We start from the raw sequence: 144,179 nt of genomic DNA on the forward strand, positions 1-144,179 counted from the left end.
TATTACTGTCTTTCCTGCATTTCTAATCAAATAAATGCAGCCTTGATGAGCACAAGAAACTTTATAGTAGCACTATAAAGCACAATATTTGACTTTTTTTATGCAAAACATATTAGAATATTAAGGCATACAGAGAAGAAAAGCATGTTTATTCTTGAAAAAAACAAAAACATGAGGATGAGTAATTAATGACAGACTTTTTTATTTTTGAGTGAACTCTTCCTTTAATGCACATCTCGTCCCACCTCCTTTATCATGTCACTGCAAGTGTTTCCAAATAAAAACATCTTATTAAAAAAAAAACCAGGCCAACAAAACAGCAGTGCCAGATTTATTGGTTCTGCCTGACCGTCTGAGGGGCCATAGAAAGGCCTGGTGGGGGAGGCATTGAGAGTATGTGCGAGACTGAGGCGGATCTGCCAGGCAATGAGTGCCAGGAGCACAGTTGTACCAGCACCTGTCTGTTCTATTGTTCCATCCACCAAACCAGCCACACTCATCCGCACCAACTGAACAAGACAGCTGCCTCTCTCTCATGTGTATCAAAGCAACAGCGTGACTCACCACTCCTAATGAGCGAACAGTTTAAAACCAAACTCACATAAAACAAGATGCTAGCTGAGAATAAAAAGAAATAAAGAGGTCTCTTGATGTGATTTGCAATAAGGTGGCAAATCGATTGTATCACGTAGAGTTTCATTATGAGGCTAGTTCTCTGTGATTAAATAAGTGGAGCATGGGAAGGTGAACATGGTCATTGAATTTGCGATTTCATTTGCTGTGTTTTAATGAGAGGAGCACCTTCTCCACCTGAGACCACATCTCAGTTTGCTTCATGCTTCAGTGGATTCGCTTACAGCACAAATATTTTTTATCTTGTAGAGCACACATACAGTACAGGAACAATCAATTTTTTGGCACTTCCTCTTGCACTTATTATCAGACAGCCTGTCTCTCTGAGGGTACGTTTAAACAACAGCAAAAAAAAAAATGAATAAAACAAATTGACAATTGTACAAAAAATAGGCAAGTTTTTCCTTTGCGCTTTTAAAAAATTTAGAGCACAGACGACAACACTGTCAGAACATTCCCTGTTCACATGGATCCACAGGAATGGCTAAAAACTCTATATGAATTAATAAAAATAAAAACTGTATTTGCTGACCAGTAGTTGGCGATGCCACTTTGTAAAGAAACACTACATGCATGCGCAAATAATATGTATCCGCATTACGTCAGCATTTTCACAATTCTGCATTTTTGTAGTTTACACGGAAACAATAATAGTGCTGTTTTCAAAATCCTGCCCTTTAAAAACCATTTTCAAAAGTGTGTATTTTCAGGCCACCAAAAAGCCATTGTCCGGTAAACGAATGGCCAAAACGCATAAAAAGTTTCCAGTTTTTAGTTGAAAACTGTGTTGTGTAAACCCTGTGAATTCACAGAATTTTTTTTAGCCTATTAAAATACTCTTATACGCCCCTAAAATTTAATTTATGGGTTGGTTTTTGTCTTATATTTCTATCATATCATATAGTTTAGCAATGTTGAAAAGGCAAGGGATCATATGAGACGATTTCACATTTTTCTTTGTCTTTGGAGAGTTACAAGCTGTTTGTGCATAGATAAGATCCGTAAAGTCACAAAGATTAAAGTCTCAAACCCAAAGAGATATTGTTTCTAAAAGTTAAGACTCGTCCACGCCCTCATTCAAACACGCCCCCACAACTACATTACTGTGTGGGAAGATTCGCATAACATCACCCAAATGTATACGCAAAGAAAAAAGGTGTAACTTTTATTCTCACTGTAGTATTTTCACCGTCGCTGCCATGGAAGCTGATATTGCAAATACGGTAAGGGATGTAACATTTCTGTCACACGCTTGAGGTATACGGCCAATTAACGCACTGGACTGGATAGCTGGCCAATCAGAGCACACCGCCTTTTCAGAACGATGAGCTTTGTAAAAATCGACACGTTTCAGAAAGGCGGGGAAGAGAGGAGCAACAGTAATCTACCATTTGTGGAAAATAATATGTTTTTTGAACCTTAAACCGTGTAAACACATTGCATTACACCAAATACACAAAATAATGTTCTTTTTAGCAACGTCATATGACCTAGTTCAAAAAAAAAAATCGTGTGAGCCATTCAGTTTTTTTTTTTTTAATTGCTTGACAGCGCTAACATAATAAACATGATTTTAGATTTATGGTGTAAAATGTGCTAATGTGTGACAACGTGTTAACTATAGTATCATACAGATCCTTATTATACAGTGTTACAAAAAAACTACATAAAAGAAGCACACAAAAGCATAAAGCACACTGATTGGCTCTAACACCAAGGAATAAAAAATTTTGAGACACTGAACTTGACTTTGACATGATTAAACCAGAAAAGGTGTTACATTCCAAATAAAACCCTCACCATACTTAGACATTTGTTCAGCATCACTCTCTCCAGTCTAACAAAGAAAATTATACAGCTGTTTAAACATCAACACTGCCTTCCTCAATCCATTATCACTTGTTTTATAATAATAATCATATTGTTTACTTACCACCCTTTACTGAAGTGACAGTTTTTGCCGACAGCATCTTCTCTTGGAAGAAATCTCTCCTCTGTTTAGACTCAATGAAGTGTTTAGACTGTTGTCATTGTGTCAAAAACAGCACAACCACCCCACACCGATCCCAGATTAGTGTGAGCACACAGAGGAGGGGAAAGCCATATGGAAGATAAGTAGTCAATGGATATGAAAATGGGAATTCACTCGGGACTGCTGTCACATGGTCCAAGCACTCCGGGCAAGTGCAGAGGGGACAGATTAATCATATTGTTCCTGCAGATGCAGAACAGAAATGATGGACAAATTTGAGCATTTTCACAATTTTGCAACATACAATGTTTTGGGAGTGAGACTGTAATGTTGAAAAATTTCAGATTCATGCAGAATACTAACAGAAGCAGGTCATGATCTTATTACCCCGTCACAAATTGAACAATATCAGCATGTGCACTGAAAGCAGACGGGTACTGAAGAGCCCTCTGGTGCATAGTAATGGATATATTATGCAAAGATGAAAACCTCAAGATCTGAACATAACTACATTATACAGAGAAACTTATCATTAATTTTGCAATTCCATTTGGTGCATCTATTGGTAAAAAAAGTGAAATATTTTGTCTCATATATGCAACAATTTTATGTCAAATATACTTAAATATTGTGATTTTTTAAAATATATTATATTAATGTAATATGTTAATATTTAAAAATTAAAAAAATAAAATTGTGACTATATATTTCAATGTGACTTTTTATCTTTCAGTGTGACCATTTCTTATTTTAAACTTCATCTGACCGTTACCTTTTTCTTTAGCTAAATGAAAACTGATTGGAAGTTTTTGATTTGGTGTCATTTTAGTATCGAGTTTTGTTTTTTTATTTTTTTTTTACAGTTGTATGTGGGTGAATTTTTATTTTTGTCTTTTCCATCAGCAATTTTATTTTAGCTAATGTTTTAGTAATCTTGTTCTGTGTTTTTGTCTTTTTAAATAGGTCTATACATTTCTATTAATATTTTTCATTTTTAGTTATTTTAGTAAATCAAGTTCAATTAAATGCAAATCAGAAATGTTGCTTTGGCAACTAACTGATGTTTTTTTTTTCAAATACTGTTTAATTGCAAATAACTTTAAAAGTTGCAATACTTAGTTTTTAGTTTAGTTTAATTCTAATAACCCTCTTTTGGATGGCAAAGTTTTAGCATGAATAGGCTGAATAGGACATTTTTTATTACATGTTTAGAATGTTTTACTACGCAAATTAAATAAAAAATATTTTTTTCCCCTCAAAATTTGAATAAATAAAACTCCAGAACCACAATGCAGTGCCTTTTCTCATAGATACTGTATATTTCATCCTCTCGATTGGCAGGGAAAGACTCTGAGAAGCCGTGCTGAAAATGAACATCAAATTCATGATCTATTCAGTGGACAATCATTCCAGAGAATGCTTTGAGCAAACAGGGCGACGTTTCAACATGTAGCTCATACATACCGTAGTGGATGGGCTGGAGGGACTGAACAGTGACAGCTCATCCTCAACACATCTGAAGAGATTTCCTCCCGGCTTGACTCAGGGACCTAATGTACTCAAAATGCAATTTGTCATCAGACAGACACCTATTCATCTATAGGAACTACCAGCACCCTTCAAACAGGAAAAAATCCCCAAAAGAAAGTAAGGGTTAAGCATTTTGCTCAAGGACACAGTGGCGAAAGGTGATCGCCGTAACTCTTGGTTCATGCATCACACCTTCTGGGCTTTGAACCTACAACCTTTGGGTTAGCAGGTCAGATCTTTAACTGTTAAGCTTTCACTAACCTTTTGTACTTTTGCCTGAACTGAAACATTAAATAACATTGACAGAAAACTACATCATCATCTACTCACATCGCTCCAAACCCATTGTACTTACATTTTTCAACGGAATTGCATTTTCCTCACAAAAAGACTTTGGACGTATTGAAATTGAGTCTGTCAAAATAATAAAACAAAGATTATTGGCGTACGTTTTATAAGAAAATACTATACTAAATACTTCTACTCAAACTTCATATTTTAATTCAATGTATTGCTGTTTCTTTGTAATTATTTGTCAAATTTAGCAATTTATGAGTCAAAATTATAAATAATTTTTACATCAATTTTTTTTCAGTGTACTAATTACTTTTAGCGTGCATTTACACTGTTTTTGTCTGTTTCAGAGCTTGACAGCCCTTGGTCACCATTCACTTTCATTGCATGGAAAATAGGAGCTAAGACATTCTCCTAAACATCTCCTTTGTTGTGCCACATAAGAAAGCATGTCATACAGGTTTGGAACGACATGAGCAGGAGTAAAACCTAAAAGTTTTATTATTAAAAACAATCTTACAACAGTTCACATATTCCATTTGCAACTTGAATTAACTGAGTGATATTGCACATTTACAGTAAGGGAATGAAACTCATCACAGCTGCACTCATGTGTCGTTGTTGATTGCTTGTGCATTTGAAGGATCCTTTATGTAAGGTGGCACACACCATTCCGCCAGCCTGCTTGAACAGATGCACAACACAGCCTGGCTGTGTGATATAATGGCAGAAGTATCTGAAGAATGGTATTTGGATTTAAATCAACAGCCTTAGGCGAGGTACGGGAACATCTCGGGCCTCTTCTGTAAACACAAGGCCCCCACTCCATAAGGAAAGCAGAGTTAATGCCACATGAAGAGCTGTAAAAAGAGGATGCACATTCATTTCATTTGTGGTTAGACTGAGAATGTCAATATTTTAGGTATGATGAGAGCAGTGCATTATGGGTCACGCTATTCAAGCATAACATTTCAAAGGAAATTACAGAATACAAGAATGAGAGACACAAGCCTTCTAGAGAGTGGGTGGATGATTGACATATGATGGAGAAACCCGCTGATGGAGAAGAGATATAGGAGATGTCTGTACAAATATGGGCTTCACAATTATTTTAATAATTGACATTAAATCAATTAAAGTACAGTTACAGGTGCTGCAATTAACTATTCATGAAAAGTGGCAATTACATTAGGCCTACACTTAAGTATTTTTAAATCATAAACTTGAATATGGACATTTATATACGTATATCAAAAAGCTGAATGAAAATAAATAAAATATTAGATGAAAAACTTTAACTAGCTGAAACAAAATAAATAAAACATTTAAAAAAAATAAACAGAAATATTTCAACAATTTAAGAAGAGTCCGAAAAAAGTAATTACATTTTGTAAAAAAAAAAAATTGACAAAATGACAAAAATTAGACTAGACTAAAATGAAAATGAAAACTGATCATATAAAAGTAAAAGCCAACTCATAATATTAATAAACACTAGTAAATTGTATTAATAAACTGAGCTAAAAGTACATTTTTGAACATGCTCTCAAGAGAAAACTTTGATTAAATGGATCAAAAATAAAAAATGTTGAGACAGAGGTAGTAAACTGAGGTTGATTTACAATTCTTTAAACTTGCCTCTAACACAAGGCATGTGCCTAACTGATCCAGTCAATGGCTAACAGACAGTGTTTTTGGATGAACCCAATTTTTAGAGGAATTTGGTTTAATATGCGCATCTATGGAAAGTGATGTGATGTCTTCTGCCTTTCTTCAGAAGCTGCTGCTATTCTCTGAAACACACAGTTGTTTATGAGCAGTCCTTGGGAAAGTTGTAGGCTGTGGGGTAGGTAACGTTGGCCTGATGACTGTAGGCTACAGTGAGACTATTTAGTGTTTGCTTCGTAAACCAACGTGTTTTTGAATCCAAAGTCAATTCACTGATTCACTTCCATGTACTGACTCATATTTGCTCATTGGAATCCATGTAAATAGTAAATAGTGGAATCCATATAAATAGATTCGAATCAAATAAAAAATGAATCCATTTGCTTTGAAAACACCAAGGTGAAGATCACTGAATTAAAATAATTATCATAGTTTAAGGGGGGGGGGTTACACGAAAATCAATAGTTTTCACCAAAATAGCCTAATAGTTAATATAGTGTATTGTTTAGCTAATCATATTGTTGCTACTTGAAATATTTATATATTTATTTGTATTTATCAGTGGTGGATAAGACGAGGAATCTTCCAGATTACCATAGTAATTTTCTGTAAGTGGTTAGCAGGCTACATTGTGAAAAATACGTTCTGCTTTATAAGATGTGCCAACCCTGCTTTCACATCATTTATTACAGGCGGTCTATTTTCTCCCTGGCAAAATGTTCCCATGTCTTTCACGCATTTATTTTCGTGATAGTACATTCCGCTGTTCCCTGCCGACAAATTACTTCTTTCTGAGAAAAGAAGCCCATTTTATCTGCCAACATGACAGTGTAAACTACCTACAGCTCAGTCTGCAAGGCACTAAATGATTTGCTTTGAATTAAGTAAAAATGATGGTCCTGTCAACCAAAGTTATAAAACCGTTTAAAGTCTATTCCAAGTTCATTCATTCATTTGGTAAGACGTAATATGCAGTTTAATGTACAGTCACTCTGTTTTTATTTATTTAATAAGTAAATAAATACAAGAGGTGCATGTTTAAGGTTATTTATTTGCATGCTTGTTTTCAATGTTCAATTTCTCATCTTAAAGTGGATAATATCCCGTTAAATAACTGTAAAATAAAGCCAAATAAAACCAAATGTTTCCACTATGGCAAAGTGACTCCATGCATGCACCTTTTGACATATTTGCTCCGTTCTTACTCAACAGATGGTGGCAGTAGCACACTTCCATTACAACAAGAAAAAAACAACATGTAATGTGTCGACTTATTTCATAGTTGCTGATTGTGTAACTGCACGCTTTTTGTAAACTTACATATAGCTTGTAAGGAAGCGATGTTTCATTTGTTATGCCAAAAATCTATATATTGAGCAGCTATTAAATACAAACATGTGGCCCGAAAGGAAACACTTCTGAAACAAAACCCAATGCATGGGACATGGAGGAGGTGTTTCAACGCTGAATACGTAATGTGTAATCAATATTATCACATTAAACCCCCTAGAGTGTAAAACTAGTCCAGGCATGAGAGCAGTGGACTGCTGTCACTCATTTGCATCTATTTTTTTCTTCTTCACAGACTTGCCTAGAATCAAGAGCACTTCCTATAGTTCATCATGTCAAGTACATATGTGACCTCCCTGAAAGCCACAGGTTTCCCATGGGAAAGTTCCCCAAAGTCCTGGAGAGTCTGCTTAGAGATCAGGTCATAACAGATAAACAGGTTGGACATGATTAGCGAATCTGTAACTTATGTTAACACACACACACACACATATTTAACAAAGCCGAGTTTAATATACTTTTAAATGTCACTGTGTTATAAGTGTGGGCCCCTAAGATTGCCTCCACGGAGATTCTGGGATGTGTGCATACTGAGGAGTACCTGTCCAACTTTATCAGCGGTAAAAATCAGCGAGAAAGATCAGAGGCGAACCGGATTCCCGTGGAGTTCTGGTTTAGTACAACGCTGCAGATATGAAACAGGTATGTCATTTAGTATGTGCTTAAAGTCAAAGATGTACAGTGAATTATCTGGGTCATATTTTACCCTTTATGTAGGGTTGTTTTAGTATTATTTATATGCCATTATTAAGCCTAATATTTTAAATGTGCCTCAATATCTAATAAAATTATTAATTTTTCATTTTATTATTATTTTAATTTTTAGTTTTTTATTATTTATTTATTGCTATGTTCCTTTGTCATTTTCTGGATTTTGTTTAATTAATATATATAGAAGCATACTGAAATAAGCATAAATTAAATTAATTAATTATGATAAATATTACCATGAGGTACATTTACAATTTGATTTAGATTTTTTGCATTATAGTACAGACCCTATTTGTTATTTAAAATAATGTCACAATGGAAAAAAGCTTTATTTTCTTATGCAAAACATAATTTCTTTTTTGTTTGTATATTGCACTAATGCATAGCTATGGAGGTTTGTAAAACTACAGTATATTGTTCTGTTGCCCCCCGTTCGGAAGTGTCATGTAATGTATTTCTCTCATGTGAGATGTGGTCCAGGCGGAGAGATCGCCCTGCAGAGGGGACTGGCGTGCAGTACAGCTGGAGGGACCCATCATGCCTTCCCCAGCTATGCCTCAGGTTTCTGTCTGCTCAATGACCTGGCTGTCGCTGCCAAACACCTGATGGGTGAATCCACATCCAGGAGGAAGATTCTCTATGTGGATTTGGATGCATGTTTTATTTTTGAGAAAGAAATATTTAATAATAGTGGATGAATCATTTACATCTGAAGCTTTCCTGAATTATGTATAATAAGAATGATATATATATAATAATGTTTTCCTTTCCTCTGTTCACTAGGGTGATGGCACAGCATTCATATTTAATGATAACCGGATGTTTTCACCTTCTCAGTGCATTTCCTGTGCGAAAGCAGCAGAGTGACCTAGACGTCAGTTTGGAAGATGGCACTGAAGACGAAGAGTTCCTTTCCAAAGGTATTTTCATTTCACTTTCACTCATTTTCCACCGACACAAAAACATAACTTTTTGACTTTTAAATAAATGTAAATAATTTAAATAAATCTCTATTAAAGGAATAGTTCATATAAAATGAAAATTTGTTGAAATTTTACCCTCAGGCCATCCAAGATGCAAATGAGTTTTTTTTCTTCATTGGAACAGATTTGGAGAAATTTAGCATTAGATCACTTCATCTGCAGCGAATGGGTGCCGTCAAAATGAGAATCCAAACAGCTGATAAAACAGTAATCACAATAATCCACATGACTCCAGTCCATCAATTAATGTCTTGTGAAATGAAAAGCTGTGTTTGTAAAACACAAATTCATCATTATGGCATTTTAACCTTAAACTGGGGCTTTCCTGTAGCTCAAATGGTAGAGCATGGCGCTAGCAACGCCAAGATCATGGGTTCGATTCTCAGGGAAAGCAAGAGCTGATAAAATGTAAAACTGTAACTTGAATGCAATGTAAGTCGTCTGCTAAATGTAAATGTAAACACTCTGGCCAAACGATGAGTCCATAATCCATAATAACATGAAAAGGTTCATTCCCTGCTGTCCTCTCACATCAAAATCCACTGACATATTTGTTTAAAACTGTTTTTGCTTGTAAACAGTGCTTGATCTGTGAATATTTCTCTCCTGATTCAGATAATGTTTCACTGAAAAAGCATTATTATGGATAGAGATCATTTATCGAATTTCACTGTATTTCATTCCAAGTTAAAAACGCTATAATGATGGATTTGTTTCTTACAAACACGCAGCTTTTCATTTAAAAAGACGTTAATTGATGGACTGGAGTCATGTGGATCATTTTGATGTTTTTATCAGCTGTTTGTACTCTCATTTTGACGGCACCCATTCACTGCAGAGGATCTGCTGAATTTGAAAAAAAAAACAGTAACACTACAATAAGGTGTCATTTGTTAACATTGCTTAAGTTGAGTTGTTCGTTGTTTGTTCATGTTAGCTCACAGCGCATTAATGTTAACAAGCACAACTCGTGATTTTAATAATGCATTAGTAAATGCTGAAATTAACTAAGATTAATAAATGCTGTAGAAGTATTGTTCATTCTTAGTTCATGTTAACTAATGTGAACTAATGAACCTTATTGTATAGTGTTACTGAAAAGATAATCTCTTCTACATCTTGGATGGCCTGAGAGTGAATACATTTTCAGCAAATTTTAGTTTTTGGATGAGCTATTTCCTTAAATAAACCAGTGTGTTTACTATGGTAAAATGCATGAAGTCATTTCCTGTACAGTCCAGGAACTCCTCCCTTGGTTACTGGAGGCACTCCGGCCGGATCTGGTGCTCTGTGATTCTGGAGTGGATCCACACTGGGAGGATGAACTTGGAAGATTTGTCTCACAGATGAAGGTGAATCCTTTCACTCTATTGCGTACATATATCATATATTGTAAAATTCAAAGCAGTGTTTTATGTAACTGACCCTTCAATGACTGCATTTACCCAACATAGGACTTTACCAGAGGGATCTTTATGTACTTCAGACAGTCATTAAAAAGGGCATTCCTGTGGCTGCTGTCATAGGAGGAGGCTATTCCAGAGATATTGATCGACTGGCGCGCAGGAACTTAATAATTCACAGAGCTGCATCAAAGGTGAGGTCACAGAATTCATAATGAAAGTAACATGGTATTTCATGGACCTGCGTGAATTGAACATGGATATTATTGGGTGCCGTGTACCAAATTAAGCTATATATTTATTAATTTTAAGTATTTTTATATATATATATATATATATATATATATATATATATATATATATATATATATATATATATATACACACACACACACACACACATTGCTTTCTATCCTCTTTATCACAAATGTAAACAGTAGTGTTGCACTTTCAAAGGTTTATATGCTTTTAATGGTTCCCATTTCTGCATTTAGGTTTGGAGAGAATATGGACTTTAACTTCAAGATGAAAATAGACAGCCGTTGCTAAACAATCTAAGATTGTTGGGTGCTGAGAGGGACCATATGTACGTTCTGTAGTGCCATAGCCATTGTATGTAATAGATTTTATGAATAAAAATTCCACATTAATAGGGGCAGTCGTGGCCTAATGGATAGAGAGTTGGACTTGTAACCCGAAGGTCGTGGGTTTGAACCTCAGGTCCGGCAGGGATTGTAGGTGGGGGGAGTGAATAACCAACACATTGGTGAGACCCTTGAGCAAGGCACCAAACCCCCAACTGCTCCAAGGGTGCCACAGCATTGTCTGCCAACTGCTCCGGGTGTATGTTCGCTACTGTGTGTACACTTGGATGGGTTAAATGCACAAATTCCGAGTATGGGTCACCATACTTGGCCACACACCAATTCCCCCTTAATTATTTATTATTTATAAATGGTTGGGTTTTACAAAGAAAAAAAACTTACTTGCCAGTGTCGGTCACTGTTATTATTATTAGTAGTATTCTTTAATTAATATCTTCATTAAAAAATACATGAATTTGAGCCCAGTAGATCTTTTATTATACCATTTATTAATGCTAAAATAATTCTTAATGCCGTTTTATTATAAACTGTTTTACAAAGCACAGAATTAATTACTGGTCTGTAATTCTACACCTTTAATTAATTACAGATTAAAAATTTATTTGAGCCAGCATTCAAATAAAAACACAAATGCTTTTATAATATAATAAGTTGTGTTTCATGAAGTAGAGAATTAATAAATAGTGTGTTGATATGACTTTTTTTGGCTTATTTTTTAAGAACATATTTAAAGTAACTTGAAATTTGACCTTTTTCACTGTAAAGACACGTATTTGCACCAATGGGTCAGATAAAACTAAATATAGTGCTTTTATTATATTGAAGTCAAAAATACACATAAAAATGGTTCGAGTTTAAAGGAAAATTAAAGACCTTTGTTGTGACATTTTGACATGGTCAAGTTACACCAATACAAACATACACAATTTACAACACCAGCACATACAAGTTGTTCAAGTTTTAAAGATGGAAATTCATCATGTGCAATCAATGAACAAGCTGTCGACTAGTTAAAATCTTGTTTAAAAGCTTCAGAGCACAACACAACAGCTAATACTAACCACATAACAACACCTACACTGACAAACTCCTGAAGAGTGTTCAATAAGAAAACGCCAGTTATGTGCTCACATCGTTTGGTTCAGATGTGCTTTTTCAGGCAGGCATTGCTTAAGACAGTTACAGTGATACACCATTAAAATCAGTGCAAGTGAAGTCTATTTTCAACTCAACACTTAAGACATCACGAAGAATGGAGACTAAAGCTAAATTTAGAATAGCAAATTTCAGAGTGCGACTAGCTTTAGGGTTACGACTTGGACCAACACTGGTCTAGTCAAAGCATCAATACCTTGCTTGTTATTGCCATTGATACTGAACTGCTAATGTTAGCTAAATATTAGCTCTCTGGTTCCAATACTTAATCTCAAACTAAAACTTTTAAAGACCTCAAAACGGATTAATTAAAATATTTAAGATGAGATTTAAACCTTCCAGACTTGGACTTTCTCAGCCACTACGCACCAATTGGCATGGTCCAAGTAAGTGTGCAGAACATGGAGCTCATCAACATGGTTTTGGATCAACTGTGTCAGTTCTCCTTCCCTGAATACGTGGTAGTATCTCAGACAAGAGTCCTTCAGCTGTTCACTGCTTTGTCCACTCATGCAATCGCTTTCTAGAAGAGACGCTGTGCTTTCCTGCCTCTGCAAGGGCTCTTGTTGGCTTGATTTACCTTCTACCTCCACGTGTCCTTCAAGAGTTGACTGATCCCTCTGGTAGGACACCAGATCAGGCAGTGGTACTGAGGTACAATCATGGACGAGCTCCACAGGAACAGTCTCATTTCCATTCCCAGAACTTCTGTCGTCATTTTTATGGACCTGTTCGTTGGGATCTGAGATGAAGACGTCTTCTAGACTGGTTCTGGAAGAGGATGAAAAGAGGCTGGACATCTGCCTGATGAGACCTCTACTGCTAGTTCGTCGGCTTCTGCTTTCCGACACGTCATCGACAGGGGTTTGTAAAGTGCTGGAAGAGGAACGGGACACGGTCAGACTGGTAAAGTCCAGCACTGAATCCAAAGATCTGGAGAAGAACCAAAGCCTCTGTTGTTTCTGCTGGCCGGGGCTGATCAAGTCGCCTTCGTCCACCATGGAGGATGTGCTTCTCATTTTCCTGTGCTTGTCGCTGGAAGCGCAGTCGTCGCTAACGCTTTGGGTTCCGTTGCCTCGCTGTCTGAGCGCGGGAGATAAAGGGGGATTGGGGTTCCAGGGTATGAAGATGTCCTGCTTCTCAAACTTGCGCCTCTTCTGCTCCATGGCCCAAACGTAAATCATGATCCGCCCTCCCACACGCAGGGTGCGCGCCATCTCTTTTATTGCTCGGATACGCCGTTCTTTGGTGGACATGTGGTGGATGACTAAGCAATTGAAAGAAATTGTATTCATAGGTCATTGATATATATTCTAGTGATTTCAAGGAATAGTTAAACCCAGAATTAAATTTGTTACCCTATGCAGTACTATAAATAAAACCTATACTTTTGCCATGTATGCAATCAATTTAATTATACATATACATAGTCAACTTTAAAGCTATATATTTATGACCTCCTTTTTAATAATGTCTTTTTATTGTATCATATAGTTGTGTTTTACAAAGTAGAGAATCATTAGTTATTATAAGGTTGTTAGTTTTACCCTTTTAATTCAGCATTTATTATTTTAATGCATATAATTTTCATATGCAAATAATTTATTTAAATTTAATTAAATTCAATAATGTCCCACAATTAATACTCTTCATTGTTATTATTCATAATAATAATAATAATAATATCAACAATCATTTTAAATTAAAAACATGCAAACAAAAAACATTAAAAACATTTAAATCAAACTAAATATAGTATTCTTATAGTATATATGGTGAAATTGTTATTTTAATGTTTTTCATATTCATTTAAATAATATTTATAATTAAAAATAATATACTGATTCAGTGAGTCAGTATTGCCCCATATCAATAATGTCCCACATGAACACCGTTGATTGATATTATTATTCACAACAACAACAACAATAAAATAGTAAAATAATTTTAAATTTAGAAACTAAAATAAAAATATGCACACTAAAATTTGAATCAAACAAAATATAGTATCCTTATATATAGAGAGAGAGTAATTGTTTTCCAATGAAGAAATAAAATACAGGTTTAGAAGCTGGAAAAATGCAACAGTGAGTAAATTATAACCAATTTTAAAGACAGTGTCCCTATGTCAAAGGACAAATCTCTGAATAATAGAAAACCAAAATCAATGCAGAAAGCCCAGCTCATAGCGGTGGGCTGTTTCCTGCATTTAGTGGGGGCTTTCAGAGTGTTTAAACCATTATGAGACTCTGATATCATCAATGGGCACATTAATCTTCTATCTGAGGATTCACGAGGGGTTGCCAGGTGACCCAGCTGTACAGCCTGACAACAAATACTCCCAGGCATCTTCCAAGAAGCACTAATCTCCTGTAGCCTAGTAACACCTCGTTCCCTCCACCTCATAAAGCTTCAATAAACCTATATATCCACCCCATTTCAAGTTAATGGCAGCACTACCAGCTGATTGAAGTTGAAGTGTTTGATCGTGGAAATACTAGTATGTTAATGTGGGTGTCTGACATTATGAATTGTGCTCCTATGAATGTACACCCTCATAGATCATTATGCTAATGATCTCATGTCAGAGCCTGAAACCCAGATGTCCGCACTGCATGTTCCTTTTAAAGCAACATGACCTTTTACTGTTCCAGTACATTCAGCACTAAAATAAGACATGGATGTACATAAAAGGAAAGACAAATCATTGTAATTCAATTAAATGTGAAATAATTTTGACTAGTTTAAATGACTAATATGGATGGGAATTTTAAAAGAAAAAAATATGAAATTGAAAGCTTTTCAAGCGGGAATAGTTCTTGCTGGCTGCACGCAGCAACAAAAAGCACAACCAGTGTGGACCATTCAGAAACAAATGACTAAGGAGTCGATTCTTGTATATGATTCTGGAAAAATATTCATAAACTTGTGCTTTGTCAGGATTAATCATTCTAATGACTCACTGAATCAATCCGAACAGTTCTTCACTTATTCACTGAACGAAAAGTCAGTTGTAAAATTAATAAAGTGCTTCCTCAAAAGTACTAAAAGAATCAATGGAAGTGGAATCTGCCTCAGAACCTGAATGAAATTTAATGTCAGGGTTATTATAGTTAATAAATAAAATAAACATTAAATGAAATAAAATATTACCAAAATATATATATATATAAGCTAGTTCAATGTAGTTAAAGTAACATTTCTCATGTTCATCAGTTTAACTGAATGTGCTAAAATAAACTGAAAATTAATAAAACTATATAGACATTCAAAAAACAAAACAATTACTAATAAAAATGACAAAAATACACATCGAAATGGTGAATGTTAAGATGTTTGTCTCTGCATTACCTGCGAAAATTATATGAATAAAATGTATTGTCAAGATATATATACTATAGCCTGTGTGTGTGTTCTCGGTTTTATTCAAGTATTTTTTTAATCTAAATATTTTTTTTTAATGAAAAATATAACTATTGGATTGTAAGAAGTAGAGAATTAATTTGTCTCAGTATTTTTACTATGTTGATTATCAATCAGTTGATTAACTGAAGTTTTATATATATATATATATATATATATAATAGCCATTTGAGGTTTATTATTATTACTGAAAGAATCATTATTATTAAAAGAATCATTAATGTAATATTTAAATAACTGAATCATTAAATGAATGTAAATGAGAATCGGAATGAATCCATCCGAATGTTTTAGGGCATTTATTTTGCTGCATTACCTGCAATGGAGAGCACTGCATCAAAACAGTCATCTCTGTAGGGTAAACGCAGGCCATCGCAAAGCTGCACCTCGTGACCTCGACTCCACGCAGAGTCCACCAACGGCTGACAAACATCACAGCCCAACTTAAAGATATCCTTGTTGATGTGCAGATATTTGCCATTGCCACATCCTGCAATAATTAAAAACAATAATCAGTGCATGTCATAAAAATGAATCGAAAGCAGAAAATTGTTTTTTCCTCCTGGATGATTCACTGGGTTGTTTTTTCCAGTCTCGTACTGTAATAACTTTGGTGCCCATTCATCCTTATTAAACTTTAATATGAATAATTGCATTTCCTTTCAAACAGCGGTGAAGTAAATGCTGTCAGCTAAGTCTGTATGTGATAACGGGCCATTAAGCTTTTCAAGGCAAAAGAATAAAGACAAGATTACATGGGTTTCTTTTCAGCTGTAGGAGACAGTGATTGTTTACCAAGAAAGCATGACTTTGACACTAGTAAAAGCATATTGGCCTTTCTGAGAGTTTTAGTCCTCGCTTGAGAGACATTAAAGACAGAACGTGAAGCCTTACCGACATCAGCCACGATGCTGCCGGGCTCCTGCTCTAGCAGGAACTGTTTGACCTTGGGCCAAGCTTTGTAGCGGCTGTCGTTGAAGTAGGGTGCGATCCTCTCGTACACGCTGTGAACATGGTCTCTCTCCAGCTGGCTGGCAGCCTCGTCCATGCTGCTCTCCATTAAACCCCACAGAGCATCTTTACCACTTAGCCAGACAGAGAGAGGAGGAGAGAGGGAGGAGGAGAGACATGAAATGAGACCTAAAGATTGAGTCGCCCTCTGCTTAATGCTTTGGTTCCACAGCCATTTCAGAAAAAAAATGAATTCAGTGCGACATTTTGATTGGTTGCTTCTATACAGCAGTACGAGCCTGGAGAATATACCTGGGTATATGTAAAGAATTGTCATATTTCACCACAAAAAAGGAAGATATATTTACAGTTAGGTCCATATATATTTGGACATTGACACAATTTTATTATTTTAGCTGTTGACCAAAACATAAGTTAGTTATATAATGAATGTGGACTTAAAGTGCACACTCTGAGCTTTAATTTGAGGGTATTCTCATCACAATTGAAGGAAAGGTTATGGAATTACAGCTTTTTAATATGTACCTCCTATAGGGATGCATTGAAACGAAAATTCTTGGCCGAAGCCGAAACTGAACAAAATGAAACACTGGGCCGAAGACCGAACACAGTTTTCTGCATTTTACCCCAAGTATTTTGCCAATTTTTTTCACAATTGCATAAATTAAATAACTAAAATGTGCATTTTACTGTTTTGTCTTGCTTTCAAAAAAAAATTTAATACAAAACAACATTTTAAAAATATTTACTTGACACATAATTTTTTAACATACTGTAGCAGACATTATACCAACATTTTTTGGTCATTTTTGAAACCCCCTTCTTGAATCAGACATGTATTTTTACTGTACAAATAAATGCAGCCATGCTGAGCAGAAGAGACTTTTTAAAACGTTAGACAATATTACAGATCCCAATTTGAACACTATGCGTGAATGTTATAATGAATGTATTAATAGAGCTGTTGCAATTATTATCATCATTATTACTGTCTTACTTTTTAATTTTATTTTACAGAACAACAGTAAAATTACAATACTAACATGAATGAATGTTGACGGAGTTCTTGCTATTTTTCACATTTATTTTGGCGGAAACCCACAGGAAGACCTCAGTGCTTTTTGTTGACAACAGCAGATTTATAAATGATTGTCATTATGAATTTGGGAAGATGTTTGTCGCACATATCACATTGAACAACTGACGAGTAACACTGTTTCAGTGCAGATTTTCCTTGTGCTTTGCACTTTGAGCCCTGGCTAACAAGCAGATAGCGTCACGAGCTCCTGCAGTGCTGTCAGATTACATGCGATTTGTGCGCGTATTAAACATAGCCTAATATTCTGCAGTTTAATTGTTTAAGGGCATTTCACGATTTCATTCATCATACAGTAACCAGCAACAACCACCCCTTCCTCTTCTCATCGGAGACATGCGATGGTTCCACACTGCCGACATGTTTTCTGCATTATAAAGAGTGCGCACCTCTGTTTGATCGGGTCACGTCATTGTTCAATACAATTTATTCGATTTTTTCGCTTATTCACCGAAAGAGCTTTTTTTTTTCTTGCTATTTTCGGCCGAATAATTTCGGTTGCCAAACATTCCTAGTACCTCCCCACTTTTTCAAGGGACCACAAGTAATTGGACAGTTGACTCAAAGCCATTTCATGGACAGATGTGGGCTATTCCTTTGTTATTTTTACATCAATTAAGCAGGTAAAAGGTCTGGAGTTGATTCCAAGTGTGCCATTTGCATTTGGAAGCTGTTGCTGTGAACCCATATCATGCGGTCAAAGGAGCTCTCCATGCAAGTGAAATATGATTGTTAGGCTTCAAAAACAAAACAAATCCATTAGAGAGATAGCAGGAACATTAGGAGTGACCAAATAAGTATAATACTATTATTATGGTCAACTGCTCAGGTACCTTCAATCAATATGTGGTTGAGTCAGACGACCACTCTTTTGCCACTGGAAAAGTTAACTTATGATTTACATCAAAGATCTGAGGGGTTCTGGCGCATTTGGGCCTCTATGAAACTTTCTAGAGTTAAGAATTAGCTGTACATGCTATTATGAGATACCAGTACCACTGTTTTGTTTTATTGAAAAATCTAATGAAAATAAAAACTAATATATTAGAGATGGGACAAAAATCGATTCACTTAACTATCGCGGTATTTTTAAAATCGATTTTTTTTTAAATACCAGAATCGATATTAATTCATATTAAATGCATTGCTTTATTTTAGTCCTTGCTTATATACTAGGCGGAGAAAAAGCAGCAGAGGTGGAAAGAGTATGAAAATATTCACTCAAGTAAAATTATCATTACATTAATGACATTTTACTTAAGTAGAATGTTCCTGGAGGGCCACAGCCCTGCACAGTATAGATATCAGCTGGATCAGCTGTGTTTAATTAGGGTTATATCTATACTAATCTAATCATTTAGGCTTATTTGAAAACTACATGGTATGCGTGTTGGAACAGGGTTGGAACTAAACTCTACAGGGCTGCGGTTTGACACCCCTGGGATAGGCCTATAAATCTCAAAGTTGTTTTTAATTAAAGGAATCAGTTATTTAGAATAATAAGACATTTGTGCTGTTACCAGGCAAATTAAATCAATATCAACAAAATTCATCTTTGCAATGCAGAGGAAACACAGAAGCTCATCTGAAGTGGAATTTAGATGCATTTACACACGGTTTAATGCAGGACATGAATGCATTTAGCCTGCAGTTAAAATTGCAGAAATAATGTTTTGATGAGTCATTGCGATTGAACCGAATCATTTAAACCGTTGATTCATTCAGGAAAGAAACACCGGCATTGCTCAGAGACACAAAACTGTGCTGTGGTGGCTGTTTAGAATTATTTTTGTTGCCGAAATAGAGCAAAAACAGGCAATATGAGGTCTAAACTTCTTGTATTTTGAACTGTTGTAAAAAATCTATATGTAATCATGCTGAAAAAAGGGCACTCTTCGTGTGATATTGATTTACTATATGAAATTATATAAATATATACATTTTCTGCACCTATATCTTCAATTTTGTGATCATTCTAAATGCTTTTTAACAGACTGACTCTAAATGCACGCGCGCTCTAGTCACTCTGTAGGAGAGTTTTGTTTGGTTTTTGGCAAAATACTGATAATGTTAAATTGCACATCGTTAAAACAACAATTACGATATTATCGCAGACGATATCGTACACCCTGCACCACTGTCTTTTTGGCTAATTTGTTTAAAACCTTTTGCTAAACTGTCAAAGCTTCATTTTAACCACCAAAGCAACGATGCAAGTATGTACCTTATCTCTACATGCTTGCGGTGATGTCCAGATTTTATAAGCGGCTAGTTTGGTCTCCCTAGGTAAACACAGCTTACACTGCATAATAGAGCATAAACATGGCCAGGGGTTCACTTCATTTCCTTTGAGTTCAACTTCAGCAGAATACAACGGGGTTTGGTTTTCAGCTGGGTCTGCACCATAACGCCTTTCTTGATTCCAGGGAGCCTTTTTTTTTTTTTTTTTTTTTTTAACTCAGTAATTAATGTGTTTTAAAATGTAGCGAAGTACAATACTTCAAACAAAATATACTTAAGTAAAATTACAGATTTGAAAAATTACTTTAAAAAGTGGAAGTACTCAAAAAAGCTAACGTTACTCAATTACAGTAAGGCGAGTAAATTAGTTCCTTTCCACCTCCGAAGAACAGTACAGACAAATCAGATAACTGTACTGCGTGTGTTAGCTGGGAAGGATTTGCATGAAGGGATGATATTCATTCTATTCAGGAGCAGTTTCCACATTTCATTAACAGTTCATGTTGATATTGTATATTCACCATGGTTGTTTCCATAACCCAAAATGACCATGTTATTTTCACTTTGTGTCATTTTGTATATGTTTAAATGACTTTGGTGGCTCAAACCAACCCCGTTGTATTCGGCTGTATTAACAAAAACTAATTTGGGACTGCTATTTAATAGCCTTACCTTATAGGCTGTTTATTCAGTATTAATTATATTCTTAACAGTCATAATTTTTGTGAAATAAATTTGCTTAGTTTTTTATCAAATTAGACACACACACACACACTTCATTTTATTAATGGAACTAGTTTGATGGGCACTATTTCAAAAAGTATTTTTCTATTAGACTTTTTGTGTATATATATTATATAAAAAAAAATACACTGAAATTATGTTTTAATTATAATAGTTTAAAAAGTGTGTGTATAATTTAAAAAAATTTATAAATAATAATTCTAAATAAAAAAAAAAATGTACATGCTTAATGGTCATAATATCACCATGCAAAAAAAACAACAACAAAATAATAACAACAATAATAATAATAAATGCAATCTCAAGGAAACTAATTGCATATATTCACAATGAGAACTAAATGACTGGCTGAAGCTGAAGTGTTTGATTAATTCTTTGCTCGCCTCTTTTCCATGATAAAGTCATTTAGTAAACTGTTGCTCTTCTGCCACTTGACTGCGACAGCACAGACAGATGAGGTTGTACGCCTCCTCATAGCTGAACATCACTTACCAGATGTCCAGTACAACAGCATCATGCTTCACAATCAACACATGACTGTTCATCATTTCCCACCTTCAAACACACACTACATCTTCCTCAAACAAAGATTTGAAGCAGAAACAGTCAGATATTTCTGTGCTTGTCTTACTGCAGACTGCAGCATAACTGAAATGCAGAGTGGACAGCGCTTTTCAAACTGTGCTGCCACTTCTGATTTGTTTTCAAAGCCTCGGCTGTCATATAACTGCTACTCTTGAAATTAAATGCATCAGCTTTACAGGTTTTGCTTTATCTATCTGTTTATTGTCGAGTATGTGACCTATAACACCAGATGCATTTGAAAAAAGGTGTTGCATTCAGCTGTAAAACCAGATTAATTGCCCATTAGCTGGTTGAGTTGTTGCAAGTTGAGAACTGAAGTCACGGATCAATAAGAGGATCTGAAGCAAATCCACATTCGATGGTGATCTACTCTCCTGTGTTTCAAACGACAACGCTTGGTCAATAATCTCATGGTCCGGCCAGCAAATCGATGAGACTTTCATGTTGGCTGCCAGAAGGGTTTAGACGAGTCTGCAAAGTATGAATGCAATGCGATGACCGTTTTAGGCCTATTCCATTTTCAGTATTACTAAACAAATAACCTGAATCTATAAACAGTGGTTTTGGGTTGTATCAAAGCCATTGTCAATAAGCAATTGAGTTTTTGGGATATTTCAATGAAAACAAGAATGCCTCGGTGGCTTAGAAATGTAGTCCGCTGACTGTTATGTAAAAACAGAAAGCCCTTCAGCTGAATCACGTTGCCCTAAAGGGGAAACTCCACAGCTGAAATCGCAGATGAGCCGTAAGAGACAACACAGCAGCATGTGGGCTGATCGTATGTGTGCGACTTGACAGAAGGTGTGTGATGTGCAGGCCAAAAAAAGAAATGAATACAGAAATGTAAATTTCCATGCAAGAAGACGGTTGTGTTTGGAAGCATCTTGCACAATAGATCTTTTAAAGTTAAAATAAAATGAAAACTGCTTTTGTAATGTACTTATAGTGAATGGTTCATTGGTGCAAGTTATTGCCATTAAAAAAAGAAAGATATTTAGACTTATAACACTTGTTCACTAATGGATCCTCTTCAGTGAATGGGTGCCATGAGAATGATTCCAAACAGCTGAAAAAAACATGTTTGTAATAAACAAATCCATCATTATGATGTTTTTAACTTCAAACCATAGCTTTCACTTTACAAGTCTGAGGATTATTGTGATGTATTTAATCAGCTGTTTGGACTCTCATTCTGACGGCACCCATTCACTGCAGAGGATCCATTGTAAGTAAATGATGTAAGGCCAAATTTCTACCAATGAAGAAACAAACTATTGAACTATTCCTTCAAAAATAAGACAACACAGAGCTTTGTGTGATTATTTTAGTGTATGTCATTTTTAATTTCTCACTATCCAATCAATTCCAGATTGATAAAGTCAAGTCACGTAAAGTTTTTCTAAGGGTATGTTTACACAACAATGATTGTGCTAAAAGAAGGGTTTTTCCTTTAACAATCCCTGTTCATACGGATCCGCGAAAATGACTAAAAATGCTGAGGGTGAGTAATTAAATGACAGAGTTTTCATTTATTGGGTGAATAATCCCTTTAAGGAAGTAAATTGGAGTACAAGAACTCCACAAGACAACAAAAGAAGGGACACAATAAATATCTTTTGACTTTGGCCAGTAAACAACTACTAGAAACCGTGAAGAACACCACACTGCAACATTCAAATCATTGTGGTGATGAGTTTGGCATAGGTAAGCTTCTCTCATATGTTCTACAGAGAAAAGATAGCCTTTAGTTATTATGGTCATTTGTGGTCAGAAAATATTCAAACAGGCCCTTTTGGAAATGAAATACAAGAAATAACTGCAAGGGCTGCGTTCGCATAGATTCTCTCTCCATGGCAAAATATCCTCACCACAATTGTTTTCTGAGAAGTCATTTTAGACTTGCGCTGGCTTTCTGGCCTTGAGAGTCTTGTCAACAAGCAAGCAATATTAAAGGTCATCAAGGCCGCACTGCATCAAATAAAGAGATAGTGGACGACGACCTTAGAAATGTCACCTCACTGAAAGATGTCAACTGCTTGGTGTTGCTCCAACGCACCTTTAGAAAATATCAAACCTCTGTCAAAGCAAAACTGTGACTTTCTGGAGGTCTTCTGTTTGGAGCGTTATGATTTCATCTCCCTTCGGACCCTGCAGTCGGCTCCGTTCTGCTGAGAACTCTGAGGGTCCCTCATTACGAGACTATTTTAAGATCACACCCGCTGACAGAAGGATGGGAGAGAAGCGCTACGGTGTCATCACCTCACACAGCCCTGACGAGACTCAGATCGCATCCGACTGTCCCTTCAATTCATTAAAATGCTCAACTCGACAGGCGTTATGTAAGCAGCTGCAAGCTGGATGTTGGGAGAATACTGAACAGCAACATCTAAATTTAGAAACAAGCAATACCCGCCAGACCACTATTCTCTTACAGAGAAACAGTGGCTCTGACTCAGTTCCACTGGAAACATGGAATGAACAATAAAGACTTTCATTGTTTAGTCATTTATCCATTGATAGGCTTACTACTCCATGCAAGTTTCCCATAACTGATGCAGCAGATTTAACTTAAATAACTTTTTTAAATCTAAACACTGCTTATTCTTATTAAATAATAACTTGATAGTAGTATAGTATGCAGCAGAGTGTGTGTGTGCATGTGTATATATATATATATATATATATATATATATATATATATATGTGTGTGTGTTTATACACACACACGCAAATACATGTCACAATCATTATTTCTGCATTGATATTTAATATTCTCTATGAATAGCAGATGGTATCTAATTATAGTAATTACGCTAATTAATTGTTGTTTTTACGACAAATTGTTTATAACAATAATCAATTATTTTTCATATATTACAAAAAATATTTGTGGTTTTATTAATAGACATAATATAAATTATATTATTGCAAATAAAAGAAAACAGTAAACAGATTTTATATAGACTATGAACAATATAAAATAGGCTATATATATATATATATATATATATATATATATATATATATATATATATAGCATGCATACATCATAAAACTGGTTTACATATATAATTAATTGTTATAAAAATATATAAAAGTGACTGATGCACATATACAAACACACGTGTGCGCATATATATGTATATGATCTCAGCTACATAAACAACAGGAAATACTTGTTCCTTCATTCATGTTTCTCAGGAATCATTACACTAAGATCCTGCTGACCCTTGATGTTGATGTAGAAAGTTTAAAACGCCAACAGAAAGCTTCTTCAGAGATGTAATCTTCGTTAAATAAACATGCATTTCACACACTGGTGTTACTGTTTATCTTCACGCGCAAACTACACACAGAACTGTCCTTCAACGCGAAGCAATACAAATCTATGTATTTCCATTTGAAAGTTTTATCCCATGTTTGTATGCAACACGCGAATTAGCGTCGTATACATCCTCTGAATCAAACCTACCTCTCTCTCAAGCTTGCAGTCGCAGAAGCATCAAATCCGACGGGAGGCTGGTTCTTTAATTCGCGACATTACATTAATGTAAAAAGTAAAAATAGTGATAAAACATCGACAACCCCACATTGACTGTGTGCAACAGACCGTGCACACTGGGGATGTGTCATTAAATACATGCTCACTACGCTCGACCTCTAGTCTGGAGTGATGTCCGATTCGCGAACAAATCATTCTTTTGAACCGGTTCTTTTTAATGATTCAGTCGAACCGATTCGCAAATGATTAAACGCAGCGTTTGGCATTATACAATTCAAGCAGATTGGAAAAACACATTACAAACTGCATCAGACTGGATGGATAATAAACTACAAGCTAATGAAATAATAATAAACTAATAAACTTAGCCAAAAACGTATTAAATACATTTTAAATGCCACTTGTAAGGAAACACTGTGATGAATCAAAGTTCAACAAACCGTTCAAATGAATCAACTGGCTTAAATGAATACAATACAATACAATAAACTAGTAGCCCCTCGCTGCAGAACAAAGATCCAGGGGGCGGGGTTGGATCCACATCCAGAGGGTGGAGATGGTAGGTTTAGGGGTGGGGATGGGTGGGTTTAGGGATCAGGGGGTGGAGACGGGTAGGTTTAGGTCTATGTAAGGTGGGAGGAGTCGGATCTAGGTCTAACCCCGCCCCCTGGATCTTGTGTTCTGCAGTGAGGACCATCCAATAAACACACTGTGACACATGGCAAACTATTGCGGCTAAGCAGGATTTCCATTTACTTAAGGATGGATAGATGGATATTATACATAACTTAATACCTCCTTACAAATCATTTCAAGACTGCTGACGTGTAAATGGTCGTTAAGGGTTTTTGCTTATACCAACACTGAATTGTTTGTCTTATTTCCTATTTCTCAATTGCAGTTGGCACTAAGTAGAGTTCTTCCATAGTGTGGGTGTGTATGAATTCATGCAAATTACTGTTCTCCACAAAGCTGTTATAATAGTACAAAAACTGCCTCGTGTTGCTGTTGAATGCAGTCTAATTTCCAGTTTTGAAGGAAATGCCACAGCAGCTGGTCAGCAGATGTGGACCCAAGGAGAGTGCATGAAAAACTATTTTCGCTACATCTTACAAAAATCTGTTGTTAAGTCATCATTTAAAACCAAATGTCCTCAAACTTGAAAATGATGCAGATTTATAAAGCAACGGCAAGGACACTGAAAGCACAAGATCCATATCCAGTCAGCTGTCTTCTGATTTAAAGGGATAGTTCACCCAAAAATGAAAATTCTGTCATCATTTACTCACCCTCAAGTAGTTCCAAACCTGTATGAATGTCTTTGTTCTGCTGAACACAAAGGAAGATATTCTGAAGAATGTGGGAAACAGAGCAGTTCTGGGGCACCATTGACTTCCATAGTATTTTTTTTTTCCTACTATGGAAGTCAATGGTGCCCCAAAACAGCCTGGTTACAAACTTTCTTCAGAATATCTTCCTTTGTGTTCGGCAGAACAAAGACATTCATACAGGTTTGGAACTACTTGAGGATGAGTAAATGATGACAGAATTTTCATTTTTGGGTGAACTATTCCTTTAAGTGCATTTGAATGGATTGAAACTGTTTTTGCATTTGAAGAATGTATTGCATGAGAAACTGAGAAAATGAAATGAATTTTATGTTTTTATTAATTTATTTGTTTAATCACCTCAATCATCCGTAAAGTTTTTTAAGACATTAAGTGCAACTGGATCTTCTGGACACATTGGGGCAGTCGTGGCCTAATGGATAGAGAGTTGGACTTGTAACCCGAAGGTTGTGGGTTCGAGTCTCAGGTCCGGCAGGGATTGTAGGTGGGGGAGTGAATAACCAACACGCTCTCCACCCTCAATACCACGACTGAAGTGAGACCCTTGAGCAAGGCACCGAACCCCCAACTGCTCCCCGGGCACCACAGCGTTGGCTGCCCACTGCTCCGGGTGTATGTTCACTACTGAGTGTACACTTGGATGGGTTAAATGCAGAGCACACATTTCACTGCTGGTTATACTCTGTATAATTGTGTATGTGACAAAAAAAATTAGAAAGCCCTGAAATTAATATTTTGAGAACTGATCCTGTAGTTTATTTGAGATGTTACACTATGGATTTTATTAAAACTAACAGTGTTACACTATTCCTAACTATGAATGGCTTAATTGATTGCAAAGTCTTTTCAAATTTTTTGAAGACAAAGCTAGAAAATAATTCACCTTTAAGTGCTTAAATGCACTTAAAAACACACTTTTTTAATGTTACATTCTATTCTCATTTTGACATTACAGTTTTGTCTCTAATTTATGTTATATCTAAAAGTGCTGTAATGGTGGGTAGAAAAAAAATGTAATTAAATATAATAAAGATAGTATTTGACTAAATATAAACCTTAATGTATATCAGATAAATGCATATACATGAAAATATACTGCTGCTTTTATATTTTTGAAAGTTTAATCATAATATTTTGAAGTGTTTTGCATCAAAACATTTGAAACCCCCTTGCTAAATGAACATTACCAATAACAAATATGCAAGTTATTTATACAGAATATTTTATTGGTTCAGCAGACTGAAAAACTGATTTGGATGGTGGGGGAGAATCTTCAATTGTTTCCCAACACAGCCAATATTAAAAACCAATGCTCTGTACCATCTCCTCCCCGTTTCAAACACTGATAAAATCAATACTGGGCTGTAAAATGTAACAAACATGAAATTATCATCAGACCAGTGTTTCTTTTATCTGCAGAGGCACATTTGCACATGCACAACCATATGCACACAAGAATTACACAAATGAGAAGGGTTAAAAAAGGAAAGGATAAAATAACAAAAAAAAAAGGGAACTACAAAATGGTTATTCGTGTAGCACAGTACAGAATGACATACAGAAGACACACGGGACACATACAGCACTGCTAAAAGTTGTTCCGATTTTTTTCCCCTTTACTTGGACAGATCAGCTGGTGCAATACATTTAAAGCTGGAGGTAAAAGCTATACAAGTTGTCTCCCTAACCTTGGGTGGGTGGGGGGGGGGGGGGGGGGGGGGGGGGGGGTAGTAAGAGCCCAAAAACTATTTACACTTTCTTTTTCATAAGATTAAGATCACATGGTCGGCATACATAACAATGGAAAACGAACCACGAGTCATGGTGGATAGGTGAGGCAGAAGCATATGGCAGTAAAAGACGGCAAAATACAGCTGAAGCAGATGCATGGCTCCAAAAAGTCCAAACTTTCCACAAGTTCACTCTGTTCATCGGACTTTTTCCTTAAGTATAGCAATCTCCAATCAATCGTGCATTTTGTCTTTGAAAGCACTCATCTTCGGTCTCTTCTCCCCACCTTCCGTCGCACCTACAAAAACATATTAGCACATTCTCAGAACTTTCACAATTTCTTACTAATGAATTTATATTATTTTTCTGAACATTCAAAAATACAAGATAAATAAACATCAAAAAACATTCAAACTTTTTAAACATTTCTGCATGAAATTATATTTAAATGTAACATTTTCAAGATCTCAGCTGAATGAATTATGACTTTACATCACTCGTGGTTATAAGAAACAGTTTTTAATCCTTCATTCAGAACAGATTTCTACATGGAATTAAGGTCATTTCAACAATTATTATACTTGAATGTATCATTTTCTGCACAATTAATTTTCATGACCTTGCAAATACTAGATAATTTTTAATACTTAATACTAATTTCTGGAGCAGATTTCTAGATGCAACTAATATTTTAAACAATTTTCATTTTTTAATTTATTATAAATTTAAAGATTTCTGCTTAATGAATTTTTATGACTGAAGTTACTCATGATTACTTGATAAAGATTACAATATTTTTTAAATCTTCATATATACTTCTGAAGCAAACTTCTGTGGAATTCATATATTTAAACATATTTATACACACACACATATACATATATATATATATATTTCTTTTTTTTAATCTAAAGATTTCTGCCCAATTAATTTTTATGACTTCAGATCATTCATGATTACTTGATAAAGATTTTTTTTTAATCTTCATACAGATTTCCAGAGCAGATTTCTGTTGAATTAATACATTTAAACAAAGATTATATTTATATTGATTATAATTTTGAAGATGTCTACCAAATACATTTTCATTCCTGACTGATAAATATTTTGCTCTTTTTTAACACTCCTCATACCATACCATACCATACATATTTAAACAACTATTATTTTCAAACAATTACTACTACAAATGTCTCCAAATCAAAGATATTTTATCTTACATTTTGAATGAGGTTCAATGAATAATTTGGCTTTGAGAGCCCTTTTTTATTTTAAATCAGCTGATTTGGTATTCAATTACTATGGGTTTTCAGGGGAAAGAAAACTCACTTTAGGCGAAGAGTCCATTGACTCTCTCTCCTCTTCTTCCTCACTCTGCTGGGCTGTGTCCATCTCCTCTTCAGACTCCTCTTCCTGGTTGGCAGCAGCTCTTGATCTCCCACTGCTGAAACAGATTGTATGAGTCAAATAAATCCCATGAAACAGACCCAGACACATGTAAAGACTACAGTCAGCATCAAGGGAAAATGTCAGAAAGCTTTTAGCAACACGAGTCTGTGTACCTGGCTTTCTTAGCTGCTGTCTGTGACTTTGGAGGTCGTCCTCTCCTTTTCTGAGGTGTGGATTCCACAGAATCGCTGGCGGTATCTGCCTCCCCTCTGCGAATAACCATTTCAAACACACGTGTTAAGAATAAAGGGTTTATGGGTATTCAGGATGCTCAGTACCAGATCATTCATATACATATACATATACATATAAGCAGCCACTAACCTTGGTTTACGTCCTCTTCTGCCTTTGGGCTTCACCTCCATATTCTCACTGCCAGCGTCATCCTCATCATCCTCCTCTTCCTCTTCCTCATTTTCTTCATCTGCAGGTGGAGCTGTCTTCTTGCGACCCCTCCTGCCCTTGCTGGGCGTCTCGTCCTTCGAGGCTGCTGATTTGGGGGGCCGTCCTCGTCGGCCTCTCTTGGGCGGACTGTTCTGTTCGTCTTCGGTCTCCATGGAGGCCTCTGCCATGCTGCTGTCTTCACCCCACTGGTCCTCGGCATCGTCAGTGCTCGTGTTGGCAGCTTTCTTCCGGCCCCGTTTGGGCTTGGACTCCTGACCTTTGTCGTCCTGGTTGGCTGCAGCACCCCGCTTGCGCCCCCTGCTGGGCTTTTCAGTCTCAGATGGGCTCTTCATTGAAATGTCTTCATTCTCACTGTGGTCCACATCAGCAGAGTCCAGCCTGGGTTGAGAAAAGAAATTTAGGTTTAAGCCCATGCAAGACTTACTGGCATGGTGCCAAAGTAACTTTGGGTGGTTGCTAGTGTGTCAGTGTAAGTCTAGGGATATTTTTTTTTTAGCATATTATTGCTAAACAATCAACTCTTTTGTCCAAAAAAAAAAAAAATCACTTATTTAAAAAACAACAACAACAACTGCATTGACAAATCTACCAATTATGTACTTATAAGTATTTAAAATGATTTTAAATGCCATCATTCATGTCCATAGCTCATATGGTGCAAGGCAAATCATTTTGCATTTAGATTTTTTGTAGAAATGTTTTGAAAGCCCAACTACTAATTGAAGGGACAAACTTCAAGTCATTTTTCAGCTGTTTTTCTTGATCACATTATAAAGACACCTACGAGTTTGGCTATTATAAATCTCGAGGGACAGCATGAGTCATCTCAATGCCATCGAGAAGTACATCCCCCGAGTGCTCTTTCGATGTGGCACAGGTAAAAGGAAACAGCAATTATTGCGCTTTCGTGATGCACATCCATGAAACACTCCATTCAAAAGAATCTCAATGACAGCTATTCAGAAACCGAGCGTCTCTGAGATGACCATCACATGCCTACCCTTCATGCAGGGACGTTGAAAGGCACTATGATTATTGAGCACCATGACCTCAAAAGAGCTTGTTTAGCCCACAGTAGGATGTTAATACCACAGCCAGATTTTGCAGCATGAAAATGAATTTTAATAACATCCAAAATGGATTCAGGAGGCTTGCGATCAGAGTGCAGACATCTCAGAGTTCATAACAATATTACAGTTTTAGGAGAAGGAGTGTGTCTTGTTATTTATAATGCTGGTGTGTTTATGCGCACCACTGGTTTTATGGGACATCTGGAACAAATTTACGCTACTGAACAGATCATGCTACAAATATATCGTTTTTAGGGATACGCTAAACTACGTATTTTTGAAAGCGACACAGATTAGAATGTGAAAGCCATGATATGGTGTTTTCAATATAGCAATAGTGAGGTCAGATTTGGGGGTCAGAAGTTGGTTATTAATTTATGGGTTTACCCCATTTGCTAAGCATTCTTAAAACTCACAAAAATGAGAAAGAACTCTGTATAACTAATAACTAATGTCATTTTCTTGAAACAGTATAATCTTCCATATACACTACTGTTTGAAAGTAAATAACATTAGTTATTAGATATACACTTCTATAGTTCTTTATAATTTTAAATGTTTTTGAACAGTCTCTTATGCGCACCAATGCATTTATTTGAAGAAAAATACAGTAAAAACAATAATATATTTGATAATTTATTATATTTTAATATACTTATAAATGTAATTTATTCCTGTGATGCAAAGCTGAATTTTCAGCATCATTACTCCAGTCTTCCGTATCACATGATCCTTCAGAAATCATTCTAATTTGCTGATTTGGAGCTCAAGAAACTTGATTATAAATTCTGAAAAAGGTTGTGAAAACCAGGATTCTTTAATTAATAGAAATAGTTCAAAATATCAGCATTTATCTGAAACAAATCTTTTGTAACATTATAAACGTCTTTAATGTCACTTTTGACCAACTGAATGCATCCTTGCTGAAAAAAAAAAAAAAAAAAATCACACTGACCCCAACTTTTAAATGGTAGTGTACATCAATAAGCTCACGTGTGTGAGTTTGTGACACTAACCGTCCTTTACTGCGGCCAGGGGAGCTGGGGTTGGAGTTACTGCTGGCATTGCTGATGGTCTCCATACGTGAGAGTTTGGTCTGCAGTTTTCCTGTGGCGGACAGGGGCTTGTTCACAGCACCCAGCACGTTTGCCGCCTTAGGCTGCAGAGAGAATCAGGCAGTCAATCTCACAGTCCTGTCGGACCCAAGAAGGTTAAAAGCAAAGAATAGAGGGCAAATATGTACCTTTCCTGGGGTAAAGAATGACTTCATCTCAGGAGGCAGATAGTTTTTCGTGTTACTGAAATTCTGAAAGGTAGCAAAAACAGATTTAGTGAACGACTGGGAGAAAAATCTATTTGAACAAACATTTTGTTTGAAATTCAGCCAACTGAGTTTAAAGTTTGTACCCACAGCAGGGCTTCCACACCTGCTGACCAATCACTTTCTATGACTTGACCAGATCAAGACTTTAATATTTTATTTTTATAGAGATAGCACTCAAAAGAACATTTATTTTTAGGGCTTAACAAGAAAACGTTATACAATACAGACATTTCAATGACTATTTAATATATAGTTCATAAATTTCCGTGACTTTTCAAGGCCTAAAAATGTATAGTGTTCATGATACATAAATAAAGAGCTGCTGTTCATGGGAGATACGGGTTCAAATCCTGTCATAATCCCCTACTGCCTCTCTCTCCATCCACTTTCCTGTCCCTTTTTAAGAGAAAAAAAAAAAAAAACCCTGATATTTCTATAACTGGAATTCCCGCAGCAGTTCAACAAAGGCAGTAGTTAAGCACCTTGTCCGGTTGTGTGAAGTAGCGTGCAGGCAGTACGGGATCTTTAGGCGACTCTAGACTGTATGTGGTGCTCTTGGAGATGACGATGTTCATGGCTACGTCACACACTGTGTACAATTTCTGTAAGGAGAGAGAGAAAATTGAGAACGGTGTAAAATCTATTTATGTATGATCATTTTCACAGAGCAAGATACCAACTATTGTCAACTGTTCATAATACTACAAGAAAACAACAGCAGGACAATGTAACGAAAATATAAAACAAGGTTCAATGCATTCAGTGTATTCCAATGACTTCCAATTTTTCATGGATCTTTATCTTTTAAAAGATTTTTTTTTAAATATTTCTGAAATTAGGTTGCATTAATATGATAAAAAATACAGCAAAAACAGTGATACTGTTAAATATTTTCTATTTTAAAAATGTAATTTAATTCTGTGATGGCAAAGCTGATTTTTTAGCAGTCATTACTCCAGTCTTCAGTGTCACATGATCCTTTAGAAAACACTGTAACAGTGATTTTGTGGTCAAGAAACATTTATCAGTGTTGAAAACATTGTGCTGCTTTTTGTGGAAACCTTTGAAAAGAAAGGATTATTTGAATAAATTCAGAAGAACATCATTTGTTTTAAATAGAAATCTTTTGTAAGATTATAGAAAGACTGTCACTTTTTATCAATTTAATGCCTCCTTGCTGAATAAAAAGTATTGATTTCTTACTGAAAAGGTACTGACCCCAAACATTTGAACAGTAGTTTATGTTATATTATTATTCCATAAAATGGATTCTTACAATACATGTTTATTATATTGGTATGTATTTTTTCCAAACTTTTGAATAAATTTATTATCATCAAGTGTAGAAAAGTGTATAATAAATCCTAAACAGACAGATGACTGTCTTGGAGAGGGGGAGGGGGTTGTGGGGAGAAAATGTTCATACTGACTATAGACATGTCCATGTTTTGTCATTACGCAATGTATTTCCAGTTCTGACAATCATTCATATTTAAATCCCAAGATAAGTTGTTAGTTAGAACAACTTTTAAATAATGAGAAAAACAAGGCATCACTGAGACAAGATGGACCTCATTAATCTTGGGATCATCCGGACACTGTCCATCTTTTGTCTGTTTTATGTTTTCCACCATTTTCCTGATGAACGCATGGCTGTTGTTTTCATTTTTGGCCATTAGGATCTCCAAAACAAACCACAAAGCCCTGAAGGAAAAGTAAAGATATGAGAGAGAGAGAGAGAGGAACAGAGAGAGAAACATCATTTTCAAGATTAAAGGCAGATGGCAGCTCTGGAACACCATTTATCAGTGATTTCGGCAGCCAGCCAAACATCTAACAAGCTGCAGATTTTCTCCACTGTTTATAAACATTTGAAGGGCAACATATTTGTAACGAATATCTCATCCAAATTACACATCTGACATTTTCAGAGCTTGAAATGACAACCTAATGAAGAGATAAACATTCTCTTTAAAGATGGAAGAGAAGCCGAAGGAGTTTGTGTCGACTCACTCTTTGATGTCTTTGAGCTGCTCGATGTCCTGGACTTTCACGTAGTCTGGGTCGTGGACCAAAAGGTGAATTGCATATGGCACCACATACTCTGGCAGGAGCGATATCAGCTTTTCTGCAGTACACACATAAATGCTTTTTATGATAATGTGAGTGTTATAAAAATCTGGGCATATTCCAGGACCCACAATGTTTTACAATAGCCCCGGTTTGTACTGTGGCTCATGAATATGAATTACAATTGGAAAAGGTTTGCATCCTCCAAAGGTCTGAAACTAACAAATCACAACTGAAAAGGCTGACGTGCAAAGAATTAATTCCAAAAGCAACAGATGAAGAAACCAACACAATGGACCGGCGAATCCACTTGACAGGACAGACATAACAACAGCCTCTTTTGCATAATGACCTTGATGAACAGTACGACTGAGCAGCTAAATATTTCATTGTACTGGAAGATGCAGGAATTCGAATAAAGATCACTAGCACAAAACACACCACAAGGCCTCTAACAGGGAATCTGATTCCTGAATAACTCTTTTAGAATCCTCACCTCTCAAATACCTGGTAATAACTAAACAAAATGATAGATTCATTGTGATTCACTTTCGAATCAACCCAAAGAAAGACACAATTTTAAACAAGTTAATAATTGGTGTTGAGATACATTGTGAATCAATTTGGAATGGAATTGTGACTCCTTGTATCAAATCTAAATGAATTGTGAGGTGCCTAAATATTTCCACTTTTATAAAGTTAAACATTAGAGTGGGAATTTGTTTTCAGTGATTCATTACACAAACAACAACATTTGATAGTCTATATCAGCTGACTGAAATCATGGTGATAAACGGCACACTTAAACCAAAAATTATGTTTACTACAAAATAAAGCTAAGATCCTAACATGTATATGAACTGGGAGAATCACTTCTTTAATTCTTAAATTAATTTTACATGAATTACTAATAATTACTGTTGCTGAAAATATTATGACGCCTAAAATGAATAGATTCTTTCCGTACAGATTAAAGAACCAGCTCAGAAGAGTTGCTAATTGAAACAAGACGCATAGTTGTTTAATACACAAATATGTCTTCATGTTATATGAAATAAATAAACACAAACTAAATCTAAACTGGTTCTTGATTCCTAGCCCTTGCCTTCAGTGCAGGATTTTGACTGGCTCTCCTTACCGCTGACTGCTGCATGCTGTTTCAGGTATTCCCTCCGCAGGTTGATGTTTTTGACCAGGCATTGGCGGGCGTGCGCCCTGCGCTCCTTCACCGGGTCTTTGGCACACAACGTGAACACAGCCAGGTACTCCAGCGGCAGACGCAATCTGCACAGACCTTTGTGTAGCTTCTGGGCAAAGGCCTGTCGTACCTGGTAGCACTCATCCTGAGAAAAACGAGAGGATTCATTGGTTCCTAATGAGTCATTCAGCTGATGCTTTTATCCAGTGGCTTACAAAACACTCCAAGGAGAGTAACCCTTGAGTAACCCGGGGTTAAGTCACACCATCAGTCTTGTTCAATGTTGACCAGGATCATCTTTTTGTTAGGGTTTGACACTACAACCTTTTGGTTTCCTGTAAAGGTCAACATTAAATCCAAACTGACCCCCATTTACTGTACATTCCTCATCTTATTGTGAAAGATTAATCAGTTCCTCTGAAACAATTTGTCTACTGATGTCCCTTTTTGGCTGTCGGTTAGTAACATTACTCAGTAGCCTGCAGAGCCTACCTAAGCATTGGTTTTCCAAACATGCAACATGGTCTGGCTCCATTTTAATATTTATCACCCACTCTCAACAATCCAAATAATTCACAGCCATTTATTTCCTGGTTGAACATCCTGTTGCACTCTGAAGCAGTTTAAAAACATTATAGACATAAACTGAGTAGTGAATGAGGTTATACCCACTCTATATATACCCACCCAATGGATTTAATCTAGGGTACTGAAGCGGACTTCTAATTTGATGTCCAGTTTATCTGACCGATAAAATCAGATTTCAAAGTGTGACTGGTGACCAGGAACACAGCAAATCACTAGACAACCAGTCTGTTAGTCAAAGCAGAGTAATCAATTAAAATGACGTTAAGGACCTTCTTTTTGTCATTAGGATGAAAGATAAGTACATCAGGGCAATATGGAGTCAGATAAGGAGCCGGCGACTGGTCTTACGTTGATGACGAGGGCGCAGAGCTGGTACTGCTCCAGGGTGATGATCTCATGGTAGCACGGCTCCTGAGCAAGACGAAGAACGGCACAGCCGGCTGCCAGCCGCAGACGAGACATGTCCGGCTTACTACACACACAGAAAATCAGCACATGAAATCACTCCCATATTACAGACATATATAGAAATAAATAAAAATACTGTGTCACGTATGCCATCATTTTATAGCAACATTTAGTGTAGAGTGTTGGAGTTTCCTATATAATTAAAATAAAAGTAAGATTTCCAGCTATTATTGTAAATTTTCATAATTATCATTAAATTTAATAAAATAATTTTATCAGAAAAACAAAGATTTTTTTATTTTCCAAATAAATATTAAGCCATAACTGTAAAAGCTATACATTTACAATTTCCAAAAAAAAAAAAAAAAAAAAACATACACTCTGCATTTTAAACACAATACTGTTTAAAGGTTAATGATCAGTAAATAAATTTAAAAAAAAAAAAGTAATCAGTAATCACAAGGACACATTAAATGAATCAAAAGCTGACAGTAAGAACATGAAGCAGCACAACTGCTTTCAGCACATTCAAAATGTTTCTTGAGCACCAAATCAGCATATTGGAATGATTTCTGAAGGATCATGTGACATTAGCCGGGTTTCCATCCAAAGTTGCGAATTTAACTTGTGTGCAAAATTGGAATATCGCATAAAACATTTGCGAACAACCACCGTTTCCATCCAACAAGTCAAAGAGAACAAAATCGTCACTTCCTGATAAACTGGCAACAGCGCAGTACTGTTAAGAAATTTCTGGGAGCCAATTATACAGAAATACTTTGATGACAGACTTTGCTCAGGCACTTAAGAATAACCATAACAACATTTCAGATGCTGTGGAATGAGATCGGTCTGCTGGTTAGTCAGATTTTGCCGTCCCAAGTCACGTGACTTTTTTGATGCACTTGGAGGAATTTATTAGCAAAATGCATCCATCTCCCATTATTTGCATCAACCCTTTTTCGCACAAGTCAAAAACCACCTCATGCAAGCATAAAAACTATTTTGCAAATTAATTTTTATTCAAAATTTGGCATTTCCAGCACTCGTTTCTCATGTGATACTTCAAAATGCATATTAAAATAGGGTGATGGAAACAGCTACTGAAGACTGGAGTAATGATGTTGAAAATCCAGCTTTGCCATCACATGAATACATTTAAAAATATATTAAAATAGAAAACAGTTCATTTAATTTGTAAAAAGATTTCACAATATTACAGTTCTACTGTATTTTAGATTTTTTTTTAAATGCAGCCTTGGTGAGTATAAGAGAGTTTTCAAAAACATAAGAAAAATACCTTACAGACTCCAAACTTTTGAACGGTATGTTTATTTTTTCAGATGTAAATACTTTACAAATAATCTTAAGGGCTTTTTAAAAAAAAAAAAAAAAAAAAAAATCACGAAATGGACTTTTATTTTATTTTCCCTGTCAGCAGTTACTGATGTCACTGCCCAGGACAATTGCTAGTAAAGGGTTTGAAACTAAGCAAATGTCACTCACCCCATCTTGCCCTGCTCCGTCAGATCACCGTCGCTGCTCAGGATAGCAGTCAGCATTCTCAGAGTGGAGTTGCCAGATTTACTCTGGTTGTTCTTCACGCCGAGCAGCCATCTGACCATCAGTTTCAGACCCTGAATCTGAGACACACAGAGATAGAGAAGCATTGAACACACTTTATTCCTCAGTATCAGCTCCAGGTGTCATTTTTTTACTATGCAAAGGAGAAAAAGAGAAGAAAATAAAAGAACCTGTCTATTCATATCTGTAGGGAACCAATGCAATACTGGCTGAGATGTGAACCACTCTGGTAGTTTCTTCAATAAAAATGAATAATAAATGGCAAGTCAAATCTTAGCTGTGCCTTACCTTAGCCAATGTTTCAGGAGAGACTTCATCATCCGGGACCCACAGCTTGGTTGTTTTCTTGCCAGGAATCTTTGCAGCAAACAGAAAATCTAGATCAGTATCAGATGCCTCAAAACCCGAGAGTGAGGAGAATCCTTTATTGCTTGGTTTAAAAGTTTGCTAACAAGGTTACAACTAAAAATAAACACACTTCTTGTTATAGAAGCAAGGAGACAAATGATGTGTCACACGTCTATGTATATTAGAGCACATGACTCACTTTAAAACCACTGGAAAATGAAATAAAACTACTCCCGCAAGGTCAATCAAATGAGATCAGTAAACAGGAACTTAAACTTTCTCACCCATTTACTCTTATAATTATACTGGGTTGATTTAAGCCTTAAGCAAGCACATCCCCATGAAATCACATTAATTCAATAAGTCCAAATTATTTAATGGTACAGGCAAAAAAACATGCATATTTAATGCTGTTCTCTCGACCATCTATGATATTCATTATCAGCGGGGCTTTCACAAGCATGAAATTTTGGCTGATTTATTGTTATGTAAATAATTGTGATTAATGATTTAAATGTCTAATGCTTTTATTATTTTTTAATGTCTTTATGTCTTTAATACAGCTTACAACAGCTTTATTACAGCTTACACGTACAAAGAAATCTATTTACTTAACTTCAGAATTTGCTTAAATATAAAGTTTATTTATTCAACTTAAAAATCACACCAAACAAAAAACTGATTTCCTTTAAGGCTTCATAAATATTACATATTACATACAAATATTATTAATTATAGGATCTTTTATTAGTGCTATTACGATATTAGAATATATTGTTCTTAACACTGGAATATAAATATTTTTAACCTGTTAACCTTCACCCCCCATCTGGGGCCTCGCAGGTGAAAATAACCTACCTAAATTAGAATGGTAACATTTCCTGACAAAGTGTGCTACACCAACAAATTAGGTATCTTTGGAAAGAAGACACTGTTGGCTTTACTATCCATCATCCAGAGTTGATGATGCTCAAAAAGATAAAAAGTTATAGACACTAACGTGCCTTGAAAAATATTTTTCCACACTGAATGTTTTTTTATTTCATATACAAATACATGAAATAAGTCCTGGAGCAATCCAGCAAAGTAATGGATTAAAAGCCATGTGTCTCATGAGTTTATACTTCAAATTTGAAGACGATACCATGAAAAATGAGATTCCTGCAATATTTTTTCTGAAAATATTTATAATCCCCCCATACCCCTGTTTGCGGAAAAATAACCACCAAATGGATTGCAGAATTATGTTAGTAATTATACATATTCCTGCATAGTTTTTCAATTATAGAATAATATACAGAATTTTAGACATCATACAAGTGATTTATTTGAGCCATAAAAAATACAAAAATAGTTATTTGAGTAATAAAAAGGAAGAAAAAAAATAGCTTTGTATATAGTATGTCTACTGAAGTATATATTCTGATTGCCAGACATAAAGTGATATTGGCAGAGATGGTCATACAGTCAGTAATCACACGCTGATGTGCTTCCATACAGATGATAATTAAACAGATGGGCCATATATATATATATATATATATATATATATATATATATATATAAATATAAAAAATGACAGCAGTGTGAAAGCAACAGTTAAAAATGCATCTGATTACAACGATGTGGATGTTTGCACGAGGCTCTGCAGTAAAGTCCGGTCACATCATGTTTATTTATATAGTACTTTATGCAATAGATAGCCTTAATTCAAGCAGCTTAACGGTATTAAACATGAAAAACCAGAGTCAGTGTCACTTTCAGTTAAAATTACAACTTGATTTTCTGTTATAAAGCTGCTCTCCAGTGTGGAGCTAGCTACTGATAAAATATTTTTATTAGTGGGAAAAAAATTATTTAATTAAAGTGATAGTTTGGTTTACAGAGATCAATGCTTGATCTAGCTCAGGACCGTTTTAGTTATCATAAGACTATAAGGTATCTGAAGACATTATGTTGTGAATAAGATTATCCAAAGCAACTTATCGCTTACCTTTATTTTGTTTTTTTATCCATATGACTTACAAAAGGAGATGTTAGGCAGAATGATGTGTCATTAATTTACTTGTTCATGTAGCTAATTAAATGGTGAGAGAGTGTCTCTGTCTGTCATCTCATTTTGTGTGCCAAATACATCTATTTGTATAATGAATTGGTAACACTTTACAATAAGGTATCATTTGTTAACATTAGTTAATGTATTAATTAACATGAAGAATGCATTTATTCCATTTATGTATGTATTTATTGTATTTATTTATGTATTATGTAAATGTCGCTTAATAAAAATACAGTTGTTCATTGTTTGTTCATGTTAGTTCACAGTGCATTTACCAATGTTATAAACACAACTTGTGATTTTTATAAATGCATTAGTAAATGCTGAAATTAACATTAGCTAAGATTAACAAATACTGTAGAAGTATTGTTCATTCTTAGTTCATGTTAACTAATGAATCTTATTGTAAAGTGTTAACAATTAATTGTATAATAATTGTAATTACATAATATGCTTTTCTAAAGCTGAAGTGACCTTTATTTATGTTAGAATATGTATAACTTAATATTTTAACTAATTGAAAAAGCTGAATAATCAATAAAGTCTACTGATTAATCAGTGAAATAATCGACGATTAGTTGATTAATCGTTCTAATAATCGCCAGATTAATCTATTATCAAAATAATAATTTATTGCAGCCCTATATAGGAACGATAATATTTAACTCCAAAAAAATACATATTTCAATAAATAAATAAAATACATACATGCAATGTTATATTTATGTCATTATGATAATGAAATATACGGTTATTATACACTGGAACAGTAATTTAATTTCAAATAATATTTAGTTTTTATTTACATACATTATTTAAATAGCATTTAGGCACATCCTAAACAGCAAAATAGACAAATGTTCAAAAAAAAAAAAACAGCACTTACAGTTCACAATACACGTTAAGAATATAATGCACACCTGAGCAATTCAGAGGCCTTTATAGATCAAGTGTGAGTTCATTTTGAGTACCCACATAATGCATTACTTCACCATTAGGCGAGACATAAAAATGTGCATTTTTACGCAGTGCATCACATTGATTGCTGTGTCTTCTCATCAACATTCAGGCTACATTGCGAAACCGTAATAAGCAATGCTATGACTTACCCGATCGTTCATTAGCAGGTCTTTAACGATGAAATTGGCCACTAAAGATTTGAGCGGAGCTGCAAACTGTTCCGGGGCCAGCATTGCCAGGTGTCCCAGCGTCGTTAAAGGGGTGATGAGCTGTTCCATGTTGTCTGTGTCTAGACTCTTATGCAGAGGCTGCGGCAGATTGAAAGCAATTGGTTATAATGCCAGAACTTTTCAAATGAATATGGGAAGTTGTCTATGCCAGGGAAAGTTAATTTCAGAAGCACAGAGGAAAAAAAACTAAAATTTTCCAGATATTTTTTGGACCTTAACAATCTTACCTCAAATATCTGTGCAAAGTGAGTGTCTCTGTTGGAGAACATGGCATGGATGCAATGGATGGCATATTTGGCCTGGCGAGGAGGACCCTTCTTTGCTTTGAGCTGCAGTACTGATAAAAGGACTCTAGGGGGCAAAAGGAGGTCAAATAGGCAGGAGTGAGTGGCACCATCCAACTTTATGGATGACTGTACAGGAAAAAAGAAATTAGTTTTCCATTAAAAGTGACAGAGCATCTCAGAAATCAAGAAATGAGAAACTGTCTTCAATAAACATAAGCATGTTTAAAACTTTTAAATTGATGGAACAAATCAAGCAGTGTCACTCCTCTTGAATAAAACCCAGATGTGCTTTTCTGATCAGTGTGGGCCGTGAGACCAACTAAAACGTACAATTTGATGTGTGGGAAGCTCTCCTCCAGTTTGTTGCCGGTGTTTTTGAAGATTTGCAACGCAGCCTCGGCAACCTTCTCATCGTCCATTTTCAGACAGCCCAGCAAAGACTCAAAGGTCTCAGCAGAGTGGAATGACACAGGGTGGGTGAAGGACAGGACCTGAGCGTAAAGACATTTTACAGCTAAAGAAAACCCATACATCAAACCAATAATAAAAAGGTTACTTTTTGCTTTTACATATGTGTATTGGGGCTGGGCGATAGTGTCTGCTCTCATTTTATTGGGCCAAGCTTCCTAAAAAAAAAATCTGTTTCTCTAAAAACTTTATTGGCATCTTTGATTTAAAGTTCAGTAGTAAAAATGCTATAGCAATGGAAAGATTGACTCATTTCCATAAATCAGCACAAACGGTCTATAAACTATCAATAAAGTGATTCGAAACTTGATTCACCAATTCATTTGTATTATAAATGATACCAGATGTTTTTGATAAAGCTATTAAATTCAGATTTTTTAACATTTTGAAATCAAACAATAACTGTTTGGTTAAAATAATGGTTCATCTGAATAAAAATAAAATAAAATGTTGCTATACTACAGCAACAAATAAAAAAAAAAAAATCAGACTTTAAATCTAACATGAATGCAAGTATCCATGCAAATGGATATAAAGCCAACACAGGCAGTCTAATGTGGGTAACACATCTACAGACTTATTTACCTTCAGCAGCTCCAGGCCAGCTCTGATCGCTTGCTCGGTTGGGACTCCTTCATCTTCATCATCAGCAGTTCCTTCTATAGATTTGTTTACCTGTTTGATAAGTGCACTGCAGAAAGAGATGAAGGAGTGAGACTGTGTGCAAATGATAGTACATTTATTCCCGGTATTTAAAAGTCTTAATGTACCTGATGGATTCTGTGTCGATATGCACAGGCGCTATCCTCTCCAATAAAAACTTCACCATCTCTAGGAAAGGATTGCTGGGTTGTTTGGGGCTGCCCAGTTTTTTGGTGATTTCTTTCTGTGGGGTGCAAACACAGCCGCAAACTGAGACAACTTCAACTGCGTTGGTAAAAACACGATTTTCCTGCGAGGTGAAGCGTACTTACCACGCAGACTTCGGCCTGCTTACACGAGCAGGACGGGCTCACAAGAGTCTCCAGTTGCTTTCTGATCTTCTCGTCCTCCTCAAGAACCTGAGCGAGCTTCTTCACAAAGTCCTGCGTCTTGCCTGGGTCTGGCAGGTTTCCTTCAACACAAAGATGGAGAGATGTTTCTCACTCAGTGAACCTTTCTTGTTACTACATAAAAGGCAGCTTGCACTTGACAGGAGAATAATTTTTAACAGCACTGCGGAGGAGACAACACGACTTACTTGTGATAACCATGACCTTTGAGAACACAGCCTTGTTATAAGAGTCAGACTGGGGGAATAAAAAATATAAAAATATTCAAGAATGTTTAAACATGGAAACCATGTAATAAAGAAGATTTAGAAAAGCAATAACCAAAACCAAACAACTGTGAGGAAAAACCAACTTTTGGCTGTTTTATAAGATCCAGAAGATCTTTGACGTGGTGTCTCAGCATGTTCTGACACTTCCACATTTCATTCAGAGCTCTATAGGAGAGATGGACCACAACAGCCACAATCAACATTCCAAGTCTGCAAATACATCTTTATAGGCCAAGGATCTCTTTTCAGACCCATAAGCACCTTATAAAATCACTAAAAACAACATGAAACAGCTGTTTTCTCTCCATAATATGACATATTTCCAAGTCAAACAATATTTAACAGTAGGACTTTTTGTTTACAGGTTGCATGGTTCAAAATAATTTACTCAATTTTTACACAAGCATAAGTTTTAGATCACAGGTGCCCAAACTTTTTAATACAGAGGGCCAAAAATCTAACTTGATTGAGTCAAAAAATAAATTCTTGCATTATATTCAACTATATTAAAATGTATTACATTGAAAACAAGTAATTGTAAATAATATAAATAATTATAGAAAATAAAAAAAATAAAATGTTTATTAATTAGAAATGTACATATGCTTCATATGGCATGTTTTTTCCTATTTCTTGATATTCCATGGGGGGCCAAAAAAACAAGAAACAGGCACCAACTACAGGCCTTGGTTTGGGCATCTCTGTTTTAGAATAAAACAAGAATTACTGCACCTACTTGACAGCATTTCCATCCAATGTGGCGTACAAGTAATACAGACACTTCATTCGCTCTGTAGTCTCTAGATTGTGAGGCACAAGATACTGGGCGAAGATCCTCTCCACAAGCAACCTAGTGAACAAAAACAAATCCAATCTGATCTTTTATATATATTTTGTATTTAATTTAAAATTCCTTTAACATTGCACATTGTTTTGTTTGATATGTTATTACCCAAATTTAAATGATCTTAGACTGCATGCAAGTGAGCTCAAATCTCATACTGATGACCCAATCATAACATGAAATTGCATTTGCACAGTTGTCGTCAGAGTTGGGTAGAGTACCCAAAAACTGTACTCAAGTAAAAGTAAAAGTACTTCTAGAAATATTTACTCAAGTAAAAGTAAAAGTAATAGTCTGAATAGTTACTTGAGTAAAAGTAAAAAAGTATCGGATAAAAAAAACTACAAGTAGTTAGTTACTAGTTACTTTGGATCATATAGGTACTGAATATAGTCTATTTTTATTTAGATATATAGATTACATTTATGTAATGTGCATGTACACACACACACACACACACACAGCCGTATATATATACACACATTTTAAATGTAATTTATTTCAGTGATGCAAATCAGAATTTTCATCAGCCTTTACCCCAGTCTTCAGAGTCACATAATCCTTCAGAAATCATGTTGATTTATCATCAGTGCTGCTCTTTTTAGCTTTCTATTCATCAAAGAATACTGAACAAAATGTCACAGGTTCCAAAAAATATTAAGCAGCAAAACTGTTTCCAACACTGGTAATAAATCGATATATTATAATGATTTCTGAAGGATCATATGACTCCGAAAACTGGAGTAACAGCTGATGTAAATTCTGATTTGCATCACTGAATTAAATTATATTTTAAAGTAAATTAATTATGTATTATCCTATAACCTCTGAAAACGCCTCACATGACTGCTCTGAACATAACGAAACAAATGCATATTGACGGATCTTCTGTTCTGCAAAATGTAAACAAATGTAGCCTATATATTTGCAAGCGTAAATATTGTAAAAATATGAATATTAATTGTGTCTAGAACAGGCCGTGCGGTTCCGCGGGTGTTCATGTCATACTCTGTGACAGCTTATTTAATGTATAAATTATACATTGTATTTAATGTAAGGTACATGTACAACAAACTGGTAATGTCATAGTGGTATCGTGGCCTATACCTGTGGAACAGTAGACAGCACACGCGGTGTTCATCTAATAAAGATCTTTATATAGCTCTAGCAAACAAGCCTTTGCAGATTTGCTTTCAACTGACTGTAGATCCAAAGCCACGTCTTCAGCGCTCTTGATGTTCTTAAACTCTCTGTTATCTGAGTGAGAACCGCTTCAGAGACTCAGCGCGTGCGGCAGGGAACTGAACGAATCATTCAAACTGATTCGCGAACCGATTCACTGGTTTGCCAACTGGTTTTATAGAGCCTTTAAACAGAATCGACTCAAAAGAATGAATCATTCGCGAATGGGCATCATTCATTGCCCAGAGAAAAGTAGACGGCGCGTTTGGAATAAACCGAAGCATTTTTAACTTGTATTGCATTAAGATACAGTAACGAGAGGAGAGTCGCCCACAGTAACGAAGTAAAAGTACCGTTTTTTTCTCTAAATATACTTGAGTAAGAGTAAAAGTACCCATTTTAAAATATACTCTAAAAGTATTAGTTACCCAAACAATGTACTCCAGTAAATGTAACGAAGTAAATGTAACTCGTTACTACCCACCTCTGGTTGTCGTTACATGCTTTAATGATGCAATAACATTGTAAACCAACTTATCAGTGAGGAGTTCAAAACGGACACGTAGACAAGCTGTATGCAACACACCAGGAAGTCTTGAATATGAAAAGTACTGCTCATTGAAAAGCACAAAAACAACAACAAGGTCAGAAATTATTTCAAGACAGGATAGAGAGTCATGTTTAAAACAAAAAAGGTTGCAAATGAACTCAGCATGTGCATTTAAATTTCAAATGAAAGAAGTTGCGAGCCACAAATTGTGACCATCTCTGCATTTTTCATCCTGTGGCTCCAGTCTTGGGTTCAGTGTGGGGCAAATCAATGGTAACCTTTTATTTGAAGCCTGTATATAATAAAACATTACTAAAGGTGTTCTTTGTGCATTATAATGCATTCACTGTGCCTTATGGACCGGTCCTTATGCTCAAAAGATGCATACTGCACCGTCTTATTTACATGCACCTTGCAAACTTAAAAATATGGTTTGCTGTTATGCATTCTGTTGAAGTAAATATACTACTGTTCAAAAGTCAATGTCAGTTTGATTTCTATTTTAAATTAAATTAACTACTTTATTTAGTAAATACACTTAATTTGGTCAATAATGTTGTTATAAAAATGTATATTTCAAAGAAAAGCTGTTCTTTTGAACTTTTTTCTTATCCATCAAAGAATCCTGAAAAAAGCATAACAGTTTCACGAAAAATATTAAACATCACTAAAGAAATTAGAATAATAATCATCAAAATAATATCAGCACATTTCTCAAGACTATAGTAACGGCTGCTGAAAATTCAGGTTTACGTTCAATGGAATAAATTATTTTTTAAATATATTAAAATAAAAACAGTTATCTTCATTTGTAATAATATTTTACAATATTACTGGATTTTTAAATCAAATAAACATATTGATGTCAAACCTTTGAACAGTAATCCATCTCCTCAAGATGTGTAGCTGGATAACCTATATCAAGTTGTTACAATTGCATGACTTTCATTACTCTTTGAACAATTAGCTAGTTTAAATGATTGAAAATTATACACAAAATTACACTGTGTCTTTATTTTCAACTAAAGTGTGTTTATGAATATAGTTGATCATAGTTGCATTATACCTGTGTAATTCTGAGCCATTCCTGCAAATGAAATCTTAAATGTACTGCTGTAAAAAATGTAAGCAATTTATATAAAACAAAAAAACATACAATAATAATAAAAAAATAGCGATGTTAAAATTAGCACGTTAACGCAGGCGATTAATATTTTTAGTTTAACCCGTTAAAATGATTTAACGCTGTTAACACGGGGCGGGGCCTACGTTTGGCCACCCCACTCAAAACTGCTAATTCTGACTCTTTTGTCTTGACAAGAAGTGCATTTATTCAGTTGCAGAACATCTTTACGAGCACATCAAACAGGAGACATTTAAGATGCGCCAAAAAGGCAATTAAAGCTGCCATAAAATTGTGCATGCATGTAATGTGTTATGAGTTACATTAAGAACAGGTCTCTGAAATGGTTTTCAAAACTGTTCTGGAGCATCCTAGCACTGTCTCCCTCATCTAACACACTCGATTCAACTCGTCAGTTCATTAGAAGAGACTGAAATGGGTCAGAAAAGGTAGAGTTGAGAGAAAATACTATGCGTGTCAGACCCGCATCATGTTCGGTAGAGGCAGCTCTTAAAGTAATAGAAGCCAAAACAACCCAATAACCAGTTGCTGTGATTCTGTTCATCAAGAGGAAAAAAACCAAAGAGGAAATCAATAACGTTTATAGTTTGAAGGATTCTGTATTTAGTTTAGAATTTAGAGTTTGATAACTTTATTCAATTTCTATATATTTCTGCTGAGGGGCACAGGTAGCTAAATATGACATTTATTATAATGGGTTAATGTGAAGATTGTTTTAAAGTTCACTTAAATTATAAGTTATTTCTAATAAATATTAAAATTGATAGCCCTTAATTATTATATAATGCTGAATGGTTATAGTCAGTGGTTAAATATCAGGGGGAAACATTTTATAGGGAAATCAGTATTGATTGGTCAGTCATAAAAAAAAAAAGATGCCATTAAACAAATATTAAAAATATACTCTATGTTATTTATACATTATTTTGCAATAATTTAACATTCAATCTTCAAATTAAAGTATATTTAAAAACTTTAATGTTAGGTAGGATTAATCGCGATTAATTTCAGAAAAAAAAGTGCGATTAATTAGTTAATTTTTTTTCATTGATTGACAGCACTAATAAAAATATATATATTGTAGATATTATTTGTGGTCAGACCATTAAAAATATAGCCAATATAATCAACCAGCAGAAAAAAATCTTGTGAGCCCTGATAATGTATTACAACAGTGATTAACACCATTTTTAAAAAGAGATCATGTATTACATTACAATACACACAATATGCATACTGTCTTTATCATGCATTATATAAACAGGCTCCAAGTAATGCGTTAATAAATCTGCATTAGCAAGCGGCTGCCTGGTGACATCACTGTTCTCTCTTTACGACTAGTCCTGTGTTCAGGCAGCTCTGCCTTCAACCGAGGATTTTCACAGTTCTCTTGTTTTCAGCCAAAGTGCACAGTCTCTCAAAGGAAATTCTTCTATATTCTCATTTGAGAAACATGCCCACTGGTGCCTTAAAGAAAGCCTTAAAGAAATGACTGGATTTTTAACGTCAAGGGCAACTGGCAGACTTTTGACACATGTCATGGCATCAGTACCATCGCAGAACTTTTCTCTGTAAACAACAGCATCTCAAATCCTCCGTCCAGCAGTGGTCCTTAAATTCCAACAGCTTGCAAACAACCTTCTAAAATCCAATTACACAACAGAGCTCCTTCATACAGCAGATTCTGTTTTATAACAAACTCTTACAGGCTTCATGCCTCATTCAAAGCCTGTCAGACACCAGCAATCTTTTTCAATAGCGTCTTAAGTCAACACTGAATAGGCAGTGCTTTTGAAACTGCAACTACAGAAAATTGTGTCAATGTGTTGGTTGTACAGAAACTTTTACAGAATCTTGTGATTAGATTTTTTTTGGGGGGGGGGGCATTTTTAGGCAGCCACCCAAGTGTAATTTCACATACCGAAGCACATTTAATATTTGATGCTTTCACGGTTTACAGAGTTTAGGGCCTTCGCAGAGACAGCCACAATATCTCAGAACACCCATTCAGTGATATTTCAAGTAATATGCACATTTCAAGTTGTATTACCACCCACCGACCAACCCACAACCCCCCATTCTAAACGCTTTTAATTAGGGCTATTTAAATAAGCAATGAAAATGTTTCGATAGTCAAAATTTGTCAAAGTCTGTAATTCAATCATGAAAAACCACTTCTACCAAGACATCTATGTATTTTCCACTTAATGTCTATGTACTGACTGGAAGCAGCTTTCACTACTGACCCAATTTATAAACCATATATAAAGCTTGAATTTAAAATAGCCAAGGATGTCACACAAGTATTGAAAGACCACCGGCTTTTCAGCTTCACTCACCGGTCGTCGATGCTGTTCTGGTAGTAAATGTGAAGCAGTTTGTCTTTGATCCAGGCGATCTGCTTGGCTGCCTCTTTGCCTGCCTCCGCCTGTAAAGCGTACTTCTTATAGATCTGAGCCAGACCCATCATAGCCTCCTTTCGGACCCGCCACTGCAAGAAAACATAACAGGAATCTCTACTCAGTGAGATCATTACAACCTGAATTCTGGAAATGTTGGGACGTCTTTTTAAATTTGAATAAAATTAAAACTAAAAGACTTTCAAAACACATTAGCCAATATTTTATTCACAATAGAACATAGAGAATATAAGAAATGTTTAAACAGAGAAATTTTACACATCCACTAAATGAGCTTATTTAAAATTTGATGCCTGCTACAGGTCTCAAAAAAGTTGGCACGGGGGAACAAAGGGCTGAAAAAGCAAGACATTTTGAAAAGACACAGCTGGGAGAACATCTAGCAACTAATTAAGTTAATTGACATCAGGTCTGTAACATGATTAGCCATAAAAGGGATGTCTTAGGGAGGCAGAGTCTCTCAGAAGTAAAGATGGGCAGAGGCTCTCCAATCTGTGAAAGAGTGAGTAAGAAGATTGTGGAATACTTTAAAAACAAAGTTCCTCAACGTCAAATTGCAAAGGCTTCGCAAATCTCATCATCTACAGTGCATAACATCATCAAAAGATTCAGAGAAACTGGAGAAATATCTGTGCGTAAGGGACAAGGCCGAAGACCTCTGTTGGATGCCCGTGGTCTTCGGGCCCTCAGAGGACACTGCATCACTCATCGGTAGAGGTCTTCACGGAGGACCCGAGATCTGAGGCCCCCCGGGACCCGACCCGGGAACCGTACGGGTTCGGGTCTATATTTTAAATGGTTAGCCGGGTCCCAATCTATTACTTCGGGTCCCGGGTCTGTTTAACATTATTTGTAATACCCGAGTCGATCGGAGAATACCGCACCCGCCAAAATAAAAACCTGCGTTACCTCAGCCGCCACAAGCAGAGCGCGGGCGGAGTTAATGTAGTAGCCTGCAAGCCGACAGTGATCATGGATTCCTTCATGAGTGACATGAAAAAAAAAAAAAAAAGCTGAAACAAAACTGAAGAGACGCACCTGTTATCGAACACGCACGCAGTAAAGCACTTCTGGTTCTGTGTGTTTTTTGGGGGTTTTTTTGCAAAAAAAGAATTGCTCCGAGTCTTTATTACAACCGACTGTTGCATTTAACCTACAATAACTTTTTGTTGAAGTTGACTCGAGATGAAAAAAAATTAAATAAAACTGCGAAGTTGCATTAGTCATCCGTCACCGACCGCAACAGCAAGTAGACCTTTAAAGCTGGAATAATGAGTGGATTAAGAAGGCTCTTTCCATCGACAAGAGAGAGAAACAACCTAAAATGGATGGAAATTTATTGGCAAGGAGGACTGTAGCCATGGCAGTCAGGGAGAAAGATAACGGTTAAGGGATTTTTTTTAATTGACTTAATAGCAGTTTGCTGTGCAGTATGTGCCAGTCGGGTGCAGTCAGGTCTGTCTTCCCAGCCGGGTTCGGGTCCAACTTTCGAGTAATGGTCGGGTCCGCGTCGGGTCCGTGTAGTACATTAAAGGCATTTCTCGGGTCTGCACGGGTTCGGGTCCCACTTTCAAATAAAATACGCATCCGGGTCGGTTCTGTGCAGCATATTTACAGGTCTCTTCGGGTTTGGGTACGAATTTTTGGACCCGTGAAGACCTTTACTCATCGGCATGATTCAGTCATTGACATTACTAAATGGGCCCAGGAATACTTCCAGAAACCACTGTCTGTAAACACAATCCGCCGTGCCATCTGCAGATGCCAACTAAAGCTCTTCTAAAGCACATCATTAAACGAAAAATACATCAAATACGACCATGAACTCTTCAGCAGCTGGAAAGCTATATCAGGCAAGAATGGGACCAAATTCCGACACCAAAACTCCAGATACTCATAACCTCGATGCCAAGACGTCTTCAAACTGTTTTGAAAAGAAAAGGAGAAGCTACACCATAGTAAAAATGCCCCCGTCCCAACTGTTTGGAGCTATAGCAGGCATCATATTTGAAATGAGCTAATTTTGGGCATAAAATAAAATTAATTTTTCAAAATAAAGTAAAATTTCTCAGTTTAAACATTTATGTTCTGTTCTCTGTGTTCTATTGTGAATAAAATATTGGCTTATGTGATTTGAAATTATTTTAGTTTTCATTTTATTCAAATTTAAGAAAACAGATATTTTATAGGTACAAGATGTTGTGTTGTTTATTACTTTTTGTCTTAAGCAAAAATTATTTTACATATTAGGCATACATTGTAGCGCTGTCAAACGATTAATCATGACTAATAAAATTTTTGCTTACATAATGTGTGTGTACCGTGTATATTTATAAATACATATAAACATTTTTCTGAAATTTATGCATGCATATGCATGTTCATATATCAAATATATTTATATATAATATAAATTATATGAATATAAATATAGACATGTAAATATTTTCAAATATATATACTGCGTGCGTATTATGTAAACAAAAACATTTATTTTGGATTCGATAAATCTCGATTAATCATTTTACAGCACTAGAAAATGAACTACTCAACCCATGATGCACTACAAGTGATATAACCGAGTAAGCCATAACAATACAATAAAACACTTGAGTACTGAATAAAACATACACTACCATTGAATGTTTGGGGTCTATTATATGCATTTCTTAAAAAAGGTCTTATGCCCACCAAGGCTGCATTTATTTGATCAAAAACACAGTAAAAACTGTAATATTGCTAAATGTTATTACAGTTGAACAAATGTTTTCAATTTTTATATATTTTAAAAAATAATTTATTCCTGAGATGCAAAGTTGTATTTTCAGCAGCCATTACTGGCTTGCTCAGTTGGGGACACTTAATTTCTAGTGTTTATCGTCAATTTGATTTCTCAGATACTATTTAAACTGAACTGAGCTAGACAATGACATCTCTGAATTCAATAATGAAATGCCTTAACTGAAATTTGAGTGTTTAATCTTATTATTATACATTACTGACACTCTATCCTCCAATTTGATACTGTTAAGTGCTTTGACACAATCTGTATTGATAAAAGCGCTATGTAATAGCACTTGCACGTTGTTGCTCTTTTGTTGGTTTTGATCGCTTCTTATGTCCTCATTTGTAAGTCGCTTTGGATAAAAGCGTCTGCTAAATGACTAAATAAAATAAATGACTAAATAAATAAATAAAGGTGACTTGACTTACTCCAGTCTTCAGAGACACATGATCCTTCAGATATCATTCTAATATGCTGATTTGCCGCTCAATCAACATTTCTTATTATGATAAATGTTGAAAAATGTTGTGCTGCTTAATATTAAGTTCAAAATAACAGCATGTATTTAAAACAGAAATCTTCTGTAATCATTACAAAAAAAGTATTCATGTCTTTCAAGAAAGAAAAAAAACACTTCCTTACCCCAAACTTTTAAACCGTCGTAAATTCATAAAATCATCCCTAAAATGCCAATTACAATGCTGCCTAGATGGGCAGCTTACTAAAATTTGGAAAAGTGCAACAGAAAGAAATAACGAAGAGAAGAGAAATCATATTTCTAGCCTGTAGTCACATTTCACCACAACATGAATATGTCAAAGGAACGGCTGCTTTTGAGGTTTTACCAAGACATAATGACAAAACATCCATTTAGCTACAGCTGAAGCTGAAAAGCCTGATATGACAGTTCCTGCATAAAACCAAATCTTATGTATGGCAAGCAGAAGCAAACGAGGTGTAATAGGACGAGATGGAGATAAGCCTTGGCTGCTGCTGTGTCATTTGTCCAGGAACACAGAGGGGCCTTCAATTAAATTCCTCCCTGAAAGCATTTTGAAAAGGCTGAGGAATGGTTATATGCGAGTTATAGTCCAATTTATATTATTCCATCCCCTCTAGCTCGGGTGGCTAAAGGAGACTGCTGACTAAATTATAGTGAGAAGAAATGGAGTGTGTCTGGAAAGAAACAAGAAGCTAATGTATTCCATGTCAAAGTCTCTGGTTCATTTGGGGTACTAATGGGAGAAAAGGCCCTCAGATATTATGCATGAAATAAAATGACTGCAGCACTAATAAATAATGTTTAAGAGACAGCAAACAAACAAGCATAAAGACAGCCTGGCACATACCCTCTTATCCAGAGTCCTCTCCCTCACAAAGTTCAGCAGGTGATCATTGACGAGAGAGAGGTCCTTTTTGGAAGCGGTCACGATGGACACAATGACGTCGTGTCGAATTGCCTCCTCTGGGTCATGTGACCTTACTTTCAAATACTCTGCAGAAGAAGAAAAAAGCATGCACAATTTGGTTTAATGTTAAAAATGCATAATTTTCTCTTGAATTCAATACATAAAAATTGTATTACAATTAAGTAAATGTTGAGTAAATAAATTGTAAAATAAGTAAATACACAAACAGCTATATTTCAGAAAATATATAAAAAGACAAAATAAAACAAAACTTTATTCAATTCATTAAAAAAAGATTTCCAGTAGACTACTTTCTCACAAAATTTGTTTTAATGTGTACTCTTATTTTCTTGGTATTGTGACGCATTTAATATATTTTAAAAATGTCATTAAATTAATAATATATTAAATATTTTAAATTAAATTAATAAAATAATATATTCAATCCATTTTATATAAACAAACATATTTCATACAAATTTTATTATTTTTTATTTTTATTAAAAGCATGTTTGCAGTGGATAAATTGTGCACAATAACACCAAAAAATTTATTAAGAAAGCAAAGAGGGTCAACTTCAGTTTCATTTGACTTATGCGCAGTCGTAAAATAGAAGAGTAACCAAAGTTAGAAGGGGAACAGTTTGTACCTGTGAGATCTTTCGCCAGGTCTGGATGGTTCATCAAGCAATGGCTGGCAAACTTTACACATTCCAGTCGAACAGGGACATGGATGTCATTAAACCTAAGAAACCACAGCAAACGCAGATGGTCAAAATCTTTCAGCTTGGTCTTGCTGTTGAAACTTTTTTTTTCCAGTTTGTGTACGCAGAAAAACAGGTAATTAGACTTGTTGTGCATGAGCTGTACCTCCCAAGGTAGCACTGCCAGAGAGGTTTGTTCTGTGAAGCGAGCTCTGAATCCTTTGCACCAAACATCTTGGCCAGGAGCTTCACAACTTGCAGGCGCTCGTCGTTATCATTGCTCTACAAAACACACAAGGGTCTCCCGGTGATATAACTGCAAAAAGCGAGGCCTGTGGCCATTAATTACAACACAAAGATTGAATGAACCCATTTAGTTGATTTAGCCTCATAGTCATTCTGCTTTGCATAAAAACAAAAGATAAAGGCATGACGTCAAATATGGTACATGGAACAGGCGGCTCCTAACAAACCGATAACATTCATTCATACACTAATCGCAAACTCATCCTGCTTTTGCCACAATGTATACAAGTTTAATAACACAGCCAACACAAAAGAAAGTAATCGGCTTTGTTGGTTTTTGAAAAATGCTAACTGTGCTTTCAGGCCACGCTGGATTAAATCTCATGTGAAAGAAAACACAAGAAAGGATCGTTGACTCGGCTGAAGTGTAATCAGTTTCATGCAGTGTGTCAGCATCTTTTAGCTTGGGAATGGTATATCCATTTATTAAAAACACCCAACTTTTAAGCAGTAAAATTCACATCAACTGTAAAATCACATTAACTGTCAAATAACTCGCAAACAACTAAACCAAGTTTTCCATCGTCACAAAAACACAACGTCAGGTAAGCCACTGAAGGGTGGAATTTATTTGGCTATTAAAACACCATAAGCATCATGAAGTTCTGACCACAGTTAATATACTCAAGGTTTTGAAGAGGTTTTTTACCCCCACAGGCTGCAAAAAGCCGTAAACAAGGCACTGGTTCTGTGGTGTTGTGAGATGTTAATCGTGAGCTATCACAGATGTCCTAGAGGCTCAATAAGGGTTTCATTACACGGGTAGCACGCATTCCAAGAAGTAGCCAAATATCCATCCAAAACTATGCCTCTTACCAGCCTGACATTAGAGGGGGACAGAAAGATTTAGTAGTTAATCTCAAATTCTAATCTAACAGCATTATCAATAAATAATAACGATGCTAATAACTACACTTTCAAAAATTAGATTTCATCAGTAAATAAAGAGTAAAATGTGTTTTCATGTAAAAACGGATCAAGTTTGTTTAGCATTAGCTAATAGATTTGTTTCAAACACGTTACAATACTGCATATCTGAACTCTTGGTAGCTTCAGAAGCTGTTAAAATGAACAAAATATCTTCAAAATATAGAATCTTATGACTACTAAAAGACAGGTAATGTGTCTCAGCTTGTCCATTTCAGTGCATAGCACTCAAGTATGTTTTATACACATTGTTTTGATAGAAGGAAACAAGATTCAATTATAATTTCAACATTATTCTTCAGACATTGTTCTTTAAATTAAGTATAGGCCGTATACAAAAATGACCAACATTTGGTTTTTGACCACTGAAAATGGGTAATATTCAACAATCTGGAGCCTCATTTTTTGCAAAGTGACCCATATTTGGTTTTTGACCACTGGAAATGTGTTGAAAATTTACTCCTGGAGCCATATTGAAATTCCAATATCTCTGGACCTGAACAATATAGGGCCTTAACAATTAAGAATTTGTTAGAAGTTTGTTAAGACCCAAAATCTAATAGGGCATTAAGATATCTTTAATACTTTTAGTTACAGGCATGCAAACTTTGGAGAAAAAAAACTTGAAGTGCTCTATGCACATTATTGAACGGGCACCACCAGCACATAATGCAACAAAGATTGCTAAAGTCAACAGATTTTACTAATAGACCTACCAATCTCTGTGTAAAAATAACATACTGATGCTGCCATCATTCTGAAGTAGGTATGCACCGATACCGATACTGGTATCGGGTCGATACTGAGCTCATGTACTCGTATTCGTTAAAATGCCCCGATACTAAACGCCGATACCACGCATGTGATCAGTGCCATATTCAGACAAAGAAACACCAATAACAGAAAAGCAGACAGCAGAATGTAGTTATTAGAGATTAAGGATGTCTAAAAATGTACATGCAATGAATATAATGTTAAACATTCAGTATTAATGCCTGTATAGCTGATGTGAGCAAGCTGATAAGCAAAACACGCTGAGTGGATCCAGCGCGCGGCGGCGCAGATGCGCGAGCTTGTCGAGTGAATATCCCTTTCTCACAGATATCACTGGAAAGTTTCTACTTCGGTCGGAAATGTCAAAAACGAGTAAGTAAAACAATGCACAAGTTACTTAACAGTAGGGAGAGAGAGATAGAGAGAGCGCGCGCGCACTTCTGTGGTGTGATCTTTATTGATGTTCGCTCAGCACGCATCATTTGAATTAAAACTAAATCGTAAATATATGACAACATATAGGGGCATTCATTCACTTTAAACATCATTTATTTTTAACTTTAAGCATTGAACACGAGTGAAACACAAGTGAAACTATCAGCCTGTGTGAAATGCGCTAGGCTGTTCTGTAACTGTCCCTTTCATCTGCTCCGGTACACATAAGTGCGCGCACTGTGCGTGTTTTCCTTGCTTCATGCGTGTTTCTGCAATTATATGGCTTTGAAATCTAAATGTTTCAGATGAAAAAAAAAAATAAAAAAATTCTATATCTGAAAATGACTGATTTATAACGAGTGGTTCCCTGCATAATTACAGCAAAAAGCGTGGTTACAGCACTGAGCCGCTGCAATGGAGCAGCTCTAATGCTATTTAAGATGATGTACCATAGAGCAAATAAATAAATAAAAAATTAACAGTGAAAGTAACAAAAAATTGTAAATTACATTTTAATGGGCATAATTAAGTGTGAAAAATAACCGAAGGATATACAGTCAAACCAAAAATTATTCAGAGACCAGATATCATTTTTTTTTTTTTTTTTTACTAGTGGGTGCAGGACACTATAGTTAATTTAAGTAACTGAGGATAGCAAAATAAAGTAAACTGTGACAAATTATACCCAAAAATTCTTCATACAGTGGACTACCAGTAAAACTGATACAAAAGTGAGACCAAAAATTATTCAGACCAAGTAATGGAAAAAATTGAAATTCAGGCTTTCATGAAGCTGGTTGACAGCATGCCCAGGAGACTACAGGCTGCCATTAAGGCTAAGGGTGGCCCGACAAAGTATTGATAGTTGTGTAAATATTGTCATACCAACAGCTGTCTGAATCATTTTGATTGATTGATAGAAAGGTATTATCAAGCTAAATTTGTTCTGACACAGTTTAACTTGGAGTTCTTGTAATATTTTATTAGCATTTTCTAAACTATAGCGAATAAAATGTGAGAAATGTTGAAGGTGTCTGAATAAATTTTGGTTTCACAGTATCTATTTGATAAATGAAGTTAATCAACTAACATTTTACATACTCATTTGTTTTCTTTACCCAATATTTAAAAAATGTAAAAATACAATAAAAATATCGGTACTCGGTATCGGCAAGTACCAAAAATTAAAGTATCGGTATCGGGCGAGTACTGGAAAAAGTGGTATCGGTGCATCCCTATTCTGAAGTCATTTTTAACCCCATGTAATTTGGCTCTGAATCTCAGGTGAAAATTGCCCCCTCTATAAAATAGTGGATTACTCCGTAAATATTCATCCATGACATTTAATATTTTGAATTTCATTACTATACATGTTTATCTTTCTTCAGAAAAAAATCTTAGCAAAATCAAGAATTTGAGCTGGGGACCTCTGGTTGAGTTGGCATGGAATGACCCTATATATTTTTCAGTGGCTAATACCATTACTAAGTAAAAGGCACAATGGCTGATATAATGAATATAATCATTTTAAAATAAAGCAAATAATATAATAGAGGTAAAAAAAGGCTCACTATTTACCTTAAATAATTTGAAAACAGAATCGGGCATTATACATTCATAATGACTGTCGCTACATTTTAGAACTGAGGGAAACTTGTGGAAAACTTGATCATCATTAAACCAATCATGCATTTTTTCACAAGCAAAAACACTGCGACAGTTTTATCTAAGAGCCCGAAAGATGACATAACACTATGTATCATCAACAAGCCATCTTACCTTGAGCTTGAACTCAAGCTGCGGCAGGACGGAGAGCAGTAGATGGCTGTCGATGTTGTAGAGCTCCAGGATTAGGTCAAAGACATGTTCTGACAGATCACTGACTGAAGTCTTCCCCAGCATCAGCACCTGGTTAAAGAACTGAGAGACACCAAAACGGCACCCCTTTAAACTCACTGCATAACCGTCTGGCATCAGCACTTATCATGGCGTCGATTACAGATTAGTGTGAGGAAGCTGGTATTAGATTGAAATAAATTAAGTGGCTTCATCTATGGGCAGGAGAGGCTGTCTCCAACAGAGTGCTTGTACAGAATAGAAATAGAAATCAGGCCTTGCTGATCTATTAGAGTTTTTGAGAAGGATTCTCCTCCAAGCTTATTCTCACTATCTCTAGCTCTTTTAATGAGCACTGCAGGGAATAGAGTTCATAGCATAACAGCGCTGCATGCTCCTGCGGGTGTTGCTGATGAATGTGTTTAAACTCAACATGCCGTTTGAGCATGGAGAGGTGCTCTTGATCTCCAGTTAATGTTGCAAGCCTCAATGAGTTTTCAACAGCGAAAGGGCTGGAGTCAAATCATGGAGGTTCATTAGGGATTATTCACAATTTAAATAAATGAGAAGACCTTTCTTGTACCCTTGTAATTCAGCATGATTTTGGCACAATATGCATTTGGTGCATATTCTATGTACAGTTAACGATAATAAATCATGTTTACTCACGTTTGTAATGTACGGCTCTATGGCCTGAGCGGTTCTCTTCAGCAAGGCTTTGGCCAGATCGTACGCTTGCTTGTTGAGGTTCTGAAAGACAAGATGAGCAATAAAAAAAATATATATATTTGTTTTGTGTAAATTATCATGAAACCTGTCAAGAAAAAATTAATAAAAAGAAAATTAAACCCATGTTAAGAGCTTTTAAGATTGTTTTATATCTTGCCATTTTTCATTACTGTCATGTAAATAAATATATAAAAATCATATTTTGGTTATATATATTTATTTGGTTATATATATATATATATATATATATATATTTATTTAGAGCCATTAAGATTTTTTTCTAATCTTCCTGTATACAAATTAATTAATAAATAAAATATGGTTTGCTCAAATAATAAAACCTATTTGAAGGGCCATTAAAATTATTTTGTAAACTTGCCATTTTTCTTCATTTTGTTCCTGACATTTTCCATTACCCATTCATCTCAAATTATCATAATGCCAAAAATGAATAAATAAATCGATACAAATAATTTGTAAAATAATTACACATTACGGTAGTATTTTTGTACTGACTAATGTATTATCATACATTTAAAAACTACTGCATTAAAATAATTAATGATAATCAATAAACATTAAACAATAATTAGAGGGGGGCTTAATTGACATGAAAATTATCTTTTTTTTTACTAATAAGCTCTATTTTGTTTTGTGTAAAGTATAGAAAAATAGAAAATAAAAGACCATATAAATACCAACAAGTAAAAAATATTTTACAATTTAAATGCATTAAAAATTGTATTATTCTATTTAAATATACATTAAACAAAAATATCATTAAGTTAACTCCAAACAAATCTAAACCTAGGAGGTTGAAGTTATTTACATAAAAATAAAATTAAAATGTAATGTACAATTATATGACTGTTCATAAGTAATGACTTCTTAAATGGTTATGCAATTCAAATTATGCAAACATTAATACACTATTAAAAGTAGGCTAATTATAAGCCAGGCTTTATTTATATTTTTTTTTTGGGTGAAATGCAACCTTTTTTTTTAGTTCTTTGTACCTTGTGTGCTGGGACCAGGTTAACCAGAACAGTATCCAGGAGTTCCTGTGAGACAGAGTCACCTTCACAAACAATTGAGCTCATGAGATCCACCATATGCATGTGCACTTTCTGGTTGTGTCCATTGCTAAAAAGAAAAGAAAAAAAAAGGTAAACAAGAACTGACCCAAAATCAGGTGCATCAGGCAGTCAAAGTAGAGGAGTGGAAGATGGGAAGCAAACGCAATGGGGCAGAGAAAAAAGAAACACTTCTACATTTTTCCATTTACACATGAGAGCTGAGCACTGCAGTGTCCCGCTCATAGAGGACATTTCCGACTGAGCGAACATCACTGGCTGAGATGAATCACCCCCATATGCAGCCTTTATAGCGCACATGCAATGAAGGGTTTCCACCTGGGATTCGCACGCATCATTGTCATCTGACCGAATGCAGGGAAATAATATCAGCGAGCAGGAGGCTGACAGCTCATTAGCACATAACAAATAGGCTGCAGCTTCACATTTGCATCTCAAACAGAAAACAGTAAACCACGAAGATGCTTTACTGAATTATGACAGTCGCTATAGCACGAATCACCATTGAGCTCTCTAACCAAATGGCAGCGCTATTACAGGACTACAAAAATTACTAGGTGATGACATTTTCGGTGATATAAAATTAGGCAATATTGCCAATAAAACACTTTCTATGGCAATTAAGCAACATCTGAATCATCATTAAAAGTTACCCATTTAAAACGTATTAAAACTTTTTACTTATATATGTTGGCAAATACTGATTAGCATATGACTATGTATTTTCCTATTTTTAATCAAATCATAATTTTATATAATTTTAAGGTTATTTAATATTCAGCCTTGTTTATATTGGAAAAAGTGAAAAACATGCATTATTTTTAACTAGATTTTGTACTATATTGTACTATAGTGTGTACTATATAAACAAAATATAAAAATGTTAATGTTTGTTAACATCGATGTTAATAATATAAATAGTAATTTTTTTAAATTTTACTATTTTATTTATATTATTACATATATATATTGTAATATAATAATAATAACTAGGGATGCTCCGATCGATCGTCCGATAATCACATTTTATGACTCGATCGGTACTCGCTACATTTGGCCGATCTCACGTGCCGATCGCAATTTGATGACGTCACTGCGTGAGGACGTACATGATGCGTGGGGACATAAACGATTTGGCACCGCAGTCATGTCATCGCCGGTGTGGAAATGCTATGACGTTTCCAGAAACAAAAAATTCGCTATTTGTCGTTTATGTTTTGCATGATGATATGATGAATGGATGGTTCATTTTTAACAGCAAATTCAGTGAGGTTAGAGCTGATCTGCGCATCGCTGCACGCGTCTGGAACCGGAGCTGATCGCGCCCGCTCTAGTCAATGCTGGTGTTTATACCAGCCACGACGTGGTGTGTTTCTGAAGCGGCTCTTGGCTAAAAATAGTCTTGTGAGTTGGCACAGCGTGGAGGACAGAGCAAAACCTTGTCGGAGCCGTAAGAGGTGACGGTAACATAATACGCTGATCATGGGCTGCTTTTAAACGAACATTTATTTATAAAACAAAATATCTTTGGCCATATTAGCCTACTCAATAGCATTTACACAGGCTTTATTCCTTTCAAACGTTATCTGGATTGTCACCGTTTCTGTCTCTGCAACTTCCCGATCAGGCGAATACACACACACACACACACAAATGAAATCGTCTGCTTGATGAAAAAAAAATTTTAAAAGTGTTTTTTTTTTTTTTAGATTTATTTTTGGAGTTTTTGCCTTTTATTTGATAGGATAGTAGGTAGACAGGAAACGAAGGTGGGACGGGATCGGGAAAGGTCCGCGAGCCAGGACTCGAACACGGAACACACAAAGCGCAACGGCGCTACATGTCTACGCACTGCCCACAAGGCTCTCAGCGCAGACTTAAAAAATTTATTTAATATTTTCATCATTTATGATTTATCCACCTGCGACCCACCCGCAAATAATCAGAATGCAGTTTTTTATTACCCGACCCACGGATTATCCACAGCGTCCGTGGATATAACCGTGATCGAACTACTGCGTTTTGTTAATTCAGTAGTTTAAATGTTTCTATTTTTTTCCTCTTCACTCTTCTATTGGACAGTATTCAACCTTATGAGTTACATCAGACTTCGCCATGCTGTGAGTTTAAATGATTCTATTTATTTTGTCCTCTCTCTGACATTGGACTATGTTAACTTAAACCTAATGAGTTGCATCAAACTACTCCAATTAGTTCTTTTAGGAGTTGAAATGTTTTGTTTTTTTTGTCCTGCTCAGACTTGTATTGGACAATGTTTAAGTTACATCAGACTTCTCAGACATCAGAATTAAAAGTTTTTATTCGCCACAGTTTACTACTGAATAATGTTTAAATAAACCTTGTGTGTTGCATCAGACTGCTACATTTTGTTTGTATTTATTTTTGTCTTATATTAAGTATCCTGATATACATGTTATGTATGAACCTAAAGGCACATTAAAATGTTCACTCTATAAGGAATAATTTTATTTGTTAATAAAATAATAATAAATTATTAAAAATAATCATTTGGTATACAAATTATTACACGTGTTATATAAAGCTTGAAGTATCAGAATCGGTATCGGCCGATCACCATAACATGAAATCGGTACTCTGTATCGGCTGCAAAAATCCTGATTGGAGCATCCCTAATAATAATAAAATATAATAATATATGTATATAATTTTTTTTACACTGAAATTATGCAAATACAAAATATACAGTCAAATATATACACATGTAATAAATAATATTACTGAATAAAATATAAAATTATAAAATGTATTTTTTGGCTATACTGAACTCTTGAATGGACAAACATGAACAACAGACTCACTTGATCACTTGGAACAGTGTTCTGTAGAGCTGAGTAAAGATCTCATTGCTGTCCTCCAATTCAAAGCAGATGTTGTAGGACTTCACCCAAGCGATGTTCTAGAGAGCCAGAAAGGGAAAGACCAGGTCAGATGCTGGTTCAAAACCATTGTAAGACCTTGCTTTTCTATATTAGTTGGGTGTCAAACCTCCAGTAGATAAAAATATCGATTAAACTGGGCGCTCTTGGTGTCTTCCAACCCTTTCAGCTGTCGAGTTATGAACATGAAAATATCCTGAGTGGAAAAGAAGAGCAGAGAGTTTTAATATTTTAAGCACCTGTGAAGGCAATGCATGAGAGACAGCAGTGTTATTTTAGTATTTTCTGCTGAACAACTCGATCCGTTGCTGTCTTTTTTTCAAGGTGAAGAAAAACAGACACACAAATATCACCTTCAAAATTTCAGCACATCGGTTTTAATGCATACTAATACAATTAAATGTTTATTTCCCCAAATAAACCACAGTTTTACTTAACTGGGCCATAAAAGAGTTAGTATTGGGCTGGTCATTTGATCTTAACATGGTAGTAGTCATCATGGTGGGAATTTAAAATGTAATTATATATGCAAACATTGATGGTTCTTCACTGACATATGCAAGAACTAACACTGCATTCAAATCAAAATGCTGAGTTTTCCAACCTTAAGTTTATCAGGTGATGTGTACGGTGCCTCAGGGGCATAGATGCGAAATATATCTGCAAGACAGCAGGCCACGAGTAGTCTGACATCTTTGTCTGGGTGTTTGAGGAAAAAATCCGAGGCGAGATGCAAGGCCAAGTTCAGATAGAGTTCCTTCTCCTCCTCCGAGTCCTGGTCCATGTCCATGAAGGTTTTCACCACCATCTGATTTTGAAAAGCACCATAGAGCCGTGTGTCAACCACGCATCCAACTAACAGTGGGATGTAAGACACTCTAATGGGAAACACACTTTCACTTGGCAGTCTTACTTAAAAATAGACATAAGTGACAAAGCCACGGAGGGAGGAAACGCTATCTACAAGCTGTAAAAAACAGCTTGAAATATGAGCAGAAAAATTACAATTTCATTCTGTGTGATAAAACCTCAGCTAAGGTTTAGAGATGAACAAATCTAAACATGAAATGTTTTGCACAAAAAAAATAACCAAGGAGAAAAAATAAATAAATAACATATGGATCAATCTACAAAAATCTAGAAACAGAAAAAATTAAATATTAATTCTGGTTACTGAAAGTTTTGACATTGTTAAATAAAACAAACTCTATTATAAAATAGTTTTTGTTAACTGAAATAAAGATGAATTCAAATAAAAGAAATAAAAATATAAATGTTAGACTACAGAAATGTACAAAATTTGTTTGTTTCTAAAATTACTAAAACTAAAAGACAATCTAAATATTTTTTTATAAAAAAAATGACAACGGAACAAAAAATTTAAATTTTTACCAAAATTTAGTTCAAGTACTAAAATTACTAAAACTGAAATAAGTCTTTTTTTAAATAAACAGCAAACAAACATAAAAGTAGTACAATTTTCTGAATTTTGTTGAAATACTAAAATTACTAAAACTTAAATTTAAGCCATATTACAAAAAATTAAAAATGACAATATTACTACAAATTAATTAAAATCAAACTGAAAATATATATTAAAAGCTAATTCAAAGTAATATATTTAGATTTATACATTCATACATAAATATTAATTAACACTGGTTATTCGTTAATGGTATCAGAAAACTTGCAGTCTATATCTAACTGAAGAGTCGGACAAGCTTCAGTACTCATTATTCATTGTAAAAAAAATTCAGCACTAATAATAAGCCGTTTCCACTTGGGTGAATGACAGATTGCTCCTCACCTTCAGTCTCCGAACCATCTCCTCCTTGGAGATCTTATCGGAGATCTCCTTTACCCCCGGCGGGTAGGTGATTTTGCCATCCGTGGCTCGATTCTTGGAGTGAGCCATGCTCTCCAATCAGTGCTCGCTGCAAACGTGTAAAGACAAGAAATTCTATACTTTCAAATCAAGTTGGTGTGCACAGAGGTTTTACCGATAGGCAAACTAAAACACAGCACCCACACATAAATTACAATACCAAGCAGACTAATCTAAAGGGACAAGACAAAAATGCTAATTAAAACAACTGCATAATACGTGTTGCACATAATCATCAGCTGTAATTCATAATAATAAACAGCTAAATTAAGCCTACTGACATAATGAAGAGTAAAAATTAAGTAAGGAAAGACCCTTCTTCAACAGGAAATTAGATGCATTGAAGGGCTTGTACTTTTTTGCTTTGATTGTAACGTAAATATAAAATATATGTGCGTGTGTGTGCGCACACATAACACTATAAGTTATATACAGCATAAGTAATTATAACTTAAAAATAATGACTTACTAATAGCTCATTCCAATTAATTATTTAAAAAAATACTTCGATTTGGATTTCATCGGGTCTTTAAATACACAGTAGAAGAATAAAATAGTCAAAATGCAAATAAATGCATTACATTCCATAAAGTTATAACACCACAATTACTCAAGAAATTAATAATGCAAGGTGAGGTGAAAATATCTGTCATTTCTAAGCAGGTTCAACGCAGTCCAAGTGTTTCACAATCCCCGCAAATACCAAACACATACAGCAACTTACAACACCTCTATGCATGCAATTAGTAAACAATGCATTTCATTTCCAGCTATTTACAGACACCATTACAACGATTTTGCACAGGGGGAGAAAAAGAGAGGCTTACAGTCTGACAGCAGGTTGACTTTCTGAATTAACGTCTTTGTGCAGTACAACCAGGATAAAATACAATCACACAGCAGCTGTCATTTCATTCCTTTGACAGTGGTTTATCCCATAGAAACCGAGATAACACCCCTAAGGGGGTGTTTACAAGCTAAAATTCATTGCACATCACTACAGCTCCCCTGTTACTATCTACATCCAACGCACAACAGCACGTCCCATCTCAATATATCCCAACTAAATGCACCCATACGAAAAACGAGCGCAAACTACAGCAGTAGAATCTGAAATGTGTTTTGAATCAGATTTTAAAAGCGGTTTACGAGCAGCTAAGCTAAGCTAACAGCTAAAACACAAACACTCGTATGCATGTACACACACGAGGCATCAGGAAAGTACACGGCCCTCTTTTGCAATGAAAACGGACATGAAAACACACGTTACACGTAAAACAACAACAACTTTCATTGCAGTTTGCGTTTTGAGTAGAGAACGAGTAAATTTGGGGGGAAACACAGCGAGAGTCAAGATATCCTCGCATGGGTTAACAGAAGAATAGACAACCAACCGCCGAAAAAGGAAAAAGCACCTAACGTTACTAAAACAGACACGATATAATAATTCCCAATAATGGACTCAAATCGGCTCGGGACGATTCCACTCGCTTACGGGTTAAATTAAAAAAGACGTTTACCTTATTGGAAAAAGTGCGCGCTCCACTCGCTTCTCCTGCGATCCTCCTGTCGGCTTCAAAATGGCGCCAATTTGTCCCTATCTGCACCAGTCAGTGCTGCTCCGCTCAATACAGACCCTTCTCTTCCCTCCTCCGCTCCAGTTTATTTACTTAAAGGCATGACTCTGTATTTTGTGGTTATATTAGCGGGCTGGGTTTGGAAAAATAAATAAACTGCTATAATAGTGATGTAAATGGCTAGGGTATAAACAAGCGTTTATGTTGAGTGGCGCTAGCGGTGTAACAGTGACACCTACAGGCCATGAGGGGTATGGCAGCGGTCTCCGCCTTCATTTCCTAATAAAGGCACTGCACCAGTGTTGATAAAATATAAATATTACATGAAAAATTCTAACTTTGAAGACTTCAGAAATGTTGCCTTGGCAACTGACTGAAAAAAGTTTAAGTTAGTTAAACCTGCACAAACAAAAAAAATTGAAGAATAATTTAAATGACAAAAGTAAAATAAAAATGAAACATGAAAATATTTTAAAAAAAATAAATATATATACATACTGCACTGGGGGTCAAAAAAATAAATCTTGTAGTTTTTAAGAGTCAAGGATTCATCTTAAAAAGTATATGTTAACATTTTTACAATCATACAAGTAAAGCTGAATTCCTGAAATATATTATTCACAGAAACAATTAAGATGACTCAAAATGTCAACATCTTGCAATGAACAACAATGAATACATTCGGTTTTATTTTTGTAATTTGGCTTTTAATAATGCGCTTTTGTCTAATGTCTATTTAGTTTTAATTTATCTTTATCAATTTTAATACTTACTTTCTTTGTTATTCACGAGGCCACATTTATCATGACCCTGAGAGTGGGAACTTATATAGTAAAATAATCTAGAAATCTAATGGTTTTTAGCACTCATTATTTAAAAAAAAAAAAGGCTTTTAAAATGCTGTTTTGGGAATTGTTTTCCAACCAATTAAAATATTAAATTACGTAAAATATAGTTACAGAAAGAAACTTTTTAATAAGCCCACACTGAAAATCACCCAAGTGTAGAAATCATTTCCATTTTATCAAAACAAATCAACATTTATTTACAAAAATATTCAGCACTTCAGAAAACAGTGTCTCGTTTAGTACATGAGCCATCAACAATGTACAGCATATTCATAAAATGTAAACCCTGAGATCAGATCAGTGTCTAATAGATTTGAGCTGCCGGTCTTTTGAAAAAAATTCAAAAAGACAGAGAATGCTTAAAAAATGCTCCTGATTCAGCATGTCACTACAGATCATATTTTTTATTTAGTCTTCTATCTGGAACCTCAGCATTAATTTTATGTGTCAGACTATCTAAAAGTTGAAGGATTTATAAGACTACGATGGTCTTAATGTTCCACACTTATCAATGTGGTAATTTATGATTTATATTTTATATTACAATGGACAAATCCAGAAAAGCAAATACATTTTCATATGTGCACTTAGCATAACCACAGAAAATACCAAATAAAGTGATACTATTTAAAAAAGAAATTCTCTTTCTTTTGTCAAATGTCTTTAGTATTTTAAATAGATATGCCAATGGCCATTAAAAAAATAAAATCACCATACAGTCATTAAAAACATATTTAGCTGCATCAGTATGTATTAAAATAATTAAAATGTATATGTGTGTGTGTATACACGTACCCACTATCATTCAGAATGATAACATGACAATATTTGTATGTCAAGAACAGCTAAATGTCATCAGTTCTCTGTTAATGTCCTTTCGTTTTATGGGGAGGCAGCACAGAATTCATCACAATGGCAACATTCATCGGCCCCTCGAAACCATCCAGCATCTTTGCTATTGTTTCTCGAGGGACTCCGTGCTTGTTCCTCCTGTTGATTAAATTAATAGACAGGAAATTACCAGGACAGGCAAGCTCTATTACACTGCTATACAAAGCCAGTTGTAAATAAAACAAATAAATGAAAATAACAATGGCTCTTAAGCTGGTCTTATTCATAAGATACTTACTGATCCTAGACTATAAAACATTTTATCCACTTACTCACAACTGAAATCTCTACCTCTGTACCGTAAGCCAAAACCTGATCCAAAGTCAATAGTCTTTCTCATTCAGTGATTAATAAAAGTCACTGTGTTCCTGAGAACCAAAACTATAAACAGACTTACATTTCTAACTGGGCAGGATCATATTTCCAGCGGGTATCTGGCTCAAGAAAGTCCACTTTGTATCCGTTGTCTAAAGCCTGTGTGAAATAAAGTAAATGAATAAAAATGTGTTACTAATTAGTAAGCAGATATAGTTCATTTAGCAAATAGCTGGAGGAATCCTTGTATTATCTCTGAATGCAAACATATGGAAATGTTCTAAAGCACTGCTAATAAAACTTTCAGCCAGTGTTCAAAGCCAAGTTAAAGCCTAACTTGCGTTTTACAAAAATATTCCAATCGCAGGCATTACTAAAAGATTCCAACTCACCATTTGAACATAAGGCTTCATTTCCCAGGCTTTAACATTAGTGTTGTCGATGATAATGGGCGAGCGGCCCTCCAACATCGCCTGCTCGGCTTAAAAATTACAAAGCCATAAAGAATTAGCATCCAGATTGGTTTTAGAAAAAGAACTTCATACTCTCTCAAAACATTAAATGCTCACAATTGCAAGAGTTTCTATTGTTGAAATTGTTTGAAATCTCACAAAAAAGTCAAGAAAGTCATGGTCATATTTGACCCCAAAAGCAAAAGAAAAAATATATATATTTCATAAAGAATGAAGGATGAAAAATATGAAGGATATATTAGGCTTCTTTAGATTTTTTTTTTTGCACAATAACATTGTTTTGGTGAAAATTATGCAAATTAATATATAACACATTATACATAAATATAATTTTATGCTATTTCTCTTTTAATGTAATGCACATAAATCCTGTTTTCACAATTCAAATTTAATTATATGTGACCCTGGACTACATTTCACTGCTGGTTATACCCTGTATAATTGTGTATGTGACAAATAAAAAATCTTGAAAAAAACAGTCATATAAGGGTCAAATTTTCAAAATTGAGATTTATACATCACCTGGCAGCTGAATAAATAAGATTTGTTAGGATAGGATAACATTTGGCTGAGATACAACTATTTGAAAATCTGGAATCTGAGGGTGCAAAAAAAATTGCCTTTAAAGTTGAAGTGAAGTTTTTAGCCATGCATATTACTAATCAACAATTAAGTTGATATATTTACAGTAGGACATTTCCAAAATATCTTCATGGAACATGATCTTTACTTAATATCCTAATGATTTTTGGCATAAAAGAAAATTCAATAATTTTGACCCATACAATGTATTTTTGGCTATTGCTACAAATATACCCCAGAGACTTAAGACTGGTTTTGTGGTCCAGGGTCACATATGTATTTTATTAGTGCTGTCAAATGATTAATCGTGATTAATCGCATCCAAAATAAAAGTTTTGTTTACATGTGTATTATGTATATATAAATACACACACATGCATGTATATATTTAAGAAATATATGTTGTTTATATATTTAAATATATATATAAATTATATGAATATAAATATATACCTGGAAATGCATGGAAATTTTTCAAAATATATGCTGAACGTGTGTGTATTTATATATACATAATAAATATACACAGTATACACATGCATTATGTAAACAAAAACTTTTATTTTGGATGCGATTAATCGTTTGACAGCACTAATATTTATACATCATTGATGTGTTAGATAAATAAAATTATAAATTTTTTATTTCATTCATGTTTTACTGTAATATAGTGAAGATGGCTGCATTAAAGCAATATGAATCAAGTGAATCACCACTGAAAATAATTACAAAAATAAAGGGTTCATTCTAAAATAGGGTTCATTTAATTTTTATAATGTATCAAAACATAACTTATTTATTCTGGGCTGAAATATGACCTGGAGTCACCAAACTAATTGTAAATTATGTATTTGATAAATGTCCCATATCTACAAAGACGTTACCCCTCACCTCTCTTCTGGTTCCAGTCGTGAGCATCACCAAGCAGAGTGGAATCAAATTCATATCTGTTGTCTTGGAAAAAGTAGTCATCTGTGCTCAGTATTAATCCATTGGGACCAATGGACAGGAGCTCCCTGAGAGACATACAGTCAAATATTAGAACATCTCTATTTCTCTGCTAATCCTAAACTAATCAAAACATGCTGTTGGGACAATGTTAGTACAACGTAACCGATCAGTACAAGTCTTGCTTGTAATATGTCTTTATTTAATCAAACATTTGATCACTGGTTTGGTGCAAAAACATCAATAAGGTCATTTCTCTACATATTTAATTTTGTTCACCTGGCCAAAGTGGATTTTCCAGATCCTGGGACTCCCCTCAACAATATGAGCACCAAAGCAGAGTTATTATAATGCTGATATTGGTCTCTTTCATGATAATGCTGGTGTGCTGAAGATGTTTGATATTCCTCAGAGAATCCAGGATGCTCCTGTGACTGGAAAACCCTGTTTTGTTCATGCCACCTGTTCGAAGGTAATGGTGGTCCTTCCCATGGGCCCCTGCTGTTGTTGTTGTTGGCATGAAAACTGTGGAAGAAGTTCTCATGAGGTCTCATGTCTGGAGGAAACCTGATAGCACCTCCAGAGGTTGGGGGAGGGAAGAAGTGCACTCTTGGGCCTGGAGGAACCCATGGTGGAGGAGGATACCACGGCTCTGGATATCCTCCTCTATTAAAGTCATCCATATTACATTGTAAGCGAGGTCTCCATCTTTTTGGATCTTTTTGGTTGCGTTCTTGTGGATCTGGGTAAGGTCTGTAGGCTCTGCCGTGATCAGTTACGACAACAGGAATGTCTGTACTGTTTGGTTTATCGCTTCCGGGCTTGTTGGAAGGATGGAAGTCATGCTGTTCAACCGTTTTGGTGTCCGCATTGACGTCAACCTTATCAACTTCCTCAAGCTCTTTGTAAAATTCACAAAGCTCCTGCTCGATGGATGGCTCCGGGCGACACACAGGCCCAATAAATGAAGTACTAGTGATGGCCAGCTCTCTAATGACTCTCTCTCTCTCTGTTTGGCTTGTGTTCTTACTGGAACATGTGTTGGTAACTTCTTTCTCATTAGCGTTTGTTTGTATTTGTGTTGAAGGATCCAGTTCTCCACCATCTGGATTCACAACCTGTCGAGTCTTGAAATGACTTCCAACAGGTGATAAAGCAAATTCAGTCTGATTGTTTGTCTGGTTATTGGACGATTTAGCCACTGAGTGAGTTAGTGGTGCGTTTTCATATCGTTCCTCTACATTTCCACCATCAGGTGAAGAAGTAGATTCACTGGCATTGACATTTGGCATCTATAAACAACAATAAAACCACTTAGTAAAGCAATATTATGTCAATTCGTGGATTCATTTTTTACAAAGATGAATGGAATAGTCAGGCCAACTTTTTATTAGTCATAATTTAGTCATAAAACTGTACAGACGTTTAAATATCTCTGCTTGACAACCATCCTTTAATAAAATACGTTACTACTTACAATGTCCGAAGCAGTTTCGATAAACAATGAGGTTCAATACCTATAACTTACATTTTACGGTTAATATTTTCTCAAATCGGTCAAATCACGGTGAAAAGCTTTACCTGACGTGTGATAAAACTTGTAAGCACTATGTTTTTGTTAATCAAATGTTTTTAAGCATATTTGCTAATAGCGTAGGAAGATGTCAGCAGCCTAGAGACATAACACCACAAAACGGGAAGTAATAAAGTTCAAAATAAAAGTCTCACAATAAAATAAAATTTAATTAAAATAATTATACTTTAATGTTTTTGAAAGAAGTCTTTTATGCTTATCAAAACTGCACTTCTTTAATCGCAAATAAATTAAAAACTAATACTGTGAAATATTATTACAATCTAAAATAACTTTATATATATATATATATATATATATATATATATTTTTTTTTTTTTTTTTTTTTTTTTTTTTTTTTTTTACACACACACACACACACACACACATAATTTATTCCTGTGATGGAAAAGCTGAATTTTCAGCAGTCATTACTCCAGTCTTGAGTGCCTCATGATCATTCAGAAATAATTCTAACGTGATTATTTGCTAAAACATTTCTTGTCAACAAGGTAACAAATATAATATTAAATTAATATTTTTGTGGAAACCATGATACATTTTTTTTACAGATCAAAGGAACAGCATTTATTTGTAATAAAATGCTTTAAATTATATATGCCTTTACTCTCACTTTTGATCAAATCAATGGGCCCTTCCTAAATAAAAAATATTGTACTTGATATAAAATAATATGAATATAGCTTATGTTGTCATTTACATTTCTGTGCCTGTTTCAGTGTATTGGTAGGATATGGTCAATAAAAATAGTACGATTAAAAATTTCACTTAAACCAGAAGCGAAAACTCAGTGTGCTCCTCCAGTTTAACCACAGAATGTGTCAGTCACCGCTTAGATCCTCTTCTGTGAAGAAACATGAAGTTTGAGTCCACACAGTCGGCCATTTTTACAAGAATCACTCTGATCTAAATAACTGCACAAAAACGTAATTTGTTTTGAAGGAACACTTAACATACATACAAAATACACATAGGGGCTATGCATAAGGAAGTGGGATCTCCAGATGCTCCTGTAGTACTACTGGTAAACCACTGAACTAAACCAAAACTGCCTTTGAATGAGTGCATTTCTGTCCTTTTCAAGCTGTTTGGGCTTCATTTCTATATTTACTGTGGTGTTAATACAAACACATGATACTGAAAGATGATACAGTATATTTGTATTCCCTTTTTCATAACTTTTTAATAAACAAAGGCTTGTTTTATTAAGTTTTAATGAGTCAAACCAGCTAAAACGTTCACCTATTTACTAAACACTGAACAGGGATCCAGAAATACTGACTTATTCTCAAATTCATCTTAATTTTTGATGACCATCAAAATATTGTGTTTTCCTGTAAAATCCACAATTTCACTCTCTTTCACTACAGGGCAGGTTTGCAAGCACAAACAAATGTGGTAGTAGTGAGGTTTTGTTTTACTAAAATCCCACATAAACACTGCAGGCAGCCAAGCATCATGACTGGTGAGAGTAATTCAGAGCAGCTTTTGAGAATGTTTTCAGTCATCTCACCGCCAAAAGCATTTAGTCTAGTCATAGATACCATCAACTGGGTCAGATGCTAGGAAGAGAGAATAAAAACAAAACATGTGTCCACATATGAAGGAACTCATGGTTTCCATGTGTTTATTAGTCATGGCAGAGACTAATAATCCTTTTTGGATGGCAAATTTTGATTGTTATGATGTCTAATTTACAAGTTTTTTTATTTATTTTTCTGATAGTAAGTTCAGTTTATTTATATTTTATTAATTCCATTCCATATACATTCACTTTAATATCTTTTACATTGTTTATTCACTGTATTTATTCACCTATGTGTCAGTTTATACATATGTGACAAATTCATAATAACTCACCACAAAAATATTCATAAGAATTTTTCTGTTTATTTTTTTAACAGTAGTATTGGAGAGGTCATAACACATTTACAGTTTTCAGTTCAATCAATATATATTTCTTTGCTTCCCATTGGATGCATATACAGAATCATACAGAAATGAATTTGACCAACATATCCCAGACATGATCCCTGAATCATGGTCTATAAATACATTTTAAAAGAATGGATAATTTCTACTGATTTACCAGCTCAGTAGTGAAAAAATTATAAAAACGAATGCTAATTTTCACAGCAGTTGATAATGATTGACAGTTCATGGCACAGCCACATTATAAGCACTCAACAGTTGAGTATGGAGTTGGCCCTCATGATGCGCATGACTTTCCGAGAGCTGTAACTGTACTCAAACTGCATGTGGTCATGATAGAAGTACAAATATCCTGTTAAAAAAGAGAAAAAAATATTATTTTCATTCAAGCATTCATGCTTTGGTGAATCGGTTTATATACACTACCTGACACAATGAGAAAGTTATGCAACATTATTAATTTAAACATACCATAATGATATGCAGCAGCATCCACTTCGTCTCCTATTCCAGGAAAGTCTTTCTCAATGGATCGTGGGTATCCACTGTCCATGGTGCCTTTCTCCTCATCATAACTGGAGATCAGATGCAGCTCACATTAGCTTTTGGCATTTTATTGAGTGTTGGATTTGTGTACAGGGTTCAAAACACTCAAAATGCAATTTAATATTTGGAAGTTTTAGGGTTTTTTCTCCACAAGATTATAACATACCTCCAGTATTCTTCATCTACGAAAAGTAGAGTCTTGCCCGTGTCTCGGATGTTAACTGCTGCATCTACTTTGCGGACAGTCTTCGGGAGACCAAGTTTGTGGATGTATTTTGGATAGCCGTCAACCAGATTGTAGCCATTGAGAGCCCACATTCTGATACCTGTAATATTTTTTCAGTCATAAAAATATTTTTGTTAATTTAACTCAAAAATATATCTGTAAGTGATGTACTGTTATTTTTAACTAAAACTAAAACAACTAAAAACTGATGAGATAAAAATAAATATAAATAGCAGATTAAACGTAAACATAACTATTACAGTATTTATTAATATTTTCAATTAGCTTTTAATTTTACATTTTGTTCTAATTTTAAAATGTTAATTTTAGTTAAAGTTTTAGTAATTTTAAACATGACATATATATTTATTTTTTATTTTTTTTTTTTATTTTTTTCCCTTACAGTTTTAGTTTTAAAACTTTATTTATTTTTAGCTGTTTAGTACTTTAACGTAAAACTAAATGAAAATGAGAAATGTTACCCTGGCAACTATCTGAAATAAAATAAACTTAATTTCAAGTCAGGGTTTTAACATTAGCTAAAACTATTACATTAACATTAGACGTTCAATACCGGACACAGGGGCAGGGAAACACAGGGCTTATAAACATGGAGAAATCAACAAGGAAGAACAGAAACAGGTGCGGGGCAATTACACACAGGGCTAGGGACCAATTAACTAATGAGCAGGGAACGAGGACAGGAACAGAAAGGCCAAATATGGACACGAGAGGCGGGGGAACACGAGACACAGACTGACAATAATAGTAGAAAGATAAACATAAAATAACATGACTAATAATTTGACATTTAAATCTCAAAACTAACCACTGAATATGATGACAATATCTTTCTCTGGGTTCTCGTAGGCAGCATCTACTTGGTTTGGTAATTCAGGCCAGGTATTTTTAATGAGAGTTTGTTCAGGCTCAGGCATTTGTGGACGTAGTCTCCAGTAAAACCTGCCAACAACAAGAAACAACAAAAAAGGGAACCATATTAGGAAATAAGATAAAATAATGAGTTTAAAAATGTGCAGCCAGGAACAGTTTTATCACAACAATGAAGCATGGACTATTTTTGCACCTGTCTTTGAAAATGATTGTCTCTCCACGGAGTTCAGTGACGGCATCAAAACTCAGTTCAGGGTCACACTTGGTTGGAGCGTCTGGTTTAGGTTTGACTCTTCCGTGGTCTGGGTTTTCACCTGCAGTTAACCCAAAAGCAAAGGCTGAATCAGGACTATGAAGCCTTCTAGAATGATCTTTTGGTCAAAATGATAAATTACTCACCATAGAGAGACTGGATGCCCATAATGTCATCCTCAGACAGAGGGTAACCCCTGTCGTAGGAATACACCGGGTACATCAGTGACCCTGGGTCAGAGGAGTGAGCCATACCGAGAGCATGACCGAACTCATGGGCCGCAACCAAGTAGAGATTGAATGCTGCAAAGAACATAGAAAAGATTACTAGAAATCAAACTTTATATACACTACCTTTTTTTGAAAGAAATGAATACTTGTAATAAACAAGGACACATTAAGTTGATCAAAAATGACAGTAAGACAGTTTTTTAAATAAATGCTATTTTTACTTTAGCACCAAACCAGCATATTAGCTGACACTGAAGACTGGAGTAATGATGCTGAACATTCAGCTTTGCATCACAGGAATCAATTATATTTCAAAATGTATTAAAATAGAAAACAGTTATTTAAAATTGCAATAATACTTCACAATATTGCTGGTTTTATTGTATTTTTTATGTACTAAATGCATTTGTGAGTGAAAAGGACTTTAAGTATTTATGTATTTTTTTATACCGTGAAAGTCTTTGGTCCATGTTTCTTCCTCATCAAAGTGTGTATCTCCACCAATGCCGTTTCCAGGTGGATAAGCATGAGCAAGAAGCCCCTCAGGTCCATCAAACGGGTTGAAGTCTCCATGCTCTGTCATTTGCATTCAAAAAGAATTATGATGATTGACAGAAAGAGAACCAGAAAGAAATATCCTGCATTTTATCCCCACTTTAATGAATAATAAAAATGCTAGTACCTTTTGCTCCAAAGCTGATCATGATATCAGCATTTCCCTCATGCAGTTTCTTAAACCTCAGTGGTGTCACCTTGCTCCAGATGTTAAAAGCATTTCGAACAGCTCTGTCCACATCTGCCTTCTTCAGGTCAGGAGTGTAGTTCAGAATCCTGTAAATAAAAGCCAGATAACTATACTGTAATTTTACCATGTTCAGTTCTTTAATGTACAAACACAAACCTGAAGGTCACATTTGTGGTTTTCCATTTGAGGTCTCGGGGAAAGTGGTTATAATCAGCCACATCTGGAACTCCACAGCGAGCCATTTTCATCACCTCCAAGGTGTTGTCGTCCAACTTTCCCGTCACTTCCAACTTGAAGAACGCTTGCATCTCTCGAATCTTCTGGTGCATGAAATCAGACACTTGTCCTTTTCCCTGGAGACCAGCTGGCATGCCATAGTACCTTCGAAGATATTTCTACAAAAAAATAAATTAATAAATAAAAATACATTAAGATCATTTATAACATTTTAAAGAAAAATGTGCTTCCTACCTCAGCTAATAACAACTTGTCTTTCTCCTCAGTTGCAATAGGTTTTGCTAAAGCGTGCGCAGCAATCACCAACAATACCACAGCTGTGAGCTCCATGTTGACCGGATGATGTTCTGCTCAGTCTGACTGGGATCTTTATAGTGCTCTGTCCTGTCAAAAATTATTTGTGATTCATGTAAAAAGTACTTTGGTCAATCCGCCACTTCCTCTAAGCACACAGCCAGCAGAATGTGGTTAAAAACGGCTTTTAGGACACCTGAGTGAGCAATGATATCACTGCTGCGGCGCTACTTTTGGCTGCAAGTGATTTGTTGACTCATTTTGGTAAAGGACATGAGTAATGGCAGGTTATAAAGTCATGTTAGTACTTCTTGTTTTGATTTTAGAATTTTAGAAGCCCTAGTACATACCTCTCAGGCTTGCTCATGTGTAAAATACACAAGAAATCTGTTTTTAGGCCTAAAAGGTGGCAAAACTTGATGCCGACTCCCTTGGCTTAATTTCAAGGTGACTATTTCCAGACTTCTGGATTATGAATCATAGCCATTCATTTTTGACTAAGACCTGACATATGACTTCTAAACCTGTACAGACGTTAAGACAGAGGAAATTTAGCAGCTATAGGGTCTAAAGTATACACAGACACCAAAACGGGTGTTGTCAACACATCTTTCACTACACAATTACTAATACTGCATAATATGCACAAATACTAATACTGATTGCTGATAGTTTATCAAAATGAATTACAATATACACTGTTACTGTTAAAAAGTTTGTAAAGAAATTAGTGCTGTCTAAAGATTAATCGCATCCAAAATAAATATATGTATATGTGTGTGTACTGTGTATTTATTATGTATCTATAAACACACACCCATGTATATATTTAAGAAAAACATTTATATGTAAACATTTACATTTATAAATTAAATATATTTATATATAATTAAATTATATGAATATACATGTAAATATTTTCAAAATATGAGATGGTTTCTTAACTGAAGAGAGGTACTCAACAGAGTTGGATGATATTGGATTTACTGAGGACTTAAGGTAAACATGAGTGGTTTTTCACATGTACGCACACTGTAACCCAGTATAAACTTGGTCAACATCTTACAGTAACACTGAACTAAATTGAATAAAGCTGTCAAGCTCTCCGTCTTTTCATGTGCTCTGCGTCTCTTTCTACCTGAGATTTAGCTCTGCCTCCTCTCGTGACATCGCTGCCACGCTGTAACTCTCTGATTGGTCAGAATCGTCCGGGACACAGACACAACCAGGACTTTTGTACAGCCAGCTAAACAAAATATTTCGAGCAAACAGTGGAATTGTGAATAAAGCAATAAACCCCAAGAAGCCGTGGTTTACAGTGAATTTATAACAGCTAAAGGGCGTTTTCTTTTCTTTTTTTACCTCGAAATATCATTTTTAAATCCATTCTGATGGTTCATTGACTTCTAATAAGGTGAATGGCTTCTTTTTCTTTCCCCTGTAATACCTCTGTTCTGGATGTTAGAGGGAATATTACACCAAAATCAGGTTATTTCAGTGTAGACCATAAAGATTCAAATTCTGTTTGCTAATCTTTCTTTCTTTTCTTACAAAGAAGCAATCAGAGACTTGTACAATAAAAACAACGAGTAAAGAAAGAAAAAAAGGTTGCACCAGAGGATGATAGATGTAATTAAAGCCTATAACCTGGGGCCAGAATCTACAGGCTATAACAACATGAAGATGTAATGAACTCCTAGATGTTTTCAGCTGATGAGCAGTCAAATCCATCATGGCCTTCAGTGGAAAAAGAAAAAAACCTGACTTTGAGGTCTATATTAATCTATCCTCTCAATCCTTATTCTTATGATAAAATGCTAAGAATGCATTATGATACTCTCAATCTCTAAATGACATGTTGTCTATGATGCAATGCAATACATTTTTCAAAATTAACAATGATGGCATCCTACATCTTAGAATTGCTGAAAAAGGAGTTTGAGCTATAACAGAACTATATATGCAAACATGCTGAATGAGTGTGAATCATGGCAAAATGAGACCAAGGGGAACTTCCCAGGTTGAAAATGTGGATCATGTAGGACATCTGCAGGGATGATTTATGAGGAATGGTAAAGGAACCAACCACTTGTGATCAAATTTTTATTTGCTGGAATTGCTGACCTTATTGTCTAGTTTAAAAATGATATGCTACAATTGGTAAAGTAAGGTTAGGTAGGGACTATGCTCCATAGATGTAGGATACACTGAACTAAGTCACGGCCATAACTATGTCTTTACCATTGGGGGGGGGGGGGGGGGGAATATTTAACATTTCTGTCATAAAAAAAGTTTAATAGAGAGCGTGAAGCACCGGTCACAAATGGTTAACTTAAAAAATTAAATAAAAAACAGGGCGCTGCATACTGGACAAAATATATTTGTTTACAAAATAATAGTTTTTAACTAAATAAAATGACGAAAAATAACACAAAATAATGAGCAACAGTTTTTTAAGTACTAAGCAAAACTGTTGTTATCTGTATTTATTTTAAGATAAATTTTAATTAAATATAATTAATTATTTAAAAATGCGTAACAAAATGCAAGTTTTGTTATTTGCTGTCGAGTACAAATTTATTTTGTTGCAAATTGGCATTTTTAATAGGATTATGCTAAATACATAATCTAAAAAGTTAAAGGCACAGTGTAAAATATTAAATTTTATATGTGGGAAACGTTTCCTTTTACAAACCTGTAATAGCTCTCGAGGACTTTTATTTTGTTCCCAGCAGCCATGTACTGTTGAGTGAAGTTTGCGTGTAGATTCGCACTCCCTCTCTCATGTAAACACAATGCACAGCTCGAGATGTTACGGGATATTTTTGTCTCCACTAATTGTTTAACACCTCAGAGACTTTGAGACTGCGGAAGCGAAGACAACGAGGTTTAGCAGGTAGATTGAATACTGTTTCAAATATATTGATCCTAGATTTTCTCATTAATACGTTCCATCATTTTTGACATTTCAGCATGTAACTTACTGTGATATGAGAAGTGTTGCCTTAATCTGTCGTTTACTGAGAGTATTTCATGCATCATTATTTTGACACTGACTATATTCCTGACGTCATACTCTATACTTAAAATTTGTATTTTTATTATTATATACATTGACTTACACGTGTTGCATTAACAGCACCGATTCTGTGCTTTGAAAGAGAATATTAGTGGTTTTATTACGATGAATATTGATGCACATGAAATGCAAAGCAGGTTCCTGAGAAAAGCATGAGCTCGTATGTTTGACAGGATGGAGAGGATGGAGGACGATTTGTCACAGGCTTTGAATTCTGTCAGTCTGGAGCAGAAAGACAGCAAGATGGACACTTTTGGGTAAATATCCCATCTTATTCTTCATTTAGCATATGCTTTCTTATTCTAAATGATTGATATTGTATTTTACTATTGCAAGTGGCTTGTACAAGCCACAATAGTGATCAAGAATCACCCCATTTTGGGGGTTTAATCCTACAACCATTATTGGATGGATTTCCATCACAAATTTTGAAGCAAAACTTCATAACTTATTCTGTCATCATATCAATTGCTATACAATTATGCATTCAGATTTTCTTCTCATGGAGCACAAACATGGGTTGTAAGTTTGTCACAAGGTTGTCGATTAAATATCTAAAGCACATCCAGAATTCTAGAAAGTGAACAGTTTAGTCTCTTGTTTGCTGAAATGGTGAACGCATGAAGCAGGGATAAGCACATTGGGATTAGCTTTCTTAACACACTTTGGTTATACAACAGGTTTCTGTTCGTGTGGGGGATTTCGGTTGTTTATGGAAAACCAAACTGTTTTACGGTTCCATATTTTGGCTTCTAGTTTCCTAACTATACAGTAAAACTAAAAATATACACTGCCCTCCAAAAGTTTGGAAACGCCCTAGAAAAGTGGGGTTTTGGACAACATTGGCATGAATCCTTTTTAATTTGTGATAATTTTGCACTGACAACACAACCTACGAAAACATATTTTATTACATAAACAGTTTATACATAGAAAAAACGAAAATTTTCGATTCATCCAAATATCCACCACTAGCAGCTATTACAGCTGTCAGTTTATTCAAACATTGACTTGATACTGTATATTACTCCAAGCCTCCTGAAGGATTGCCCAAAGATGATTCACACCGGTTGGACACTTCTTACAGACATCACGGTCCAGTTCTTCCCATAGTAGCTCAATTGGGTTGAGGTCGGGTGATTGGGAAGGCCATTCCATGACAGACATGATGCCAGCTGACTGTTTCCTCTCCAAATAGGATTTGCACAGCTTGGAAGTGTGCTTGGGGTCATTGTCTTGTTGGAAGGTTTAGGAAGGTTGGGGTGTTTCCAAACTTTTGGAGGGCAGTGTACTTTCTATACTTACCATGATGCAAGATTGTTTATCACAAACTAATTTTTAAAATGGTTTTGTGTGCGTGTGAGATAAATACCCCTTGCAGAATGTTCAAAATGTTAATAATTGAAACACAATAAGAGGGTTCATGAAAATGTATTTTTTATTTTATTTAGTACTGTCCTAAATAAGCTATTTCACATAACAGAAGTTTACATATTCTCCACAAGACAAAATAATAACTGAATTTATAAAAATAACACTATTCAAAAGAATCTTATAGTGGTGATCGTTGTTCATGAGTCCCTTGTTGGTCCTGAACAGTTCAACTGCCTGCTGTTCTTCAGAAAAATCCTTCAGCTCCGTCACATTCTTTGGTTTTCCAGCATCTTCTGCATATTTGAACCCTTTCCAAAAGTGTCTATGATTTTGAGATCCATCTTTTAACACCGAGGACAATTGAGTCATGCATAACTATTACAAAAGGTGAGAACATGCACTGATGCTCAAGAAAATCAGAAAACCTGTATTGTGTAAATGGCATATTGAGGGACACATTTGTAGTTTAGATTGATTGTGTTGGGTGGGTCACATAGGCCCTTGTTAAACCAGATTAGGGTTTTAATCTTTAAATCTAAAAGTCCGCCTACACTACAGCCTCCTTTTACTCCCCCTACACCCTATATCACACACTTTACTGCATAATTAATTATTGGAACAATTGGCTTTGCTTCCCTGGAACTCAAGACGAAATATCTATCAAGACGCGCAATAACACTCAGGTGCATTTTTTTCACGTGACCAGCCACTGTCGCTCAGCATGGAGGAACTCTCGGAAAATTTTAGCGAAACCCTGCGATCCCGCTCCGACAGTGTGTCCAGCACAGAGTCCACCAGCAGCCGTCTGCATGTGCGGCAGCGTCTGGCTATGCTCATGACCTGCGTGGACGATCTGGACCCTGACGATAACCTCCATGCCCAGGTGGCTAAAACATTAGATGAGGCTTTTCTCGTCTGCAGGCAGATTGCGGGCCGACCTAAGAAAGACCAGTTCAGGTTTTGTTTTTCACTTCTCTTGTTGTCAAGTCTGGCAGATCTAAACCTGACTGCAAGTGTCTAGCTTGGTTTCATGGCGACCGTGCACCTTTCTATCTATTCTTACAGAGATATTAAAGTTTTAGAGTATTTGAGTTAGTGATCTTCAGGGGATGAGACATTTTAAACCTTAGATGTTAGCCTGTGGTTCTTAAAAATGGTGAAACAGATTGAGCTGTTTAAGATGGTAAACTGCAGTGTGATATGCTTAAAATTTCTTGAATTGGTGTTATTGTTAATCTGAGCAGTTATGTAAGAACAGGAGTTACACAAGCAGAACTATTATTTTATTGAACGGAGTCTTTCTTTCTTTTACTCACAGGCTGTACGTCGTCACGTGGAATGTGGCCACAGCCGAGCCTCCTGACGATGTGAACTCTCTGCTTCAGCTCAGCTCCCCGAAGAAACCCGACCTCTATGTGATCGGGTGAGTTTCAGTATTTTAATCGAGAGACTGACCATAAAGTAAATAATGACAGTTATCTTACCTTAGAAGTATGTGCTCTGAGTGTCCTAACATCTGTGTTGCTGCGTTTGTCCAGGCTACAGGAGGTGAAGGCTGCACCTCTCAAGTTTGTCACAGATTTGGCCTTCGAGGACTCCTGGAGTCACCTCTTCATGAACACGCTGGCTCCATTGGGCTATATCAAGGTGCTGATTCTAGCTGACTCATACAAGCATGCTTTTGTTCATTATCATACTAATTATGTGATTCGCTGTGAACCAGTGGATTATACCATTGACCTGATGGACCGACTGATTTCTTAGTGATTTATAGAGCAGCAGTGACGGGTGCACATGCATGGGAAATTCTGTTATTTATTATGAACTTAATGATTTACAAATGTAATTTTTTAAGTTATATATTTAGAATATATGATATACTTAATTTAAATATGTTAATAATGTAATTTAAATACACACACACACACACACACACACACACACACACACACATATATATATATATATATATATATATATATATATATATATATATATATATACTTTAATTATGAAATTACAATTATATTTAATACATATAATTTGTAATTACCATTATTGGTTACACTTTATATTAAGGTGCCCTTGTTACAGTATAATTATACATCTAAGTACTGAGTAATATAATTAACTTCATGCTCTTGCTATAAGGTTAGGGTTAGGATTAGGGTTTGGTTTAGGATTATTTGCATATAATTATGCATAATTAATTGTTATTAGAATAATAATGTGTAACAAGGGCACCTTAAAATAAAGTCTTACCCAATTATTTATAAAATGTATATATTTAATATAAATTATATTAGAATTTATATAATTATATATTTAAGTATAAATAATAAATAATGCATTTAAATAATTGAAATGTATACAATTTATACATTTTAAATTTTATGTAATAATATACATTGTAATATTTTTTATATATATAATATATATATTATTCGTATATTTCATTACATCACTACATTTGACTTAATGAATTAATAAATGTAGTATAATGAACTTGGTTACACTTTAGTTTAGGGACCAATTCTCACTATTAACTAACTATTGACTATGACTTTTGCCTCAATAAATAACTAATTTACTGCTTATTAATAGTTAGTACGGTAGTTATTAAGTTTAGGTGTGAGGTAAAATTAAGGGATCTAAAATATGGCCATGCAGAATAAGGCATTAATATGTGCTTTATAAAAAACTAATAAACAGCCAAAATGCTAGTAATATGCATGCTAATAAGCAACTAGTCAATAGTGAAAATTGGTCCTTAAAAATAAAGTTTTACCATGGACTTATAATGAATAAATATAATATATAATTACAATTAAATTTACTTATTAAATCTATTATAATGTATATATTTTATGTAATTTAAATGTTTAATTTAATTATATATATATGTATTTATTGTGGCCCATTCAGGTGTCCTCAATACGGATGCAAGGTCTGCTCTTGCTTTTTTTTTCCAAGCTGGAGCATGTCCCCTTTATCAGAGACATTCAGGTCACTTACACCCGCACAGGACTCTACGGCTACTGGGTAAGAGCATGTCAATGCAAGTTAGTTATAGTTTTGAGAGCAACTTTTGATAAACCTAATGAAAATCTTTCTTTTCTTAAAATTAAAGGGTAATAAAGGAGGAGTGTCCATCCGTCTGTCCTTCTACGGTCACATGCTCTGCTTCCTGAACTGTCACCTGACCGCCCACATGAACTACGCCTCTCAGCGGGTGGATGAGTTCCAGTATATTTTAGATGCGCAGACCTTTGACACCAAAAACACGCCACGCATTTTGGATCACAAGTCAGTCCCGGTCATGATTAATAACCACATAACAGTCTTCTGTGACTGATTTAATTTGGCTGATTGTGTTATTCCTTATCATTTATCTACATTGCTCTTTATGGCATATGAATTCTAGGGTGGTGCTCTGGTTTGGTGATTTGAATTTTCGTATTGAGGACCACGGGATGCTCTTTGTAAGGAACTGCATCACCAGCCAGCGTTATAATCTTCTTTGGCCTAAAGATCAGGTACTGTTCAATAGATGTAGAAAAATGTACTAACATATTTGCTGATCCAGAAATAGTAACTCACTTAATTTATGCAATAATGTTAGTTTGTGTCTGTGCATGTCAATATCTCACCAGCTCACCATGATGAAGCCGAAGGAAGCTACTTTGCGGAAGTTTGAAGAGGGGCCTCTAGACTTTCAGCCCACCTATAAATTCGATTTGAACTCCGATAACTATGACACAAGGTAAATGACTCAGCTTATTGCAGTGCATCATGCTGTATTTTGTAGTCATTGGTTTTAAAGTCAATAAGAAATTTTTATTGTGAATGATTTAATTGTTGCACATTATTTAAAAAAAAAAATCTTTCATTTAAAAGTAATGCCTTATTCTTAATAAGTATTTTCACAATACAGCCAATTCCTGCTCAACTTTTCTTTCACTCATGCATATATTTCTATTGTGGAATTAAAATGGATTTCATGTTGACTTTAATTCCAGTACATTTCCTGAATAGCAATAGTAATCACCATAATATCCTGAATCTCCCGCAGCTCCTCCTTCAGGGCTGTTTTTAACTGTCAGATGTTCACACGTGCTCTTTTCCACTCCTGCAGGGTACAGAAGACATGGTTTGGTTTTAAGTAAGCTTTAAAATTCCCATGTGCTTCCTAGACTTGAACCTTCCTACCCTGCTTGTCTAGCATTCCACCAGCATTCCTTTCCCTGTTTGTAGCACTTCCGCCAGGCGGATTTGAAATTGTGTGCCGCTATCCCGTGCTGTAACACCAATTCATCGATGAAGCACCATAAATAATCCATTAATAACATCCATATAGATCCAGTCTGTTTGGATATAGTTGTTGTGTGTTGCAAAGAGTTTGGATGTTTAAGTATTAATCATCTGTTTTTCTGTGCTGTCGGTTCTAGTAGCTGTTCAGATCTTTGCAACACACATGATTATAAAGCATGTGAACGACTCGGCCCATTTAGTGAAAATGCTTTTTGACCTGCAGGATGTATTTATGGTGTCCATAATGAGATGCAGCGTGAATGAACACACATAAACTCCTTATATTTTTAGAGCAGTGTTTTCAAACTTTTTAAACACATGCACCTACAAAATATGATGATCCTCTTGTAGTAATGTAACATTACTCCAGGCTTCAGAGTCTCACAATTCTTCAGAAATCATTCTAATATGCTGATTTGGTACACAAGAAACAATTCTTATTATTATCAATTTGTTAAACAGTCGTGGAAATCATGATGCATTTTTTCAGCATTCTTTGATTAATGCAAATTAAATGTCTTTTCTGATCAGTTGAATTAATACATCCCTTCTGATTAAAAGTCTTAGTGTCTTTAAAAAAATTATTTACTGGCCCCACACTTTTGAAGTAGTGTGTATATATATTTAATGTCATTACAAACCCAAAACGAGTTTTAAAAATATTACATTTATTTTGTATCAAATTTTAATGTGATTATTTCTTTATATCTTTAAAATAATTTAGTTTTCTATTATTGGAATATTTGAGAAATAGTTTTTTATTTGAATAATGCTTTTTGCAATAAATATTGTTAACATTAAAATGTTTCATAAAATTTTAAATAAAATTAAACAAAATTTTCTACAGCCCCCCTTAAATCCCTTAGATTACCCTGGTTTGAAAACCTGGTTAGAACAATTTGTACATGCACAGAGAGACCTATATGCCACTTGTCTGTCCTTAGTGTATTTGGTGTGAGGAGTTTGGGACATAAACATGATTTTCTTAGTTATAAAAAGCATGCCACATGAATTCATTTTCACAAAATGAATGATGGCCAATCAGAAAGACATGCCAATGTTCTTTCGATTGAAAGCAGTAGAATTCTGGAAAAGAGCTTCAAACCAACTAACTTTATTGTATTTTTTAAAACTGTTTTCATCTCTGTGTGATTGGCTAGTGGTAAGAAACGCAAGCCTGCATGGTGCGACAGGATTCTCTGGAGAGTGAAGCCCAACTCCTCGCCGTCAGATGACACCAATGAAGACGGTCAAAATCAAGAGGATACAAAGAAACAACTGGAGGAGCAACATAAAGATGAGTTCCCTCTAAAACTGAGCCAGGAGTATTACACAAGTAAAATGGAGTATGGCATCAGTGACCATAAGCCAGTCATCGGCATCTTCCGCTTGGAGGTGAGGAGGAGTTTGGCTAACATATTAGCTATTATTGTTCTATAAAATACTATAAGAATGACTATTTGTTTCTCTGAGACCAGCTGAGAAAGATGTTCGAGATGCCATTGGTGCAGATGTGCGCTGAGGGAGAGTGGAGTGCCGACTTTGATGCCCTCATAACCTACAGCCTTCTCCAGTCCTTTACCTCCAGTTCCTGGGACTGGATCGGTTTATATAAGGTAAGAGAGATTCCCAAAATGTGGTTTGTTCTGATAAGGTCACAGACTGAATATAATAAAATAAAACTTACTTTATAATCGTGTATGGTTACAGTAGTGATACTAGAATACTGTACTGTCAAATAATGTTATCCAGGGTGTTGTTAAAATAGACCATGTGCTTGTCACTTCCCAGGTTGGCTTTAAATGCTTTTCAGACTATGTCACGTACACCTGGGTGAAGGATGACCAGGTGTCTTTCACTGATGAGCTCTTTCAAGTATGCAACATTTGCTATCTATGTTTCTTTACAACTGTCAAATAATTTGTTTTGTCACATAAGCAGCTAAGTAGTCAATTATATTTTCTCTGATCACAGGTTTATGTGAACAAAGATGAAATTCCTGTTCTTGGGGGAGAATGTGTGCTGTGCTATTACAGCAGCAACTTGCAGTGCATTGTGGGTATTAGTCAACCTTTTAAGGTGAGTAATATTTTACTTCTATATTTCATGCATACATCATAATATACTGTGCATATATATATTATGTATATGTATGGAGAGAGAGAGTGAGATACAGTATATTATACAGTATTTTTAGATTTAAATATATCACTATTATGGCTTTTGAAGGGTTCTCTATTGTTTTTCAATTGATTTAAAGGTGCAGGAATCCAGAGTGGTGATTGAAGAGGGTTTATTGCCTGAAAATATCAACGGACTAGATGAAACCATAGCCAGTTAAGACCAGGTTTAAAGTGCACGTTGGTTTATATGCTGTCATATGCATGTCAGACCAAACATACCTGCGAATTCAAGCAAGTGCAATTTTAATCCAAAATTAATTTGAAGTTTTACTGGTATGTGATACAGTGTGTGTTTGTTTGTTTGTTTTTAATCCAAGAAATATTATAAATCACAGCCAGTTGATGGGACCAGTCCCAAATAGATTGTGGTATCTTAAGTAAGCACATTTAAATTTGCAGTGAAATCGATTCTATTATTCGATTATCAATTATTGAAATCGATTCTATTATTCGATTATCAATTATTGAAATCGATTCTAAAAAGTCTCTCAAAAGGTTGTTACAAATTAAGAAAAGCATACCATCTTTAATTTAATTATTTATTTAATGAATAAATTCGGACCTCAGCCTTACTATTACCACATTCTCTCAAAATATTTAGGATACATTGATCTTGTAACATATTTTATAAACAAAATGTTTTACTAGTCTACTGTACTTCAGAATTTGAGTGTTTATGGTTACTGCTACTGTTGTCCTTGTTTTCTCATTCCGTTCAAACTTATGCAGACTTTTACACTGTTAAGAAAAAGCTGCATTTGCACAATTTAATTGAGTACTTTAATGGCACATGTTTACTTTGTGGTTCTATTTATGTCTGTAACTCATGCTGAAGCGGTATTATAATAATTGTGTCTCACTGAAATTGAGTGTGAATAACTAAATGATGTGCAGAAGTGTATTTTTGTGGTCAGTACAGTTTGATATTACTTTAAATTGACATATAAGCAGACTATGTGCTTAAACATATTTGTCAAATCAAATATGCCCTCTTTTGGCTTAAGAAAGTGTTTTTTGTTATAATGTTAGACTAATGCTAATGTATAAATAGAATGTATTTGTATCAAATTACAATGTATAAAAGGTAAAAGACTGTAAGAAACAAAATTTCACTGTAAATGAAGAGCTTTTTTATTTTCTAAGCAACTGCAAATGCTTACTTATGACATGAAATAAATGTTATTTAAATGAATAATGAAAACCGTTTGTTTTAATGATTTAATCGATTATCCTCATAGCAAAGTACTAATTAACTACTACTAATAATAATAACAAGGCTGATAAATAGAGACCCTTTTTTATAAATTATTACTAAATGTATGTAATTTTTTATTATCTGTTAATTTTTTTAGCCTCGTTTTCAATCATGAAGAATAAATGTCGTCAGCCGCCCTCTAGCGTTAAAACGTTTCGTTGCCATAGTAACAGTGTTTACACCTCGCCGGCAGATTGTCAGCAGTCGTGTTTTTTTGAGTTGCAGTACACAGGCATTTATATCTGACAGGTAATGCTCTTTATTCACGTTTAATGTTTTAATCCTAATTATTTAATGCTTATTTAGTTTAAAAAAACGCGGAATGGATTATTTAAGACAAGAGTTGACGGGCAAAACCGTAGGCTTTACTTTACACCAGTTAGGGCCTAACTGAAATCCTGACATATCTAAATTGTCAGTATTTTGCTCTTTTATTTATTATAATTTAATGACCAGCTGTTTTTTGTGACAGTATGGCTTTAATGCAATTGTTATATTAATTTACAGTGTTGGTTATTTATATAGTAATCATAAAACAATGACTTTAACCATAGAATGACTTTTTCTCATTAGAAAAACATGTCTCGGCTGATGGGACCCCCTGATAAGTTTCTTCCATCTGAGTGGAAACATGCAAACCAGGTGCATTTCAGGAGCTCGGAGGCAGAGCGATCACTCTCACAGAGTCTGACAGCGGAGTGTCAAAGACTCATAGAGGAGAGTGACAAATCTACCAAACACATGCAACAGGATGCACAAAAGAAGCTGGGTATGCAATACACCAAACACATGTGACAGGATGCAAAGAGGGTTAATGGCCTTGCATTAGAGGTGCAGTAAAACAGGAAGTTCAAGATGATACTTGACCATTTAAAGATAAGTGATAGAAATGTTAAGAGGTTATAGAAGTTATTTTAGATATTTCCTAATGAAAACAATTCTGGCCTTGCTTATTTTCCCACGAGTCTTGCATCTCCTCTTCAGAGCAGAGAATCCAGGACATCAAATTCTGGAGGCAGGAACTGGACCAGAAGTTTGAGGAGATGGTGCAGGAGATTGAGACCCTCATCATTTATAAGAGCCGTGTGGAAAGAGCCTTAGAAAGCTGCTCTGAGCCTTTCCAAGTGACTTTGCAGTGTCTGACTGAGAGGTACAGTACTTCTCACTATAGAGCACAACCTGTGGAAGACAATAAACAGTTTTACTTGACCTACACAACTAAATGCATCAAAAGTGACAGCAAAGAGATTTTACATTTCAAATTCTTTTGAACTACTGAACTATGTCTGTGCCGCAGACAGAAGCGGGTGGCGATTGATCTTGTGCATGATGAGGTGGAACAGGAGCTGTTGAAGGAGAAGGAGGTGATTGAAGGAGTGATGGTCCTGCTTCAGCGAACACTGGAGCAGATCAATGAGCAGATCAGGTTGGTGGGACAGTGATAAGACTCATTTGGGAATCCAGACACTAATTTAAGGGGGTCAAATAATAAAAAAATCGAATTTTTCTTGATGTTTCGTGTGGAAGCATCTATCAAACCTGTAAAAAAAAATAATAATATAATAAAATATTAAATAAATTATTAAATTATGATGATAATAAGAATTCAATAATAAACTATTATTTAATAAAATAATAATGACTTTGTTGAGAAACTGAAAAGTGTTTAAAATATGGCTCTAAACCCTTGCATTATTGGTATATTGCATTGTTTAATAAAACAACTAAATGTTTGTCTGCTAAATGACAAAAGTAAAAAGTAAAGAGTGTAAAGACCATCAGCTCTACCGTGCGACTCCACCGGGCAGGGACACCGGCAAGGGATAGAAGTATCGCTTTTTATTTTAGTTTTTTTCATTTATATGTTTAGTATTGAAATGTTGTCATATGCATGTGTCAATTTTATTTAATTTCTTTATTTTTTTTAAATATGTGGGTATATAGTATTTATAGAGTTGTAACTTTTAGTTTTAGTTACTTTTTCTTATTTGTAAGTTGCTTTGGACAAAAGCGTCTGCTAAATGACAAAAGTAAAGTAAGTAAAGTAAATGCTAGTTATATACACATTAATTTGCATTGCACAAGTAAAAATGAATTTACCTTTGCACATTTTTCATGTGTTTTGCAGGCTCATTCGTTCAGTGAAATACTATCTGGAAAAGGACCTGCAGGACAAATTTCAGGCCGAACGCATTGATGATTTCTGTGCTCTTCTCACTAATGCGTCGCTCGGTTTAAACGGAGGGAATTCAGATTTTAGCAGTGTTGGGTAAGAAAAGTGTCTATGATACTATTTAGATGTTAAGAGAAGGTTTTCCATCTTTTTCTTCTGTATGTATATCTATGAGTGTGTGTGTGTGTGTGTGTGTGTGTGTGTGTGTGTGTGTGTGTGTTTTATATATATATATATATATAAACATTTCCAGAACTGCAGTGACTCCTGAGGAGTGGGAGAGCCTCTGCATCTTAAACATTAGCAAGGCCGAGAAGGAGAAGAACAACTCTCTTTCTCTGAGAGCTCTTGTGGACAGCCTGCTTGAGCAGACGGCTGCAGACATGCGCAGACAGTACGAGGCCACGGGAAGGGCTTTTGAGCTGCGCACAGAGGAGACCAAAACTGCCAAAGCACAGCTTGAGAACCAGCTCAGTGAGGTCAGTTGCACTTGTAGTATAAAATAATTTCTACAAGTGAATTTAGGCACAGCAACATTACAATATATATTATGAAAAACATATTTATTTTGAGATTTTTTAAAATGATAATTAACAATTTTATTAACTAGTAAATATTTGTATCTATTTTATATTAAATATTATTTAATCTTTAAATATTGAAGATAAACTTTGAGTGAGTGTTAGGTCTTGGCTAAATTAAAATAATTTAATAATATTTGACAATAATATAGCCTATTGTGCATCCTTAGTAACTGGCCATATAATACTCTGCATTATTCAAAGTCAAAAATGTATATGTTTAGCATTTAATTGAGTAATTAGGATCAATTTCAATTTAATCTCATCTGTAACATCCCGGATCTTTTTATAGGGTTTCATTCCATTTTTTTAGGTTATAATTTGACTAGTTAGGCATGTCTGTGTGCTCTCTTAAAGCTGCTAGAAGAGACAGCAAATCAGGAGAAAAATCTGGAGTCTCTATATGTGGCAATCGCAGAGAAAGAAGCTCCACTCAAAGTGGCCCAGACTCGACTGTCCTCGCGCAGCCAAAGGCCCAACGTTGAGCTCTGCCATGACCCGGCTCAAATCCGACTGCTGGAAGAGGTCAAGGAGCTCGCAAACCACATTGAGAGGTAAGGGAAAAATAATTGTAAAAAATAAATTATGTTTATCTGAAAGTGTAGCAATGCAAACAGTTTTCCTGTAAGGGGTAGGTTTAGGGTTAGGGGATACAAAATATTGTTTGGTCAGTATAAAAGTAATAGAAGTCTATGGAAAGTCCCCACAATTCACAGGAAAAAAAGTGTGTGTGTGAGTGAGTGAGTCTCCAAAAAAAAAACATTTTTCCTTCTATGTCTCTCCACTAGGCTGACCGAGGCACATAAACTCTCAGAGATGGAACTGAAAGCTCTAGCAAGACGCCAGGTGAGCCTGGAGGAGGAGATTCAGGTCAAGACCAACTCCCTGTACATAGACGAGGTGATCTGCCATCAGCTACGTCAGCCTGTGGTTATTCACAACTTCTGAACAGGGCTCATGTATGGCGGACAGGCCTAGTATATTTAATTGTGTTTTGGAGTTTCCTTTAAATAATTTTATGTAATTTTGATGGTTTCAATACAGTTTCTTTAAAATTTCTACTAGGATGTTTCCTCTTCCATTTGGTTTGGTTTGTCTGTTTGTTGCACCATTGAGTGAGACTGTTTGATAAAATGTCAAAAAAAAAAGCTAAATTAAAAAAATATATTTAAAACCATGCTCCCAAGTTACTTGGTTCTAGTCTTAAAAGATGAATGGATGATTTATAATTTAAAAAAAAATTTAATCATCATACTTCATATTCATAATACATAAATGCAAAAAATTAAAAATAAATTAGGTATAACGATGTTATTCGTTTTTTGGAAAATTATTTCGGTGCTAACAATACTGGTTTCTGTATTAGTTTAGTTTTACAATTAATGATGGGAGGCGTATCAAGTACACATATCTCAATAGTAATGATAAGCTATTTCTGAAACATGAAATAATCAGTCAAATCAAGTAAAAAGCACCAAACGGATTGCAAGAAAAACTGCTGTCACATCAGGTCATTTTAGCTCTCCAAATATTAGGCAACCATTTGAACAATTCTGGAAATAAAGCTGTAGTTGTTGAGGAGTTTGTTTGTTTTTTTTGAACTAATAAGAACGACACTTCATTTTATGTGTGTATTTTTATTATTGACAGTTGTGCTACAGTAAAACTAGACACGATTTCTTTCTCATTACATTAGTCAGAGATTTTACAAACATTGCTGTTCATCTTGACTGTCGTTCAAATGATAGACTGTTTTGGTGAGTTTTATCTTCTATGACATTTACAGTTATTTATTACTTATTTGTTTTTTCCGGGTTAAGAAATATTACTTGGTGTAATAAGTGAAAACAAGATAATTAATAATGAAAATAATGTAAAAAGAATATTTTCCCCTTTGATTTGAGTCATTGGTATTATGAAAAATATATGAAATATATAGTTGTAGAAAAATATTGCCAATATCAAGGTTCAGATGAAGAAGAAGCTCCAGTTTAGTGAATAAAATTGAATATAACTACAACATTTTGATTAATTTCAGACCCTGATGAGCCGACTGATATCTATTCAATCAAAGTAAAAAACAGAGTCACTGGAGAGGCCGGTTTGTGCATCAAAGTGTTCTGTGTTTTCACTGGCCCTCAAAGTGTCTCATATCCCATTAGGAGAACCTGGTTCTAAGGAGATCCACAAAACCCATCTGTAGAAGTTCCTCATTTTTCCACAAATGTTCCATTTCCTCACAATGAGAAAGAGTGCAACTTTTTGCTAAAAAACTTGGTTCAGGGTGAATCTGATGGTGAATACAGATTAAAACTCGAGTGGGGACAAGGGAACTTGTATATCTTTACTCAGACAGTGAATGTTACTGTTAAAGGTGTGTATTTGTAAAAATCCAATTTTTCATTCCAATATATAATTGTTTTAAGAGCTTACCCAGACACCAACAATAAAAGTCCCACTGCTCCCAGAAGGCCGAGATATCCTGCAAAGTTCCAGGGGACTGCAGAGAACCTTTAGCAGATATTGTGTGGACAGGGATTAGGCCTAATCAAACTAGATTTGAAGGTCATGGAGTGCCTGGCCATTTATAAGTCTGAACATCACAATACTGAGCCTACCTGCACAGTGACACTTCAAGGACGTATTCGGACTGAAAGTACTGTCATCCTCAAAGTAAGACGTATGTATCATTTCACTTATACCACATCATAAATTCTCATTTGAAGGCGATGAACACCATATTTTAAATAAACGCATCATAATTTGTATTTAGATTCGCCAATAATCCTAAACAGCTCCCGTTGTTTCGTGTGGGGTGATGAACTGAGCTGGATGTGTGTCAGCAGTGGTGTGCCGTTACTCCAGATATCCTGGCCAATATTGAAAGGCACCACTAAACACTGCAGTGCTGTTTCAACAGAGAACATCAGCAGCATTAGCAACATCTCCATTCCTGGTTTTAGTAAAGTCAATGCTACCATTGAATGTGTCAGTGAGAATCTCATTGGTACGACAAAGATGGAAATCCAAGTGCACAGTCATGGTGAAAAACCCCAAGGTAAGCAGGAGGCAATCATCATGTCTATTTTATACAAATCATCCAAAACATTTCCATTTTGAAAATCTTAATTGTTCTCTATTTTCTTTTTGTCATTTTTTAGAAATAAGTTGCAGTTTGTCAACCCCTTGGATATTATTTTCCCTTTCGTTTGTTCTAAATGTCATCTTTGCTTCCTGTTTGATTTTTGTCGTTGTACGGTAAGAACTTTGTAAACTCAAGAAACAGATGTTGGCTGGTCATGTCTATAGTTTAAATGCTTGTTAGTCAGCAATTCCACACATTTAACCATTATCATTTTGACAGGAGGAGAGAAAAATATATGAAACCAAAAGATGTCGACCATGTCTACATGACTGCAATGAAGAGAGAGGAATCGGTGTATGAGACTATCAAAATGTCTTCAGAGAGAATTTACTAGTGATTTGATCAACACATTACAGCTTTTTATTAAGTTTATGTGTCAAGTGGCTTTTCTTACACTGTAACATTTGATCAGCACATTACATTTTTATTACCTATCTTTTGGTCTCTATTTTTTGCTCATGTTAAAGCCATACTCTAAGCAAAAAAACATAATTCTCTCATCGTTTACTCCTCATGATATCCCAAGTGTATGACTTTCTTCAGTTTGAACACAAACAGTTTGCATACATGTAATGTCTGCAGCTTGTGAAGCATGATTTATGTGCCTTGTGAAATTCGCACGAAAAGTAATTGGACCCTGTTTGTTCGTCAAGCGAATTCATGTATATAACAGTTGACCGGAACGATGGTTTATAATTTAAAAACTTCGAAATATTAGTATTGTTCTCACACTCGCCTATCGTTTTGCTTTAGAAGATGCTTCAACAGGCGCCAAATGGATTACATTTGTGTGGTTTCTGAAGCTTTAAAGTGTTAGTTCACACAAAAATGAAAATGAACCCATGATTTACTCACCCTCAAGGCATCGGTCTATATGACTTTCTTTATACAGACAAATCCAATCGGAGATTAATGTCCTGGCTCTTTCAAGCTTTACAATGGCAGCAGGTGGGTGTTTTCGTTCAACAGTCCAAAAGAAATCCAATAAAGCGCATCCATCCATAATAAACAGTGCCACACTTGTCTCTGTGGGGTGAATAAAGGTCCTACACACAAGCAGTTCTGGGGTGCGTTTCCCAAAAGCATTGTTAGCTAATTATGGTGGTAAGTCCCATTGAACTCTATTGGCAACGACGTAACTTGCGACCATAGTTAAGTGCGGAGGAGAGAGCAATACAAAACGCTGGTCACAAATTAGATATACAAAACAAAGATTAGTAAAGAAAAATGTCAGAGGATTTTGATATAAGCCAAGAGGTTACTAGTTTTCCTTTGCTAAAGTAAGGAAACTTTGCTTCGTTTGCTCCTGTTAACAAACGTTTGTTCTCACGAGACTAGCATATCGCTACACATACGTCCTACGTCATCCGCCGGGAACGGCTTGTGTGTACGAAAGTTAGAGGAAGTTAGAGAAAACTGTTTCTAACGTATTAATTATGGATATTTTTCTTACAAAAACGCTTTTTTGTGGCACTGTTTGTTATGGATGGAAGCATTGGACTTATTTTTGGACCGTTAAACAAAAACACCCACCCACTGCCATTATAAAGCTTGGAAGAGCCAGGACCATTTTTTACGTAACTTTGATTGGATTCGTCTGAAATAAGAAAGTCATATAGACCAAGGATGCCTTGAGGGTGAGTAAATCATGGGCTAACTTTCATTTTTGGTTGAACTGACCCTTTAATTTTGAGGGATATGTCAACTCGCACTATAATGCACACAGATTATTTTTTATAAAAAATTTTTTTTCTTTATTCCAATAAATCTTCTGGAAAAGCATAGAACATGTACAAATAAAGCGAATTAACCTGTTTATCATTGTTTACTTTATTTGTCGTTTCACTTTCAAAGAAGACTGGCATCCTTTGAGGCTGGAGACTTTTATTAAACAAAAAGAAAGCAAGCAAAGAACATCATGTAAATTATTATTTAAATAACGATTGGAGGTTTTCTGTTCTGCATTATTATGTCAATAAGGAAACAACATTACTTTGTTCATTATTATTGCCATCACACAGTCAGATACATACAAATATTCTTTACAACACTCAAAGTGAAAAATTAGGTTTGACCTACAAATGCGTCCCCGAATCTGTTTGCTTACAAATAAATATCTGTATATATCTTTAAACATGGCCCGTCTGTGTTACTAATTGCACATATAATGTCCTTTTGTGTGTGGCTTCTTGCAAAATATACAACATTGTTGCACAATGTATGTTCTTGTTGTGTGGTCAAAGGTTGACAACACAGAACTATATATCATGCAGAGTATTTACATACGTTGGTATCCTACCAAGGTGCCTTGAATGCTTGATAAATGTAAGATGCAATTAATTTAATATCATAAGGACTCATTAATCTGTTAGTCAAATTGCATTTCAAGGGCTAATCGCATATACTGACCATCTAACAAACATCTATCGACACAATCTTACCAGAGGATTACATGATTACATAAAACATTACATTTATTTCAAGCACCTTAGGTAAAGTGATACCCTCCTATATGTTCCAAACGGTGGTTATTTCTTATTCAGTTTCAAAGGATGAGCAACAACAATCCATTATTTAACACATCTTTCTGTTTCTATCAAATCAGCTTAAACATATTGGATTGCAGTGTGTACCGGGGCAGGGATGGCCATCAGGCATTATCATATACTACATCCTATCAGATTGGCTGAATTATTATCAGGGTGATTTTGCTCCTCGATGTATTTGGAACATATTTAAAACAAATATATGTCTGAATAAAAGGGTACAAAGTCATTGGGACAAACAAAATCCAGCAACCATTCAATAAACCAGTTTTGAATCCAGTTACTGGCCTGTTTTCATTTACAAATACAAATAAATTAAAAGTAAAAAACAGTATCAATTTAAAGGAACAGCTCACACAAAAATGATCATTTTGTCATTATTTACTCACACTCACGTTGTTCCAAACCTGTATGAGTTTCTTTCTTCTGCTGAACGTAATAACAGATATTTTAGTTGACGGTAGCCATTGACTTCCATAGTGTTTTTTCTGTGCTGTGGAAGTCAATGGCTACCAACATTGTTCAAAATATCTTCTTTTATGTTCCACAGAAGAAGGAAAACCATGCAGGTTTGGAACTACAGGGTAAATGACGACATTTTTTTTTTTTTTTCTTCCATTTTTGGGTGAACTGTCCCTTTAAGCCAACAATAAGGATGTCACCCAAAACTGAAAACTGTGTTATTTACTCACCCTCATTTTCTTCCAAACCCATATGGAACAAATCAACACTAAAAAGACCAAAAATATAATAGCACCACAAAAGTAGTCTGTACGACTCAATTTAAAAAAAAAAATGCATCACGTTCAGATGTTTTGCCATCACTGATGTCAACGATGGCTTTAGAACTTTTGGAATATAGAACACAAGGTTATTCGTGGTACTTTTATTATGTTTTTGGTCTTTTTCATACTTCAACAGATGTGGTCACTCTGTTGTAATAAAATAACTAAATGAAGATTCTTATGACATGCAGTTGGAACAAAATGAGGGTGAGATTGCTGAATTTTCATTTTTTGGGTGAACTATCCCTTTAACAATCACTTCTGGGTATGTGATAAAAGTATCAGCGGATGAATATTGAAATGTAGACTGGTACACTCAGAAAAAGACTGAAACAACCGCTGTATTTAAGAGAGTGTTAGTCCTCCCACACAAACCCAGATTTGGGATAGTGCTTATACATTATGTCGAGGCGCACATTGCACCTCGTTCCCTGATGCTTCGACTTACAGCGGACACAGTGAGAAGGACCACTAGTGACTGAGACTCACCTGCAAACCATACCATTTCCCATAAGCTTGCTTCAAACTGTAAGCTCTACTATAACTGTTCCTTTTGGAAAATGTTGTCTTTTAAACCAGGAGATTAATAAAACCTCTCATATCTGATTGAGAGACAAAATATCTGGTATGGTTACAGTCAAGAATGGGTATAAATAACCAAAAACATTCATAAATATATAAAGAAACTATTGTACAGTATCTTTTACTGATAATGGGAACATATCATTCCCAGAACCGTGGAGACGTAAGAGAATGCAATCTAAAACAACCTCAGACTCATTGTCTGCTAACTGTTCAAGACAGTTGTCCCCTGAAAAGGCCACATTTAATATTGGTGAAATAGGAAATTTGTGGAATTATTGGGCGCTAGTGGCCACCGTGTCCCATTTGGCCGAGGTATCAGGGAAGAATCGCGGTTCATTTGGCCTTAATTTCAGTGTAGTCGCTGCCGTCATCATCAGCCCTCCTGAAGCCTCCCTCCCGGTGTCGTCCATGGAGAAACTCTAGGGCGGCGTAATTCAGCTCTTGCCTCTCCATGCCTGCCATCGGGCCAACAGATTGGTAATCACTGTCGTCTCCCTGTAAAAATTATTTAGGAACATATTTAAGCACAATATTTGGAGGCAGAGCAGGAAAACGTTGGTCATGTCAAAATAAAAGACACTCAAAAGCACTGTTAGCAATTAGCCGCTAAACAGAATGAGGTAGCCAGCGCATGAACTATTAGCTTCCAGGCAGCAGTGAACAGCATGGTTAAAACAGAAATAAATCTAAATCATTTTTGTAGTAACTGAATTTTTTCTCAAAATATTTTGCTTTTATTGTTGTCTAGTGCTAGTTTATTTCACCTCCACCCATTTGTTTACATGCTCATCTTAAATTTCAGCCTTACCGTGCCTTCCTCTAGGATGGAGTTAAACTTTGAGCCCAGGAGCTCAGTCTTAAGCTATGTTAGGAGAAGAAAAAGAGACAGAGAATGCATAGAAAGCAACGAAAGAGGAGAGAATAGAGGTCAGGAAATGCTCTAAGCATAGGCCTACACTGGAACTCTCAGTTGTGACGTACCATCCACACTTGGCTTTGTGACAGTGGCTTTATTCAAAATAGTATAATGCAATTTGCAATTTGTTTTTCCATAGACTATGCAGATGACCTACTATAATACATTTAATAATATATACTGCCAAAATACAAAAGAGCACAGTACACTGTGTCCTACAATGCAAAACGTTTCACTTAGCCCTCCATTACTAGTGTAATTATTAAAGTGGAGGTTTTCTGCCATCTAATTCATTTTTTGATTGGACTTCCAAGCCTCTCTTGCACTTATTATTTTTTAAAAATAGTAGCATTAAGTGTATAATGTGCAATATAAAGTGAACAGTGAGCTAGCATACCATTCTGATCATAGCAGATGACTTTGTCAGGTCTGTGAACGGCAATGTTTCCCTCTTTGAATCATTTTCTAAAAACTCAGTACAGAGTGTATAGAATAATATATGAGCAATTCTTTTTAATATGCGGTTCCTGATTGATTTAGTACTAAGGCTAAGTGTGGAAAGCTAATTACAACTAGAGAAGAGCCAGTATATAATATCATTTGCCATAAATATGCATGAAAAAGACCACAGAATGTTGATTGTTTTATTATACGGTGTGCACGCTTTTATTGTGTATTATCACTTTGTGTGCAAGTACTGTATATACTGTGTGGGTGATTTATTCATTATTGTAATATCTCACCACTTTTTTCCTGAGACTCTGTTTGTCCTTCTTGACTGCGCTGTAGAACATTGAGGGATTCTCCACTTTAGATCCCACGTCCTGCCCAGGGTTACCATTCTCTCTGGGGGGGTGGAGTCAGAGAATCAGACTCTGTCTCACACTCAACCATACTGTAAACTAACTGGCTTGCGGCAACACTTTAAAGGGATAGTTGATCCAAAAATCAAACTTCTGTCATTTTTTTACTTATCATGACATTGCAAACCTGTATGACTGACTTTCTTCCGTGGAACACAAACCAAGACATTTTGCAGAATGTGTTAGCTGCTCTTTTCCATGCAATGAATGGAGACTGGAGTCGAACTTCAAAAAATTGATTTCAATGTTTATTGGTCACAAGACATGCAAAAACCAATGAATATCTTTGTGAATTATTTTAAATTTTAACTTTTTTTGTGAACATTTCTATGTAATATCTTTTTATCTCTCTCAGTGGTTGACAGACCTTGTTCTTTTACATTGTATGGAAAAGAACTGCTTGGATATTCAGCAAAATATTTTTTTCTTGTGTTCCTTCTGAAGAAAGAAAACCATATGGTGAGTAAAAGACAGAATTTCAATTTTTAGGTCAACTATTCCTTTAAGCCTGGGCATCCATTTTAACACAAGGGGATCATTGCAACCCCTTAAATAAAACTGGCATTGTGCCACAGTGTCAAGTTTGGGAGTGTTTCGTTTTTATTTCCAATGGGACGTTTTATTTTTTCTTGCAAAATGAGAAAGGAGCAGGGTGTTTGCTGCAGAGCTCAGTGGTTTTGAGGCTGAAAAGCAATGGCATGGGGCAATTGAACCTGCAATAGATTTGTTAGTCTGCACTTTCATGCACAATGTGGCATGTTTACCATCGTACCAAGCAATCAAATTGGATAATCTGTGAGTGGGTTATGGCTTGAAAACCAAATGCCAAAAAAAACAACAAAAAAAACTGAACATGGATGACTAGGCTTGGGTGTTTTGATACCTACAAACCCCAGTCCCAACCCACAAACTCCACCTAAATGTTCTTCTCTCAGTCTTTCTGGTGAAGGATACTCACTTTTTATTATTCTGACCCACATATCTCACAGCTGCGATGATGAAGGCGATGACTGCCACACCTCCGATAGTCCCCACTATGACGGCCATCATGAACTTTTCTGAAAGAGTGTGTAGAGTTAATTGATGATACATCAAAATCGCATTAACAGTTGCACATGTGGTTTGAAAGGTCTACTTACTCTCCTGCTGCAGTTCCAAGCGGATGGTCTCGGAGCCGTACATGTTGCTGATGCTGCAGTGAACGTGGACAGCAGTATCCCCATTGTTCCCCCTTTCACCCTTGTCCTGGAGCTTGATGATGCCTGTGGACGTGTACCCATCTGAGTATGTGCGGTAGTTAAACAGGCTGTTGGAGTCGTTGATGGTGATGTTGAGGTCAGGCAGGTAGAATTCAATCACAGGCTCAGGGTTTCCTGATGCAATGCACACACACTGAACGCCCTCGCGGACTATAGTGCACTTAGAGTCGTCAAGGAGGACGGGGGCAACTGGGAAAATTGAGCAGAAATATTCAAAAAGCGTATCTATCAATGTTTTCACACTACTACAACTCAAGTCTGTCGCAAGAAACTCAAATCCATCTCATGTCCAAGACTATTTTTTGAGGAGCATTTGAACTCGACCTGGACTTAGACTTGAGACAGACTTGAGTACAACACTGGCATCTATCTTTCACTTATTCTACATTCATCTATGCCTGGGGTGTCACAGTCAGTTCCTGGAGAGCCACTGTCCTGCAGAGTTTGGTGCCATACATTATTAAACACACCTAAACCAGCTAATCAAGGTCTTCAGGATTATTAGAAACTTCCAGGCAAGTGTTTTGGAGCTGGTTGGAGCTACACTCTGCAAGGACAGTGGAGTTTGACACATGTGATCTGTGCTTATCTTGCCAACTTAAAGGGATAGTTCACCCAAAAATGAAAATTCTGTCATTAATTACTCACCCTCATGTCGTTCCAAACCCGTAAGACATTTATTCATCATCAGAACACAAATTAAGATATTTTTTTATGAAGAAAAAGCTGAAATCTTTCTGACCCAGCATTGACAGCAAGGGTACTACCATGTTCAAGGCCCAGAACGGTAGTAAGGACATTATTAAAATCATCCATTTGATATCAGCTGTTCAACCTTAATTTTATGAAGCTACAAGAATAGTTTTTGCGCACAAAGAAAACAAAAATAACAATTTAATTCAACAATTTCTTCTCTTCCATGTCAGTCTTTGACGTGCATTCACGATAGTAAAATGACGCATGCCTGTGGTGCTGAATGAAGTTATTTTTGTTTTCTTTTCACACAAAAGTATTTTCATAGCTTCATAAAATTAAAGTTGAACCACAGATACCACATGGACTATTTTATCAATGTCCTTACTACCTTTCTGAGCCTTGAACGTGGTAGTTGCGCAGCTGTCCATGGAGGGTCAGAAAGCTCTCAGATTTAATCAAAGATACCTTAATTTGTGTCACTAAGATGAACAAAGGTCTTACGGGTTTGGAACGGCATGAGGGTGAGTAATTAATGACAAAATTTTGGGGTGAACTATCCCTTTAAGGCCTCACACAGGTTGAACACAAACCAAAACCTACTTTTCTTTGGAGAAAATGTCTCGATTTACTGTCCCTAAATATAATCACGGACTACTGGCTCAGTTTCTCAACTGGTCAGATTTTTCCAGTGACTTACATTCTACCGTAATGTTAAGTGAGTTGCTGGCTCGTCCGTGTTCATTCTCAGCTAGACAGCGGTAGACTCCGTGTTCCTGCGGTGTGATCTCGTGCAGCTCAAGCACGGATTCCTCCTCTGCTGTGATGGTGCCCACCAGTTCCCCATTCTTCAGCCAGGTCAATGTGGGCATTGGGTTTCCTTTGCTGATGCACTGTAGAGAAACTGAAGATCCTTCCAACAATGTTAGAGATTCATTTATCCATGGCTCTCGTGGAGGATCTTGAAGGAAATAAAGAAGAATGAGGAAATGAAGAATGTTCAGATGGATAATAGAATTCTACAACCCGAATTCTAGAAATGTTGGACGATTTGAATAAAGCCAAAATTTTATTCACAATAGAACATAGAGAACATAAATGTTTAAACGGAGAAATTTTACACTTTTATCCACTAAATGAGCTCATTTCAAATTTGATAACTCAAAAAAGTTAGCACAGGGGCAACAAAGGGCTGAAAAAGCAAGACATTTTGAAAAGATTAATCTGGGAGAATATCTAGCAACTAATTAAGTTAATTGACATCAGGTCTGTAACATAACTAGCTATAAAAGGGATGTCTTAGAGAGGCAGAGTCTCTCAGAAGTAAAAATGGGCAGAGGCTGGTTTTACTACGAGTCTGAAGCAGCCACATTTGGGCGGTTTTCTACTCAGATGAGAGAATTCATGGTAAATTTGTTTTTGAAAGCATTGATGAGTGTGACATTACGCTGTTTCCGTGCTTTGAAACGGTAATGGGACTGTTAAACATTAACGCGCTAACAATTTCGTTTTTGTGAGGCATAACAGTGTTGAGGTGTAGTGTCTCGCCCAGAGGTGGTGTAACGTGGAACATTTACCAGTCATTTAATTGACGTTATCTAATGCAAATCTGTGAAATTAAAGCACGTTTAAAAACTTCCATTTGCCCTAAGCAATCTGTATGTTGCTTGTTCTCAGCACTGAATATCTTGTCATGTCGTTATATCCGCGTCAGGCCAAGACACAAACGCTCTAACATAGATGTGTATCTATATCTTATGTATATCTTATGCCTTCTACCATCAAATATTTTTCTTCAATGCGGAAGTAAGCCTATGGGTGAGATTTCCGGTTCATATAGGTAAATAATGAGGACAATAACAACGTACAGTAAACGATAAAACTGTTTGCACTACAAATGAGTCTGTTCATAATTAAGATAATGCATTAAAATAATATAAGACATGCCAATTTTCTATATCAAGCAGCAAAAGGAACTGTTTTGTACAATTTGTACAGCTAAAAATAGCTGGATGCGGATGAGACCAGAAGCTAGACCCATAGAATTTACAAATGGCAATATTTAAACTCCATATTTATGGCAAGAAAAAGGTGGATAGGCGGAAGATTCAAATAGTAGCATTAAAGAATTTTCACTCCAGCCTCTATATGGACTCTAATAATCCGATCATAATAGGACTAGAAGCAAAATCGGAATAAATCACATGTAAACACGACAATAGGATCTTGTACATTAACACCATACAATAACATTTTTTTGTTTGCAATGAAAAGAATACTTTATTAATAACACTTACAGGATTAAAACACCAGGTGTGTTAAATACCCCATAGTGTAAAATTCAAACAACAATAGCAAGTGTAACACTTTACACTCGGAGTGTAATTTTTCTACATTGTAAGGTGCTATATTAACACTAAGAGGTCAACACTACGAACACTACTTTTACACTAGATAGATTGGGACCATGTATGATATTTTAAGTGTTACAATGACACTGCGTTTTTTACTGTGTTCCTAAGGTCACCAAAATCTACATTGACTGAGACATTTTTAGTGCACAAGATATTGGTTTCGGTACAAAAAGTTATGTTAAAATATTAATCTCTCACACAAAAATATATAATTTTACTTTAAATGACAAAAGCATTATGATTAAGATATACATTAAATGCAAAAAGTCTGGCTGTGCTTAATGGGTACATTTTTGTACCCTTTAAGCACACCCCTGTTCCCATTAAGCTCACATCATGTTTTATATTTATTTTAAACAACCTTTTTAAAGAATAATTTAAAAATGTTTATTTGAAGTAAAGTCAACCACAAAAAAACGAACACTAAAATCAAGCACCAAGGCATTCAATTTGATTAGCTATATTCATAGTGAAGTGTCATTTAAGCACATTGCAACTTCTAGACTAGTCCACGTTCAGCTAAATAATATAAAAAATTAAATAAACCAATAAAACATTTCATTCATGGGGATGCACACAGAAACTAGCCTCATTATGAAGCCTCTTATTAAATGGATGTCAACTTGTCTATAGTCTCTTAAGGCTGGAATACACTACATGATTTTTGGCCTGATTTTCCACCTATTTACAATCTGGAGAAGTTGATGCTAGTTGGCAAAGGTCAGAGCCAGTCTGCAGATTTCAGTCGACTGATTCCATAGAAAATCACGTAGTGTATGATGATCACAGACTCCAATTTTTTAGCTTCAGACTTTTGATTCCATCCAGTTGGAGGATATCAAACATGTTTGATATTTTCAGCAGATTTTAGAACACATTGTTTTCATTTCACATTTCTCCTAGCAACAATGCGCACATTTCTGTATGAGTTTGTTGTGATCGGAATGAATTTAAAGTCTGCTACTGTGTGATCCTCAGTCATTTAGTGTATGATGCCCAGTGTTCCTTTGTGACTATTTACAAAGTCGTTAAGTGTATGATGCCTGTTGTTTTAAAAATCTGCTCACATTTAAAAAGTCGTGTAGAGTATTCCAGCCTTTAGTCGCTTTTTTCCTGGACAGATACGACAGGTTTCTGGTTTAGGACACATGGATACTCATATCTCAGTATGCAATGGTCTGATTGACTTGAAATTACAGGAGGTAAATAGTAACAAACACATCAATTGATTAAGACATCAAGTAACATAAATAATTTTTTCTTTTTATAATCTGAGCTCAAAAACGGAAGTGTGCTTAATGGGTACGTGAGCTTAATAGGTACGTTTACCCTACTGTATATAAAGGTTTTAGAGCAACATATGCTCCCCTCCAGATGATGTCTATTTCAGGGAAGGCCTTGTGTATTTTAGCAGGACAATGCAAAACCACATGCTGCAGCTATTACAACAGCATGACTTTGTAGTAGAAGGGTCCAGGTGCTGAACTGGCCTGCCTGCAGTCCAGATCTTTCATCTGTAGAGAACATTTGGTGCATCATTAAACGAAAAATACGTCAAAGATGATCACAAACTCTTCAGCAGCTGGAAACCAATATCAGGCAAGAATGAGACCAAATTCCAACACCAAAACTCCAGAAACTCATAACCTTGATTCCCAGACGTCTTCAAACTGTTTTGAAAAGAAGAGATGCTGCTACACCTGTAGCAGGCATCAAATTTGAAATGAGCTCATTTTGTGCATAAAATTGTAAAATTTCTCCGTTTAAACATTTATGTTCTCTATGTTCTATTGTGAATAAAATATTGGGTCCGTGCTCTTTTACGTCCATTCATTTTTTTGTTTTTTAACCCAGACGAAAAACATGAAAAAAGAATGGTTATAATATTTTTAACTGCTATGCTGAAAACCAAAATTGAAATTCGAACCGTACACACACAATTCTTCACGAAAAGGTAAAATATTGGCTTTTTTTCAGATTTTTGTTTATGAATTTTTGTACTTTTAATAAACATTTGAAAAATGCACAAATTAATATAGAAAAATTTTGATTTTAACAGGTTTTCTTTGGCCAAATTTAGTAATGCTTCTACCGCACGTTCAGTTGAGAACTAGAGTCTTTGAAACAATGCAGAGACTTATATGGTTTTTAAAATAGACATAGGCAGAATCCTGTGAACTATATCGTCATGAAGTTATATACTGGGATATAATTTTGTCAATTTTGTGTGCTATCTGGGTCATGGTATCGGAGAGGACCATGCATGGCATGTACCTTACATCGTGTTAGAGCGCTACACGCGGTTTAATATATGGGGTAAAAATAGAAATATATAAAGTTGTAATCTGATACAGACAGGCCAGTTCCTGAATCACTGAGGGTGCTTCTGAAATCAGTGACGGTACTCTAGCCTTAATATACATGTTGACATATTTTTGCCCTGTTAATTAATGCCGCATTTATATGCAGATGTCACTTCCGAAACATTGCAGCGTGGAGCTGTCACTGGTCCAACAGCATCATGAAAAACAAAACTTATTCAAATTCTGAATGGATTAGCCAAGAAAGCGCTCCGCTCCCTATAATAATTATAAAACTGTCATTCATTTCAGTTTTTGGAGATCTCACAAAAATCTGTTATAATCAATGAAGATCTACACTGCACAATGAATCTTTTATTTACATAATGTTACACTTGGTTTGTTATAATGAGAGACTCCTGGGGCCTGTTTCATAAAACAAGCTTACCAAATAAACCAGGTTTATTTCAGTTAGTTATTTTGAACCAAATCAGCTGACAATAAATCAGACTAATTGAAATAATCCTGGCTTATTTGGTAAACTTGTTTTATGAAACAGGCCAATTGTGCAGCACTGAACAAAACTGTGTCTTGGAGTTGATTCTAACTTAAAAGCATGGCCACACAGGAAATCAACAGAAAATGTCAGTCATCCTATTTCTAGCTTTAACCAGAGTCCCTTTGCTTTAACTGGCCTTCTCTTGCTTTTTCGTTTCATTCCCTCTAGCACTCCCGTAGAGCTTGCAGGATACAGTTATTTGCAAATAAATATGTAATAAGTATTTCATACATGTTTTTAGGCGTGAAAAATTATTAAGATCATAAAAATATCGAAGCTAAAGGTTTTCATAAAGCAGTTATGGTAGTAGTGCGAGAGACGCTAAAAAAGGTAGAAATTAAACTTAGCATTTAGCCTATATACATTAAAAAACTAACTTCATATTATTTTTAATGAAATCAGAATTTTGAATAATGAAAATCTGTTTGTGCCTGCTTCTTCTATTCATCAGTGTTTGAACCATTAAAGAAGAAACCGCATTTTCCGTATTTCATTTCTGGGTTAAAAAATGAAAAATGAATGGACGCTAAAAGTACACAGACCATATTGGCTCATGTGATTTGAAATTCTTTTAGTTTTCATTTTATTCAAATTTAAAAAACGTCCCAACATTTCTGGAATTCAGGTTGCAGAATATCGCTTATGCTGCCATATGAGGCATTTACACAACACTGAATCAAAAAATGCAAAAACAATAGCCAATGCCTGCTTCCAAAAACACCCCCATTTCCTAAAGAATTGCTTACAGTAGTGTTAAATTGTTTATATTGCAATACACAAGAGTGCATGAACTTTTACTTACAATTTACTGCCAGATACATGGATGTGTTCATGCTGCCGTAGCCATTGTCACCAACGCAGGTATAGACACCTTCCTCCACTGGGGTCAGGTTGTCCAGAGGCAGCGAAGAGTTTGAGGCAACTTCTGACATCAGCTCTTTTTCTCCAAAATACCAGGTTATTGTGGGGGCTGGATTACTGTCCACATCACAGTGAAGGACCACCGAGCTTCCCTCCATTACCTCTTGAGACACATTTACCCACACAGTTCGAGGGCCGACTACAGATATGATACAGCGGATAAATCAGTACATATTATCTCTGTGATTAATATGCAGTTATAAGATAGTGATTTGGTGGAACTCACACTTGATGTCCAGTGAAATGAGGCGTTCATAAAAAAAGGTGGTGTTTTCATAATGAACCCGGCAGCCCAGCAGCTGGCCATTGTGCATGGGTTTGGGTGTGAAGGTGAGGGTGCTGGACAGTACCGCGGTATTGCTGTCCTCAACATTGTCAGGGGTGAAAACAGGGTCGGGCAGGTAGTCTGTGTACATCCAGTGGATCTGTGGACTCATGTCTGGACAATTGTCTGGGACATAACAGGTCAAGTCCAGGCTTTGGTCACTAACAATCTCCTCTGGAACATCGATTTTGGGCTGATCTAGAGGAGGAAGAGATATTTAAAGTCAATATTAAGTCAAAACAGACCATTTTTACATTTTAATATGTGGTTTTGGTTTTAATGTGCATTTTTCATCAAGCAAAATAGCTATTTATTCATTGTTTTAACAAATTTGCATTCAGGCTCCATTCTCCTACAGAACACCTCCTTTCCACAATCCATAGTCCCGCCCTACATATTAAATATGCTGTTTGATCCAGAAATACATCTTACTATGAAAGTAAATTGATTGATGCTAGACCAAATGCTATTCATGTTGACTTCAAATGCTAGACCAACAACGTTTTAGTAACCCCACTGCAAAGAATTATATTCTTATTCTTATTCTTTTCTAAAATTATTCTTAATAATTTTAAATATTATTACTTGGAGACACATCAAAAACGAATTTAAAAAATGGCCTTACCCAACACCTCTAGATTTGTGAAGTCAGGATAAGTGTAGATGTTTGCGCCACCCAGGTCTGCCCTGAAGTAATACCTTCCAGAATGTTCCACGCCAACATTATTTATCAGCAGAGTACAGTTTTTTTGCGTTAAGTCACCAAGGAGCTTGGTCCGTCCCTTGTAACTTTCATGAACAATATCTGTGCGTGACTTATACACCACTGGGGGGAAAAGCTGGGGGTAGGGGTGGCCGAAATACCAGACCCCATGGACCCCTCTGTAAGGCCTGATGCCAGAGGGGTATGTGAATGAACAGGGTATAACCACACAGGAGTTTGTCATGGCTGAAATGTCTCTGGGCATCCACACATTCCACTGGGCACTTGCATCTGTTCAGAGAAATCGAGAAGAGCGCCACTGTATTACCATGTCTCTTGGAAGTGTACTATAGTGATATAATGTTTTTGAACATATACCATAGTATCTTTAGCAGCTTTAACCAAAGAAACCATAGAAACAGCATGTTCGATACAGAAGAAGTTGTTACCTTTCAGAATAAGCAGCAGAGGCAACAGCAGCAGCTCCAAGCCCTTCATGGTCTCAGTTTAACTCTGGACCATAGACCTCTGTTACAAAACCAGCACATGCATCAGCAAGACAAACAGACTCTACGAACACAATTGTGCTTGTTGTTTTCTTAAGAGATGGGGAGAAAAGGGGATATGACATGAGCCTTGTGTAAAACTTGTTTTGCCTGTTTTGATGTGCAATGTATTTTTTAACACAACTTTCACATGATTTAACTTGTTTTGCTCACATTTCACAAGAATCAAAAGAAAAAATGAGAATTATTGTTATTATTATTATTTTCCAAAGCAAATTCAGCCTATTTTAGGACTAAAATGATAAATATTCATTGTGCTGCCTTAAAATGTATGCTTATTTAAATGTAAGAAAATACTTGTTTACTGTAATATGTTCATCTCTTTCTATTTTATAGTAATGAGAAACAACTTTAAGAATAATAATGAACAAAAAAAAATGCAGAATTCCAATAATGAGAATAAAACAACAACAATGGTACAACAACTGTTTAGGCAGAATATCATTTTTCATTCCTTTTTTATTTTATTTTATGGTCAAAAGTGACCTGGACATGTTTCTGATTCATTATTCTATGACATAAATATTAGAAAACAGAAGCGCAGCTGGGGTGGTGGATTAATGACAAAATAATTGTTAGTCGAGTACTGTAAATTGTGATTGTCAGAATTAGGCAAACAGGTCTCATTTAGTACTCCATGATATGGTTCATTAAGAGAAATAAATCCTATATCTTATATCAATATCGGTTTCAACTGAAAGAAACTTGCCCTGACTGATTTTAAAATATATCAGTGCCTTTGTTTTGTCTTTAGATGCACACCAGTAATGTTTTTTTCTAAGGCATGTTTATAAAAACTACTTAAATGTCCCAATTAAACTATGGCCTAATCCTGGCTTAGTCTCTAAACCCTGTCTGTGAAACCGGGCCTATTTGTATTTGTTTTAGGCAATACCTTGAACTGCTGGCAGAGTGTGCTGAACCACAACCAACTTTAATTCCCTCTCCAACGGTGAACAAGCCGCTGCTGTTCTTCCCTCACAAACAAGGGGGAGTTCTCTCACAGCACATCAACTCAGCTTCTCTTCTGATGTGTCTTAAAACAACAACAAAGAAATGACATCAGTATTAAGAAGCAACATTAGTTCTCTTAACTCACACAAACACACTTTCTCTGACAGACTCACGCACGCCGTTACAGGGCCGCAGTGTGTAGGAGAGGAGAATTGCTCATTATGAGTGTACGACGTCAACCCTTGCGTGTTTGGCGCATACAGAAAGCACTGTTCATGATATGACACATCATCCAAAGCACATTCATCCACGCTCACACAGCGTCACCCAGCTGCCTCTGTTAACTTTATTCACGCGCTCCTCAGTGGTGTTGTGTGCGCTTCACAAACGCACGCGCCCGCGCACATCTCCTGAGGACTTCAGAGCAGACGGGGACTACAGATGGTGGCTGATAAATGGATTGTTCTTGAAATCTTCAAGATTATATTAGAAAGATTCCCCTGATAGCTCACGGGTTTGACGCAGTTACTGAACCAATGAACTTCACGAGATGACAGAGGACTGTTACATCAAACTTTTATAGGTACACTTTCAGGTCTTAATATATAAAAACAGTAAAAATTGTCGAAGAGTGCCCCCCACACAGCTCTAGTTTAAATTTACAGTGTATTTCTATATACAGGTAGCAGTTTTTCAGTAGTTGTTTATTTTAATTAAATAATAATTCTATGTGGTGGCACAGTCCGCCTTCTTATTTCTAATGTATGAAAAATATTATTTCTGTAGGCCTAGTATTACTGCAACATACCACATACATTGTTGACTGCAAGTTATGACCAGATTTATGTCCCCTTATGAATATATTCTGTTATCATTTTCACACCCTCATGTTAAAACCAGTTCATTGAAAGTAAATGAATTCATAATAGGCCTGAATAATGTTCAAGACTTGTCACCATAATGGTGATTTAAAAAAAAAAAAAAAATACTTGCTAAAAAATTATTATCCCAATATCTAATACAATATTATTTTTACAGCATTTTCTTTGTTATGACAGAAACAAATACGGTAAAACAATAATCTGCAATAAAAATGGTCTTACAACCAGGCTTCATTTTCTGTATGTAAAATATATTGTTCTTTTTTCAGAAATATTTCACACACACTCAAATAAAACCACAGCATTTGTGGCAACAATTTGAAGGCAACAATTGAAGCCTTCCAGAAAAGGCTCATTAAACAAACATCCCAAGCAGCCTTTTTATTCTTGTAATCATAACCGAATAATTATAATGACACCAGCTCTTCCAGAAAAACAGAACTAATTTATATGCCCATCACACAAGATCTAAGAGGCAGCAAACTGCTGTTGCCTGGAACTGAAACCCCTGGCAGCACGCATTAAAAAGGATGAAGCAATTCCCAAGCCAAACAAATGGACCATTCATGCTCCACAAAAAAGCCTTGAACCATCCAGGACACTTGCCTCATACCAGATCCAGATTCCACTCTTGGGCTCTCCTGAAGGGGAAGGACTGGTCTCTCGGCTCCTGGCTCTGGTTCTTCAAAGTCCTCCTGTTCTTCGTTCTTCCTCAGAGGTGCGGGAATGGAGGAAAAGGACAAAGAGGGAGGGAGACGGAAATAGACGGATAGGGAGAGGAGAGGATGGAGACTTTTAGCTATAAGCTGGGCAAATGTGTGCCGTGGGCAGCCTTGAATATGCAGACATTTCCCTCAGTGCATTCTTCTTCTCTAGCCCACATCGTACATTCCTCTCCATGACATCTCTCCTTTCTACCCTGGTCAAACCCTCTCATTCCAGCCTGTCTGTGTAACACTGTTCCTCGCGGTTTTTAGGTATATTTCTGCTAGGGGTCGGATAATACCGTTGTGAATGAGTTTGGACTGGTTTCAGTTCCATGTAGGCTACATTATATCCTGTAAATCGGATGGAATCATCTTCGCATGACCAAATCTGTGAAATATATATATATATATATATATATTTTTTTTTTGCCATTGTGGCTCATTTTATCTCTACATGAAAACATAATGAACCCTATTTATTTCTTAATGCACATTCATTGTCTTATTGTGAATGATTTATCAGTGCATGCTATTCCAAAAAAAAAAAAAAAATGTAAGCAGCTGTAAACTCAAAATGTAAAATCAAATGTAGCATTTTAGCAAAATCACATTCAGTCAGTCTTTTATTCAGCAAGGACACATTAATCGATCAAAAATGACCAGTAAAAACAAATAATGTTACAAAAGATTTCTGTTTTAAAAAGAAATTGTTAATTATACTCAAATATAAAAGTTATTTTAAATTTTAATAATATTTCAATTAATTTCTTTACTGTTTTTACTGTATTCTTGATCAAATAAAAAATGCAAGCTTGTGGAGCATGAGAGATTTGTTTAAAAAAAACACTTTAAAAAATCAGTGGATGTCTTCTGGATTTTTTTGGCCATTTTATTTTAGTTGAAGATTTTAGCAATATTTTGTATAACAATATTATTTAATCTAAATCAAAATTCTATATATAATGGACAGTTGCCACAGGGACTCCCATAGTTGATAAAGGGGGCCGTGTGGAACGAATGCACAACAGTGAGCCTGTGTGACATCAAGATGTATGACATGCCACAGCACCCCACACACACACGCCACAACACACACACTGTAAAGAGTCACCTCCCCATTAACACACTCTCATACACACACACACACACACACACGAATAGCATAGCACATGCCAGCACGCTTAAATTGCAATGTGCATCTTATCTCAGTAAAGCTGCTAAATGACCTTTCTATGCTACCGCATCCCTCTCTCAATGAAAAGTTTGTGTTTGTGTAGTGAAATCTGTCTAATATTAAACAGCAGTTGGTTTATCCCAAATCATGTGATATTGGAACCATAGTGTACTGTCTCGTACTACAAATGGGCTGCTTAAAATATAAGTGGGTGTTGGAAACAGCTATTGGCCAGTGCAGCTAAAGACAACTATAAAAAAATAAAATAAATAAAAAATAAAATATTTTATTATTTTTCACCATTTAGTATTACTATATAACAACAACATTACTACTACTACTACTACTATATTGTTATATTGCTATATTTTTATGTATTTATTTATTTAAAAATTATTTAATTATAAAAATAAAACAAATTAATAAATATTATTACTATTCTAAAGTATTTAATAAATAATAATAATAATTATTATTATTAATAAAATCATATTATACATTTTTCATCATTTAAATCATAAAAGTGAAACAAATCAGCGAAGCAATATATTACCATTGTAATGTATTTAATAACAATAATAATATTCAAAATATTATTTTGTAATCAAACCAATAAATAAACATATAACTTTAATAAATATAAATAATACATATATTACTTATACTAAAAATATATTACTTTTGTATGTTAAAATAAAAATATGTAAATAATAATAATAATAATTATTATTATTATCATTATTTTTCCCCTTAGTTCAGAAAATAGAGAAGTCTGCATAATACAGAAAAAGTGAGGCACTGAAAATATGAATATAATATAAAATATATAAATTTTGTACTTTCAAATAAAACTATGTAAATAATAATAATAATAATAATAAATGTGTTCCTCAGTTCAGAAAATAGGGAAGTCTGCATAAATAATAATAATAATTTTTTTTTCCTTAGTGCAGAAAATAGAGAAGTCTGCATAATACAGAAAAAGTGAGGCACTGAAAATATGAATATAATATAAAATATATTAATTTTGTACTTTAAAATATACTTTCAAATAAAAATATGTCAATAATAATAATAATAAATTTGTTTCTCAGTTCAGAAAATAGGGAAGTCTGCATAAATAATAATAATTATTATTATTTTCCTCAGTTCAGAAAATAGAGAAGTCTGCATAATACATAAAAAGTATAGTAAGTAATGAAAATATGAATATAATAAAAAACAAAAACTGACACCTCATTTGTATGGAATGTAACATTGCACAAAAGCTAATCTTTTCTAATGTCACTATATAGAATGAGCAATTTGCTGATTATTTATTTCTCAACCAAAAGTGTCCAAATAAGGCAGGTTACAGAAGTGTAAGCAGTATTCAGCAGGTCATGTGATCTTAAATGGCTGCCCCCATGAGGCAACCCACTCTATGTAAAATATAACAATTTTTACTGCACCACTGATAGGATATTTATTGGAGTCTTTATACAATAACTTAAAACATGATGTCAAAGATTTTCTGCACTTGTTTATGTATAATTGAGGTAATAAACATAATTAACTGATGCATTTTAAATGAAGGAAAATGACTGCCTGCACCTTTAAACATCACTCAAGTTTTTAACCGGCTCTGTATAAATGTGCATCTTGCGCTATAGATCTCTTCAGAGCAGGTCTGTTCACAGCATGCTTTGCTGTCAGCCTGCGACGCGCCCTGCGTCCATAAGCCTGGGCACCCTCTAAATTTACCAGAGGAGCAGATGGTGGTAAAAACATGACTGCTGGCCCTCCCACACTGTTTGCTGTATAAGCGAGTATGGCTGAGAGTGTTTATGAATGTGCACTTAGTAGGGCATATTCTCAGTAGCTTGCATAATTTCAGTGGGAGGGATTACAAATGCCTGTGAGTCAAAACACACAACATACTAAGATAAAACTATTAGCTTCATCACCAGGAGATCATTTTTGTATGGAGTAACAACTCTGGGATAATTAATAAAGCCCACATGTCGTCAAACCTCAGAACAGAGCTCACGCAGCTCGTAGATTAGCAAGGCAATAATGCATAAATGGCTAAAGTGAGAAGCAATCCAGATTGTAAACGTCACTCAGATTCAAAATGATCCGATTCGGATATGTGTAAAATTTCATGAAGCAGCCCACCCACAGCCAGGACCACAAGAACGCTGCCAGGACGGGGGATACTAATTGTCAAAATGTTCACTGCTTGCAACAATATCCTGTTGCGTTATTAGGTTTACATAAATCAGTCAGAAGTGCTGCCGTCCACAAAAATGGGAAGACTCTCTATTGACGTTTATGAATGAAATGCATTTTTATGTTTTTTTTTATATATTTTATATATTCACACACACACACGTATATATATATATATATATATATATATATATATATATACATACATATACAGTAGTCAACATGCATACACACATATCTATATACAAAACAGTATAACTATATATATATATATATATATGTATATATATATACACATATACATACATACACACATTTTATTTTGAATAAAAAATTATTTTAAATTTATAAATTGATATCTATGAATTTCTGTGTATAGTATAGTTTTATATAGTAAATAAGTTGTATATATTTTAGATTATATATTGTATATCTACAATAAAAAATTATAATAATTAATAATCTGCTAAAGGACTAAATGTAAAAATAAATAATAAAATAATGAAATTTTTTATTACATGAAATAAATATATATATATATATATATATATATATAGTATACACTTTATATACACTAAATATGAACATACTGTAACAATTGTGCTTTCTAGATAAATATTCCACAGCCATAGGGGCAGATGGCAGTCTCAGTAGTCTACCTTCACTACATAGCTGCTTCCTGTCCACAATTCAGACTGTGAAGACAGAGGCCCAGGTCCAATTTAGCAGGCTAGGCCGTCCCACCCTCTTTGGGGAGAATCCATGCTAATCCACTGAAGTTACTCCTCAGTTTTTGATTCCCAGTGCCAAATTTGACATGCATGTCATTTTACAAAATAATCTAGAAATATATTTCAACCCAGAAAATCTCTAGAAGCATCTAGAAGATAGAGAGCATTTACGATTCTATAAAATAGATTAATAAAGTTTTTCCTTGATTATGGCGCGAGAAACAATGCAACAGGCTTTTTTATTAACAGGCAATGGGAGCATAATGAGCCTGACATGGTCATTATTTCATCATTTGGGGCATCTTTGGCATCAAAATGTTCCAAAATCCCTGCCCTATACATTACTGACCATCCACTCCATAAAAATGCAACAACCCTGATAACAACTTCAAAATGAACCAAAATTCAACTCTGCTAAAATTTTCAGCACCAATGAATATAAACAAAAGCTGTTGTTCCATAGCAAAGTGTGTTTATGAGTAATCCAGAACAGATCCAACATCACGCCACTCTGCTGCTAACCTAAAGTGGGATGTGATGAAGCCCTACTACGTCGTTCAAGTGAGTGATTGAGGTGTTTGGCAGGAAAATGTTGAAATAGGATGACACATAACCATACATGACTGAACCATCATTCCCTCCCCTTCTGTACCTGAGCAGCTCTCAATTTACATCACATTTTTATGTTCTTCTCGTGACAATCTTTGAATTATTCTCAGTACAGCTTGTTTACTGACAGCAATAGCATGAACAACAGCCACAATCAGCCTCGATTTACTTCTCTATTTTCATTATCCAATATACTCTTATATAACTTATCTGTGCAGCAAAACACATTTGAAATATCCCAAAAACCCATACAGTAACATTTAACATAATTGACAACGCTATAAAATCACCTAAAATGCAATAAGACTCACCAGACAAAAGGTTCCAGACCTTCTCGGCTCAAATGAAGCATTAATCAGCAGAGAAAAAGCGTAGCATGACAAACACTCACGATGACACGCTCGTATACGGATGGGATGGAGGCCTCTCTTGCTACCTTCTGTACCAAGCTCCAGACGGGGCAGGCTGGACTGGGAGTGGGGTGGGGGTGGGGGGGTGTTGAGGAGGTGGGCTTGTTTCTCTCCTCCTTTCAACTCCTCCGTTCTATATGAAAATGTCAGAGGCTCAGAGCAGGGAGCATTGTTCCATTCACTCAGGCCATTCATAAACGGACACCCACTCTGTTCAACCTACAATGCACTGCACTGTTCCTCCTGGCCGAGAGCACATGGATGTGGCAGCGTTCATAGCATAGGTCAATGCAACTGAGAATGAAGATGCCCCCACACTCTAGCATGCATCATTTACAATGGATGACATGAGAGGAATGCAAGCATTTACATTGGAGCGCTGCTTGTAGAGTGTTCCTGTGACAGAAAGTGGTTCTTTGAAACGCATTGTTCATCAGAGAGCTATTAAAATAAAGGTTCTTTATTGGCATCCATGGTTTCATGAAGAACCCTCAACATCCATTAACCTCTCCATTCCACAAAAGGTTCTTCACATTAAGAAAAAAATGGTTCTTTGGGATATAAAATTGGTTCTTCTATGGCATCACTGCATCTTTAAGATACACCGTATCTTTATTTTAAGAGTGTTTACCTGATAAGCCTAATGTTATAGAAGATCATGTAACTTTATCATAGTTTAGGTTCTTGATTGACATCTATGGTTCAATGAGGAACCTTTAACATCCATGGAATGCTTCCATTGCACAAAGGGTTCAGATTATTAACATGTTCCTCACACACACAAAAAAATGGATCTTTTTAAAAACTGTTTACTGAAATGATCTTTAGGGAACCCAAAATGGTTCTTCTATGGCATTGCAGCTAAAACCCTTTTGGAAACTTGATTTTTTTTTTTTTTGGAAAAGAGAACCCAGAAACCAATATGTTGATCTGAAGAATATTTAAAAGCTCTAATGAACCTTAAAACATTTAAAAGAACGTTTAAATGTAACAGCAAGAAAATTCCATCTATAAAACACCATACAAGGCAAAAATGGGTCTTAACAAAAAGTGGGGGCTTCAGAGAACCTCTGTAGAACCTTTAAAGATAGTTCCTTGAATGTTCTTGAGATTTTTAGTTATTTTTCTTGTAATCAACATATTGGCTAAGATCTTGAAAGCAGTGTTAATTTCGTTGACAAAGACGACGACGAAAAATATTCGTCAACGAACCTTTTTTCTGTGACTAAGACGAGCTAAATAATGTACATACAATCCCTACATTGCATTCCTATTTATATTCTGTATATACTCTGCTCAATACTGTACAATACTGTATATAGCAATTCCACTGTACATTCTGTAAATCATATCTTCACTTACTCTGCACTTATATGTATATAAAACACTATATTCTTGCACTTCTGGTTAGATGCTAACTGCATTTCATTAGCTCTGTACTTGTACTCTGCATAAATGACAATAAAGTTGAATCTAATCTAATCTAATCTAAAACTAACGATAAAAACTATGACGAAATTTATGCCACATCTTCGTTAACAAGACGAGACGGGACTAAAATGTTATTTGAGGACTACCGGACATTCAAAATACATCCTATAGGCTAAGTTAACTGCATTGTCTTTCAAAATGTGCGTCTCTGTCATTGGATAAGGGGCGTTTGCATATCTAGTCTCAGTATGGCAGCCGCAGTGGACGGATAGGCTACCAAAACGCGAACTAGCGATCTGAAACAATGGCCTCAGCACCCGAAGGGTTAGGGAGTGGGTGACCAGACGTCCCGTTTTTCCCGGGAGTCACAATTCATTGTCGATTAACTTAAAGTTAGTGAAGGTGCGATAGGCGGAAACGCGCTGATAGAAGTGCTCTCTCTCGCGCACGCTCCACTTCTTCAGTTCTCATACAGCGCGCGATCAGTTCTCAGTGCTCAAATACACACACAGCAGTCCAAATGTCTCTCATGTAGAGCATCTCACGGAAATACAGTCCGTTATGGTTTAAGTGAGCTTAAACAGGTGGGTGAAAACTGAATGTATGTCAGTAGGCTATTACATGCATACCTTCCATCTTAAATGGACAGCATTCCTAATTATCTGTCATAAATGTTAACCAACAAAAGATGTTAAATAAATGTATACTTGTTAAGTAAACCTACTGTATCTGAAAAATGAGTTTAATTTATATCTCTACCAAAAAATGAAAATTTATTCCAGTTTTTCCAAATTCAATCCTTGATTCAAATTTCTCATAACTAAGCTTAATTGTTTTGGTCTAAAGAGAGAAGTATTGATGACTATTTTTGTTAGAATACTACATATAAAATAGCTACCAAAATAAATGTTGGTAACTGCAGTTTGACTAAAAGTAATGACTAAAAGTTGACAAAAATGCAATGTCTTTTCGTCGACTAAAACTACGAAAGACTCAAATGACTAAAATGTGACTAAGACTATTAAGCATTTTCGTCTCAAGATAAGACTAAATCAAAAATGCCTGCCAAAATTAACACTGCTTGAAAGCGCCAGTGCATGGGTTTTTCTAAAGAAATAGAAAATTGAATCTGGCTTCCACAAACTTTTTGGTTCTACCAGCAATCTCGATTTTTAGAAGCTACTACAATGCTAGAACAATAACCACTGCACTTCACCAAAAATAGGTAATTGAAGTAACATCTAACTTAACAGAAACTCAAACACAACTGAGGGGCCACTAAGCACCAACTAAAATGCACTTAACCCTGTTGAGTTGTCAATTCCAAGCTTAAAGTAATTTAGTAAACAGCATTGTGTCCAACTGTCTGGATGAAAACACACTGTTCCAGTTATTCCAGTTACAATAGAGAAATAAGTCAATCAGTATAGACGTAAATGCTCCAGAGCCTCAACAAACACCACATGCACACTCCTGCCCCTTGTGCTTCTGTACATAGTGGCTATTGTTTAGGCCGTCCCGGGGAGAGAACAGAACGGCCAGGCTGGAGCCTGACACCGCACAACACAGGGAAGTCGATGCGCACAGCTAATTGTCTTAAAAATCACAACAATCACCCATTCACGCTTCCCATTTCACTGCCATTCTCGTGGATGTTACAGTCATAATTAAGCACTAATGTACAGGAGGCACAGATTGTAAACATTCTTGAGGTTAAAGGGACAGTTTACCCAAAGATGAAATTTCTGTGATCATTTACTCATTCTCATGTCGTTTCAAATTTGTATACATTTCTTTATTTTGTGGTACTATGGAAGTCAATGGGATCCAAAACGGTTCGGTTACTTATATTATGCGTGTATGTGTATATGTATGTATATGTATATATATATATATATATATATATAGGCCAGCCTTCAATTACAACGCTCAATTATCTAAATGAAAAAATAAATAAATTATAAAACAACTGGAACACTCAGTAGTCATATTCGCATAAAATACATCCCACTGCCCCAACCTCCCAAACAGGGTCTTCTTACACCCACGAGTCAGGCTTTTCTCCATTACTGCTGCATCTATGATCACACTACACTATACCAGTCACCATCCCACAGCAGGCCTCTGGTTCAAGCCATGAGGTCAGCGTGCCTGGAGGCTTGAGCTCTTGCCCTGCTGTAGATATGGGGTGAGGGCGCTCAGCACTGGGGAAAAAAAGGATCCATTGTCCTCCTATTGTCTTTGGGGAGCCAGACAGTATAGATGGTTTGTTACACAACGGAAAGGTAGAGGAGAATGGGACACGAGGAGTCATGGAACAGGGTGACTCTGACGGTAATTAATGACTCCTGTCTGAAACAAGGTGAGAATTAGAGAGCTAAAACAACAGACCAGCAAAGACGAGGATAGCGGATAAAGACACTATCATACTATCACTGATGCCTGTTTCAATGGAATATTTTTTTTACTCAAATCATCAAAGAAAAATCACAGCAGGAAATATTGACTATATATTCCATTGAGTAACTACTAGACTATCATAATCTCCATTGCTTCAAAGCTTGTTTAAACAACTTTATACAGGGAAAACAGTGAATTGACAAACAAGACTGGCCTAAAATCAATAGAATCAAATGCATTTTACAACATTTTTCATAATGCTTATTATGAATAGGCCTAGTGACCTCAAAATGTATTTGGGCACTTAAGCCATATTTAAAGATGGCATTGCATGAGATAGTAAATCTGCATTAATGCTGACAGAAATAACTTTTCTGAGTCAATTTTAGCCAAGAGGTCCCATTTTCAGTGGATGTATGAGGTTCACACAGGTGTCCTAGCACATTAACAGTACTTAATTTCAAATAGTAAGATCTTTAATATCATCTTTTAAAACTCTAACAAACATTTTGCTGAATGTTTTGCTAAAAGCATGTGTTTTATGCTGTATTTCTTTAAAGTAAACACCATGTGGTTTAAATCTACTACAGTCCACTACAATGGCATTGTTAGTGTGGTTTAAGGGCACAATTACTTTTATAAAGCATTGAACTAAACTGAACTAAAGTGCACAAACACGCTAGAAATTGTAAATGAGGCAGCTGGCATTGAGAGTAATGGGTCATACAGTTAATATTGTGCACTTGGACAAGTGCAAATGCCAGATGACAGCACACTTCACATCTACAGAAACTATTGGACATTCATCCACAGTGGGGTTTGATTCATTGGCAGGTAGCCAAGAGAGAAACTGGCAAACATTATAATCCTACTTCAGAGATCAAATCATTTTAGGCATTGACTCTAGTTGTGACAAAAACATTAGATTTCATTGCATTTCACTGGTTTATATACATAATTATTTTGATAATAAACGTCATTCCTTCTCTGTACCCCTTTCAAGATGGCGCCGTTGTGGGTGGCTTGCCGTCTGTTGCTCAGTGCAGTGTTTAGTTTGTCTGTTTTAACTTGTTTTATGTTATGTTTAACGCAATGTGCTTCATCAGTCTTAACTTATGATCGACTTTCTCTTTTAAACTTGGAAGAAGTTTCAATTAAGCTACATTATCAAGCGATGATCAGTCCTCATTATTCTCCACCTCCCTTATTATTGTCCATACCTGACTCTTTACGCCGTTGGCCGTGCTCCTTACCGGCGAGAAGGCGCAGGAGACGTCGTGGAAGACGGGGCGGGCTAGCTATTAAGCTAAAGCGCTTCCTGCGATTCCACTGGGAGTCTCAACTTCAACTGGGATTCAATGCGGGAGGTTTGGCCAGGAAACACTTTATCCATTGGCGCTCGTTGGAACCAGTGCACGGATGGATTACTCCTGCCTTTCCTACCTCGGCGACGCCACTCCCTGCAGTCCGCTCTCCTCGGCTTTGGCGTGGAGGAGTGTGCACGGACCATCTTCGTTCACTACCTCGGGCAAATCTGTCTATGGATTCTTTGGAATGCCCACCTCGGCTTAGGATGGCTTTGATCAACGCCAGATCGGTAGTAAATAAGACTTTTATTATCAAGGATTTTTTTTCTGCTCATTTGGATTTTCTTTTTTTGACCGAAATCTGGCTCACTACTGGGGATTTAAGCTCCTTTTCTGAACTGCTTCCGTCAAACTGTTTGTTTTTTAATTCTCCTCGTTCAACGGGGCGAGGTGGAGGTTTGGCCTCCACATATAAAGACATGTTTTCCTGTCGTCCCGTTGCTTCAAATAAATATAATAGTTTTGAACTGCAGTTGTTTGCACTGAAATTGGATGAGCCGCTTTTGGTTGCACTGATCTATCGACCCCCAAAATACAATAAGCACGTTTTAACGGACTTTGCAGACTTTCTAGAGCAGGGGTTTTCAACCTTTTAGGACATGCGCCCCCCAAGTGTGTCTAATTTCACTCGCGCCCCCCCAACACCCAATCCATCCATCGTTGTTTAATGTATCTAATCCGTCTTCTTCTACTCGTCGGGCTCGGCTTATTACCCCAACTACCAGAGAAGCCTTTTCCTTATTTTTTGATGAAGTGTCTCTTCAAATGGATGATTTTAATTGTGATTTGAGTGCTGAAGAGCTTCTTTTCAGTTTTAATTCCTCCTGTGCACACGTCTTGGACTTAGTGGCACCTTTAAAGACACTACATCATAAACCAAGATCTGAGCCATGGTTAGATGACACTGTTCGCTCTCTTAGGCAAATCTGTAGAAGATTTGAGCGAAAATGGAAAAAGGATAGACTCCAAGTCTCATTGCAAATGCTAAGGGACTCATTATCTCAATATCAGAAAGCTGTAAAAACAGCAAAATCTAAGTATTTCACTGAAATTATAAATAAGAACTGCCATAAGCCAAAAATTCTTTTTAACATTATCAGTGCCACTATCAATCCTTCCATTTGCTCTTCTTCAGAAGTGTCTTCGCGAACATGTGATGATTTTCTCAAGTTTTTTGTAAATAGGATAAATGATTTAAGAATGGGGAGAAACCCTGTTCTGTCAGACCCTTCGTTTCCCCTTAGTTGTTCTGTTGTTTTGAGTCATTTTACTCCAATTACTGAAAAATATTTTATAGATTTAGTGGATCATCTTAAACCCTCTGGCTCTTCAATTGATGTGATTCCCCCATTCTTTCTTAAACAAATTTTGGATGTGGTGGGTCCATATCTTTTGATTCTGATAAATCGTTGCTTAGAAACTGGTACCCCACATGGAAAGAACCTATATGAGGATATATGCGCATATATGAAACCTATATGCAGTATATATGCACATATATGATAACATATATGCTGCATATATGCGTATATATGCCACATATAGGCAAAATTGAGGTGCATATATGTGCATATAAAGGCCATATAGGTCTCCTGTATTGCTTCTTTATATCCACATATAAGCCCTATATGTACATGTAAATGTAAATTTCGACATTTTGGGCTTTTATTTATGTTGTCTAGCAGCTATGGATTTTAATAATTTTACTAATATATAGGTAAACATATAGGTGCATATATGCACACATATATATACATGCATATTTGTACCTATATAGGTACATGTAAGCACGTATATGTGTACATATATGTACGCATATATGTGTACATATGTGCATATATGTACATATATTATAGGAAAACAGCCAATTTTATATATGTCACATATATTAAAAACATATATCAAAACCTATATTAAAACATATATGTTTATATAGGTTATTTCTGTGTGGGACTGTTCCAGATCTGTTAAAACATGCAACTGTTCATCCTCTGCTTAAAAAACAGAGCTTGGATCCCACCGTTTTAGCAAATTATAGGCCCATTTCTAATTTGTCGTTCATTACAAAAATTTTGGAGAAAACGGTTCTTGACCAATTACAGACTTTTCTAGCCGACAACCTGATCTTTGAGGTTTTTCAGTCTGGTTTTAGAAAATACTACTCCACTGAGACTGCATTGTTAAAGGTTTTTAATGATATATTATTAACGTGTGACTCAGGCAACTACGCTGTTCTTGTGCTTCTAGATCTTACTGCTGCATTTGATACTGTTGATCATGCTGTCCTTATTAATCGACTGGAATTGTGTGTAGGTATTACAGGCAGTGCATTGGAGTGGTTTAAATCTTATCTTACCAATAGAACTTTTTCGGTTAAGATGGGAGATCTTACTTCTAGTAATGCTGCATTAACCTGCGGGGTTCCCCAAGGATCTATTTTAGCTCCCATCCTTTTCTCTTTATATATGCTTCCACTTGGTTCCATTTTTGGGCTGTCGTTCCACTGTTATGCTGACGATACACAAGTTTATCTGCCTATGAAACGAAACTCAGATGGATTAGATGCTCTCCTGGCATGCTTGGAAGATCTAAAGGCATGGTTGTCACTAAATTTTCAGAATTTTAATGAGGAGAAAACAGAGATTATTGTCTTTAAACCCTCAGATTCATCGACTGTTTCTGAACCAAATCTTGGTGGGTTATCCTCATGTGTTAAGCATTACGTGAAACACTTCGGTGTGGTATTTGATGAACATTTGAAGTCATGCTTTTATTACTTCTAGACTAGATTACTGTAACTCACTCTATGCTGGGATTAGTCAAACATCTTTATCCCGATTACAATTGGTTCAAAATGCGGCAGCTAGACTTCTGTCAGGGATTCATAAACGGGATCATATTACTCCGGTTTTACAGTCTTTACATTGGCTGCCTGTGCGTTACAGAGTAGATTTTAAAATTTTACTTATTGTCTATAAGTCACTAAACGGTATGGCTCCTTCATATATCTCTGATCTATTGATTGAGCACAATGTAACCAGATCCCTGCGGTCCTCTAACCAGAGACTCTTGTTTATCCCCAAGTCGAGGCTGAAGTGTAGGGGTGATCGTGCTTTTGCTACAATTGCTCCAAGACTCTGGAATGATCTGCCCAGTTTTATTAGAATGGCTTCATCTGTGGCTATTTTTAAATCCAAATTAAAAACCTATCTGTTCGATAAGGCCTTTTATTCTGATTGAAGCACTTGTTATCAGTCTTATGTTTTGTTGTATGTTATGATGTATTACTTCCTTTTTATTTGCTGTTTTTAGTTTATTTTTATTGTAAAGCACATTGGTCAACCTTGGTTGTAGTAAATACTGCTATATAAATAAAACTGCCATTGTACTGTGTCCACAGTGCCATTACATCTCATGCTCTGATATACAGTACTGTTATCCAAGAATATCCAAACAACTGAGCAGTTCTTGCGTAAAAAAAATAAAAATAGCAGATTTAATAAAGTTAAATTATATAATAAAGTAATAAGGAACAGAGGTGTATCATTATGTAAATACAATAGATAAAATATTTAAATTATTTTAAAATAATATAATTATTAAATAAAGCACTAAAATATTTCATAAAAATGGTAGTTCAAAAAAAAATTGTCACATCAAATAAACATTCTAACATTTCTTGATCTCACGTATGCACGCTTGGCATATTTATGGTAATTTATGGTTGCGGTCTTAAAAAGATCAGACTTACCTTATCAGATGGTCTTCAGTGTAAACAAGCAGACAGAATGCCGATAACTCGAGCAATGCCAGTCTCTTTTCCCACTGAATCACAAACCCTCCCACCCTGCCTCTCTCTCTCTCTCTGCCACCCCTCTCTATCTGGTGGCATGTGCCCCTGACACATGATTGTTATTGTTGTTTCACATTAGCACCCTGATTAGTAATGCCTCGACTCTACAAACAGAAAAACACCACTGCAGCAAACTGAATCACTACAAATGTTACTGTACTTCAAAGAGAAACTGGAAGAACAATCATTTTATGATTCATTCTGGCCTAAATATCTTCACATACCTCAAGTCCATGTTGATTTGAAAATGCTTCTCATGTAGCGCTACACTCAACCCTGCAATGTAATTGTTAGAGAAAACCATTTATTACTCAGATGTTTTAACAAGACCACCTAAGTGCAAACAGATCTGTTTCTAAACAGCTGTCTAAACTGTGGGGTTCAGCTGCCCTTTTGCTGATGCTGTTTCTTAAGTAGCTCTCACCTAACTTCTTGTTTATCTGAAGGAATGGCTGCTTTAAGACACCAGATGGATGAAAGCTTCGATGGCTACCTCTCTGCTGTGATCTTGGCAGGCCACCAACGTTAGATTTCAGAAACTACTTCTCACTCTGAGAGAGGCAGTTGTTGATCCTTCTTCTCCATCTGGGTTAGAAAAGATGCTTTTTTCTGTTAAACCACCAGGCAGCACAGGATAACAGGCTAGATGTGCTAATACCTAAAAAAGCGGTCTTATATACACGTTAAGAAAATGTTCTAGTCAACTAATAACATCTAAACAGGCTGCTACAAACAGGAACAGTAATTTCAGAACAAGTTATAACATTGAATGCATATTCATACTGTAAACATACAAATAAAATACCTCAGTGCTAACAATTTAAAAAAATAAATAAATAAAAAAATATCACATGCATATGGATTATTGTACATGGACAGTAAAGTGTCATCTAGTGGTCATAAAAAAAAAAAACACCAAACAATGTAAAAAAAAAAAAAAAAAAAGATAAACTGCCACATTGATCCCTAACAAGAAAACAAACTTAAATACAATAGAAAAGCTTTATTGAAAATTGGCATTGTGACTGTACAAAAATAGCAAAATGATTAACTACTGTATGACCAAATCTGAGATAAGAGCATCACTGTATGTATAAAAAAACAGCAACATTAAAAATTAGCACACTCATGGGTGTTTCATACAAGTTCTTATATTTGTAAATGTGCATAAAAAAATTAAAATACATTATATAATCGTCCATTTGCAGAAACTGCATGATGCCGCAGACTACAGGCACAATAATAGAATTTCAGTCCATACAAAGATCACTTCTTTATGTTACATTAAAATAATTCTAAATCAATACCTGAAAACTTGAAAGGCTCTATTGTTCATAGTTTTTCCAAGACACAAATAACCACCAATTAAAGTCTATTAAAATACAGAAGACACATTTGCACAGTAAAAACATCTGTTGCTGAGCATCACAGAAGTCATATTTTAGTACTTGCTGTTAAAAATGTTCACGGGAGGAACCAAACCTAAAAATAAAAAGTTCATCGGTTGTTTCAAATCTTCCATTTTATATTTATAAACGAGCCTGCATTACAGTGAAATAATGTGAACTTTTTGTGGCTATACAATTTTTACCATTAAAATATCCCATAAAAATTCAAGACATCTGAATATAAACAAAAATTCCTCTCTGCATTCAAGCCAAAACACAAACACGCATAAGTGACATGAAAGGGCAGAGGAAACACACACAATTTCTATCTGAGCATCACACCACCAGACTCTCTCTGCTCACAGCTCCATTCTAGACAGAGAAAACACAGCAGAACTTTGTATTAGTATAAAAATATAACATTACTGAATATTAAAGCATTGTATCCTCTTCTGCCTGGCTTAACTTAACACTGTCAAAGAAAAATAAAACAGAATTTGAAATGGAATACTTTTAGAATGTTTTTAAAGCTAAAGATGGAAGTGTGTTTTGATCATGGTAGCTAGTCCAAAACACACTATAACCTCCTTTAAGCTACCATGACCCAGTTTTTTTTTCCAGCTGCATCCTTGACCCTGGACGTGCTGAACTCTGTACACAAACACATACTGTAAAATAGCTAACTAAGTAACTGACTAACTAAACAATATTTTGTGGTTGGTTCTCGCCCTTCAGCTGTGAAGATCCCTCATGTCGTTTTGCATACTTGTTTCTTTACAGTTATCACCGCTTCACTCTGCTTTTTGAATATTTTAATATTCTGCAGCATATTCTTACTCATATTTATTAATGCATATACTGTATGATTATATATATTGTTTACAGAGAGATTACTTCACATATTGTACTATTCTGAAACACATTACGTACTGTCCCATGAAAAAAAAAAGGATCAATTGCCCTATACTGTAATTTAATTTTGTAATTTGATTTCATTAAATTTAAACTCAACCAGGTAACAACAATAAAACTGTGTTATTTTAGTATTGTTTATACACCCTTCAGGGTTAGTTAACTAAAACTGAAGCAAACAAAGAAAAAGTGTTACTTGAATTAAAATAAGCGTTAACAAAAAAATTACTATAACTAAAATTTAAATGAAAAATATAAACAACTAATTCAAACTATTAATAAAAATTATTAGAAATAGTATCTCAAAAACTCTGATACTATTATAATATTTATTAGGAATGGTTTTTATTTTATATTTTTCATTTTTATTAATTTGGAGTTAAGTTGTTATGGTTATTTTGTCATTTTAATTAGTTTTTTTCTTCTTTTTTTATTTGGTCTTAATGCATACTTGAATTAATTGTCAAGGCATAATGTTCTCATTTTTGTTTAAAGTTTTTTTTTTTCCATCTAATATTTATATTTAATAGATTTTTTATCAGTTTAATTTTAGTTAACAATAACAACACAGAAAGAAACCAGTAGTTTCTGGTGCTAAAGACTATCTTGATAAACCAGTAAGTTTTAAAGGGGTAGTTCACCCAAAAATTTAAATTCTGTCATTAATTATTCACCCTCATGTTGTTTTAAACCCGTAAGACCGTCGTTCATCTTCGGAACACAAATGAAGATATTTTTGATGAAATCTGAGAGCTTTCTGACCCTCATGTGTTTGATACTCTCGTGAATGGCGGTGGAGACTGACCCAGAAGTCAATAAATAAAGTCATTATTTTTGTTTTCTTTGCACACAAAAAGTATTCTCGTAGCGTCATAATATTACGGTTTAAGCACTGATGTCACATATTTTAACGATGTCTTTAAGGCCATTTTTGGGCCATAAACCATTTCAGTTCCATTGCTGTGTATGCAGGGTCAAGAAGCTCTCGGATTTCATCAAAAATATCTAGGGCTGCCGCTAACGACTATTTTTATTTTGATTAAACTATTGACTAATTTATCGATTAATCTATTAATCTAAACAAATAATTTCCCACAAAAAAAAATATATTTTACTTAAGAATATTTTATTAAACTTGCAACTTTGCCATTCAGTAGTGTACCATAAAAAAGTATAAATGTAAACAAGCCACTGACGAAATGTAAAACTAAAAGAGTAAAAATGTAAGGAAACCTAATAAAAGTGAAATAAATAGAAAATAATAACAAAAGCCTGAGAAAGTCAGCATGTTCTTAACGTCAATATATTCACATCTTCTGGGCTTCTGTTCAATACAGCTGGGAGTGCAACTACAAATGAAAAATGTCCATCTCAGAGTCCAAATCACTGAAATCAAAGTTCAGTATTATAGTGTAAGAATGACAACATATCCACGTGTTCTAGTCTACTAATAATAAAATTATAATTTAAAAAAAACATTATTTAAAGGAGTATTTACCAGAAATATTATTTACCAGAATTTATTTAGGAGAAAAATGTAAATACGCAGTATTTCTGAAAAAAAAAAAAAAAAAAAAAAAAAAGTTTTTTTTCTAAAATCAATTAATTCGAGATGCTATTGATTATTAAAATGGAATTATTAATGGAACCATTAAAATGGAATCCAGAAAATAATGGAAAACTTTAATTTAACCATTAAAACAGAGTGTAGAAAAATTAAAATGGATAAAACTGAATTTGGAAATAAAACGGATTTCATAGGGCCCTATATATATATATATGTGTATATATAATTTTTTTTTTTTTGTGGTAATAAAAATAGATGTAAGTGAACAATAGCCTTTAAAATTACTTAAAATACATATATAATAGCAATGAGGCAATAATAAGTTCAAATAAAGTATCAAAAGCAAGAAACCAGAGTTTTATTGAACAAAACGGTTAAAATACATAGTGTATTATAAACAATAGAGCTAATGTAGATTACGCATTACGACAAAGGCCTGCAGTCGGCTCCAACGGCCTGATGATTGTTTTTACACATTACTGTGCGATCTAATACTTGTTTAATATTGACCAAGCACCATTTAATTCAGATGTCCACTTAATCTTTAATATTTGTCCATTTCTTTAGAACAGAAATACTATAGCCGCTGTAATTAAATGAATATGTGAACTAGGGCTGGGCGATATGACGATATTATTGTATATTGACAATGTCTTGTAAGTATCGCAATGTCAATGTCAACAGGTAAAAGACGATTATCGATTTTATTGAGAAAAAAAAAGACAGACAAATGATAAACCCAGTAAATAGCAAAAAAAAAATGTTTTACATGACCCCATAGTCACCCTACAGGTCTTTTTGCATGGAAGAATGAAATAATTTAGAAGTTGGGAAACAAAAGCTGTTCCAATTTTTGAAATCAGATCAGATGGAAGGTCAGGAACCGAATTACTTGTTATAAAATAAAATTTCAATTCTGCTTCTTGATTCCTGTATGTGCATTTATTGTGATTTCAAAAGATTCAACTGCAAGAAGACGAAATAGAACTCGCCTCTGCACTCGTGCGTTGTTTTCCGTGGCTGCGCACACACACAAAGTGCACGCACAAAAGCCACCTCTTATATACGCGAACACTGGACTCAGCTCTCAACTCTCTTTCTCACATTCTTACACATTCGAATGGACAAATACACACACAATTATATCAAAATACCCCATAAATATAATCGGTTATGTCTTAAGTGAACGTAAAGAGTTGAGAAAGAATGCAAGGGTGTATTGATCCATCCATTGACAGCAGCCGCTGCTGCCAAAAGAAAATAAAATCCCTCACTGATCTTGGCTGAATCACTTTTGTAACCTCAGTTTATATTTTATTTGCCTGTTTTTCTGCGCTGACTACCGTAATGGCAATGCGCATCCGTGTATGCGATTTTGGAGATGCGTTCCAATCCTATTTATCCTTATTTAGGGTATAGACCTATTCTATTTTGATCTGCAGTTCAATAAAAGTTAAACAGAAAAAAAGAAAAATAGTAGCACTGCATGTTTTTCTGAATATTTATTTAAACAGAACATATAATGATGAAAAACCACAAACATACTTTAATTATTTACATGTAAATAATTAAAGAGCATATACCGTATTAGAAGTGCATTGCATATAATTATTTAATTAAATCGTAGTGTTTGTGAATTCACAATTATGCTGAATTATGAAATGGGTTTAAATTTAAATGGGTTTAATATATCATGCAGCCTTGGAAAACAGTCTAATAATGTGTTTTATGGATTCTTGTCTGTGAAATGCGTCATTTCCGGTATTGTCCCGGTTAGTCGACGCAAGCAAAATGAAGTAGAGGATTTTAAAAAATCGAATAGTCAAAAAAACAAAAACAAATCACGACAGCCCTAAAAATATCTTAATTTGTGTTCCAAAGATGAACGAAGGTCTTATGGCAATGGTCACCAAACTTGATCCTGAGGGCCTGTGTCCTGCAGAGTTTAGCTCCAACTTGCCTCAACCCACCTCTCTGGTAGTTCCAAGTATACCTAGTAAGACATTAATTAGCTGATTCAGGTGTGTCTGATTAGGGTTGGAGCTAAACTCTGCAGGACCGTGTCTGGTGACCCCTGCCTTACAGGTTTGGAACGACATGAGGGTGAGTAATTAAGTTGGGTGAACTATCCCTTTAATAAGCACTTTTGAATCTGGCCTTCTTACCTTTTTTAAGTTGCTCTTCTTGGACGATGCCAAACTTTCACTGTCCTCAGTGTAGGGAGGGGGAGGAGGTGGAAAGTTGCTATGATTTCCATGGCGTTTGGGGTTTCCGGAGGGCGGGGCGAGCGGCAGAGGTGGCGGTCCACCATGTGGCCCCCTGTAGCGGTCAGACCGGTCGCTCTCACTATCGAGCCGCTCACGGCTGCGGCCTCTCTGCTGCTCACCAAGCTTCTTCTTTTCCATGGCTTCCCTGAGGAAGCTGTCATCATACGCATCCTGACCTCCACGGCCACGATCACGCTCCAGATCCGCCAGGTCATCACGACTACGGCTGCGCCGGCCCTGGAAACCGGCCCCACGGAAGGAGTCTCCACGCCGAGGACGAGCATCAGGAGAGTAATCACGGCGCCGACGGTCATCGAAGTTACGGTCGTATCCTCGTCCACTACTGCTCCACTCGTCATCCGAACTGGACATAGGAAAGTCATGGGTTAAGAAGGACTTAATGTGTTAATTTAGCGTGATTCAATTCAATTCAGTCACTCACTCTCTTCTGCCGCCTCTAGCCCCACCATCTCGGCGTGCGGGCGGATAGTCATCTCTGTTTTTGTAATTGTGGCTGATATCATCCAAGTTCTCCATAGAGCGTGCACGTCCTCGAGAGTTAGCTCCCTGCCTGGGCTCATCCCGTCGGATGTGCTGAGAGACGCTGCTGATGGTGCTCATGTTTTCATCCACATCATCATACACCGTGTTAAGCTGAGGCGGTCTGGCCCGACCACGATTTCGAGAGTCTGGACCATCGTGAAGTGAGCTCACCTCGCTCATACCATCCACTGGAAGATATAGATGGGAAAAACAGAATAAGTCTAAGAGTCAAAAGGTTTTGATAAAATAAACACATACAAATCATCCCCCAACCTTGGAAAAACAGAGAATCTACAGGAAACAAAGTTTGTTTCTTTTAGATTGTTTGTGAATCCCTAATCCTGTCAAAAATTGGTTGATTTAAATTGGTTTCATGAAGGATCTTGATCCAGGAACATGTCCTATGTAAGTCATGTTAAACACCACTTTGTTATAACCCAACCCTCAGAGTGATAAAAGATAGTGCCCATCTCCAGAACTCACGACGACTGTATTTGCCTGGAGCGTTCATTGGGCGACTGGGGTCGAGGTTGGCCAGTTCTCGCTCCATGTAGTAAAGCACCCGAGTAGGGTTTCCATCTTGGTCAGCCTGAACACGGTATCCACTACGGTCTGAAAATCATACCAACATTAGATGTCAAACAGAAGGTTTCAAAGGGATAAAGTCACTTAAATATGTTACAGATGGATCAATGTAGTGACGTAGTGAAGATCTCTTGCTTACTTCCTCCACCATCGTGGTCTTGCAGGAGCGGCACTTGAGATCCTTGACCGACTGTAGCAGGACGAACAAATGATCAACCAATTACATTTATTAATGTAAAAACTAATGTTGCTAAACTGCTGTTTTTAAGGCAATGAGAGGACGAGTCTACCTGAGCTAGCTCCATCAAAGTCTCTGCCGTATCCATTGGATGGAGGACCCATGGGCATAGGGAGCATGGGTATGCCCGGCGTAGCTCCGCCAACTCCATAAGCTGGCTGGCCGTACATGCTTGGGGCGTAGAGAGTGGCTGCGTACTGACTGGGGACGCCAGACTTTACCATTTTTCCAGCCTCATACACTGCAAACAAGTTAAAGGGATAGTTCACCCAAAAATGAAATTTCTGTCATTAATTACTCACCCTCATGTTGTTCTAAACCCGTAAGACCTTTGTTCATCTTCGAAACACAAATTAAGATATTTTTGATCAAATCTGAGAGCTCTTTGACCCTCCATAGACAGCAGCACAACTGAAATGTTCCCAGCTACAGAAACGTAGCAAGGACATCAGTAAAATGGTCCATGAGACATCAATGGTTGAACTGCAATTTTACGAAGCTACGAGAATACTTTTTGTGCACAAAGAAAACAATAATAACATAATTTATTCAACAATTCTTCTCCCCGAGTTACAGTCTTCCACCATTTTGGAGAGTAAGAACATAATTAGCGTTGTTTACGTTTAGTAGAAAGTGTACGCATGCTGAACGTACTGATTATGTTGATTACGTTCTGGGATACTCTCCAAAATGGCGGAAGACGGTGAGGGTGAGTAATTAATGACAGCATTCTCATTTTTGGGTGAACTAACCCTTTAATTTAGCACAAATAATTATTTAGAACAACACAATAACATATAAAGGCTTTTCTCAAATATTCATACATTACATTTTTTTACAACTAATTTGATTAATTCACCATATCATGCATTTAATTACTGTAGAGATACTATAACTGAACTAAAGCTGAAACTGAAACAAAAATAAAATCTAAAAAGTAATATAAAAAAATAAAATAAAATGACAAAAAAAATAAAAATGACTAAATATTAACTAAAATTATAACAATTAATGCTAAATCAAAATATTAATATAAAATATAATAGAATATAAATAATTCACTGAAAATAACACTGACAACATCAATGTTTTACTGCCTTTTCATTCAGTTTGAGTTCGTTTCATCCTCCTAAACAGGACATTTCTGGCTAAAGGAGAATTGGAAATGAAGGTGGTGTGGACTCACGTGCGCGGGGACAACAGCAGCGCTCTGGGCAGCAGGGGCAGCTGACGTAACAGCAGCAGGTATGAGGGCAACACTGACACCAGCAGATACCAATCAGGAGCAACAACAGCAAGAAGCCCAGGACCACCAACACCACTAACAACCAGTCTGGAGAAGGAGAAGAGAGGGAAAAACAATTAACAGTTGGGGAGAAGAGACAAATCTCTTGCATTAGATACTAAACAGAAGAATGAGGGCATTAAACAGAAAGGACTAAAAATAAAAACATGTCAATATTGACTTTATTTCTGATTCATGAGATTTTATTTTCATTTCATCACTTATTTTGGTACCCCCCCCCCCCCCCCATCCCTAATGCTTAGTAAAATGTCAAGAGAGAAGGCATGTCTGTCAGTTTTGCAAGCAAAAAAAGAAAAAAAAAAAAAAAAAAAAGAAAAAAAATTTATTTGATGCACAAAGAAAAACCAGCCGGACAGGTTTTGCCTTACAATACTCTGCCAGGGCTTGATTCCAGCATGCACCACAACAACATCCTACATGCACAGACACAACATGACTCATGTGCAAATGCAGTTCTCAGAAACTATTCCACAATCTGATGGAGAAAACAAACTATCAAAATAAAATCCAATTTTTCTCTAGTTGAGATCATCATTTATTCGGTTTGAATATCCATAACATCTCAACCAAATTACAGTATTATGCAAATCTAACTAGGCAGTAATATACAGTCAGTTGGCTAACTGTAAATTGCCCTACTTTTTTACATGACTGCTTACCAAATAAATAAATAGATCTTTAATATTGTTTTGAGCTGAAATTGGTTTATTATGTAAGAAGAAAGAGGTTGTGGAGTGATAACAGATATGAAACTGGATGTGAAAACTTGTCTCAGGCATTATGCAAAGATATTTAACCACAGAATGCTGCCAATAACTAATAAATAATTCAAATAAGATGCATAATAATTAGCAACTGATGTCATTCTGAGTACACAACATAAGAAGACGAATAAAAACAAAGTTGGAAGTGACAGAAGTACACTACGTTGTAAAATCTCATTTTCAGTGTTTTATCAGCTGGACGCTCAAGGACACAGTGACACAACAATCAGGGACACAATGGGACACAACATTGTTTGAACACACTGTTCTTCCATCCCATCCTTCAAAACCTTGTTTATGGAGCAAAAAACCAAAAAACAAATCCTGGCTTGATTTGGCTTCTACTTTTATATCTATAGTTGTTGTTTTTCTAGTCTAAGGCTGTAATGAATAAGACCTGACTGTGGCTAGTGAAGGATTCAAGTATAGCTCCAAAGTTAACCAGACCTCTAGAGAGAAGCATTTATTCTACCTTCCATGATCAGTAAATCAATGCCAGGCAGCAGGTCTGTAGTATTTGACTTTCTCTCTGTGAAAGACAGACAAAGCCATAATTACTAAAAAAGGCCTTATGGCATCGGCTCAAGAAGAAAAAACTGCCTTTAAAGGAACACTCCACTTTTTTTTGAAAATAGGCTAATTTTCTAACTCCCCAGGAGTTAAATAGTTGAGTTTTACCGTTTTCGAATTCATTCAGCCGATCTCCGGGTCTGGCAGTAGCACTTTTAGTGTAGCTTAGCATAGATCCTGTAGCTCAAATAGTAGAGCATGGCGCTAGCAACGCCAAGATCATGGGTTCGATTCCCAGGGAAAGCAAGAGCTGATAAAAATGTAAAAACTGTAACTTGAATGCAATGTAAGTCGCTTTGGATAAAAGCGTCTGCTAAATGCATAAATGTAAATGTAGATCATTGAATCTGATTAGACCATTAGCATCTCACTCAAAAATGACCAAAGAGTTACGATATTTTTCCTATTTAAAGCTTGACTCTTCTGTAGTTACATCATGTACTAAGGCTGAAGGGAAATTAAAAGTTGCAATTTTCTAGGCCGATATGGCTAGGAACTATACTCTCATTCCGGCGTAATAATCAAGGAACTTTGCTGCCGTAACATGGATGCAGCAGGCGCAGTGACATTACGCAGCACCTGAAAGTAGTCCCCAGCTAGGCAACTAGTTATGATATAGCTGGGGACTACATTCAGGTGCTGCGTAATATCATTGCGCCACACTGGCCTAGAAAATCGCAACTTTTCATTTTCGTCAGCCTTAGTACATGATGTAACTACAGTTACTAGAGTCAAGTTTTAAATAGGAAAAATATCGAAACTCTTTGGTCATTTTTGAGCGAGATGCTAACGGTCTAATCAGATTCAATGATCTATGCTAAGCTGTACTAAAAGTGCTACAGCCAGACCCGGAGATCGGCTGAATGGATTCAAAAACGGTAAAACTCAACTGTTTAACTCTTGGGGAGTTGGAAAATGAGCCTATTTTCAAAAAAAGTGTAGTGTTCTTTTAAGTTAATAGACTACTTCTACTGATACTATAATTATTAATATTTGTATTTATCCATTTATTACTGCTTTCTTTGACATTAAAGAAATCGATTTGAATCCTTCACAAGCAAACAGTGATCTTCCGGGTAGAAAATTAAAAAAAACATTTATAATAAAAATTAATAATAACTGGTATCACTTTACCTAAAGCCTTTATGTATAATGCATTATAAAGGGTTATTAAAAGCTATAATGCATTATAATTATTCATAATGTGCATTAATACATTATATCTTGTTGTAAATAATTATAACCAAATTTAAAATGCATAGTGTAACAATAAATTTATTAATGTTAAAAAGGCCTCTAACACTAGCTTGCTCAATTCTTTTTCTATCCTATCAGTTTTCTTTATTAAAAAAAAAAAAAAAAACCTTGCTACATGTACTGTGTTAAGCTAACCGAGACTTGTTATAGCACTTGCATATTATTGCTCTTTTGCTGATTTTGATTGCTTCCATTGTCCTCATTTTTAAGTCGCTTTGGATAAAAGCATCTGCTAAATGACTAAATGTAAAAGTAATGTTATAATGTATTAACTGTGGTTACAATTATTCATGAGATTGTACAACGCATATAAGGTGGTTTATAAGTCATAATTAATGTATTGTAACTACTTTTATAGTGCATTATACATAAAGGCTTTAAGTAGTGTTAACAAATAATTAAATCATAAAATATCACAATCAAATAATACATTTAAAAAAATAATATATATAAAAAACACCAACAATTTCCAAAAGATCATCAAACACAGCCCTCACATATGCAAAGACCCATCAAACAAGACAAAATCTGAACAAGTGATTTTGTGGTTGAGTTTATGACGAAAGAAATCACACATTGAAATGTTTGGGTGTCCATCAATGTGAGTTTGTTTGTGAAAAGGTAAACACTTACCAAGCACAATGAGCTCTGTATAGCACTCGCCATTCCCTGTAAGGTCCTGGGATGAGCCAACACTACAGACGTACACGCCGCTGTCACCCCACGCGGTCTGACCAATGCTAAGGTCTGCCTCTATATATTTTAGAAAACATAAAATATGTGACGTTTTAGAGGTGATCATCATATCAAATCCTATCACAAACCTACATATTTTAAATCTTTATGGCACATAATATGCAGCCAGGCTAAACCTAGCACTGCCGTTACAGGTGTGTTGTTGATGAAAATAAAATTCAAATAAATAAAATTATATAGATAGTATAAAAAAAAACTATGAATAAAAATAAATACTTTCACAATGTAAAGTCAACTTACTGTTTGTTATACTGATCTGACGGCCCTGGTACTCAGGCCCAAATGTGACCGCCGTTTGTTTTGAACCCACTATGCGAACGGTCCTGGCGCTGTCTGCACACTCAATGTTGGGGTTGTAGTTTGGGTTGGACTGAGCAATAGCATTGTCAGCACTGCTGGGGTTTAATGCTGTTTGGATCGGGTCTCTGCAGTAGGACTTGTATTTCCAAGTGATCAGTGGGTTTGGATCCGATGTAGTGAAATCACAGCGCAGTATGACCGGCTGGAATAATATGACCACAGATCGTGGGTTAGGGCAGATCACATTGATGGCTGTGGTGCAGGCTGTGGGAGAGAAAACACAGTTGAATATAAAGGCATCCATAAATAAATGAACACAGGGAGATTTAAGACACTCCCATGAACTTAGACAGGAATTAAGAATACAGTGGAGATCAAATACCATCCAGACTGGACTGAAAGTCCTTTGAGGCAATAACAATAACTCAAACCATGTCAAAAGACATTAAAAGGCTCTTACGATTTCCTGTAAAAAAATATTTCTTAAACACAAGGGAACAGATTATAATAAAGCAGGTGAACCACATGAAAACTGATTGTATCAGTGAAGATGTCAAATTTATTTTTAGTCAGTTCAAATAATAAACTGACTTCTCTTTGGCTTAGACCTACTGAAAGCATTTTGAATGCTCAGGAAGCAAGTGGTCCACTTGAAAAAGATCTTTCAATCAACTTAAATCACTGGTTTTTCACAAGTGAGTCATGATAATAGCTGTGGTTAAATCATCATTCTAGCTGTCAAAGTCAGGAGCTGGACTGTATTTATTTGCCCTAAGAGACTAAAATTGCAATAAATGTTCAAATCAATGTAACATCTTCAGTAATTTTAACTGAATGGGTTACATTTTAAACTCAAATCTGAAAAGTATCATCATTTCGGAAGGAACATGTTTATATATTCATTTGAACTGTATTTTTATACTTAGTGAAAACACTTTTTAGAAAATATATTATATCATACATGACTCTCTGAGGGTTATGGCTATTATATATTAGGAAGTACTGCTAGATGCATATTCCTTTTGCTAGCCTTGATTGGTCTGACCTAAAAGGAAATCCCCTAACATACAGGCCAAAGAACAATAGTCTTTCACAGAAGCTACAATTAAACTGTCTTTTCAAGCAAAACTCTTGAAAACGGATGGAGGGGCTCTACAAGCAATGCACTCCAAAAACACTCCAACAGGCCATTTTGAGCATTGTTTGGGATTACTAAGAAATGGTGTTTTTTTTTTTTTTTTTTTTTTTTTTTGAAGAATGCTTGAACATTACAAAAAAGAATTACATGTAAATCTGGATACACAAAATATAATAACAATCTCAAACTATAAAATATTGTTTCAAAGGCGAAAAGTAAAAAAATAATAATAATAATAAAATAAAAATAAACAAAAAAAAGTGCAGATTTTCTTCCTTTTTCCTTTGGACAAATTCAAAGAATGCAGCGGGGGAGCTATACCAAAAAATTTTTTCCCATTAAATCCAACAACAAGTCATTCTTTTTGTTATTAATTTGCATTAGAGACTTTTTAAGAGATGGTGTACAAACTTTACACACAGGTGACATCCCATTATGACGTCAGGTTGTAAGTTAGTGTTAGTTTTAAAAAGTTTATCAGAGGATGTGACTCATATGTCTGACCGAAACCATTCTGTGTGAATACGACATGAATACTTGCTCCCCTAACAACAAATAAGACAAAGTGGGACCATTGCACAACATGTGTGAATACCTGAGAAAAATGGATGTGTATTATTTTGTACTCAAATCTGATATTTAGATGCTGGCTCCCATTACATTAAAATTTGTGAATTATTAATTATGCATAAACAATCATTATTATAGCATTCGACTCATTCATGAGACAAATCCTATATCTACTACAGATAGGTCCGTATAGTCTTCATATGGACTGTAATAAAATAAAATATGATAATAAACTGATATGTTCTGTACACATACAATAATTGACGAAGAAGTGAAAACATAGCATTAGCATAACAAGAAGAATGCTCCTAACGTTACCTGTGAACAAGAGGAGGGTAAAGATTATATCCTGCGACATATTTTCTCAAAATCTTATGAGCTTTAAAAACTTTAATTTCCTCAAAGGTATGTAAAGAAAGTCCGATTAAGTGTCGATAAAGCAGCTGTATTTTCTCAGATAGGTGCGTCCTCCATTTCCTTCTGCGGTGCGGTATGAGTGTAACCCGACACTCAGGTGAGATCCGCGGGCCCACATCAAGCAAAATGCGCGTAAATCATAGGGGTCCACAAGAGAACAATACTTTGCGTATTTAAGAAATATGGACTCTTATACATTTATTTTACTTCTTGAGCAATAATATACAATATTGTGGAACAGCATTCAGTGACTGCACATCCGGTTTGCCGAGATTAACCCCAAACGTTCATTAGTACAACGCCCTGTAACCCACCTTTGCTGAGAAAAATGGTTTAGTCCACTGCCAATCTCTGAAGGCCGGGTTAATGATCGCCCAGAAGATCGTTTTGGTTTTTACCTGCATTAATACTTCCCTTGTCTTTGCCGAGTAACCTAGTTAGATTCTCAAATCTAATTTAACAACTTCTCGGTTGACTACTAACATTTTTTGTTAGTAAAACACAAAAGAGCTCATTCGCCACGTGTCCAAATGATAAACATTGATCCTCTTCAGTTTCATGATTGACATCACGCTTCAATTTTAATTTTAAAGACAGAAGTTTAACAATATCTAAAAACAATTTTGTATTTGAAAAATAAGCTGTAAAATGTCTTTTGGAAACATTTGAATGTTTTTAACTAATTTTATTATTATTATTGTTGTTGTTTATCCTAATGCACTCCCCATATGTATGTGTAATTCTATAAAATCAATCAATAAAAAATATATAGGGGAACATATGGATAGTTGTGATTATTTCTCGGTTTAGGTTATAGTATAGGCTGACAACGTTTACATTTTCAATGCAAAAATGTTACATTTAAAGTACAAAAATAAGAAACCATTGATTCAGCCTGAACTTATATGTCTAAATAATTTCTTCTGTTCAGTGTGTGTGTTTACTGCCACTTTTTTGATGGTTTAACTATCCTAAAACACCAGGAAATCAATTTGAAAAGTGTTACCCACATGCCTATTTGGTGTTTGGACACTCATTTTGATTGCACAAACAACTCATGAGTCATATAATTATATGCTTTTCCTTTGTATTGAA

The 144,179-nt window shown here is 35.5% G+C and overlaps 8 protein-coding genes and 1 pseudogene across 19 annotated transcripts; 3 read left to right on the forward strand and 6 right to left on the reverse strand.

Annotated features, from left to right (window-relative positions):
* The first annotated feature begins 395 nt into the window (after positions 1-395).
* LOC306851268 (uncharacterized protein-like) lies at positions 396-12,323 on the forward strand (annotated as a pseudogene). Its single transcript has 9 exons — positions 396-447; positions 7,478-7,569; positions 7,683-7,826; positions 7,929-8,101; positions 8,639-8,820; positions 8,942-9,078; positions 10,378-10,493; positions 10,596-10,738; positions 12,309-12,323. The product of its transcript is annotated as an uncharacterized protein-like (transcript).
* On the reverse strand, positions 11,937-25,055 carry LOC306851502 (putative tRNA methyltransferase 9B). The gene is made up of 4 exons (XM_079387784.1): positions 24,838-25,055; positions 16,622-16,812; positions 16,044-16,217; positions 11,937-13,571 (listed from the first exon to the last, which is right to left on the reverse strand). The coding sequence occupies exons 2-4, from the start codon at positions 16,785-16,787 to the stop codon at positions 12,634-12,636; spliced, it is 1,278 nt and encodes a 425-aa protein (XP_079243910.1). The 5' UTR covers positions 16,788-16,812; positions 24,838-25,055; the 3' UTR covers positions 11,937-12,633.
* A 2,275-nt stretch (positions 25,056-27,330) lies between these two features.
* Positions 27,331-67,458, reverse strand: LOC306851509 (sister chromatid cohesion protein PDS5 homolog B-like). Of its 2 annotated transcripts, none has more exons than XM_079387792.1 (34): positions 67,178-67,458; positions 65,580-65,706; positions 64,377-64,580; positions 63,882-63,968; positions 63,695-63,792; positions 60,777-60,903; positions 59,701-59,781; positions 58,975-59,115; positions 54,920-55,035; positions 54,700-54,794; positions 53,991-54,136; positions 49,776-49,927; positions 44,453-44,566; positions 43,800-43,881; positions 43,636-43,684; positions 43,370-43,509; positions 43,166-43,281; positions 42,981-43,086; positions 42,258-42,418; positions 41,868-41,991; positions 41,560-41,718; positions 38,332-38,400; positions 37,966-38,102; positions 36,400-36,523; positions 35,404-35,608; positions 34,209-34,323; positions 33,767-33,899; positions 32,678-32,797; positions 32,115-32,177; positions 31,888-32,030; positions 29,721-30,179; positions 29,510-29,605; positions 29,277-29,388; positions 27,331-28,245 (listed from the first exon to the last, which is right to left on the reverse strand). In XM_079387792.1, exons 2-34 carry the CDS (start codon positions 65,685-65,687, stop codon positions 28,210-28,212), a joined length of 4,218 nt encoding a protein of 1,405 aa, XP_079243918.1. In that variant the 5' UTR covers positions 65,688-65,706; positions 67,178-67,458; the 3' UTR covers positions 27,331-28,209. The 2 variants fall into 2 exon arrangements, with proteins under 2 accessions (XP_079243918.1, XP_079243917.1); XM_079387791.1 differs by having other exon boundaries at positions 29,277-29,391; positions 67,178-67,444.
* Positions 67,459-68,191: 733 nt separating this feature from the next.
* LOC306850966 (uncharacterized protein) lies at positions 68,192-72,993 on the reverse strand. Of its 3 annotated transcripts, none has more exons than XM_079386948.1 (6): positions 72,873-72,993; positions 71,571-72,583; positions 71,235-71,359; positions 69,681-69,769; positions 69,371-69,447; positions 68,192-69,072 (listed from the first exon to the last, which is right to left on the reverse strand). In XM_079386948.1, the coding sequence occupies exons 2-6, from the start codon at positions 72,581-72,583 to the stop codon at positions 68,949-68,951; spliced, it is 1,428 nt and encodes a 475-aa protein (XP_079243074.1). In that variant the 5' UTR covers positions 72,873-72,993; the 3' UTR covers positions 68,192-68,948. The 3 variants fall into 3 exon arrangements, with proteins under 3 accessions (XP_079243074.1, XP_079243075.1, XP_079243076.1); XM_079386949.1 differs by having other exon boundaries at positions 68,198-69,072; positions 72,769-72,990; XM_079386950.1 differs by having other exon boundaries at positions 68,198-69,072; positions 72,820-72,989.
* Positions 72,994-74,757: 1,764 nt separating this feature from the next.
* On the reverse strand, positions 74,758-78,313 carry LOC306851872 (collagenase 3-like). The gene is made up of 10 exons (XM_079388359.1): positions 78,183-78,313; positions 77,868-78,106; positions 77,649-77,797; positions 77,417-77,542; positions 76,883-77,038; positions 76,677-76,797; positions 76,419-76,552; positions 75,530-75,689; positions 75,289-75,392; positions 74,758-75,169 (listed from the first exon to the last, which is right to left on the reverse strand). Exons 1-10 carry the CDS (start codon positions 78,276-78,278, stop codon positions 75,069-75,071), a joined length of 1,386 nt encoding a protein of 461 aa, XP_079244485.1. The 5' UTR covers positions 78,279-78,313; the 3' UTR covers positions 74,758-75,068.
* Positions 78,314-80,966: 2,653 nt separating this feature from the next.
* Positions 80,967-90,386, forward strand: inpp5ka (inositol polyphosphate-5-phosphatase Ka). 4 transcript variants are annotated; one of them, XM_079387333.1, is made up of 14 exons: positions 80,967-81,138; positions 81,459-81,578; positions 84,014-84,118; positions 84,234-84,342; positions 85,621-85,737; positions 85,826-86,001; positions 86,120-86,231; positions 86,349-86,458; positions 86,831-86,857; positions 88,167-88,401; positions 88,485-88,622; positions 88,798-88,881; positions 88,981-89,085; positions 89,267-90,386. In XM_079387333.1, exons 2-14 carry the CDS (start codon positions 81,484-81,486, stop codon positions 89,345-89,347), a joined length of 1,494 nt encoding a protein of 497 aa, XP_079243459.1. In that variant the 5' UTR covers positions 80,967-81,138; positions 81,459-81,483; the 3' UTR covers positions 89,348-90,386. The 4 variants fall into 4 exon arrangements, with proteins under 4 accessions (XP_079243459.1, XP_079243461.1, XP_079243458.1 ...); XM_079387332.1 differs by having other exon boundaries at positions 81,009-81,138; positions 81,495-81,578; XM_079387335.1 differs by lacking the exon at positions 86,831-86,857 and having other exon boundaries at positions 80,970-81,138.
* A 232-nt stretch (positions 90,387-90,618) lies between these two features.
* tekt1 (tektin 1) lies at positions 90,619-94,778 on the forward strand. The gene is made up of 8 exons (XM_079387508.1): positions 90,619-90,693; positions 91,018-91,213; positions 91,429-91,594; positions 91,742-91,870; positions 92,573-92,713; positions 92,871-93,096; positions 93,556-93,752; positions 93,987-94,778. Exons 2-8 carry the CDS (start codon positions 91,024-91,026, stop codon positions 94,144-94,146), a joined length of 1,209 nt encoding a protein of 402 aa, XP_079243634.1. The 5' UTR covers positions 90,619-90,693; positions 91,018-91,023; the 3' UTR covers positions 94,147-94,778.
* Positions 94,779-100,592: 5,814 nt separating this feature from the next.
* On the reverse strand, positions 100,593-111,710 carry LOC306851211 (myelin-associated glycoprotein-like; the record flags this gene model as incomplete). 2 transcript variants are annotated; one of them, XM_079387366.1, is made up of 10 exons in its annotated part: positions 100,593-100,754; positions 101,068-101,121; positions 101,919-102,021; positions 102,997-103,096; positions 103,178-103,486; positions 104,691-104,951; positions 110,066-110,323; positions 110,411-110,707; positions 111,135-111,503; positions 111,662-111,710. In XM_079387366.1, 10 exons carry the CDS (start codon positions 111,708-111,710, stop codon positions 100,593-100,595), a joined length of 1,962 nt encoding a protein of 653 aa, XP_079243492.1. The 2 variants fall into 2 exon arrangements, with proteins under 2 accessions (XP_079243492.1, XP_079243493.1); XM_079387367.1 differs by lacking the exon at positions 101,068-101,121.
* Positions 111,711-129,493: 17,783 nt separating this feature from the next.
* On the reverse strand, positions 129,494-143,167 carry LOC306851863 (lipolysis-stimulated lipoprotein receptor-like). 4 transcript variants are annotated; one of them, XM_079388343.1, is made up of 11 exons: positions 142,986-143,156; positions 140,900-141,223; positions 140,537-140,656; positions 138,549-138,605; positions 137,193-137,339; positions 136,059-136,247; positions 135,908-135,958; positions 135,667-135,795; positions 135,083-135,371; positions 134,539-135,004; positions 129,494-130,266 (listed from the first exon to the last, which is right to left on the reverse strand). In XM_079388343.1, exons 1-11 carry the CDS (start codon positions 143,023-143,025, stop codon positions 130,231-130,233), a joined length of 1,848 nt encoding a protein of 615 aa, XP_079244469.1. In that variant the 5' UTR covers positions 143,026-143,156; the 3' UTR covers positions 129,494-130,230. The 4 variants fall into 4 exon arrangements, with proteins under 4 accessions (XP_079244469.1, XP_079244470.1, XP_079244471.1 ...); XM_079388344.1 differs by having other exon boundaries at positions 135,682-135,795; positions 142,986-143,154; XM_079388345.1 differs by lacking the exon at positions 138,549-138,605 and having other exon boundaries at positions 142,986-143,167.
* Between the last annotated feature and the right edge of the window lie 1,012 nt (positions 143,168-144,179).

This window comes from Barbus barbus, assembly GCF_936440315.1.
Source record: "Barbus barbus genome assembly, chromosome: 31".
NCBI lineage: Eukaryota > Metazoa > Chordata > Actinopteri > Cypriniformes > Cyprinidae > Barbus > Barbus barbus.

What these genes read in the sequence shown, in the direction of transcription:
- LOC306851502 (XM_079387784.1), bottom strand. Translation starts at nt 16,787, where the DNA reads ATGGAGAGCAGCATGGACGAGGCTGCCAGCCAGCTGGAGAGAGACCAT. An exon ending in CAGCATCGTGGCTGATGTCG is followed by an intron (nt 16,218 to 16,621) that starts GTAAGGCTTCAC and finishes TAATTATTGCAG; the next exon opens with GATGTGGCAATGGCAAATAT. An exon ending in TGCAGTGCTCTCCATTGCAG is followed by an intron (nt 13,572 to 16,043) that starts GTAATGCAGCAA and finishes TCAATTGCTTAG; the next exon opens with TCATCCACCACATGTCCACC.
- LOC306850966 (XM_079386948.1), bottom strand. Translation starts at nt 72,583, where the DNA reads ATGCCAAATGTCAATGCCAGTGAATCTACTTCTTCACCTGATGGTGGA. An exon ending in CGACTGGAACCAGAAGAGAG is followed by an intron (nt 69,770 to 71,234) that starts GTGAGGGGTAAC and finishes GTAATTTTTAAG; the next exon opens with CCGAGCAGGCGATGTTGGAG. An exon ending in TGAAGCCTTATGTTCAAATG is followed by an intron (nt 69,448 to 69,680) that starts GTGAGTTGGAAT and finishes TATTTCACACAG; the next exon opens with GCTTTAGACAACGGATACAA.
- inpp5ka (XM_079387333.1), top strand. Translation starts at nt 81,484, where the DNA reads ATGTTTGACAGGATGGAGAGGATGGAGGACGATTTGTCACAGGCTTTG. An exon ending in AGCAAGATGGACACTTTTGG is followed by an intron (nt 81,579 to 84,013) that starts GTAAATATCCCA and finishes TTTTACTCACAG; the next exon opens with GCTGTACGTCGTCACGTGGA. An exon ending in TTCTTTGGCCTAAAGATCAG is followed by an intron (nt 86,232 to 86,348) that starts GTACTGTTCAAT and finishes ATATCTCACCAG; the next exon opens with CTCACCATGATGAAGCCGAA.
- tekt1 (XM_079387508.1), top strand. Translation starts at nt 91,024, where the DNA reads ATGTCTCGGCTGATGGGACCCCCTGATAAGTTTCTTCCATCTGAGTGG. An exon ending in CAGATCAATGAGCAGATCAG is followed by an intron (nt 91,871 to 92,572) that starts GTTGGTGGGACA and finishes TGTGTTTTGCAG; the next exon opens with GCTCATTCGTTCAGTGAAAT. An exon ending in TCAGATTTTAGCAGTGTTGG is followed by an intron (nt 92,714 to 92,870) that starts GTAAGAAAAGTG and finishes AAACATTTCCAG; the next exon opens with AACTGCAGTGACTCCTGAGG.
- LOC306851863 (XM_079388343.1), bottom strand. Translation starts at nt 143,025, where the DNA reads ATGTCGCAGGATATAATCTTTACCCTCCTCTTGTTCACAG. An exon ending in CTGCTGTTGTCCCCGCGCAC is followed by an intron (nt 136,248 to 137,192) that starts GTGAGTCCACAC and finishes ACTTGTTTGCAG; the next exon opens with TGTATGAGGCTGGAAAAATG. An exon ending in AGAAGAGCAACTTAAAAAAG is followed by an intron (nt 130,267 to 134,538) that starts GTAAGAAGGCCA and finishes TTCTCTGTCTAG; the next exon opens with AATGGAGCTGTGAGCAGAGA.
- LOC306851872 (XM_079388359.1), bottom strand. Translation starts at nt 78,278, where the DNA reads ATGGAGCTCACAGCTGTGGTATTGTTGGTGATTGCTGCGCACGCTTTA. An exon ending in GATCAGCTTTGGAGCAAAAG is followed by an intron (nt 77,543 to 77,648) that starts GTACTAGCATTT and finishes TGCAAATGACAG; the next exon opens with AGCATGGAGACTTCAACCCG. An exon ending in TATTGTCATCATATTCAGTG is followed by an intron (nt 75,690 to 76,418) that starts GTTAGTTTTGAG and finishes AAAATATTACAG; the next exon opens with GTATCAGAATGTGGGCTCTC.
- LOC306851509 (XM_079387791.1), bottom strand. Translation starts at nt 65,687, where the DNA reads ATGGCTCACTCCAAGAATCGAGCCACGGATGGCAAAATCACCTACCCG. An exon ending in CATCACCTGATAAACTTAAG is followed by an intron (nt 63,969 to 64,376) that starts GTTGGAAAACTC and finishes TTTTCCACTCAG; the next exon opens with GATATTTTCATGTTCATAAC. An exon ending in GATATTTTTATCTACTGGAG is followed by an intron (nt 63,793 to 63,881) that starts GTTTGACACCCA and finishes CTGGCTCTCTAG; the next exon opens with AACATCGCTTGGGTGAAGTC.